Source organism: Peromyscus leucopus, chromosome 1, assembly GCF_004664715.2.
Source record: "Peromyscus leucopus breed LL Stock chromosome 1, UCI_PerLeu_2.1, whole genome shotgun sequence".
NCBI classification, from domain to species: domain Eukaryota; kingdom Metazoa; phylum Chordata; class Mammalia; order Rodentia; family Cricetidae; genus Peromyscus; species Peromyscus leucopus.
The window spans coordinates 57,252,340-57,364,965 of NC_051063.1; the positions used below are offsets into that span (position 1 = coordinate 57,252,340).

Sequence of the window (112,626 nt, forward strand, 5' to 3'; positions counted from 1 at the left end):
ACCGATCCCCAAACCACTCCCCTACCCTTCCCCCCTCGCCACTCCTCCGCTCGAACGTGGCCAGCGGACAAAAGGCCAAGGCTTCAGGGCCCTTCTAAGCAAGCACCACCCACAGCGCCCGGGGGCGGTGAGTTGATGAGGGAGGTGCTGTCCTCAGCTCGTACACTGGCTGGAACCGCCGCCCATCTGATCCCAGGGGCCTGACAATTGGTCGGCGGGGGCGGGGCTTGTGAAGTCCCAATGAATGGGGGGGGGAGCCGGAAGCAGGAAGTGAGTTTGCGAACGGAGCAGCTGCAGCAGGTGAGGTGCCGGGCCCCGGTTTCGGGGTCACGGCGTGTCATCTTCAGGGGATCGGAGCGTGGCCGGGCTGTGCGCGCAAGATCATTCTCTTTCTGTCCACCCTTCAGTGCCTCTTCCAAATCGCTCCCTGCTTTCGGGCCAAGGAGGATTTGCAGGCAGTAAAGAGTTAACACCCCTTTCCGAGCCCCGGCGACTGGGTAGTTGGGGCGGGGCGCGCGATTGGGGAGCACAGAGTCAGGGGCGGGGCGTAGAGAATGTGGTGCGTTGGGAATTCCCTGGGTCCCATCTGGGCTGCAAAGCTTTGGATAAGTTGCTTGTTTTCCAAATGTCAGTGTCTCTATCTGGAAAATGGGTTGTGACCTTGTACAGCTTTCCAGGCGGAGCAACAGAAGAAAGAAGGATAATGGAGGGCTGAAGAAAAGGGAGGAGACGGGCAGATGCTGGGAAGGAAAAGCATACAAGAACATGAATACTTTTTCGATTTGCTTGTTTTTGACAGGGTTTCATGTACCCCAGACTGGCCTTGGACTCCAACCCAGGGCCTGATTAGTGCTAGGCAAACACTCTACCTACTGAGTTACATCCCTGCCCTGGGAGTGGCCTCTTCTAATTTGCATACCCAGCTGTGGAGCTTGGTGCCATCTTCATACTCAGTTTTACAGAGGAGGAAAGAGAGGTGCAGGAAAGGGAAGCGGCTGACTTGGGTTTTAGAACTCTCTGATGGAGCAGGGGTGGACAGGAAGCCGACACCTGCCTTTGACAGCAGGGATGGGCTGGAGGTGTTGAGTTCTGAACCGAGAGGCTAGGAAGTCTGAGAAGGTGGAGGTGATGGGAGTGGCCTGGTCTGGGAGTCCAGCAGTGAGGGTTTATTCTGCTGATTCCTCCTTTGGATGCTTAAAAAAAAAAGTCTTGGCATCTTTGAGCCTCAGTTTCCCTGTCTATAATATGAGGTAGTTGGAGTCCAAGAGGCCACAGGCCCAAACTGGCCCACTAAGTATTTGCGTCTTTGGATTTCAGCATATCAGGTGAATGGATGCTACTGGATCACCCCTCCTGGACTTTTGGGTGGAAGAAATTAGCTCATGGGAGTTCAGAGACGATGTGAATATGGTGTGTTCTCTGAAATGACTGTGACGTGTCCTTGCAGGGCCCATGGCAGATACCCAGTACATCCTGCCCAATGACATCGGTGTGTCTAGCCTGGACTGCCGTGAGGCCTTCCGCCTGCTGTCCCCCACAGAGCGCCTCTATGCCCATCACCTGTCTAGGGCTGCTTGGTATGGAGGCCTGGCTGTGCTGCTCCAGACCTCCCCTGAAGCCCCCTACATCTATGCCCTGCTTAGCCGTCTCTTCCGCGCCCAGGACCCTGACCAGCTGCGCCAACATGCCCTGGCTGAGGGTCTCACCGAAGAAGAGTATCAGGTCAGTTCTCACAGGCCAGCCTGGTTTTCTGAGGGGCTTCTAGAAGGGTGTGAAGGACCAGGATCAAAGGGCACAGAGCTCTCTCTTCAGCTAGATAGAGGATTAGACTAAAGGTTGCTAGCTCAAATGCATGCATGCATACGCATGTGTACACACACACACACACACACCTACCTGTAGCCTCAGATCTGTAGAATAGACACGTGGTCTCCCCTTAGTATTGTGGTGACCTGCTTAGAACAGTGCCCACTTCAAGATGCAGGGAGGCAAGTCAGGCATAGTGGTGTACCCCATTAATTCTGGCACTCTGGAGGCTGAGGTGGAAAGATTGTTGTGAGTTTGAGGCCAGCCTAGCTTCCATTGTTCTTGGCAGTCTGCAGTAATTATACAAAGGAATTAGCAGCTGGTATTGAGAGGACAGAAAGGCGGCCTGGGTAGAAATCAGGAAGTTTGAGTTACTCTTCTGCATTGTGAGGAGCCTGGGTAAGATGTTCTACTTGCCCCCAGTTCTTGTCTGTGGATGTATTGGCCAGATAACACACAAATTCTTAGTGCATTACAGCAGTTCAGAAACATACAAAACGCAGACAGTCACACATGCTCATTGTCTCTCCAGAGGTAGCCACCGTGGCTAGTCCTTTCCTGTTCTCTGTCAGTGCATTGGATACTGACACTTGTATGTGCACAGTACATTTATTTAACTTACTTTTTTAAAATGTAAAATGACAGTCTTGTGTGCACATGTGCAAGTGTTGAACATAGAGATTCCAGCCGAGAAGTTACTCCCTTGAAACAGGATCTCTCTCTTTTACAAAGATTTATTTAATGTGTGTGTGTGTGTGTGTGTGTGTGTGTGTGTGTGTGTGTGTGTGAGTTTTAAGTGCCCTCAGAAGCAAGAGGCATTGGATCCACCTCACATGGATGCTGGGAACCAAACTCGGGTCCTCTGGGAGAGCTCTTAATCACTGAGTCTTCCCTCTAGCCCCCAAACAGGGTCTCATACGGAACCAAAGCTTGTTGACTGACTCTAAAGCTCCCAGGATAGCCTGTGTACACACCACCTTCCCAGTGCTGAACTCACATGCGTGCACGGCCATGCCTAACATTTTTATGTGAATGCTGGGTATTCAAACTCAGGTCCATCGCGTTCTCAGTGTTCTGTATACTGCCTCTTTTGCAGATCTCTGTGTCCTGGAGAACTTCCAGAGAGTATATATTCATCCATGTCCTTTTATTGGCTGTGAAGCACTCCCTAACAGTGTAACCAGACTAGTTTCTGTTTTTAACGTTGGACGTTTGAGACAGTTTCTACTTTTTCTTGGAATCCGTGCCACATGCTCCTCCTTGTATAAGTGTGTGGACAGGAACTGTTTGTGGAAATAGAAATGCTGGGTTGACGGCTCTGTACATTTATAATGATCTTCCAAGGCCACCTGTGGTGGACACCTTTAGTCTTAACACTGGGGAAGCAGAGGTAGGCAGGTCTCTGTGAGTTCAAGACCAGCCTGATCTACATATTGAACTCTAGACAAGCCAGGGCTACCTAGTGAGACCCTATCTCCAAATAAAATGTTTTTGAAAAATGCTTCAACATGTCATGTTCCCACCAGGAGTGTGTGGACTGGGACCTGGTTTTCTGTAAAAAAAAAAAAAAAAAAAGGAAAGGATCAGACTGAGCAAGGTTATTGTTTTTTCACCTCTTTTGAGCTGTGGCTAATGCTTCCTGTCTTTGGGCCTTGGTCTACTGTTTAAAAGAGCTGATCTCTGCGGAAATGCTTGTCAGTGAGAAGTACTACCCAAGTGTCAACTATTTTCAATGGGATTCTTTTGTTCAAAAGTAGCAGAAACTCAATACAAAGTGCCTCAAAGAAAGCATTATATGGGCTGGAGAGATGGCTCAGAGGTTAAGAGCACCAACTGCTCTTCCAAAGGTCCTGAGTTCAATTCCCAGCACCCACATGGTGGCTCACAACCATTTGTAATGAGATCTGGTGCCCTCTTCTGTGTACATAATAAATAAATTTAAAATAAATAAATTAATTTTTAAAAAAAGAAAGCATTATAGTTGGGTGGTGGTGGCATACGTCTTTAGTTCAAGGCCAGCCTGGTCTACAGAGTGAGTTCCAGAACAGCCAGGGCTACCTAATGAGACCCTGTCTCATAAAAAAAAAAAAAAAAAAAAAAAAGGCAAGAGAATTATTAGCTCACATAAGTGTAAGGTCCAGGGCTAGAAGAGGCTTCAGGTGCCCTTGGATTCAGTTGTTCAATTCTATTGAGATGGGATCTTCATCTCTCAGTGTTCTCTCACCATTCCGGTAATAGGACATGGTGATGTTAGCCAGCTTGACTGTTTATTTAGTTCAGCCTATAGCAAGAGAAGGTGATTCTCTCACTGGCCTAGCCAGCTTGCATGGCTACCCTTGGAGCTGTGGGAAGCAGGTTCCTGCTCTTTCCACCCTAGGTGTATTTGGTAGCTGCTGAAACCAGTTTGTCTACATAGTGGGGTCAGGGTGAATTTGATCTGTGACAACAAATTGGGCCAGACTGGGGCCTCCTAGGATCAGGGTTCTGCCCTGAGATCGCCCCGCCTCTTCCACACTGGTTTGCCCTGGTGTTCTGGTCTCAGGCTGACATTTTCCTGAAAGCGAAAGGGCGGGGCTTCTCAGGTGTTTGATACTGTATGGCCTCCACTCCCCAGGCATTCCTGGTCTATGCTGCAGGGGTCTACGCCAACATGGGCAACTACAAGTCCTTCGGTGACACCAAGTTTGTTCCTAACCTGCCCAAGGTGAGTTGGGGAGGGTGGCCCGGAGGCGGAGGTGGGCTGTGGTTGGAGAGTGTAGAAGGGACCCTGGTTGGAGTCAAAGGTGCAGACTCAAGCCCTATCCCTGTCAGTGGGACGCTGTGACCGTGGGTGCCACTCAGCATCCCCAAGGGCTGCAGACACACACATAAAGGAAGAGTACAACCCTTTCAGACTGCTGATCTGAGAGTCGGTCAAGGGCGGGTTGTGTAAATGTGAACTGTAAGATGCCTGCTGGTCACCCCTGGGAATAGGCAGCGCCCATGCACTACTGTTCCTCAGATGTTAACGCCTGTACAAGTGGCCTGGTGATGTTCACGCAGTGTCTGATTGAGCAGGTCCGTGGTAGCCTGAGACTCCGCTCTTCTCAGTTTTTGCTGATGCTGCTGTTCTCTGGGCTATACTGTGAGGTCTTAGGGTCAAGTAGAGGGAGGTCCTGGACGTTTGAAGGGCATGTGGGCAGGCCAGTGACTTCCTTTTTCCTTGCAGGAAAAGCTTGAACGTGTGATCCTGGGGAGTAAGGCTGCCCAGCAGCAGCCAGAAGTCAGGGACCTCTGGCAGACCTGTGGGGAGCTTATGTTCTCCCTGGAGCCAAAGCTTCGACACCTCGGGCTGGGGAATGAGGTGAGCCTCACCGTGCAAGAGCTTGGTAGACTGGAGGGCATCCCTGAGGCTGCTTGGTAGGCAGGGAAGGGCAGCTGATGGGAGGCCCCTGGTAGACTGGAGGGCATCCCTGAGGCTCTTCCTCTCTCTAGCTAAAGCCACTTGGCACCACAGGCCTGCTTGTCATCTGTAAAATGGGAAGGGACTGGATGGAATGATTCTAGAATGTTCTTTCAGGTCTGTCCTGCCTTCTGGATGTGGGTGCCTGAGGAAGGAAGGAAAGAAGAACTAGCAGGAGAAGGGAGTCTAGGAGGGAAAGATGTAGGGGCTCAAGGGTCCCTGCCTCTAGGGATTGCTTGGGCTGCATGGGAAGAGGTTTGGAGGCCAAGCCGGAGGAAAGGCTGAGTTAGGCATGGTGGCACAAACCTGTAATCCCAGCTCAGCAGGTTGAGTCAGGATGGTTGTATCAGGCCAGTGTGGGCTGCATAGTGAGACCCTGTCTCACAGGAGAAAAAAACATAAAAAATGTCCCAGATGATAATCTGTTTTACAGCTCTTCCCCTTGGAAATAGATGGACAGGGGGAGGTGCTGGGAGGGGTTGCAGAGAGCCTAGGAAGGAAGCCACCAGCTGCCGACTGGGGTCCCCGAGACCTCAGTGACTCTGCACTCACCCCTTTCTCACTGTCTCTTCCCCAACAGGGAGTCACCACCTACTTCTCTGGGAATTGTACCATGGAGGATGCTAAGCTGGCCCAGGATTTTCTGGACTCTCAGGTTTGGGAATGGGCAATTTGGGACACTAGTTTGATGGGGCTCCTTGCCCCTGTCCGTTCACCATGGGCACCTGTTCTTGGGTCCCAGCTTGAACTCAAAAGACATATGGGCACCTTGGGTCTTTGAGGTAGAAAAGACTTAAGGAATCTTTGTGCGTGAGTTAAGCCTATGCCAATCAGGGAGACAAAGAAGTTACATGTGTGCCAGGATGCATCCACCCCTGCCATTCCCACACTTCCAAGATGGGGCTCTTGGGGGTCTGTGTTCCTCAGCCACTTGCCAACTGTGCGGCTGTTTCCCAAGTCCATCTCACACAGCTAAGAGCTGGCTGAGGTGCCTCTGTGCCTCACACGGTCGAGCTGATGCTTAGTAAAAGTTACCGCTCACAGGGATGGATGGTGAATGGCCCAGTGAGTGAAGGTGATTGCCAGTAAAAGCCTGTGACATGAGTTTGATCTCTGGGAGCCACATAGTCCCAAAATTATTCTGAGACCTTCACACAAGCACTGTGGCACATGTGTGGACCATATATATAATTTTTTAACTAAAAAATCTGTTTATTCCCAAAAAAAAAAAAAAAAAAAAAAAAAGCTGGACGGTGGTGGCGCACGCCTTTAATACCAGCACTCGGGAGGCAGAGACAGGCGGATCTCTGTGAGTTCGAGGCCAGCCTGGGCTACCAAGTGAGTTCCAGGAAAGGCGCAAAGCTACACAGAGAAACCCTGTCTTGAAAAACCAAAAAAAAAAAAAAAAAAAAATCTGTTTATTATATTTTGTATGTGTGTGCCTGAATGTATGTAATGTGTGCCTCCACCTTTATTCAGGAGCCCTTGGCTGTCCTAGGGCTGAACTTAGAGGTGGTTGTGAGCCAAGCCACCATGTAGGTGCTGGGAACCAAACCTGGGTCTTCTGCAAAAGCAGTGCATAAGCTCCTGTAACTCCTGAGCCATCTCTCAGCCCCAGTGTATTAGTTTAGTGTTTTGAGGCAGGGTCTCACTCAGTAGACCAGACTGGCCTTGAACACACAGCGATCTGCCTGCTTCTGCCACCTCCTGGGATTAAAGGCGTGCACTGCTCAGTGTTTTGTTTTTGTTTTTTTAAGTTAGCATTTAGTATGTGGAGCAGTGCTTGACGCCATCCCTGGCCAGCCTGTCCTCTCCTGGTAGGCTTGGGAAGGTTCCTCAGGGAAGGCCTGTCCGGCCCGTCCTCTCCTGGTAGGCTTGGGAAGGTTCCTCAGGGAAGCCCCGGCCCACTTTGCCTCACTGTTGTCCATGGGACTCCCCCACCCTTCCCAGTCTCCCTGATCTCCCCGTCCCTTAAACCCTGCTCTGGTCTTTTCCAGAACCTCAGTGCATACAACACACGGCTCTTCAAGGTGGTCGACCCGGAAGGGAAGTCCCACTATGAGGTGCGACTGGCCTCAGTGCTCAACACAGGTGCGCTCAGGCCCCGATGTCCGATGTCAGCCACCCCATGACAGGTGGCTCAGGGCAGCAGCCCGGCTCCTCCAGCAGAAAGAGTCCTTGGGTCCCGGTATTCTCTTCATACAGCAAAAGAGTGGCTCTCGACTCGTTTTGGAGTTTGTGAGTGGGCAAGGGACAGGGCTCTGATGGGCTCTGCCTGGTCTCAAGGGACAGGGCTCTGATGGGCTCTGCCTGGTCTCAAGGGACAGGGCTCTGATGGGCTCTGCCTGGTCTCAAGGGACAGGGGTCTGATGGGCTCTGCCTGGTCTCAAGGGACAGGGCTCTGATGGGCTCTGCCTGGTCTCAAGCCCACCCCAGAGCGAGGTCAGCATCTGCTCAGCCACTCAGACAGGGAGAGGCAGCAGTGGGGGCCTGTTACAAAGCAAGGAGGGTGAATATATTTAGGCTCCTCTGCTGCCCTTTGCTAGCTGTTTTTACCCGTCCACATCCCCAGCCAGTCCCCAGCCTCCAGCCACATTCTACAGCTCTGGATTCATACATCTCGTCACCAAGGCTTCACACAATTTGTCGCCCACTTCCTGCTCCGAACAACTTCTGGCCTCGTTCATCTTTACCCAGCCAAACCCTCTCCATCCCATGGCTGGATGTGGATGGTACCTTTTTAGGGACCTTTCCCAGCTCTCCCAGTAGTTTCCTAGTTGGTCTTCTGTGTCTTGAGGACAAGCCCTCTGCTAGAATGGACCATTTGTTTCTGTCATTGTCTTTCCCAGTACCTGGTGCTTGATAGTACTCAGGGACCCAGTGTGGGAGTGTGGGAGGGTAGTGAATGGACATACCATAGGCACTCCAGATAGGGGTGACGGATGAGCCACTGCAGGGTGATGGAAAAGCTTAGGGGACAGCACGAAGTCTGTTTTGACTAAAAGAAAGGACACATGAGCTAGAGAGATGGCTCAGCGGTTCAGAGTTCTCCCGGCTCTTCTTGAGGACCTGTGTTTGGTTCCAAGCACTCACATCAGGCCAGCCGTACCTCCAGTGTCAGGGCACCCAACCCTCTCTTTTGGCTTTCCTGGGTACCAGGCGTGAATGTGGTGTACATACATATATGCAAGCATTCGTCATATACACAACATAGCAACAAATAAATCTTTAAAAAGAAAGCAAAGGGACACAGGTCTGGGAAACAGGGGATCACGATGATGTAGAAGCTGGAACACACCAGCCGCACGGGTTGCAGGGTTGGGCAGCGGCCAAGACTGGCTTTGGGGCTGGAATGTGGATCGTGGAAGAGCACTGGCCTAGCCTGCTCCAGGCCCTGGATCCTATTCCAAGTACTAAAAACTTGTCTTTTCCAGCTTCTAGAAGACTGCCTAGGTGTCTGTGTTCCTTGGCTAGTGGTCCCTTCCTTGTACACAAATTCCTGTCGTCATCATCAGCTCCTGTCCCCAGTTACACTCAGCTCTCAGAGTTTTTGAGATGTGGCTCTTTTTTTAATTCATTTTTTTCAAAGGTTTATTTCTTACTGTTTTTTGTTTATGTGTATAGTGTGTGTGCCTGTGTGAGTTTCTGTGCACCATGTATGTGCAGGCGCTCGAGGAGGTCAGGAGAGGGTGTCAGATCCTGTGGTACTGGAGTTACAGATGACCATAATACACCTGATAGGGATGTTGGAACTGAACCTGGATCTTCTGCAAGAGCAATATATATTCTTTTTTGTTTGTTTTGTTTTGTTTTTTTTTCAAGACACGGTTTCTCCGTGTAGCCTTGGCTGTCCTAGAACTTGCTCTGTAGACCAGGCTAGCCTTGAACTAAGAGATCTGCCTGCCTCTGCCTCCTGAGTGATGGGATTAAAGGTGTGTGCCACCACTGTCTTGCAAGAGCAATATGTATTCTTTTTTTGTTTGTTTGTTTTTGTTTTTTGAGACAGAGTTTCTCTGTGTAGCTTTGCACCTTTCCTGGAACTCACTTTGTAGCCCAGGCTGGCCTTGAACTCACAAAGATCGGCCTGCTTCTGCCTCCCAAGTGTTGGGATTAAAGGAATGCACCACCACTGCCTGGCTTGCAATATGTACTCTTAACCAATGAGCCATCTCCCTAGTCCCGTTATTATTTTTTAGGACAGAGTCTAACTTTGTGGTTCAGGCTAGTCTGATGGGAGTACAGGTGTACACTACTGTGCCCGTCATAACTCTTGGTGTGTGTGTACGGAGTATTGGGTTTTTGTGGGGCTTATTTTTTGTTTTCTTGAGATAGGGTCTTCTGTAGTCTTTAAGGCTACCCTAGACTCAGAGTGGACCTGAGAGGCCCTTCAGCTCCTCATCTTCCCATGTCTACTTCCAGCTGACGGTGTTGCAGGTGTGCAGTACACATCCTGCTGTTTCGCTGTTTCTTTTCTTTTTTACATCTAGCGTGTGCACACGTGTCCTGGAACAGAAGTCAGAGGACGATCCACAAAGGTTGATTCTGTCCTCTCACCATGCAGAGGACAAACTAGGGCTTAAACTCGGGTCATCAGGCTCAGTGGTTGGAACCTGTACCCTCTGAGCCGTCTCTCCAGCCCCTGTGCTTTTGAGACAAGGTCTCACTCTCGCTCAGGCTGGTCTCAAACTCAGTGTGATCCTCCTGCTCCACTTCCCAATCAGCAGGATTACATCTGTGCACCTTGCCTAGTTTATGCAGTGCTAGGTATCAACCCGGGGCTTTGTGCATGCTACGCATGCTCTCTGTCAACTGAGCCACATCCCAGCCCCTAGTATATGCATGCGTGTTTAAAGAAGAGAAGTTATCCTAATTTCTGTCAGCAATGGGGAGCCTTTGAAGTTCTTAGTGGGCCAGAGTGAAAAGCCTGCTGGGGTGTCCTGGCCTGGCCTTTTCCCTGAGTGTTTCTTCATTCCTTAGACCCCGCTCTCGATTCCGAATTGACTTCCAAGCTAAAGAGCTATGAATTCCAGGGGAGCCATTTCCAGGTCACCCGGGGGGACTATGCTCCCATCCTCCAGAAGGTGGTAGAACACTTGGAGAAAGCCAAGGTAGGTCTGGCTGGGACCTGGGGGGCGGGGGGCGCTTACAGCCCTTCTGGGCGGCAAAGGTGGATGGTCCAAGGCTGACCAGAGCTCTTTTACCCCAGGCGTATGCAGCCAACAGCCACCAGGAGCAGATGCTGGCCCAGTACATGGAGAGCTTCACCCAGGGCTCCATTGAGGCCCACAAGAGGGGCTCCCGCTTCTGGATTCAGGACAAAGGCCCCATTGTAGAGAGGTGAGGTGCCAGCCTTTGCTCCCCCTCCAGGCCTTCTGCCAGATCTCCTCCATCTCTCCCCTTCTCTCCTCTAGTTACATTGGCTTCATTGAGAGCTACCGTGACCCCTTTGGCTCCCGAGGAGAGTTTGAAGGTAACTTCTCGTGGAGGGAAAGGCTGGGCGGAACTCCCTTTTGTACAGGTCCAAGTTCACACTCCCATTCTCCCTTGAGGGTTCTGTCCTCCCCTCCTAGAAGTAAACAGCAGCCCTGGGGCAGTGGACTTGTGACACCCAGGCCTTGTGTAGTACAGAGTTAACCTACATTGTCTCACTGAGCCATCACATGAGGCTTTTACCATAGTGGTGGCTGAGTCCAGGTGCCCTGACTGAGCCATTTGGCTGTTTGGCCTTTTATGCCTGACTTGGCAAGGCTCTCGGTAGACAGACAGACAGACAAACTTGATTTCTTACTCTGGATTTGCCCGTCTGTTCTGTGATGCCGAGTAGTCAGACCTCCGAGCAGCGTGGAGTCTTGTGTGTAGTGATGCGCTCACCAGCCAGGAGTGGATGTGCCTCTCCCTGGAGACTGAGGCAGCTGCCATCCCCAGCTGACGGCAGACAGCCTCGGTCCCGTCCCACAGGCAGGTCATTGCCGGAGGATTCAGACTGGTCTCTGCCTGCTCTCCTTCTCCTCATTCTGGGTAGAGAGGCTGGATATTGAGTTGCTAAGTCAGGGATTAGCCTGGCAGTAGAGAGGAAAGTACCATAGGAGGCTCAGACCTGAGTTCATAGGAACATGAAGGAATTCCCGTGCCTGCAGCTTTCCTGCCTGGGACCCGGGACCTGGGACCTGGCAGTCCCCAGCAGCCAGCATAGTGCTGCGGCACACAGCAGTGTTCATTGTACAGGCCGTGGCTGGAGGAGCAGGGTAGGGCGCGGTGGGACCCCAGGATGCTGCCAGACCATAGCCCCACCTCCCGGCAGGTTTCGTGGCCATGGTGAACAAAGCCATGAGTGCCAAGTTCGAGCGGCTGGTGGCAAGTGCTGAGCAGCTGCTGAAGGAACTGCCCTGGCCTCCGGCCTTTGAGAAGGACAAGTTCCTCACCCCTGACTTCACCTCCCTGGACGTCCTCACCTTTGCTGGCTCTGGCATCCCTGCGGGCATCAACATCCCCAACTGTGAGCTCCCTTCGTATCCTCCCGGTTCAAGGAAGTCCCCTCTATTCCTCCCCTTCACGCGCGCATTTCTCACCCAGACTGCCCTCTGCCGCTCCCCCTTCTCTCCGCTCCCCCTGACCTCTGCCCTTCCCTGTGTCAGCTCTCTTCCTTATCTTCTAGATGATGACCTGAGACAGACGGAAGGCTTTAAGAATGTGTCTCTCGGCAACGTGTTGGCTGTGGCCTATGCCACGAAGCGGGAGAAACTCACGTTCTTGGAGGAGGAGGACAAGGTAGGCGCTGGCTGGCTGAGGCTTGGGGCTAGACTACCTGGACCAGCACTGTGGCAAGGTCAGAGTCCAGCTTTGGTCCTGGCCTCGACGCTCTCCTGCCGTTGACCCTTTGTCCCCGAGGGGCTTTCCTCTCCTCACAGGGTGCACCGTGGAGGCAGGCCCTCCCCCTGGATCACTGTGAGTTTGAGTTGGGCCTCTCCACGTGTGTGGAATGGAGTGAGCTTGGCTTCCAGAAAGCACATTCCCCACATGGGCCTCAGCCTTGCTGAGAGGCCTGGTGTACTATGTGGTGCCCACGGTGAAATGGTGACCAGTGGGGTCTTGGTTTCTCTTGGCAGGACCTGTATATCCGCTGGAAGGGGCCGTCCTTTGACGTGCAGGTGGGGCTACACGAGCTCTTGGGTCACGGCAGCGGCAAGCTCTTTGTGCAGGTAGGAAGGGCCAGCAGGGGCCTTTTGACCTGTTGCACGCACAGGGAAGCTGTTCATTTCCAGGGCAGCTGTTCATTTCCAGGGCAGCATGGCTCCTTCAATGTCTGGAAAAGTACAGGATCCAGGTGCAGAGACAGTGTCACAGCCTTAGCAAGGCAGCGGCAGAGACTGACCCTCCCTGGTCTCTGTCTAGGGGCCACCTGAGTCATACCCGTAAGGGGAGCTTCCCCGGCCGGAGCCCAGCAGCCCCTCCTGGTCAGCAGCAGTCAGCAGCTGAACGGTCTTGGGGAGCCCTCTTTACCTATTCAGTCATCTCGGCTCCTGGAGCAGTTAGGGGGAGGGGCTCAAGCCAAGTGTTTTCTGCTTAAGGGACTGTCTCCCCGGAGTACTTCCTTTCCCCATTGGTTACAGTGCCTGGAGCCCTTGGCTTGCACTTGGGGAACATGGAAGGGCTGACAGTCTTTCCAGCAGGCTAAGGGACTCGTGGGCTTGCAGTGTGGAGCCACGTAGCTGAACTATCCCGAGGAGGGTAAGGTCTACCCGCGAGAACGGTGTTCTGGGTCGGGCCTGCTCCCATTGCTGGGACTGCCTCTCTAGATGAGGGAGGGCCGGAGCTGGACCTGGTAAGTCAAGAGAATTTAGGAAGCAGCTGAAGGGACAGCGGCCCAGCATGGTGTCTCATCCAGTCTCTACTCAGGCCATGGTCTTAAATACTTTTCTTCTGGCCGGGCCTCAGGGGACCCATCTGTACAATGGAATGTCTGACGCCATCACATGAACTATTGTGAAGATAAAAGAGGTGAGGCGTAAGCCCGCACAGTAGGGTTTTAGCAAGCATGTATGAGTGTTAGGAGGCAGAGAGTTATGCAGCCCGATTCCATTTGGGGGCTCTCGATCTCTGAGCCTCAGTTTTCCCACCTGTGATGTGGTGAGGGTGGAGCCTTTCTCCAGGCGGTGGCTGTGAGGATTAAATGTGTGATACGTGAGAGACTCGTGGCATGTGGCAGGGGGTGGGGGGTGGGGGTCATGCTGGCAGCATGTTGGGGCCATGACACATGGGGAGCGGCAGGCTCTTTGGCCTGCCCATGGGGGTTCTCCCACACAGTCCGGGTCGTCTGGGTTCACAATTTCAGGTGGTCCCTTCCTTGTCCAGACCCATTTCCCTCTCTGTCCAGTGAAGTGAGTGGGTGGTTCCTCTGCTGCTGAGGGGTCCGTGGAGGTGGTTGGCATCACAGAGCTCTGAGGGTTGCGGGCATTAGTGTAACAGTGTACTTACTCATGGTTCCTGCCCGACTCATCCCTTTCCTTGTCTTTCTGAGCCACTTAGGTTCTGCCCAGGGCCACTGCCCCCTAGCCTACCCCAACATTCATGACCCCTTCTTCTACAGGATGAGAAAGGTGCATTCAACTTTGACCAGGATACAGTGACCAACCCAGAGACTGGGGAGCAGGTGAGCAGAGCATCCATGGAGCCAGGCTACTGGGGTGGGGACACAGGCGGGGCCTGATTCCTGGGTCCTGGGTCATCCTTCTAGATTCAGAGCTGGTACCGGAGTGGAGAGACATGGGATAGCAAATTCAGCACCATTGCCTCCAGCTACGAAGAGTGCCGGGCCGAGAGTGTGGGCCTCTACCTCTGCCTCAACCCCCAAGTGCTGGAGTAGGAACCGTGGGCTGGAGGGGTGGTGCCTGAGTCCCCACACTGGGCAGCTCTGAGGGTGCTGGAGCGTAGGGCCAATCGGATCATCTCTGTCTCCCCTCCACCAGGATCTTTGGCTTTGAGGGAGCTGATGCAGAAGATGTCATCTACGTAAACTGGCTCAACATGGTTCGGGCTGGGCTCTTGGCTTTGGAGTTCTACACTCCAGAGGCGGCCAACTGGCGGCAGGTGAGACCGGGGAGGAGCCACCACAGGATAGAGAGGGAGCTTGCACGTGGCCACTGGGAGGATTCTGGGTGCAGGGATGGGGCAGGTGCACTTCCTAAGGCAGAAACTCCAACCCCAGACTCTACTGTTGGTGGGACAAACCCCACCCACTGCATTACTGCTAGAAAAAGAGTCAGGGTCCAAATTCATGCACTTCCTTTTTAGCCGTTTTGGGGGAGGTTGTTTTGTTTTTTGTTTTTGTTTGGTTGTTTTGTGTTTTTCAAGACAGGGTTTCTCTGTGTAGCCCTGGCTGTCCTGGAATTCTCTCTGTAGGGGCAGACTGGCCTTGAACTCAGAGATCCACCTGCCTCTGCCTCCATAGTGCTGGGATTAAAAGCATGTGCCACTACACCTGACCAACATGTAATTTGGAACTATGGTAATCAACAGTGATTTGTTTTTTTAATTTATTATTTGTGTGTGTAGAGTTAGATCTCTCCTTCCAGTTTATGAGTCCTGGGAGTCAAACTCAAGTTGTCAGGCTTGTACATACTCATCAAGCCAGTTTGCTGCCCCCCCTTTTTTTTTTAAACAAAATCAAGTAAATACGGTTTGAGGAGGTAGTACATGTCATCAAAGGGTCTGCACTATACGACCTGCCGCTGCTGGGGGAATCTGAGACAGGAGTCTTACCTGAACCCAGAAGTTCCTGAGAAGCCTGGGCAACATAGCAAGACCCCATCACAAAAGAGAAAAGAGAGCTGCAGAGATGGCTCAGTGGTTAAGGGCACTGGCTGCTCTTCCAGAGGACCCAGGTTCAATTCCCAGCACTCACATGACAGCTAAGAATTGCCTATAACTCCAGTTCCAAGATCCAACCTTTTTCCTGGATTCCACAGACACTGCATATATGTGGTACACATACGTGTAAGCAAAACACCCATGCATATAAAATAAAAATGAAACAAGTTTTTGAAAAACTAAAGAGAGAAAGACAAAGAAAATCGTGTGTGCGCGCATACATACACAGATAAAAGGAAATGGATTTTAGAGTCTGGACTGAGGTCTGACCCTGACTGTGCCCACACAGCCACTGTGTGACTTTGGCCAGTCACTTCTTCACTTCTGGGCCTCTGTTTTGTCATATGTAAAAGAGGGGTAATGATGCCTGCTTGGTTCCATTGCTGAACATGAAGAAGACTGGGAAGGAGCCGTCTGTGGTGGCGCACGCCTTTAATCACAGCACTAGGGAGGCAGAGGCAGGCAGATCTCTGTGAGTTCAAAGATAGCCTGGTCTACAGATCAAGGACAACCAAGGCTACACAGAGAAACTCTGTCTCGAACAAAAGAGATTGGGAAAGAGAGTCCTCAGGGTTTTGATAGTGAGGGGACCCCAGGAGTAGCTGCTGTCTGGAGCATCAAGAGCTGTGGCATGTGATGAGGGGGTGTAGAGCCCCGGGCCCTGCTTACACAGCCTGCCCCAGTGAACAGGCTGGGGAGAAGAAAGGAAGGATTGGGGGAAGGGGGAGCAGAAGGAGGGGTAAATGGACAGTGACAGCTGACAGCATGGTGAACACGTTAACCAGCTTTGCCTCGAGCACTGAGGAGGCTCCACGCGACCTCTTTCCCTGGCCTTGGTAGGCCCACATGCAGGCCCGGTTTGTGATCCTGAGGGTTTTGCTGGAGGCTGGCGAAGGACTTGTCACCGTCACGCCCACCACAGGCTCTGATGGGCGCCCAGATGCCCGTGTCCACCTGGACCGCAGCAAGATCCGGTCAGTGGGCAGACCTGCCTTGGAGCGGTTCCTACGCAGACTCCAGGTATGTGGAAGTCTCACCTTGGCCCCCTCCAGCCTCTTCTCTGGCCCTCCCTCATTCTGTCAGTACGGCTTAACCTCCTGGCCGGTCCCTTCATCCAGCACGTCTCTCTAGTGACTGAGAAAAAGATGCCATGGCAAAGAGCCGTATGGGTGTGACGGTGAGCGAGACTGGAAAGGAAAGACCAATGCTTGTAGAGCCCAAAGCGGGTGTTGATTCCCTTGGACCTGGAGTTGCAGACAGTTGTGAGCAATTGGCTGTTTTGTACTCTTTGACTATTTTGGGGGCCCGCCACCCAGCTCCCAAATAAATACAAAACACACAGAGGCTTATTCTTACTTATGAAGGCCTGGCCTTGGCTTGGCTTGTTTTTAGCCAGCTTTTCTTAACCTAAATTATCCCATCTATCTTTTGCCTCTGGGCTTTTGTCTTTATCCTGTATACCTTTCTTTACTTCTTACTCTGTGGCTCACTGTCTAGCTGGGTGGCTGGCCCCTGGAGTCTTCCTCCTTCTCTCACTCCTAGATCTCTCTCTCTCCAGATTTCTCCTATTTATTCTCTGCCTGGCAGCCCCACCAATCCTTTTTCCTGCCTTGCTATTGGCCATTTAGCTCTATTAGACCATCAGATGTTTTAGACAGGCAAAGTAACACAGCTTTACAAAGTTAAACAAATGCAACACATCTTTGCAGCATTAAACAAATGTTCCACAGTATAAACAAATGTAACACACCTTAAAATAATATTCTATATCAATTGTGAGCCAGCATGTGGGTGCTGGGAATCGAACCCAGGCCCATCTGGAAGAACAGCCAAGTGCTCTTAACCACTGAGCCATTTCTCCAGCCCCTGAGGAACCTATCTTTATGGTATGGTACTTTCTACTAGAACAGGGACATACTGAGTGTTTTCAGCACTACATATACTACAAATCATAAAGTTAGGATTCTTTGAATTAGGATCAAAGTATCTCTGTGATTGTATGCCCATCTGTTTCCAGGAAGGATCCATAAAACATGTGGGAGTTTGGGGTGATTTTTGTTTTTAAAAATGTGTGTGTGTGTGTGTGTGTGTGTGTGTGTGTGTGTGTGTGTGTGTATAAGTGTAAGAGGCACGCAGATCTTGGTGAGTTTAAGGCCAGCCTGGTCTACAGAATGAGTTGTTCCAGGATATCCAAGGCTACACAGAGAAACCCTGTCTTGTGTGTGTATGTGATATTGAGGAGTTGTGCATGTGCTACAGTGTGTATAGAGGTCAAAGATAATTTGTGAAGTTGATTCTCTTGCATTTATGTAGGTTTTGGGAATCAGACTCAGGTCATCAGGCTTGTGTGGCGATTGTATTTAATCTGCTGAGCTATCTATAGTGGGTGGCTACCCACTACAGCTATCCCACCTGCCCTGTTGACTTTTGTTTTTCGTTTTCATTTATTTCTTTTTTTAAAATTTTTTGGGACCAGGTCATACATGTATATCCCTGGGTGGCCTAGAACTCCCTATGTAGACCAGGCTAGCCTTGAACTTGTGTCATCCTTCTGCTTCTGCCTCCCAAGTGCTGAAATTATAGGTGTGCATCACCACATCCAGCTAAAGCACATGCTTGTAAAGTTAAATAAAGTTAAATTAGGGACTGGAGGTAGAGTGTATACTTAAAATATATGTGAGACCCTGGGTTTCATTCCTTCACTACCAAAAGATAAATAAGGATAAAAGGCAATAGATGAAAAATACGTCTTCGGTGGGTTCTGAGGTGGAAGGGGGCACAGTTGGCAAAGCTAAGGAGACCTAGGTGAGGGCTGGAATTTAGTTAGTTGTAACAGGCCAGTTGTGAAGGTGTTGAGGAGAGAAAGCCGTGCTGCCAGCCTCTGGGAGCTCACAAGGCTTTAAACCTTTCAATAAATTGAAGATTTTTGCTGCAAATGGCAAAAAGAAGCTGTTCCCAGAGCATTGGGTAGGTGTAGGAGTCAGGAGGCTGAGGCAGTAGGTGGTTGTTCGAATCTTAGATGGTCTTTTAATTAAAAAAAACCCTCAGAGCCAGATATTGGGGTGAAAGCTGAAAGATCAGAGAAGCAGAGCAAGCCACAGCCAACCTCACCTTGCCAACTCCTCAGCCAATCCTGTTTCTTCAGACTGAAAGCCTCTGAGTCCTCACCCGAAAGGGTCTCAGCTGAACTGCTTTAGTTCCTGTTTCCTCACGACTTATAGACCTTTCTCCATCCTGCCGTCCCTTCCTGGGATTAAAGGCGTGTGTGTGCTTCCCAGTACTGGGATTAAAGGTGTGTGCCACCACTGCCTGGCTCTGTTTCCAGTGTGGCCTTGAACTCACAGAGATTCAGATGGATCTCTGCCTCTTGAGTAATAGGGTTAAGGGTGTGTGCCACCACTGCCTGGCCTCTGTGTTTAATCTAGTGGCTGGCTCTGCCCTCTGATCCCCCAGGCAAGTTTAGTAAGGTACACAATATATCACTACAGTAGGTCCTTTTTTTGTTTTGTTTTGTTTTAAGTAGGGTCTCACTATGTAGCCCTGGCTGGTCTTCAACTCTGTAGACCAGGCTGCCCTCAGACTCACAGAGACTGACCTGCTTCTTTCTCCCTAGTGCTGGGATAGAGGCGTTGCCATCATGAGTGACCCAGGTGAGTCCTGTACAGGAGACTCTTGGCAGCATCATGTTCAATGACCTCCCTCAGCAGTGTCCAGAAACAGAGTATGAAGTCATCTTTGATGCAGCTGTGTTTTGGGTCAGCCATTTTTTTCCTACTGCTGTTAACAAAGGTTAGATGTGTGCCTTTCTCTACGACTTCTTGGGAGCTCTGGCAACAGTGGGCTCCATTCTTATGTGACTAGCTGGCTGGAACTGAATAGTAGTCCCACATTCAGACATGGCATGGACTGTTTATTTTCCCCAGGGACTTCCTGCTTCTTGTTATTCCTATAGTCCAGTTTCTGTTTCCACCAGTTCCACATCCATAACATCCATAAGTTCAACCAACTACACACATGCAAAAAGATTCAGGAGAATCATCTCATATGTACTGGACATCTGCAATATTTTTCTTGTTGTTCCCTGAACAGTATGGAATAAGAACTAATTACATAACATTCTGTTGTCTTGGGTATGATAGTACTCTAACAGGCTGGGCTAGAGGGCATTTTGGTAGAGTGCTTGCCTAGTGTACATGAAGCCCTGGGTCCCATCCTCAGAACTATAAAAGTGTTGACTTGGACCTGTGATCCCAGCAGTCAGGGGTAGAGGCAGAAAGATCAGGAATTTAGGGTCATCCTTCACTACATGGTGAGTTTGAGGCCAACCTGGGTGGACTTGTAGGCTCGGTCTCAAAAAAAAAGTAGGGCTGAAGATATGGCTTGGAGGGGAAATAGGCTTGCTGCACAAGCGTAAGGACCTGAGTTCAGATCCCCAGAACCTATGTGAAAAGCCAGGCCTGGTTGCATAGACCTGTAACCCCAGCACTGTGAGGGCAGAGACAGGAGGACCGCTGGGCTTGCTGGCTGCCGGCCCAGCTCCAAGTTTAGTGAGAGACCCCATTTCAAGGGAATGGATGGGGAGAGAACAGGTTGCGCAACGTCTTCCTCTGGCTTCCTCCGCACACACCAAACACACATGCATGTACACCAAACACACATGCATACACACCAAACACACATGCATATACACCAAACACACATGCATATACACCAAACACACATGCATACACACCAAACACACATGCATACACACCAAACACACATGCATGTACACCAAACACACGTGCATGTACACCAAACACACGTGCATATACACCAAACACACATGCATACACACCAAACACACATGCATATACACCAAACACACATGCATATACACCAAACACACATGCATATACACCAAACACACATGCATATACACCAAACACACATGCATACACACCAAACACACATGCATACACACCAAACACACATGCATATACACCAAACACACATGCATGTACACCAAACACACATGCATATACACCAAACACACATGCATACACACCAAACACACATGCATACACACCAAACACACATGCATACACACCAAACACACATGCATGTACACCAAACACACATGCATATACACCAAACACACATGCATACACACCAAACACACATGCATGTACACCAAACACACATGCATGTACACCAAACACACATGCATAACACCAAACACACATGCATATACACCAAACACACATGCATACACACCAAACACACATGCATACACACCAAACACACATGCATGTACACCAAACACACATGCATATACACCAAACACACATGCATATACACCAAACACACATGCATATACACCAAACACACATGCATACACACCAAACACACATGCATACACACCAAACACACATGCATATACACCAAACACATACACAGAAATCTTAAATCTGTAAGAAATCTAAATGTGATTTAAAATGTACCATACCAGAAGATGTGTGGAAGTTATACATATATAGCACACCCTTTTGGATTAGGGCCTTGAACATTCAGATTCTGTTATCCACCGATGGTGCTAGGACCCATTCCCAGGAGACGGTACCTGCCTGAATCACTCCTGATACCACTGGCTCCTCTGGCATCCATGTTCCTAACTCTCCAGTTTGAGCTACTCAGGTCTGGCTTGTTGGCTTGATGAACATGTATAACCAAGAAGTGAGAGAGGTGATCTGAGTCACCCCCCCCCCCCCCCCGCGTGCTGGAAGGAGAGAACAGACCCCCACCAGTTATACATACACAGATTCGTGTGTACATACACACCAAGTAAACATAAAAGTACATTTTGATAAAGAACTAAATAGATTTCCTTGAAATAAACTAGATAACCAATGAGATGAACAGAGGAAGGCTCATAGGAAGATTGTAGATCTAACCGAAGATAAGAAGGAAAAAAATGGAGTAGAAAAAATGTTGGGGAGCAAGACTAAGAGTGAAACCTTGGACTTCAGTCTTACTAGGCAAGCGCTGTGCCCCTGGGCTGTGTCTGAAGCTGCCTAAGAGAAAGGTCAAAAGGGAAGCTGAGCAGTGTCGTGAGCGAGACGGTCTACTATAACGGAAGCCAGTGCGGGAGTAGAGCCTCTGCCGGCGGAAGGGGAGGGTGCGCTTCCATGGCTGCCTCGTGTGGGCCTTCATCCCCTTCACAAAGGAGGAGCCCCGTGCTCTTAAAAGCCCCACCTCTTCCTTTATTTTTCATTTAAATTAATTTGGTGTGTGTGAGTGTGGTGTGTGTGTGTGTGTGTGTGTGTGTGTAAGTATGGTGTGTGTGTGTGTGAGTGTGGTGTGTGTGTGGCATATGCACGTGTGTGTCCTGCTCCATCACACTTGCCATGTCCCCTTGAAACCTGGAGCAAGGCTGGCAGCCTGCAAGACCCAGGGACACTCCTGTCTCCCCTCCCCCCAGCCCTGGGATGATGGCCCGTGCGTCACTGCTTTTTCACATGGGTGCTGGAGATTTGAACTCATGCTTCTCGTTCTTACCCACTGAGCCATCTCTTCAAGCCCAAAGCCAAACCTCTTAATATACACCAGCCCTCTAAAAATTAGCTGTCGGACATTCTGCCACATACCTTTAATCTCAGCCTGAAGAAGGCAGAAGCAGTTCTGTTGTGAAGCCTGGTTTACATAGTGAGACTCTATCTTTAAAAAGCAGGGTGGGAATAGCCATCTAGGATGTTTATTCTAGGATGTTTGTTTGGTTTTTTTGTTTTTTGTTTGTTTTTGTTTTTTCAAGACAGGGTTTCTCTGTGTAGCTTTGGAGCCTATCCTGGAACTCTGTAGACCAGGCTGGCCTTGAACTCACAGAGATCTGCCTGGCTCCGCCTCCCCGAGTGCTGGGATCAAAGGCTGCGCCACCACACCCAGCCTGTTTGTTTGTTTTTGAGGCAGCCTTATGGGTTGGGGATTTAGCTCAGTGGTAGAGCATTTTCCTAGCAAGCTCAAGGCCCTAGGTTCGTCCTCAGCTCCAAAAAGGAGAGAGAGAGAGAGAGAGAGAGAGAGAGAGAGAGAGAGAGAGAGAGACAGTCTTACATAGCTCAGGCTGTACTCCCTATGTTGCCCAGGATGACCTTGAACTCTTGATCTTCCTGTCCCCACCTTCCAAGTTCTGGGATTCTAGGTGTGTGCCATATACCCAGCTAGCTCATTAAGTTTTAGCACTGAAATTTTATAGAAGACAAATCATAGCATATCCTATCCAGAGCTAGACACAACTGGCCATGGTCCCTGGCAGTCTTGTGGATGCAAGGTGAGTGAGTACCCATCCTAGGCACTTAATTCTCGTTCCAGGTGCTGAAGTCCACAGGGGATGTGGTTGCTGGGCGGGCCCTGTATGAGGGGTATGCAGCAGTCACTGATGCACCCCCAGAGTGCTTCCTCACGCTCAGGGACACGGTGCTGCTGCGCAAGGAATCCCGGAAGCTGATTGTCCAGCCCAACACTCACCTGGAAGGTAATGGATAGTGCACCCATTTGATGGAGCTACCTGGGGTCTTTCCAGAGACCAGATGACACATTGGTTCAGGGAGGGTTCCTCTCTGCTGTGTTCTTTCTGACGGACTCAGGCCCAGAACCTTGGCATTTTCCATCTCACACACATGGACACCGGTTGTCAGGCAGCAGCAGCAGGTCTCGAGAAGGCCAACAGAATAGGAGCTTGGGGGGGGGGCAGGCCAAGGCCTGGAGGATCTGGAAGGTCCTAGCAAGGAGGTAAAGTCAGACAGTGATCTGGGACTGCACAGGCCAGTAGGGCCTTCGAGAATTTGAATCAGCAGCATTCAGGATAGAGATGTCCTTGGCCGTCCCCCGCTTCTCAAGTAACATTTCCATTTCTAGAATCCCTGATCCTGCCTTCATGGTGCTGGTACCCTGTGTGCCCTTCTCCCTCTCCAGTGCACCAAGTCCACTCTAATCGACAGCCTGTGTACATGCTGTTCCCTTGCCTTGGCATGATGTCCCTCCAATCTGTCCTGTCTGGTTCTTCTTGTTGATCAGGTCCTTGTTAAATGGCACCTTCTTGAGACATGCTGTCTCCAGCCCCTCAACACAAAGTAACCCCTTCAGTTTCTTATCTCTCCGCTTCATTTTTCTTTGCCCTTTGATACATTCAGTCCAGAGGAGGCCACTGAGGGAATGGGATCCAGACATCCCCTGAAGCGGTTCAGAGCGCATTAGGAATGAGAACACACGGAGATGTTAATCACACAGGGAAATGTTAATGAATGTTTTAAGGATACTAACAGTGCTCTGAACCCTTGGATAAAGAGCCCATCTATATCTTTAGAGTATCCAGGAGAGTTCTTGGGAGGAAGTGGTGATGCTTAAACCAGACCTGAGGAACAGGTTGGATTTTTCAAAGGTAGTGGTGAGTTGGAGTATGACCTATGGTAGAGCATGTGCTCAACATGTAATAGGCCCTGGGTTCTATCTACCCCAGCACTTTGGTAGTTGGTAGCAGTGGTGATGGTGGTGGTGGAGGACTTGCAGGCCCAGGTACTGGGTGAAAACTTTTCACGATATGCTGGGATTGTAGCGAGTGTTTTGCTTGCATGTATGTATGTATGTGCACCGTGTGCATACAGTACCCTTGGGGGCCACAAGAGGGCATCGGATCCCCTAGGACTAAGCGGTTGTGAGTCACCTTGTGGGTACTGGAGGCCAAGCTGAGAGCAGCCTGGGTCCTCTGCAAGAGCAAGAAGTACTCAATCCCTGAGTTCTCTCTCTCTCTCCAGCTACCTGACATTGCACAGCATATTAGTCATTTTTGTTAGTGATTGCTGGGGTTTGGTTGGTTTTGTTGAGACTAGAATTATCTAGACTAGCCTTAAAATTAATGATCTTCCTTTCCTCGGCCCCTTGAGTGCTGGGCTATGGTGTGTACTACCATGCCAGACTTAACTCTTGACTTGAGGGAAGGATGAAAGCCAGTAGCAGTTCATTTAAGTCTGCTCCTGTACTTCTGCCTTCCTCACAGGTTATTCTAATGACTAAATGAGATAAGCAGGCTAAAGGTTGAAGCGTTGGTGCCACAGAGCTCTGTCAGCAGCCCTCCCTGCTCCTATGACTGTTATTACGACTCTTCTTCCCTCGTCACGTCTTTCCGTACTGATGTTTTCTCTCCATCTCCTCCCAGGCTCAGAAGTACAGCTTGTAGAGTATGAGGCCTCAGCTGCTGGTCTCATCCGATCCTTCTGTGAGCGATTTCCAGAAGATGGGCCTGAGTTGGAGGAGATCCTTACCCAGCTGGCCACAGCAGATGCCCAGTTCTGGAGGGACCAGGTCAAGGAGGCCCCAGCTGGCCAGGCTTGAGAAGATTGTGTGATCCCTTTCCCCTACTCCATCAAACCAGGCCTGTCAGTGGCCCAGAGTTGTGTGTGTGAGATTAGGAGTCGGGGGAAGGGCAGGAGCTCGGACTCTGGTGCTACCTCAGCTGAGGGTGGTGATACTAACCCTTCCATTTGTCAGCACTTTCTGGTTTACCAAGTACTTCCTCAGTTCCTTGATCTGCACTGCCATCTTTGGAAGGAGCGCCACAGGCTGCCTAGTCCAGTTTCCCACGTGGGGAAGTGGCAGTTCTGAGAAGTGACTGGTCTAAATCCTGCAGGTGGCACGTGACAGAGCCAGGGCTCAAAGCATTCTCACCAAATCCAACGCTCTTCGTGTATTACTTTTATAACCAGAAAAATAAATTCCACAAACAACCATCTTGGCAGTGTGTGTGATTCTTCCTGTCTGGGTTCAGAGCCTGGGGAGGGCACAGCACCTCGCTTTTGGCTTGCAGTCCACAATAGGATTTTGATATCCTATCTACAGGAAAGCAGAAGGGCACAGTGTGAGTGCAGCAGCTCTCCTTTGTGACATATTTTTTTAAGATTTATTTCCATGTGTGCATTTTCTCACTGTGAGTTGGTACCAGCAGAAGCTGGAAGACGGCATCAGATCCCCTAGAACTATGCTTGCAGAATTGTGAGCTGTCAGGTGGTTGCTGAGAAGCGAACTGGGTTCCTCTGCAAGAGCAGCAAGCATTGTTGTACTTTAAAATATTCCCGGAATTTAAGAACTAGAACACGCATCAACTTGAGACCCCTCCCTTTAATCCTCGGAGCCTGGACCTCTACAGTATGACAATCAGAAAGGACATGACCCTTTTCAACTGGGTTAGCCATAAAAATTGAGGCAGTTAAAAAAAAAAATTGAGGCAGTTCATTTTGGAGGTCTTAGCCCCCAACAAGGGCTCCTCCCCAGGCCTCGAAGCCAAGGACCCTGTTATTGATGCAGAAACCATAAATCAAAATAATGCTGCAAGGGAAAACGCGGGCAAGGAAACCGGCGCTTTTCTTGTTTGGTTCCAGCCGGGACAATTTCATTCCGGAACGTTTGTTTCTGTTCTTTCGGGTGTCCGGGTACTATTGGGCGTTGCGCTGCGGCGGAGGTGGTTGCCAAGGCGACGCCAGGAAAGATGGCTGCTACGTCCTCATCGGATTCCGACAGCGGGAGAGCTGAGAGGTAAAGTCCCGGGTGCTCACGGCTTCCTTTTCCTCAGATGAGTAGACGGTGCCTTGGTGCTGGGTCCTGGACTCTTGCTTTCGGGCAGCACTGGAAGTTCTGGAAAGGCCCTTTATAAATCAGTAACTGAAGCCGAAGGCCAAGAGTGCCTGTGTATGTGATTGGCAGATCACTCCGGGCGGCAGTTGATCCCAGATTCGCCTTTCTCCGTGCTCTCAGTCTTAGGCATCGTTTTACTCAGAACTTGCTTCCTTTCCTGTGGGACTCACTTTCCAACTATCCTCTCCTTTCCCTCGCAGCAACGAAGCCAATTCGAAATGGCTGGACGCTCACTACGACCCTATGGCCAACATCCACACTTTCTCCTCCTGCCTGGGTGAGTCTCCAGACCTAGGAACGCCCGGATTCTAGGAGGATGGCAAGATTAGGTAGCGGTGAAACCTTTGGGACTCTCATTTACGACCGTCTTGTGTTTTCCAGCCCTGGCAGATTTGCATGGCGATGGGGAGTACAAGGTAAGCGGTCAGCAAGTTGAGTGGGGGAAATTCAGAAGTGAGAGTCGCGAGGAGGCTCAACATACTCTGGAGCCCACTAGTACTGAAAAGACACATTTAGTTGGAACTTCTTTCTTTCTTTTAATTATGTATTTATTATTATTTTATGTGCATTGGTGTTTTTCGTGCATGTATGTGTGTGTGAGGGCGTCAGATCCCTTAGAACTGGAATTACAGACAGTTGTGAGCTTACCATGTTGGGTGCTGGGATCCAGGGCAGCTAGACTTCTTAACTGCAGAGACATCTCTCCAACTCCTATATTTCTTTTTAATTTAGAAAGTGAATATTAATTTTATAACACGATTTGTAGAAATAAAACAGAAAGCAAAATGTAGACTCATAATGCCAAGACATTAAGTCTCTAAGAATTAATTTGGGGACCAGGAGTGGTGATGCATGCATGCTGTTAATAACAGCATTTGTGCAAAAGAGACAGGTGGATCTCTGAGTTTGGGGCTGGCCCGACAAGTTTGAGACCAGCAGAATGACATAGTGAGACAGACCCTGCCTCAAAAACAAACAAACAAACAAACAAACAAACAAAAAAACCCATCCCCATCCCAAAACAAAATTAGCAGCAAAGTTAATTTTGAGATTTTTGTTTATTTATTTAGGGTGTGAGTGGGGACATGAAGTGTGGCGGTCAGGTGGCAGCTTTTGAGAGTCCGCTCTCTCCCATGTAGGTTCCAGTGATTGAACTCAGGTCATCGGGGTTGGTGGCTAGCACTTTTGCCCACTACAGGCCCCAATTCTTTTTGTCTAAGTGTTATTGCTTAATTTTTTAGTTTATCGTACAAAGAAAAGGGGCTTAAAAATGAGAAATGATTCACAAAACTGGTTTGGTTTTTTGTCATTGTTGTTTTGTTTTAAGATAAGTCTCTCAGTGTAGTAGTCTTGGCTGTCTTGGCACTCTCTTTGTAGACGAGGTTCCAGGCTGGCCTCCAACTCACAGAGATCATCTGCCTCCCAAGTGCTGGGATTAAAGACATGCACCACCGTGCCCAATTTCTGTGTGTCATCTTTGAGTAGAGACTATGCTAATAATCTTCTCTATATCATCCAAGTTTTAGTATATGTGCTGCCAAAGTGAGCATACAGCCTCAGAGTTCAGATACTGTGACATGATTCTTTGGTGCAAGGGAAAATACCTTGACAACTGGGAACAGGCATTAAAGTATTGGATAAAGATGCTCACGGCTAAGCCTGATGAACTGAACTCAGTCCTTGGATGCATGGGGTAGAAGGAGAGAACCAACTCTGATCCTCTGATTTCTACATATATGTTGTGGTATGGATGTGCCCACACACATATAAATATATGTAATTTAGAATATGAAGGGAGACAAAACTCAGGGAAGTGAGGTTTTTCTGTTTCTCAAGAGAGCATAGATTATCAAGAGGCTGGTGATTGTAGAAGCTGATAGTGCTTTTATAGGGGTCCAGAGTATTTTTCTCTCTACTTTTCCTTATAATTAGAAATTTTCCTTAGCAAAAACTTGATTTCAGCCAGGCTGTGGTGTCACACGCCTTTAATCCCAGCACTCGGGAGGCAGAGGCAGGCTGATCTCTGAGTTTGAGGCCAGCCTGGTGTACAGAGTGAGTTCTAGGACAGCCAGTGCTACACAAAGAAACCCTATCTCAAAAACAAAGCAAAACAAACAAAAATCTTGATTTCAATACAAATATAGCATAAATCTATTTAGCCTCCTAACAGAGACTATTACAACAGTGTTCAAAGTCCTGGGTTCAGTCCCTACCATCACAGTAAAAGAAAAGGAATGAATGATGGAGAAACCCCTCATCTGCCACCCTGAGCAGTCACCAGCCTCTATAATTCAGGATCCCATTTGATCTTCTCCAGGTGTCATAGGGTAGCATTCCCATTTTGCAAGCGAGAAACCTGAGTTCAGAACGGCTCATTAGCTTTCCTAAGGGGATACTTCTTCCAAGCCCACAGCAAAACTTTTGTGCATGTGAGGATGGATTAGTAAACACCAACAGAAAGGCTCAGCCTAAGAAGGTCATTGAAGAAATGACCATGATGCTGAATGGCCTCCTCTCCCTGCAGCTGGTGGTGGGAGACCTTGGCCCAGGTGGGCAGCAGCCCCGTCTGAAGGTGCTCAAAGGACCAGCGGTGCTGACGGAAAGCCCGCTGCCTGCCCTGCCGGCCTCGGCTGCCACCTTCCTCATGGAGCAACATGAGCCCAGGACGCCGGCCCTCGCGCTGGCTTCAGGACCGTGTGTCTATGTGTATAAGAATCTCAGACCCTACTTCAAGTTCAGCCTGCCCCAGTTACCTCCAAACCCTTTGGAACAAGATCTTTGGAACCAAGCCAAAGAGGTGAGTGACCTGGGCCACAAGATCGCAAAGATAGCAACTGCTGGATGGGGAGGACCAGACTCAGAAGAGCGGGCTCACAAGTGGCTGACAGTGGGAGACAGGCCGTGGCCCACCTCTGGCATCAGCAGTGAGATGCTGTGCTCGGCCCCGAGAAATAGCTTCCAGGGAGGCAGTGAACCAGGCCCTTTGGAGAGCAGAAACCAGAGAGTCGCTCTGCACTAGCCACATCCCTTCCTACCTGTGGGGGAAGGGAAACCAAAGAAGGGAGAGACTCACTCTGGAGTGAGTGGGAGGGGGATGACCCTGGAGAGTAGGGATCCCTGGGAGAGCAACAGTAAAGAGGATGATGGGCGTGAACATGGTCCTGAGACTGAATTCCAATCCAGGTCTTGGACTTGGGGTTCATGTCAGGCAGTTGGGAAAAAGCACAGAGGAAGAAGACCTGCCCCTTGTCTCCAGATGTAGACGTAGTAAGACGGTTGAGGACATGGCTGCTTGAGCTCACAGGATTTCCCTTCTTTCCATGCTGACACAGGACCGGATCGACCCCTTAACCCTGAAGGAGATGCTGGAGGGCATCCGGTGAGGGTCTACTTCCCCACTCTCCATGGCTTCATCCCAAAACTTTCCTGTGACCCCTCACTAAAGCCGCCATTTTGGCTACTCTCGTTGCAGGGAAAAGGCAGAGGTGCCTTTGTCTGTCCAGTCACTCAGGTAGGCGTCCTGTGGAGGCAGGGCAGAGCGGGCATCTGTGGACTGGCCCCAGGGGCAGCCAGCATGGCATGCAGGTGCTAATTCTGTGTGTGTGCAGGTTTCTACAGCTGGAGCTGAGTGAGATGGAGGCGTTTGTGAACCAGCACAAGTCCAAGGTTATCAAGCGGCAGGTAACGCCCCTTCTCTTTTTATTGCCCTATAAAGGTGCATACATTTTTTAAATTGTGTATGCTCATGTGTGGGCAGGTGTATATGTGTGCATGCATGGGTGTGGAGGCCAGAGGATGACTTCAGGTGATATCCTCAGAAATGCCATCCAACTCCTTTGATGTAAAGTCACTCTTGATAGATAGAGCTCACCAATTAGGCTACACTGGCCAGGAAGCCCCAAGGACGCAGCTGTCTCAGCCTCCCCGGTGCTGGTATTACAGGGACATGTCACTATGCTTGGCATCTCTTGCATCGCTTCTGGGGATCAAATTTAGCTCCTACTTGCCAGGCAAGCATTTTACCAACAGAACAATATCCCCACCTCCAAACACTCACACAAAGAGAGAGAGACCATGCAACATCAGCAGTTAATTCTAACGCTGAACCTGGCCAGTGGCACTCTGCAGTTTTCCTTCCAGCCATATATCATGTCTAGGGTCTCAAAGCAGTGTGTCCTCTATATTTGCAGTTAGCAGGGATAGCTGTGAACAGCTGTGATGTGATAGTAATTATCAAACTTCTTTTTTTTTTTTTTTAAGATTTATTTATTATGTATATAGTGTCCTGCTTGCATGTATTCCTTCTGGCCAGTAGAGGGCACCAGATCTCATTACAGATGGTTGTGAGCCACCATGTGGGTGCTGGGAATTGAACTCAGGACCTCTGGAAGAGCAGCCAGTGCTCTTAACCTCTGAGCCATCTCTCCAGCCCCAAACTTATTAAGGGTAAAGATAATAATTCTTATTGCAGAATATTGAGAAAGTAAAGAGAGATATAAAGATGATTCCACTACCTAGGGACACCCATTTCTTAGCATTTCTGTACATTTCCTTCACAGATTGTTTTTTTATGCTGCTTCTCTCGAGGAACATTTTGAAAACACCATATTTTGAGCCTTAAATAGCCTTTGAGAACTCTTAACATTAATAGTTTGGTTATTTGTGATTTCTTTCATTTGTTTGGTTTGGTTGCTTTTTTTGTTTTTGTTTTTTGTTTTTGTATTTTTGGTTACAGGGTTTCTCTGTGTGGCCCTAGGTGTCCTGGAACTCACTCTGTAGACCAGGCTGGCCTCAAACTTACAGAGATCTGACTGCCTTGGCCTCGGCCTCCTGAGTGCTGGGATTGAAGGCATTTGCCACCACTGCCAGCTTGGATCTTCTTTCAAAACATGTTTTTGTTGTTGTTTAATGAGTTTTGTTTTGTTTAGTTTTTGAGACAAAGTCTTGCTAGGTGGTTCTGACTGGCCTGGAACTTGGGAACTAGATTTGTAAGCCAAGCTCACCTTGAATATGCAGCAATCCTCCTGCCTCTGCTTCACCAGTGCTGGGATTACAGGTGTGAGCCACATACTCAGCTCTTAAGTGTGTGGCCATGTTGGTTTTGACTATATGAATAGCTCATAAGTGGTCTAGACAATCCTTATTGTTTTATTTGTTTGTTTGTTTGTTTGTTTTGTTTTTCGAGACAGGGTTTCTCTATGTCGTTTGGTGCCTATTCTGGATCTCACTGCCCGGTGACAATACTCATTGTTAAGAATTTAGGTTTGGCTGGGTGGTGGTGGTGCATGCTTTTAATCCCAGCACTCAGGAGGCGGATCTCTGTGAGTTCGAGGCCAGACTTGTCTACAGAGCAAGATCAAGGACAGGCTCCAAAGCTACAGAGATAAACCTTGTCTCAAAAAAACAAAAAGAGGGGCTGGAGAGATGGCTCAGAGGTTAGGAGTACCAACTGCTCTTCCAGAGGTCCTGAGTTCAATTCCCAGCACCCACATGGTGGCTCACAACCATCTGTAATGAGATCTGGTGCCCTCTTCTGTGTACATAATAAATAAATAAATCTTTAAAAACAAAAAGAAAAAGAGAATTTAGGTCTGTTTCAAAAACACTTTTGCCATTAACATTCAGACACGCCTCATGCTCGCTCCTCTTTTCCCTCTTCCTTCCCTCCTCTGCTCTGGGGCCACGGTGGAGTTCTTCTGCAGACAGTCATCACCACCATGACCACCCTGAAGAAGAACCTTGCAGATGAGGATGCAGTGTCCTGTCTGGTGCTGGGCACTGAGAACAAGGAGCTCCTAGTGCTTGACCCTGAGGCCTTCACCATTTTGACCAAGGTCAGTGTCAGGTCAAGGTCAGGCTGCATCGTCCTCCTTGTTCTCTCAGTCACAGGTGGTATCCATCCACTGAAGGAAAGCGAGAGCTCACTACTACTACTAGGTCTAGTACGAAAGCTTTAGCGTAGATCCTTCTAGATGTTCTCACGTGTGGCATGGTTATCTAGCTTGATGCAAACGTTCTAATTTTATACAGAGTTTCATGATTGCTGCTGTGGTAAAATACCCTGATCAGGAGCAACTTGGGGAAGAAAGGGTTTGATTGAATTACAACTCCAGGGTACAGTTTATCACTTCAGGGAACTCGAGCAGCTGGCCACTTCACATCCACAGTCTAGGGCAGAGACAAAGGAATACACCCATGGAGTCTGCTTGCTTGTGCTTAATCTTCAGCTGGCTTTCTTCACTCAGACAGTTCAGAGCCTGACCAATGAATTCAAGGTGTGCCTTGCCACCTCCATTAACAATCAAGACAGTTGCCCACAGGCCAACCTGATATAGGTAGTTCCTCAGTTGAAACTCCTCACGGGTTTTGTTAAGGGGATGTTAGGTATAAGCAGTAAGTACAGGGATAAACAGGCTCGTGTGCAGAACCCAACCATTTTTTTCACATTACCATGTGATGTCAGTGTCTTCCTGTGTTTACAAAACCACATCAATCTTTTTGTCTTATTCTTGGCTTCTTTTGTTTTTGTTTTTGTTTTTCAGTGTAGTCCAGGATAGCCTTAAGCTAGTGATCCTCCTGCCTCCATCTCCCAAGTGTTGGTATTACGGTGTATATCACCACTCCCAGCTTCATATCAGCCCTTTTAAAGGCCCCACATAGCCATTCTCTATGTAGATACACATGTGAATACGTATATAGATGTATGTACTTAGCAACATGTTGTCCACTTAAAAGTTTTTCATTATTATTAATGCTGCTACAGTGGTCTTCCACGTTCAAACAAAGTAGATGAACTTTGTGTGTCTACTTAGATAATTCTGATGCTTTGCTGGAGGCGGCAGAGTTTGGCCAAATGGTATAGACTTAAAGCTGTGACCAGTAGGAAGTGAATGAAGCCATTAGGATTTCAATCAAGAATTAACAGTTTCTCCCAGCTATGGTCAGTATGTTTGGAGCCTTTTCTCTGCAGATGAGCCTGCCCAGTGTCCCTGTCTTCCTGGAGGTTTCTGGCCAGTTTGATGTGGAGTTCCGGCTGACTGCTGCCTGCAGAAATGGGAGCATCTATATCCTCAGAAGGTAGCCACAGTTGTGGCCTCGGAGACCTGGTGATTTCAGAGGCTTACAAGATGATCAGGGGGTTTGGGGGCGGGACTTTGGGATTGAAAAGATAGAAGAATTCGTAAAGGAGGTTGAACTGGTGAGAGTAGAGGGGAGGAGGAGGCTGGCAAAGTGAGAGCCTGGCACAGTGGTTGTAATACACAACAGTACAATCAGAGGTGGAGGAAACAGGTATAATCCCTTGTATTTGTTATATTGGTGGGGTTTTTGTGTGTGTGTGTGTGTTTTGTTTTTGTTTTTTCAAGATAGGGTTTTTCCATATAATTTTGGACCCTTTCCTAGAATTCATTCTGTAGCCCAGGCTGGCCTTGAACTCACAGAGATCCACCTCTCTGCCTCCCAAGTGCTGAGATTAAAGGCGTGCGCCACCACTGCCCAGCTCCAGACAGTCTTTTAATCTAAGACATTTATTGAGGATCTACTGTGCATTTAGCAGTATACAGAGTGTGATGGAATGCTGTAAACACAGTTCCTGCCTTCCTGGGGAAGACAGGCATTACAGCTATTGCAAGTTAGATGGGTGCTTACAGAGGCGCAGTGGAGACTTGGTGGGAAGAAACATCGTCTGCGGTGGCGACTTGAAGGGCCGTGCACCTGTAGTCCCAACATTTGGAAGGCTAAGAAAGGAGAATTCCTAGAGCCCAGGAATCTGCACCGGCCTTGGAGCAGAGCCCAGAAGCCAGTGGAGACCCACAGTCATTAGATGGCCTGAAGAAAAGTGGGTCGGAGCCTGGGGTAATTTCTGGAAAAGGAACTTACATATGTAAATACCTATGTATATGTATTTACCTTAGCCACCTGGTGGCCACGTGTTTTTCATTATTAATGCTGCTACAGTGGCCTTCCACGTTCAAACAAAGTAGATGAACTTTGTGTGTCTACTTAGATAATTCTGATGTTTTGCTGGAGGCGGCAGAGTTTAGTCAAATGGTATAGACTTAAAGCTGTGACCAGTAGGAAGTGAAAGAAATGATTAGGATTTTAATCAAGAATTAACAGTTTCTTCGGGAAAAGGAAAAACTAAAATGGAGAGACTTGGAAAACTAAAGATCCTTTTCTGATAAACCAGTAAACTTCCCAGGTCTAATAGCATTGGCTAGACTGCTCTAAGGAAAATGTGTTCTCAACTCTGAAATCCCAGGCTGTTAGACCTGTCACCGTTGTGGAGGGCAGGAGGGCAGAGTCGGAAACCTCACCTGGCATTATCCAAGGTCACACATCTACAAAGTGGTAGTAGAAATAATCCCATCATCTGCTCAGGACCAGGGGTGCTTTCAGGCTAATCTGGGAGTGCTTAGAAGGGATGGGTCAGCCAGGGAGCCAGAGGCAAGGTTCCTCTGGGCAGAGATTGTGTGTTTATTCCACAGAGACTCCAAACACCCCAAGTATTGCATCGAGTTGAGTGCCCAGCCTGTGGGGCTGGTCCGGGTACACAAGACCCTGGTGGTGGGCAGCACCCAGGAGACTCTGCATGGCTTCACCCACAAGGTGTGGTCTCTGGCAAGCCCCCACCCCTCCACACCATCTGCCTGTGAGCCCAGAGCCCTCCCTTCCCTTCTGCTCCGGCTGCCCTTTCTTTCCACCTGAAGCCCTGAACTCCCTGCAGACACACTGGCTGTTCCTTGCTAGGGTAAGAAGCTGTGGACAGTGCAGATGCCTGCAGCCATCCTGACCATGAACCTCCTGGAGCAGCGTTCCCGGGGCCTGCAAGCTGTCATGGCCGCCCTGGCCAATGGGGAAGTCCGCATTTACCGTGACAAGGCCCTGCTTAACATCATCCATGCCCCCGTGAGCACTCCTCCAGCGTTGCTGCTGGCTCTTCTTACCCAGCCCTCTTTTCCCTTCATAATTCTTATTTATGTATGAATTGATCTATCTCATTCACCCACATTCCCCTTCTAACTCCCCACTCCCTGATACGCTTTTCCCCAACTTTCATGTCTTTTTTTTTTTAACCTACTTAGTTTACTCAGGCCTGTTGGCATGTGTATGGAGTGTGTGTATTTACTGACCCATGACCAACTTACAGGTGGCTACACCCCTGAAGAAAAATGACTCCCTACCTCCAGCAGCCATGGACTGCCAACAGCTCCTTCGCTTGGGTGGGGCCTCGTCAGCCCCTCCCGCATCCACCTGGCCCTGCTTCTTCACTGCCTTTCCTGACCCCCTAGGGACAAGTCTCAGAAATAATGGTTGAACCCATCATGCTGTGTACAGTTGCCACAGGAGAGGTGGCAAATCAGTTTGCCAAGTGGCTGAATGTCAGAGGAGCATTCTAGACCAGGAACAGCATGGACAAAGGCTGAGGGGCATAAAAGTCCTTTTTTTATTTAGACAGGATCTGACTGGCCTGGAACTCACTATGTGGACCAAGTTGGCCTCTAACTCACAGAGTTCTGCCTGCCTTTGCCTCCTGAGGGCTGGGATTAAAAGGCTGTGCCACTATGCCCTGCTCTTTATTATTATTATTATTAAAATATAATTATATCATTTTTCCTTTCCTCCCTTAAACTCTTCTAATGTACCCATCCTCCTTGCTCCCTCTCAAAATTGTGACCTCTTTTAGGCCCGGCAGTGGTGGTGGTGTGTGGTGGTGGTGGTGGTGGTGGTGGTGGTGGTGGTGGTGGTGCACGTCTTTAATCCCAGCACTTGGGAAGCAGAGGCAGGCGAATCTCTGTGAGTTTGAGGCCAGCCTGGTTTATAGATTGAGATCCAGGACAGGCACCAAAACTACTCAGAGAAACCCTGTCTCAAAAACAAACAAAAAAAAAATTGTGGCCTCTCTTTTTTTTTATTTTTATTTTTTTTTTTCAAGACAGGGTTTCTCTGTTTAGTTTTGGTGCCTGTCCTGGATCTCGCTCTGTAGACCAGGCTGGCCTCAAACTCACAGAGATCTGCCTGGCTCTGCCTCCCCAGTGCTGAGATTAAAGGCATACACCACCGCCACCCAGCTTGGCCTCTCTTTCTTTAGTTGTTATTATTTTACACACACACTTATAATCTGATCAGTTCATTTTAGTATGTATATGAGTTCAGAGCTGACTACTTGATATTGGATAACCAGTTAGAATTTTTTTTTATTAAAATAATTTCGTGTATATGGCTGTTTGCCTGCATGCATGTCTGTGCACCATGAGTGCATAGTTCCCATGGAGGCCAGAAGAGGACATAGGATCCCTTGAATCTGGAGTTACAGGCCACCATGTGGATGCTGGGGATCAAACCTGGGTCCTCTGGTAAAGCAGCCAGTGCCTTTAACTGCTGAGCCATCTCTCCAGTTCCAGTTCCAGGGCTCTTTTTACACACACACACACACACACACACACACACACACACACACACACACACACTCACATTCCATGTGTGCATGTGCCAGGGTGAGCATGTTGGGATGAGAGGACAAGTTTCAGGGATGAGCCCTCCTTCCCCCATGGGTTCTGGGATTGAACGCAGGTTGTTAGACCTGCACAGTAAGTGCTCTTACCCTCCGACCCATCTCACCAGCTCCGTGTGGTTTTATGAGCATGACGTAAAATCTGAAGGCAGTGCTTGGGCCTGATGTACTGGGAGGGTAGGGGTTAGGAGAACACAGAGGAGAAAACTGGGGAGGTAGATTGTGGAGTCTGATGTGGAAGATCTTAAATATCCTGCCAAGAAGAGCAAAAGCCATTGGAGGGTTGTGGTTTTGAAAGGCAGTAGAGACAACCAAGGACACAATGCAGACACAGACTAGGTAGCCCAAGAGATTGATTAGAAGGCCACTCCAAAAGAGGGCTGGGGGTGTTTCATGTGGAGCTTAGCAGGGCCGGTGAGGTTGGAAGGGAGAGGATAATCCAAGAGGTATTTCCAAGGCAGCATTACCACAGCTTCTCTTCACATCTCACCCACTTTTTCTTTGATCCCCCCTCCGGCCATCTTGCTCTCCTCGAGCTGTTTTCCCGGGTAAAATCTGGTTTCTCCACATAGGATGCAGTAACCAGCCTTTGCTTTGGCCGATACGGGCGAGAGGACAACACCCTCATCATGACTACTCGAGGTGAGAACTCTGGGAAGGACGGGGTGGGCCTGGGGTGAAGAGATGAGATCCCGGAGGAAAGGAGGAGGCCTGTGGATAGAAACAGGTGGAAAGCCAGGCCTGCGCACATGTTCTGTGTAAGGTTGGATCAGCTTATCAGCAGTTGGCTTTTTCTGCCTAGGAGCTAATCCTGGTCAGGCCGGCGCCTCTCCAGTTTACCCAGTACCCTCAGCATCCACCATAGTGCCAAGAACATCCCAGTGCTTCGTAAACAGCTACTAAAGGAATGCATGAATTGGTGGTAGGAGAGTACGGGAAGCCATGTGTGCTGTCACACAGCTGTAATAGCAGCCCCTGGGGAGGTGGAGGCAGGTGGACCAGGTGGACCAGGTGGTCAAGGTCATGTTTTAACACAGAGGGAAGTTCAAGGCTCTCCTGAGCTACCTGGGTCCCTTCCTCAGGAGAAAAAAGACAGACTTGAGATATTTCATTCCTTCTAGAAAGTGAATCTCGTAAGAAAGACAGACATGTATGAACATGGATGTAATTGTTTCGAGAAGAATGGGAATGTGGGGTAGGACGGGAACGGCCATGTTTCTCTTGCCCACTTCTCAGGTGGTGGCCTTGTCATCAAGATCCTGAAGCGCACGGCAGTGTTTGTGGAAGGGACTGGAGAGATGGGCCCACCACTAGCACAGACCACAAAACTCAGCGTGCCCCGGAAGACCCGGCTGTACGTGGACCAGACCCTGCGAGAGCGGGAAGCTGGCACGGGTGAGACTCCCGGAAGAACACAGAGACTCCCGCTGGGGGCCTTGAGCATGGGGAGACCTCAGCCAACAGGGAAGGTCAGAGGTATAGCCGTCAGGTAACAAACTGATCCTCACGGCAGAGGCTGTGGGTAGTGCGAGTCGGGACCCTTGGCGTTCAGAGGCAGCAGTTACTTCCAGATGCGGGAATTCTCAAGAGAGAAGGAGAACTCACCATGTTCTTCCTGTTGTTACGTTTTCCTGTTCACCTATTCATTCGTTACCTGTGATGACACCAGGCAGCTCAGTCCGGCTAACTTCATGTTGGGTGCCAGATGCGTTCTTCCAAGGGCTGCTGGAGCACAAACAAAGGAGTGAAAAATATTGCTGGGCATGATGATAGCACACACTTTTAATCCCAGCACTTGGGAGGCAGAGGCAGTCAATGAGTCTAAGGTCAGGGAGAGTTACATAGTGAGACCTTGTCTCAAAAACAAACCAAACAGCCAGGTGGTGGTGGCACACACCTTTAATCCCAGCACTTGAGAGGCAGAGGCAGGCGGATCTCTGTGAGTTCAAGGCCAGCCTGGTCTACAAAGCGAGTTCCAAGATAGCCAGGACAAGCAAACCAAACCAAACAAAATACAACTAAATACATATGTAAATGTATAAAGTGTCAAAAAATCAGTAGGGAGTTAAGTTCTATAAGGTGACCAGATATAAAAGTCTCAAAGTCTTTTAATCTTGGGCTGGAGAGCTGGCTCAGCAGTTAAGAGCACTGGCTGCACTTCCAGAGGACCCAGGTTTGATTCCCAGCACCCACTTGGCCACTTACAACTATCTTGAGGCCTTCTTCAGTGGATCTGATGCCCTCTTCTGGCCTTTACAGGCACTGCACCCACATGCACATACCCACATGTAGGCACACTCATACACATCAAAAGTAAATAAATGAATAAAAATTGAAAAACTTGGATGCTTTTTATATGTACCAGTAATCTCTGACTGGCAAATATGACAGGAAAAAGGTCTATTCACAATAGCAAAGAGATCCCTAGAAATAATTATACTGAGAAAATGTACAAAGTCTAGTAAAGGAAATTATAAAACTATCTTCATGATGGATGTGGTGGTACACACTTATAATTATAGCACTTGGGAGGTGGAAGGCGGGATATCAAGTTCATGATCAGCTACATAGTGAGACCCTGACTAAAAAGCAAAAAACAACAGGAAAAAAACAAACAAACAGCCCCAGAGCAATTAGAGTGGGGGCTGTGGCTCCAGAGGTGGATTTGAAGAGGGGTGGTCTGCACTTGGTAAAAGGTTAGGGGTAAGGGATGAACCAAGGGGGCTTGGGGACCAGTACAGTGGGTGGGATGGGTGCAGTGAGCCAGTCAGGGTGAGGCTGGTTTCCATTATGTTGAACTTGGTGTGGATGGGACCTCAGATGGAGATGACCATGAGGCAGTTCAAAGCTGAGGCAGGCCTGGGCACCCACAACAGTGTGTACACATATGGAGCTTGGCATGTGGCTATGGGAACAGGTTAAAATCCTTAAGGAGCTAGAAGCTGATGTTCTTGGGGTGGCCAGAGTCAGAGCAGGCCCTATATTATCCAGAGAACAAGATGGTAGGTGAGAAGACCAAGGTCAAGACCAGCCTTGAAACAGGGAACACCAGCCTTGAAGGTTGGACAGCAGGTACCAGGGGTGGAGACCGAGATAAGGAAGAAATAGGGTATGGTCCAGAGCATCCAGTATGGCACTCCTTATCCCTGTATTCCCAGCTTCTGCAGGCCTTGCTCCTGCCTATCATGTCTTCCTTCTCATTCCTCTCACGTGATCTGAACAAGAGTACTCTCCCCTCCCACTGCTCCATTGCCTTCATGTTCCCTCTGCAGCCATGCATCGAACCTTCCAGACAGACCTCTACCTGCTGCGCCTGCGGGCTGCCAGAGCCTATGTGCAGGCCCTGGAGTCCAGCCTGAGCCCCATGTCAACCACAGCTCGGGAGCCACTCAAGCTGCATGCTGTGGTAAGCACCCAGGGGTGGGGACAGTAGGGTCCCGCTGCACAGTTCAGCACCCAGGGGTGGGGACAGTAGGGGTGGGGTGAGCGGTCCCGCTGCACAGGTCAGCACCCAGGGGTGGGGACAGTAGGGGTGGGGTGAGCGGTCCCGCTGCACAGGTCAGCACCCAGGGGTGGGGACAGTAGGGGCGGGGTGAGTGGGTCCCGCTGCACAGGTCAGCACCCAGAGCCAGTGCCAAGCCACCTAGCCCTGTCCTCCCTTCTCGCCTCCCCACAGATGGAGAGACTGAGGCCCTGTCCTCCTAAGAGGGCTGCTCAGTCTTCTGTTCTGTCCCGCCTGTGCTGGCTCCAGAGGGGACATGCTCCCCTGTCCCATGCTGTACCTCAAACAAACCCCGGGCTGGAGTGGGGTGTAATCACATAGCAGTGACAGTGGGACATTTCTTCCAGGAACCTGGAAGGATTCTCCTGGCCACAGTTCAAGGAAGAGAGTGATTTCTGTTGACCTTGACCTGACCCTACGTGCCCTGAGCTTGTACACGCACACGCGCGCGCGCACACACACACACACACACACACACACACACACACACACACACGCAATCTCAAGGCCCACGGAGCCCCGGTGTTCAGTGAGCCTGAGCGTGTTGTCAGAGCCGCCGTGTTCCAGTTGTCCCTTTTCTTTTCCTCCCCGCCTCCCCAGACAGGGTTTCTCTGTGTATCCCTGGCTGTCCTGGACCTCACTCTGTAGACCAGGCTGGCCTTGAACTCAGAGATCTGCCTGCCTCTCCTCCTGAGTGCTGGAATAAAGGTGTGCGCCACCATGCCCACCTTCATTTGTTTCTTTTCTAAAGAAAGAGGCTGGATACAGAAAAGGTTACAGAGCCACTTAGAAAGGGATGTGGGCTGGCATTTAAATCCTTGAGCCCTGGGGATGAGAGGAGAAGGCTGTCAGGCCCTGGGGTCAGTGATGAGCACAGCCGTAGCCCCAAGCCAACCTTACCTACAACTCCTTAAGTAGCCTCCATCAAGACCTTCCCTGATCTGTGCCTTTGCCATCCTGTACACCTTTGGGCTTCCGTGCCCTTTAAGAAGCAGATGCACAGCCAGGCGGTAGTGGCGTACGCCTTTAATCCCAGCACTCAGGAGGCAGAGACAGACGGATCTCTGTGAGTTCGAGGCCAGCCTGGTCTACAGAGTGAGCTCCAGGACAGGCACCAAAACTACATAGAGAAACCCTGTCTCAGAAGACAAAAAATAAAAAGAAAGAAAAGAAAAAGAAGCAGATGCACAAAGCTGGAAAAGGGTGGCTTGAGGGCATTGATGGGAAGCAGCAGGCAAGGTGGTAGTATTCAGTGTTCAAGGCCAGTGGGTCCTAAGGGCCTCTCCATCTACTCTTTCCACAGGTTCAAGGCCTGGGCCCCACCTTTAAGCTCACACTTCACCTACAGAATACCTCAACAGCTCGGCCAGTCCTGGGGCTGCAGATCTGCTTCCTGTACAACGAGGCACTCTACGCCCTGCCCCGGGCCTTCTTCAAGGTACCGGCTCTCCACGTTGACATGGCTCCAACAGTCAGGGCTGGGGCTGACGAGGTGCCCCTGACGGTTAGGTTGAGGTAAGGGAGTGACCAGCAGACCAACACAAGCCAGAGACGAGACTCAGCTCCTGCCTCCACTGCCTTTTTCCCAGCCAGAGAGACCCCAGGGAGCCACACAGAGGAGCTGGGAAAGAGCAGAGTGAGTTCTTCCTCTGCCCCCCCCTCCCGTGCTGCTGGGGAGGGTGGGGAGCTCAGAACTCATGCTGCCCAGCTGTTCCTGCTGGAGTGAGGAGCCACCCTCTGCCTCAGTCATTACAGAAGCAAAGGGCTGGGTTTCCGCCAGGGCTCAAGCTGTCCTCAAGTTGGGAGAAGCAAAAGCCAAGACTCTTGAGTAGGGAGGAATGAACCCTGGCCATGGTAGCTGTCAAGAGGTCTAGGTTTAACCAGACGCCCGTGGGCCCCAGCCATGCATTTACCCTCCCGTCACCATGCCCCCTGGATCTAACTTGCCATCCCTGTGCAGGCTGAGGGGTCCTGAGATACAGTGGAGAAGACAGGCACAAAAGGCTTTGAAGGCCACTTTATTTCTGTCCCCCAAACATAGGTCCCTTTGCTGGTGCCAGGACTCAGCTACCCACTGGAGACCTTTGTGGAGAGTCTCAGTAGCAAGGGCATCTCAGACATGATCAAGGTAGGTTGCCCTTTGGTGTTTCAGAGAACCAAGTGGGACCCTGGGGAAGACAGTAGAATGCGGGTGGACAGGACTCGGGGGCTCTGGGCCGCGGTGGGGTATGTCAGCACAGCAGAGGCCTCCCGGCCTTCCCGTCCCTCTGACAGACAGGCCGGTAGCCTGTCATTTGAGCCAGCACCGACAGGAGATTTGCTGTTAGCAAAGAGGAGAGGTAAGGTGTGCCCCTTCGCCACGTCTTCCCCTCCCTAGGTGCTGGTGCTCCGGGAAGGCCAGAGTGCGCCCCTGTTGAGTGCCCACATCAACATGCCTGTGAGTGAGGGGCTGGCAGCTGCCTGAGCCCTGGGCCAGCATTCAAGCCTCCACGGAATGGAGTCAGCCAGATCCAGCGACTTCCAGTGTCCCCAGGCCGCGCCCCCACACAGCGATGCAGTGAGCTTCCTGTTTGTCTCTGGAACGGTCCCTGCTCTCCACCTTTGCCACTGGGCCTGAGCCACAAGACAGGGAGTGCTCAGAATCAGCTCCTCCTCCCTCAGACTCCTCCTGAGCACTGTCCCACAATTCTTGCTGCCTACCAGCCTCCCCTGCTCTTTGAAGAAATCTTGCCAGGTTCCAGGAAGAGATCTGAAGTGATCAAGCGAGCTCAAGCCCAGACCTTCCTTCCTCCCACTCATCTGTTTCAGGTCAAGGCCACGATTGTTCAAGGGCTTGGCCTGGGACTTCAGCCGAGACCGAGCCCCTGCGGCCCTTGAAGGTTTTAGGGGCACCGGCTTCTGCCAGCTTAGCTTGCAGGCACACGTGCTAAGCTTCCGCAGGTGAACGAGGCCTCCACTTTCTACCTTGCAGCCCCGGAGACACGGCTCTGCCCACAAGTCTTAGACTAGCCACAAAGATTGCCAGCGGAGGTGGTGCAGGGGACAGGGGATCCATGCGAGGAGCTCCAGGTCCCAGCCCCAGCCAGAGCTCCCCCAAAGCAGCTGCTGCTGACCAGAAGACATTGTCCAGAGACATTGTTCCCGAAATGGAACAGCAAGCTAGATTGCAGAGCCGGGGCCGGTGGCACCAGGAGGAGTATTTCTGGGACCTGGCAAGTGGTCCAAGAGGCAGATGCCTATGAGTACCTGTCAGGATGCACTTAGGCCCAGGCCCAAGATGGTCTAGAGGGTGGGATGTTTTCTGGGCAGTGGCCAGAGTGTGCATGAGGTCACTGAAAAGTGCACATGAGTGCTATGAGTGAGGCTGAAGACGACGTGAAGATGTGTGTGTAGATCCCAAGTGGCAGCCAGCCCTGGCCCTCCTCAGGGACCATTCTGAACCACTGGAGAACCAGGAGCCCTGCTCCATGGAAACCAGCGTTTTCTCCTGTCTGACCAGGTTCAGCCTGGTGTGTGGCACACAGCTCAGGCCTGCCTCCTGTTTCCACCTCCTCTCCAGTAGAACAAAAAAGAATTTGACTGGATTAATTCCAAACTGCTTTCAGCTCTCAACACCATCAGGGCTTGGCAGCTCCTCGGGAAGAAGAATTGGCCCAATAGGTGATACTAACGAGCTTTTGCCCAAAAGACCGATGGCTCCAAGCTGGCCGCCACTGCCCAGTAACAGCTTCTGAGCCCACTTGGGTACTAGGGTAACACTGCCCACCTTGACCCTTCCAAAGAGTACATTGGGGGCCAGGCTAAGAGACAATGGGCCTAGACCAAAGAAACAGCCCATCCCCTCACAGACAGACTGCCTGAGCATGGACCATGGACGGCAAAGGGTGCCTTGCTGCATCAGCCGGTGGAGACACAGCCGGAAGGAGCAGGAGGTCTAGTGGAGACGGAGAGATGAGGGGGGGAGGAAGTGTTACTGGCTGTCAGAAATCCCAGCCTAGCCTGCAGAGCTTGGCAGGGATGGAAGGTCTGCTCAAGACGGTGATGGGCCCCTCGTCACGGGGATTATGTGAGTGAGGCTGTGTTATGACAAGGCTAGATTGTGTGTTTGGTCAGGTAACATTCCAGTCGCTTTCACCCCAGTCAAGCTGTGAAATCAGAACAAAAATATTTGATGTGCACTCTCTCCATACCTATTCAAAGCTGAGAATTAACTAACGGTTTTTGAGCTTTCAGATGCTTTCATGGAATTGGTACTTGCTTTTTTTTTTTTTTCTCCATCCAACTTCAGTTCTTAGGACACCTCCCTCATATCTTGCTTCTGTGTAGACTCCTATAAGAGAGTTCCCTTATAGGAACTCCCTTTTCCCTTATCCAGGGTTAGACCCCGTCTTCCTTCTTATTCTGCCCTCATTTGGTAAAGCATAGCCATGGGAGCTTCTTTTTAAGACCGTTCTAATGTTGCTTGTCTGGACATTGCTGTATTCAGCTCACACCCATTCTAATGTTGCTTGTCTGGACATTGTTGTATTCAGCTCACACATGTAGTAGTTTGGGCGGTAAATGAAAGCTGGAAATCGTTTTCCTATAGACAAAGCTCCCGTAGCCTCTGGTTTCTGTGCTGTTTCTACTGGTCCTGATTGTTGCTTTGTGAGGTGGGGATAGATGAGCATTCCGTCCCAGGGCTGTACTGTTCTCTCTGGAGCTCCAGTTAAGCCCAACATCTGATAAATGATCCTGATTTTCTTCTCTCTTCTTCCATGGTCATTGTTTGCTTGTTTTTCTGAGACTGAGTATTTTGTGGGCTTTTAAGTTTCAAGCTGTTTTTCTTAGTTCTCAGCTCCTCTGTTCAGTCCTCATGGTATCCTTTCAAAGATGTATTTGATCATTGCATTTATTTGTGTATGTATAACCTAATAACATCTAATTTAAAAAACTCATACTGAATTTATTCAATTAATAAATCCATCCCCTCTAAAGTCAGAAGTGGGCTGGATGGGGGCGCAGTGATTAAGAGCACTTGCTGATCCTGCAAAGGATCTGGGCTCAGTTCCTGGCACCCATATAGTGTGGTTCACAATTCTCTAACTCCAGTGTCAGGAGACCTGACCACCGCTTTTGGCACTAGGCACCCACCTGGTGCACATACATACATGTAGGCACTCGTTCACATAAAAAAGTTTAAAATAGGCCGGGCGGTGGTGGCGCACGCCTTTAATCCCAGCACTCGGGAGGCAGAGCCAGGCGGATCTCTGTGAGTTCGAGGCCAGCCTGGGCTACCAAGTGAGCTCCAGGAAAGGCGCAAAGCTACACAGAGAAACCTGTCTCGAAAAACCAAAAAAAAAAAAAAAAAAAAAAAGTTTAAAATAAAGTAAAAAAGCCAGGTGGTGGTGATGGTGGTGGTGGTGGTGGTGGTGGTGGTGGTGGTGGTGGTGGTGGTGGTGGTGGTGCACACGCCTTTAGTCTCAATACTCGGGAGGCAGAGGTAGGTGGATCTCTGTGAGTTTGGAGCCAGCCTGGTCTACAGAGCGAGTTCCAGGACAGCCAGAGCTGCTACAGAGAAACCCTGCCTCAAAAAACAAACAAACAAACAAACAAACAAACAAAAAATGAAGCTGCATTCTATATTGTATAGTGGTCTCATCCATGCAGAGAAGCAAGAACCATAAAAATGTAAAAGGAAGCCAGATGCGGGTCACACCTCTAATCCCAAATTCAGCAAGCTGAGGCAGGAATATCAAAATTCAAGGCCACCCTGGGCTACATAGTTTCAGGCCAGTCTGGGAACTGCTGCCTTCACCAAAGTAGTTTTTATTTTACTTTCTGACCGAAGCCTCCCTTCCCTCCTCTCTTGCCACTCCCTCCCCCCTGCCCCCCTTAATACACCCCTCCCCAAAAGTCATTTTTTTAAAGGAAGAACATGAAAATATGATTACAAATACAGTGAACATAAGGATCTACAGTGAGGGCCATTGGAACGGCTCAGTAAAGGCACCCCTGCCAGGCCTGCCGGCCTGAATTCAACCCCTGCTGCCATGTGGAAAGAAGATAGATGTCAGTATCCCAAAGAGCCTGACAATGTTTTGAAATATGACAGAGACTGGGAGCTTGTCTGTCTTAGCAGAGAATTAAAAATTAGAATTACTTGTTCCTAAAGAGAGGGAGGATAGCCGGGCGGTGGTGGCGCACGCCTTTAATCCCAGCACTCGGGAGGCAGAGCCAGGCGGATCTCTGTGAGTTCGAGGCCGGCCTGGGCTACCAAGTTAGCTCCAGGAAAGGCGCAAAACTACGCAGAGAAACCCTGTCTCGAAAAAACCAAAAAAAAAAAAGAGAGGGAGGATAAGCAAGGCAGAACTTCCCCAGCACTATGGAAAGTGCGGTGAGGCGAGGCTTTGGGCTAATCTTGACTGGGGTGTTGGCAGCTTACGTCAGGAGGTATGAACTGCTGTTCCTGAGATCTTGACTTCCTCGAGTTACCCTCTGACCTCCACGCACGTGCGTGGCATAAGTTATTCCTCCCATTCACAAAAAATACAAACAGATCTAGTGATCTTTATGTGTGCTCAACAATCTCTTCATAAGTCATGTATTATTAAGATATAAAATACAAAGTGAATCCACTCAAAAGACATGTTCATCAGAAAAAAAAAGCTTTATTGAAAATATTTAAAGCTGACATGATGGTACACACCCTTAATCTCAGTGCTTCAGAGACAGAGTTTGAGGCCAGCCTGATCTACTTAGTAAGTTCTAGGCCAGCCAGAGCTACAAAGTGAGACCCTGTCTCAAGAACTAAGAAAATAGTGAGGAGATAGACCAAGTTCATGACCTGGACAGTTGAATTTCACAGAGACGCCAGTTTTCACCAAGCTGTGCCAGCTGTTAGGTTCCACTGATTACTTCAGTGGAATTACAATGGAGAATGCATTTTATTAGTCAAATCTGAAGAACTGGTCCTCAGATAGGTATGGAAGAGTAAGGGCTCCTAGTGAGTGATTCCCACTAAGTAGAAAAAAATGACGGGGGGGGGGGGGGCCGCGCGGGGTTTGGTTGTGGTGTATTCAGAGCTCCATGTGGAAGAGTACCATACCACAACATGCAGTAATTCGAGCACATCTCATAAGAGTGAAAAGGCGAGCCACAGAAGAATAAACTTGGTATGAGTTCATTCATATACAACCAAAGCATACAGAGTCAATACAAGCACATGTAACATGCCACTCATCTCCTACCAGGAAGGGCGCAGTGGGGACTTCAAGTTGTTTTCCCAGACAAGCTGTGGTGAGGGTTCCAAGGAACCTTTCATATCTCAAATAAAAACACATGAAAATTCAATATTCTGCAGGCTGAGGGGGAACACAGAAGAGGACACCAGATCTGCCAAGGCCACACACAGCACCAAGTGTTCCTAATGTCTTTCTAAAGCAACAGAGCATGTTGAGGGACAAAAAATGACTTCTAGGAGTACAGGCCAAGCCTGTCAGGAGGGTAGGCTCCTGAGGATTCGGCATATGACTGTCTGCAGACGACGGCCAACATTTTCTTGCTTAGCTCTATTTCTGATCCAGCCCCCGAGTCCTACCTTGGCTGTTGCCCCTGAGATCCAGAACTTCCCTGGTCCAGTCTGTCCTCATCACCCTACCACCATATCCCAGATACCACCACATCCCAGATACCACCACATCCCAGAAGGGTGGCTGCAGGGGTGGATGAGATCTCAGGAACAGCAGTTCATACCTCCTGACATAAACTGCCAACACCCCAGCCAAGATTAGCCCAAAGCCTCATCTCACCTTTCAGAGTGCTGGGGAAGTTCTGCCTTGCTTATCCTCCCTCTCTTTAGGAACAAGTAACTTTAATTTTTAATTCTCTGCTAAGACAAACAAGCTCCCAGTCTCTGTCATGTTTCAAAACATTGTCAGGCTCTTTGGGATACTGACATCTATCTTCTTTCCCCTTATAAATTTATATTATTTTTCCTTCTCTATTTTAGAGAGTCTAAAGGCAAACAGAGAACTGGGGTGCTGAAGCCTGCCATGTTTAGTTTTTACTATATTTACATCAGATGCTGAAAGCTGGGTGTGTTGATTCCCCACACCTGCATTCCCAGGGATTGGAAGTCGGAGGCAGGCGGTTTGCTGTTGAGTTCCAGGGAAGCCTGGGTTACATAGCAAGTTCCAGGCCAGCCTGGAATACTAAATGAGACCCTGTCTCAATAATAATAATAATAATAGATTTTTAAAGCAAAAAAGGGGCAGGAGAGATGGCTTAGTGGTTAAGAGTGTATATTACTCTTGCAGAGGACCCAAGTTTAGTTTCCAGTACCCACATCAAGTGGCTCACAACAGCCTATAAGTCTAGCTACAGAGGATTCAATGCCCTCTTCTGGTCTCCATGGGCACCCCCATATACATGACTGTGCATGTGTTAAAGCACACTCATGTGCCCAGACAGACATACACAAAAATAAATATTAAAACCATCTTTCACAGGCTCTGGAACACCTGGAAGCTGGTTGGTTTTACCTTGATGTTTCTCTTACTTCAGCCATGAAAAGTAAAGCAGATTAAAAGACCTGGGTTTAACTCTAACCTCTTGGGCCAGGCATGGTGGTGAATGTTTTAATTGTAGCACTCAGAAAGCAGGAGCAAGGGGCTGGAGAGATGGCTCAGCAGTTAAGAGCACAGGTTGCTCTTTCAGAGGTCCTGAGTTCAATTCCCAGCAACCACATGGTGGCTCACAACCATCTCTAGGGGGGATCTGATGCCCTCTTCTGGCATAAATGCATACAGGCAATTAGAGCACTCATCCATAAAATAAATAAATAAAAGATCTTAAATAAAAAAAGAAAGAAAGAAAGCAGGAGCAAGTCAGTTGTGGTGATGCATGCCTTTAATCCCAGCACTTGGGAGGCAGAGGCAGAGGCAGGATCATCTCTGAGTTTGAAGCCAGCTTAGTCTACAAAGTAAGTTCTAGGACAGCCAAGGCTACAAAGAGAAACCCTGTCTTGAAATTAAAAAAAAAAAAAAAAAAAAAAAAAAGGTAAAAGCAGAAGCAGGTGGATTCCCTTGAACAAGGTCTACATTTCTACCCCACAATCTTGTCACATGGTCTAGCAGGGCTTTATGTTTCTGACAGAACAAGATCCTAACCCTGGCCCCACATACAGGTGAGCTACAAGAGCTTCCTTGACACCCCTGCTGCAGAGATGTGTCCACGGAGTGCTATCCTCTAGGGCACACTGGGCTTCTCCCTGCCTGGATCCCACCACACCCTTCCAAGGCCCGTTAGGATCTCATGCCTTCAGTGGTCTCCAGGCCTGACAACCATGGGAACTAGAAAACAACAAGCAAAACAACGTGAGGGACAGGAACCCAGCAAAGATGGAGGAGGCCAAGAAGCAGGTGGGCATGGTAGAGGGGCAGACAGGCAAGCCAAGTAGACCCCTTGCCAAACCCTACCACCACCACCAAAAGGGGCAGGGTTGCAGTGTCTGAACTCTCCATGTGGAAGAGCCCGCACTGGGCAGGTCCAAGGAGGGAGCTAGAGCTGCCCACTAGAGGCATGAAAGGCCAACCTGGCCTTCCTCCTGTGGCTGGCATGAAGTTGAAAGCAAGTTCCCAGCACTCTCCTCTGCTCCCTTCCTCCCTATTCAGTTCTGGCTCTACCTGGACTCAGGAAGCCACAAGACCCATATCAGCTGGTGTCTGGAAAGTGATCCCATCTCCAGGCAAAGGGGAAGCCAGGAAAGGCCAGAACCAGACTAGGGCCCAGCGCGGACCCAGGGCTGCCTGCAGGTTGTGACAGGTGCCCAGGTCATAGGAGTGCTGACCCCGAGCCCACTCCCAGGTGGTCTGGCCCCGCAGCAGGAGCATCCCATGGAAAAGCAGTCCAGCACCACACAGAAGTGCACCTGCCACACATGTGTCCACCACAAAAGCTAAGGCGAACTGGGCCAGAGACACTTTGCCTGTGGAGAGAAAACAGAAAGGGTCTCAGGGCTTTTCGCTGGCCTTCCCAAACCCGAATCCTGCCTTCCTCCCACCCAAGAAGTGGGACTCATTCCTCCATTCTGTAAATTCCGTTACTCAGTTACACCTGGGATCTGTGTTACATGGGAAAGTGTAGCATCTTTTACCATCTTGGCCTCAGCAGGCAGCTAGTTCCTGCTGAATTGACCACCAGAGGCCATGAAACATTGTGCTAAGTGAAAGAAGCCAGGCATAAAGGGCTTGTGGGATGTGCTTTCTGTGAGCTGCCTTAAATGGGCCAACACATGCACAGAAAGTAGACTAATGATTGTCAGGGCTTGAGGGGATTTAGGAAGTCACACGAGGGCTGTTTACTGGTCACAGCATTGTTCTATGGAATGAAAATGTTCTGAAATATGTGGTAATGATTGCACTGCACTATATACTAAATACAGATATTTAGTATGTTTAGAATACTAAAATCTACTGAATTGTAGACTTCCAAATGACTGACGTGATGTGTTTTGTATCAGTAAAAGAGTACTTGGTCTGAGGAAATGGCTCATTCAATGAACTGCTTGCCTTGCAAGCATGAGACCCTGAGTTCAGATCCTCAGGACCCCCATACAAATCTGGATGCGGTGCCATATGCCTGTAATTCCAGCGATGATAGGATGGGAGGCAGAGACAGGTGGATCTCTGCAGCCTATTGGCTGGCTGGCCTGGCCTACTTGTCAAAGTCCCAGGCCAATGAGAGACTCTGTCTCAAACAGAAAGTGGAAGGTACCCAAGGTTGTTTTCTGACCTTCACATGTTCCTGCGCGCGCGTGCGCGCGTGCACGCGCGCGCACACACACACACACCAAACCATGGCAGAAATGCTGTACAAAAAATACTAAGGATAGAGGGAATAGACTTAATCTATTTTGATAAAAGGAGAAGAGAACATCTTGTCATGGAGAGACTCTTAGGAGACAGTGTCAATGGCCTGGCAGTTTAAGAAATCCTGTTGCCCAGCAGATCTGTGTGCAGAAGAAACCTGAAGGGGGGCAGGCTTGGTGAGCAGCTGGACATGCCAGAGTGTGTGGAGGAAGAGGGGAGGTCTTCTCCACTCAATACAGGACACAGAGTCTGTGGAGAGCAGACAAAACGGAGATCAAAGGGGAAGACAGAGGTGGAACTATCCAAGTCTGAGCTCTAGGTGAGGCCAAAGGCAAAACACGTCAAGAACACAGTGCTGGAAGCTCCTGAGCCTGAGAGGTTCCCTGAAAGCAAGAAGATAGCTGGATTTCCTAGAGACAGAGCCTGGCTTGTACCACTCGAGGAGGAAGGGCAGAGGAGAGGCCAGGTGGGAGCAGGAGAGGCAGCAGGCAGGAGAAGCAGCTGTGAGCCTACACAAGGAGGAGGCTAAATAAGGAGAAGGACTATAGAAGGTAAGGGAACCCCAAGAAAGCCAATGAAGACAGCTGGGGCACAGGAAGAGGCGTGGACAAAACAATCAGAGGCCTCCAGCAAGGGGGGGCATCAGCTTCCGAAAGCCGTGGGCCCTCCAGCCCGCCGGGGGAGTTGAACACAGGAACACTGTTGTTCTCTGTTTCTGAGACAAGGTCCCAAAATAAACAGCCCAGGCTCACCTTAAGCTCTATATGTAACCCAGGTTGGCCACAAATCTCAGTGTTCCCACCAACCCGAGCTTCAAATGGAGAACAAGGTGAACCTAGCCGTGAACATGACATCATGTGGATCTGGAAGCTCTTAATAGCCAGGGGAAGGAAGAGAGCTCAGATGCTTGAGAGAAAGGCAGGAGAAAGGTGGAAATGAAGGGCGTGAGGCAGGCACAGTGCAGACGGCGCAGGGAAGATGAACAGAACCGGGGAGAAAGGGCAGAGGGTGGAGGGCACAAAGAGGGACCCCAATGGGGTGACACGTTCTGGGTTCTGACGGGAGGCAGGAGTGAGCACATGCCTGCAGCCTCATCAGTGCTTGTGAAGCTGAGGAAGAGGATCGTGAGTTCGAAGCCAGCCTGGGCTACACAGCAAGATTGTGTAGAAAAGAAAGAAGGGAGGGAGGGAGAGAGGGGGGGAGGGACAGCAAAGTAAGTCATCTGGGCATGGATAGGGCTGTTAACAGTTTTGGGGGTTTTGGTTTCAACAGGTCCCAGGTTTGAGAGGCTGGGAGCCCGAGTCAGTGAGAGGGAACTGTGAGGCTATAATGGCCGCAGAAAGGCACCTAGCCTCGGAAAACACAGAACCATGGAGAAATGTATAGAAGAGCCTGTAAAGGAAACCAGTATGAGCACCTCAGTGGCTTCCAGAGGCTGGGGGACAGAGGACTTAGGCCCATCTCCCCTAAGATAACCCTTAGCACCCCAACAACCCATGGACTCTCATACTAGCCTTTCCTCTTCTGTAGCAAGCTCTGGGACGCTTGATTCTGGGGCTAGAACTCGGCTCGTCTTGGAGCCCCATGTAAATCACTTCACACTCAGCTATGCAGGAGGCTTCCCTCTCTCCTTAACTGACAGGGACTCCAGAATATTGCCCAAGAGAACCAGCTGGACACGCCCCCTCCCAGGGGCGGGGGCCTTGCTCCCCAGCACAGCGCAAGGTTCAGAAAGCTCCCCACCTGTGAGTAGCATGAGCCAGGGCAACAGGAGGAGAGCCACCGTGTAGAGGGCCGAGTGAGCCCGCAGCAGGGCTGACAGAGCAGGGCTTAGCAGCGCCGAGACGTGGAGCAGGACCCCAGCCGCGTGAAGCAGCAGGCACAGGAAGGGCCGGTAGTTGTGGAAGCCCACACAGCGGCCCAGGAGGCGGCAGTGGTGGTCACGACGCAGGATGCACACGCGGCAGGCAGAGCAGTGCCCACTGCGCGGCGGCACCTGGCTTTGGCACTGGTAACAGTAACTGCAGAGGCAGGGGAGGGGGAATAACCGCGTGTTAGTGCCCCCAACAGCTCTCAGTGCCCCAGGCCATGCCCAACCTCAGCCCCAGAGACCATCCTGGGGAAGCAGGAACAGCCACTGTCCTTGCCAGGCACCTCCAACTCTAGCCTTGCAGGTCTGAGGTGGCTACCTCCTGTGACATTCCCACTGAAAAACAAAGTTTTCAATGGCTTGGAAGTGCTTCCGCCCCTAACACCTCTTTCCCTCTCTCCACTCCAGCCACTGCCCTGGTGGTTCTGGAGTATTCTGGACACACAGTGGCTTCTGCCTTTTTGTGGTCCTGCTTCCTCCTTCCAGAAACCAGTTCAAAAGTTCCCAAGTGGCTAACTTCACTACTTCTTTGAACAAATGTCTCAGTGAGGTCCACCTTGACCACTTATTTATTTTAATGTTTTAGTTTTTATTTGCAAATGGATGAGTTAGTCTTAATATATTTGCAGATGCTGTGGCTTTTTGGTAAAATGTGAATGAATTAAATCAAGCTAATTAACAAATCCACCACCTAAAATTCTTGTGCTGAAAATTGACCACGTATTTAAAACTGAAACTTTGGGCTGGGGAGATGGTTCAGTGGTTAAGGCATTTGCTACACAGGTCTCACAACCTGTTCCGTTGCCAGAACCCACATGCTAGGAGAGAACTCCTGAAAGTTGTCCTCCGACCTCCACATGCGCGCCTGGACTAGGACACACGTCATAAATACAAACAAAAATAACTGAAACGCATGCTCCTCGCCTTTTTTACACTGACCTATTTTTTTCACGCCATCTTTTATCGTCCATCTTATGCAATTTGCTTATTCATTGAGCTTGTAATTTATTATCTGCCCCTTCGGCCTCTGAAATCAACTCCAGGAGGTCGGACACTGTTTTTACTTGAGTCCCCGGAACATTGCCTGATCAGTATCTGAATGGGTAAGGAGCTAGCGGATGGCAGGTTCTAAAGGAGTTCTTTGGCTCTAACAACCCGAATACTAACGTCATCTGGTTGCTGACAACTCAAGCCCTGGGGCCTCTCTTGGTCCCAGGCCCCCCACCCCCACCCTGCTTCTGCCCGCAGACCCCGGTGCCCGACACTCACGCCCAACCCTGGCCCAGGCCGCGGCCAGCCAGCATCACGCCCCGAATGCTGGGATCGGAGCGCAGGAAGAGTCCCACGTTGCCCAACAGGTTAAGAAGCTGATAAGCAGCCAGCGCCAGTTGCAAAGCCCGGGCCAGGGGTCCCAGCGGGGGCGGCCCGGGTCCCAGCACCATCACGTAAGCCAGCTCCAATACCACGGCTGCAGCCCACAGCGCGGTGAGCACCAGTGGCAACCGCGCGGGCGCTCCTTCTGCACCCCGAGCCGCCCAGGGCTCCCCCATGGTTCCGACCCACCCGCTGTCGGACCCCTGGGATCCCACCGCTTCCGTATTGGGGAGGGCATAGCAGCGGACGGATGTCTGTCACGACCAATGGGAGCTCTGCGGGGTGCGTTGCGCGTTACAGTCACAGGGCGGAGCCACAGATACAGAGAAGTGATTGGCTAACAGATCAGATTTCGAAATCCGGTTGGTGCTGCCTCCCAGTGTCAAAGTGAAGTGTACGCCCAGCGTACCGCAGGGACCACGCCCCCTCGTGTGGCTGGTTGCCACGACCAAGGGATTGAGTTACAACCCCTGTGGCGTCGGGGTTTCCCGGCTCAGCACATTCTCCCCACACTCCTCTACAGCCGCCCCGGTATTAATAGACCTGGCTGGCCCTATCATCTGGCCGCGAGCCTTTCCCCATGCTCGGGTGTCTCCATCACCCTAGAAAATTCCCCAAACAACTTGTTGCCTCGGTGTTACTGACTGTGAGACAGAAATAAGGGTCTGTTTCCTTGCGCGCAGTGCTGGAAGCGGGGCAGACTCGGGTCCAAAGGGCAGCCTTTAGGATGGCCTGTAGCCACCACCTGGACTCCAGTTTACAGATGTGGAAACAGACAAGGTTCATGGCTCTCCCGAGATCACACAGCAAGCTAACCACAGAGCTGAAACGCGAACCCGCTGTCAGGATCAGTAGTCAGTCCAGCATCCCCCCGCGATTCCGCAATCCTTGACTCCAGCGCAATCTCTTCTCTGGTCCAGACCCAAGCTCCCTCGCCCCCTATCTGGCCCCACCCACCTCCCCCATATTTAGTACGAATCTGATCTGGGGCTGGGATGGGCCCTACTTAACCCGGCCTGAGCGTTCAAGAGCTCGCCCAGCAGAGCGGAGCAGAGCCAAGATCCTGAGCAAGATGATGATGGTTATGCAGCCCGAGGGTCTAGGGGCCGGGGAGGGGCCCTTCTCGGGCGGCGGGGGCGGCGAGTACATGGAACAGGAGGAAGACTGGGACCGCGACTTGCTGTTGGACCCGGCCTGGGAGAAACAGCAGCGGAAAGTGAGTGCTCACCCATTTCCCAAAGGCAAAACTGAGGCTGAGAGGCCAGGCAGTTCTTCCTGGGCATCTGGGCAGTTCAAGGGCAGAGCTTTTCTATAATCTAGACTGCCACTCCCCAATCCAGGCTCTGCCCATCAGTCATCTGCTGTCCCCGAGGGCTAGAAAAAAGGCTGGGAGTCCTCATGCGGGTTTTAGAATTTCAAGGAGTTCCTGGAGTCCTAACGACACCTGCCCCCCAACTCCCTTGAGCCCACTGCCCCATTTCTGCCGGTGAAAGTAGATTTTGGACAAGGTCCAGAAGATCCAATTTGTTGGGCGGGGGGAGGTGAGGCAGTTTCAAGAAGTTATGTCCCTCTATACACCCACCCCACTCTCCAAGTTAAGTATCCCCAGACCCCATTCTGAAAACATGCCAGGCACACAACCAGTGTGTGGTGTCAGGGAGAAGAGCCATCGAGTACTCTTTCCATCCTCTACTATGTATTCTGCTGAGGGTGGTGTCCACAGTGCCTCTATTGGCTTGACAATGGAAGAAACTGAGGCGCAGAAACAGGCAGCCTATTATATACTATGAGAAAAAAAGGACACCCCCCCCATCTGAGGGTCTTTGTCCCTTGCCCCACCCCACCCTCTCCCAAGTTACTCCTCTCTGCCTTAGAAGCCCTGAGTCTGCTGAAAAGGCCAGAAGGTCGGGAGGAGGGGAGCCCCGGGTCCCCTTACCAGTAACTTAACCCGGGGGCCCAGATGGACACTTGTGCTGAGGCAGCGCCTTTGGGGGAGGCTCAAGAGGGCCATGTGGGCAGCTGCTGCCCAGGCCCAGCCTTGTAGGGCACTGCCCCCTCCCTCCCTGAACTATTTTCACTCCTAGCTCCCCTGCGGAGGGAGCAAGACACCTGGGTTCCCTAAAGAGAAAATGATTCCAGCTGGACTGAGAAAATGTCGGGGAGCAGCAGGCCAGGCACAGGGAAGGCACATGTGGCCATTGGACATGCCTTTTGCCAACTACGTGTGATTCCAGGAAAGGGCAAGGCGCTGGTGTGCCCAGTGGGATTTATTTGTAGGACCCTAAGAACCCCAGAATGTCTGCCGGGTTAGATGACAGAAGTTGACTGCAGGGGTGGGGAGATTGAGCTGACTGGGCTAGGTGCCTGGGGTGATCCACCCTCTACCCTGCCCCCCCCCCCCCCCCCCCCCGCACCTGTCTCCAAGCATGGCTGTGGTCCCTGAGTTCGGCAATCCCCGGGTGATGTCATCCCTGCCCCTGGCTCCAGCTGCCATTTGCTCCTCAACAACTCTTGTCTCTACCCCCAGCCACCCAGCCTTCTCCCAGGTCCAAGTCTATGTGTCCCTACCGGTCTCTTTCTTGCCTTTGTCATTTAAAATATCAGAACCACCCTTTCATTGCAATTTATAGCCACCCATGTCCATCAACAAGGTCCACCAACAACCCCAGTCCACCAGAACAGGGTTGATGCTCTGAAAACCAGGCAGCTTTCCCTGTAGATGCATATGTGGGCTATTTCTTCCTCATTCCACATTGTTTAATTGATAAATAAATTAATTAGTAAGACTGTAACATCCTTGTGGTCAGACACCGCTCTGCCCCATCCATCCCTGCTCCTACACGCCTCTTAGTGACTGTTTCCTTGCTTACCAGTGACTGCAGTAGCCAGGGTCTCCAGCTTTGGAGCACTCCCGCTCTCTCCTGATACCCGAGTCCTCTTCAGTTGACCACATTAAAAAACAATCAGCTTGGGCTGAGGTTAAGAGCACTGACTTCTTTTCCAAAGGTCCTGAGTTCAATTCCCAGCACCCACAGGGTGACTCATAACCATCTGTAATGAGATCTGGTGCCTTCTTCTGACATGCAGGCAGAACACTGTATACATAATAAATAAATGTGTTTTAAAAAAAAAACAATCAGCTCATAAATATTTCTTGTTTTTTTTTTAAGGTCTCATGTAGCCAAGGATGACCTTGAACTGATTATCCTCTTTCTTTCTTTTTAGACATTTTATGAGATTTATTCATTCTATTTTATGAGGAGCGTTCTGCCTGTGTATATGTATGGGCATCACATCCATGCTTGGTGCTTGAGGAGTCAGAATAGCGCATCAGATTCTCTGGCCCTGGAGTTATGGGTGGAAAATGAACCACAAAGTGGGTGCTGGGAATCAAACCCTGGTCTTCTGCAAAAGCAACAAAGCAACAAGTGAGCATCTATCCAGCACTTCCTCCATCTCCTCTTCCTTTTCTTTCCCTTTTTTTTTCTTTCTTTTTTTGTTTTTTGTTTTTTTTTTTGAGACAAGGTTTCTCTGTGTAGCCCTGGCTGTCCTGGAACTAGCTCTGTAGACCAGGTTGGCCTCGAACTCAAACTCATAGAGATGGAGTGCCTCTGCCTCCCTAGTGCCGGGCTCCTTCCTCCACTTTCTGATTGGGGGTTGCAGGCATGCACTACCACGCCAGGTCTGAAGTGGTGCTAGGAGTCAAAATCAGGGCATCTTAGGCGCAAGGCAATCACTCTACTGAGCTACATCCCACATGTTCCATAAATATATCTTTTCTAAAAAATCTTGTCTTTAAATCTGGGCAATGGTGCTCATGCCTTTCATCCCAGCACTTGGAAGGCTGGTGGATCTCTGTGAGTTCAAGGCCAGCTTAGGCTACAGAGTGAGTTCCTGACAGGGTCCAAAACTACACAGAGAAACCCCATCTCAAAAAAACAAAAAAAAAATATTTTTTTCTTTAATGATTTATTTTTATTATGTGTATGTACATGGGTGTCCATGGAGAACAGAAGAGGGTGTCAGATTCCTGGAGTTGGAGTTACAGGCAGTTATAAACCTCCTGACATGGGTGCTGGGAATCCAATCTGGGTCCTTTGGAAGAACAACCAGTGCTCTTAATCATTGGGCCATGATTCCAAACCCATAAATAGGTCATAAGCAGATCCGGATTCAGAATAAAACAAAGCACAGCTACACACACACCTCCTCATACCCACTCTCATGTCTTTCCGTCCCTTGTATCCATTCTCACCTCCTCATTTTCCCCTTCTCTTCTGACAACCATTGTCCCTGCTCTGCAACCAGAGTGAGCTTTTAAATTTACAGCCCTGGGCTGCCTTTGGGAGACGGAGGCAGGCAGATCTCTCTCAGATGGTCTGTTCCATATAATGAGTGTCAGGATAGCCAGGGCTGCATAGAGAGGCTTGTCTCAAACATAATTAATCAAGTTCTGATGCCTCCTCCCTTTTGCATGAAGCTTCGCCAACTCTCTGCGGCTCTCAGGATCAAGTTCAAACTCCCTGGCTTAGCACCCAGAATCATGCATGACCTGGCCCCTGCCACCCCTCCGGTCTGTCTCTCCCCACCGATACCCCAACACCTCCAGCTTCATTCCAGCAGAGCCCTCAATGCTGCAGCCCCACAAACAGAACAAGTGTTTCTCACTACACACTTTCCCTGTGCCTGCCCCTGCCTGGCATGCCCTTGTCTGCCCTTCCTGGGCCTGCACAAGCTCCTGCTCTTCCATCATAGCTCTGATCCAATGTGAGCCTCCGTCAAGAAGCCCCTACCTAATTTGGACAGTCCCTCTCCACCCCAGATTCCTCTGAATGTCTCTGCGGGTATACCTCAGAGACCAACATGACTCTGATTGGCTGTGAACTCCTTCAGGGCAGGGCTACAACTTATTAAAACTCATATTTGGGGCTGGGAGTATAGCTCAGTTGATTAAGTTCTGACTCAGCTTAGCATGAATCCCCAGCATCAAATAAACAGGGTATGGTAGGGCATGCCTATAACCCCAGGACTCAGGAGATGGAGGCAGGAGGATCAGAAGTTCATTGTCACTACTGGCTACATGGTAAGTTCAAAAATACACGAAACCTTGGAATACATAAGACTTGGTCTCAAAAAAACAAAAAACTCTCGTGTTTGCCTCCCCCCATCCTTCAATTCCTCCCACTCCAACCCTCAGCCAAGTTGTCTGGCCTCCTGCCATTTGTAGACCAAGAGCATCTAGACTCCCATAGTAGAAGCGGCTGTAGAAAACATGAATGCAGTCTCCTGTGCGTGGGTCCCTAAGGACCCACTTATAGACCCCTGTAACAGAAGCTCACTCCCTTGGCAATGACAGCTGTCCAGACTTATAGCGTTCTCTTTTACTCCTGCTCCTAGCACTCCTGGAAATCTGGCTGAGGAGAGAATTCTAAATGGCTTCCAGGGCCACCTCTCAGGATCATCTGTTTTATGGTGGGAGGAATGATGTTTTTCGGTCAGCTTAGTGGCTGCACATGAATCTACTGATATTTTAATTATTATCTGTGGCCCCACAGTCCCACGGTCAGTGCCCTGCCAGCCACTCAGGCCAAGGCCTGATGGGTCTTCCAGTCTCTTGGCCCTGGTTTTGCCACAGCCATGATACGTAGGTTTAAATTAAGTCTCTTGTTCCATTTATCAATAAGACTTGGGAGTCAAAGGCTGGAGTGAAAACCTGCTAGCTCAGAGAAGCTGAGTAGCAACTAGCTGACCTTGCTTATTGGCCAAAGACATCGCAAGAGACGCATCTCTTTCCTCATCCCAGGAGCAAAAAGAAGTGCCAAACTCAAGTCCCTGTCCTTACCTCCCTGCATGTCTTCTCTATCCAAATTGCTGACTTCTCTATGGCCAGTTCTGATCAGCTGTCCTTACCTCCCTGCATGTCTTCTCTATCCAAATTGCTGACTTCTCTATGGCCAGTTCTGATCAGCTGTCCTTACCTCCCTGCATGTCTTCTCTATCCAAATTGCTGACTTCTCTATGGCCAGTTCTGATCAGCTGGTTGCTGGCTTTGCCCTCCGATTCAAGGTATAACTTTATCGGCAAGTCTGGGGAGTGTCAGAATGTGATCAAAATATCCCACAACAGAGGAATGTTCTGAATTCCCGGATCCTGCCAGGTTAAAGGAAGAATGACCAGAGACATAATAGAGTCTGACCACCACCCTTACTTGGACAAATACAGAAAACAAACCACAGAGAGGTCAAGGGCTGGCCCCAGATCACAAAGAGGGATGCCATTTGGGGTTGGAGTTCAGCTGTGGACTCCATCAAGGATCCAGAGGCAGTGGTAACTCTCAGAGTTTGAAGGCCTGGTTGATGGCAAGTATATGCACACTCATAGGACAACCCCATTCCCAATAGATACAGCCATATCCCAATCCTCTTATCTCAGGTGGAAGCTGAGACTGGTTGTAGAGAAGGGGGTCATCGGTGCTGGGAAAGAGGTCATGTAGATTGCAGTACCTGGTCAACTGGTCACTTCTATAAGACCCAGTGGGGATAAGTGAGGGGTTAATAAATCATTCTGAATTAACAATAGACTGTTGATCACCTGTGTAATGTTTTTATGTCCAGGGTCTCCCTGGCAGCTGATTCCCACCTCTCATCTAGATATGATTCCCTTGAGGAGCTCTCAGTTTAGAGACCATATCTCTGGGCTATCTGGACCCTCAGGGAACTCCACACTTTGAAGTGTGTTAATGTTTTCTAATTCTATCTCTGGTGATGAAGATTAGACAAAGCTGTGTATCAGGTTTTTTCTTTGGGCCACCAGCTCACAAAAAAAAAATGATATAAACAATAAATAAATAAAATAAAATAAATGATATAGAGACTTATTAATTATGAAAGCTGGGCCTTAGCTTAGACTTGTTCCTAACTAGTTCTTACAACTTAAATTAACCCACATCTTTTCATCTACGTTCTTTTACGTGGCTCGGTCACTTTTACTCTGTACTGCCCATCCTGCCTCCTCAGCATCTGGCTGGTGAATCTGCCTTCTTCCTCCCTGAGACCTCTCTGTCCCCAGAAGTCCTGCCTAACCTCTTCCTGCCTAGCTGTTGGCCATTCAGCTCTTTATTAAACCAATCACAGTGACACATCTTCATACAGTGTAAAGAAATATTTCACAACTAAGCTGGAGTACTGACGGCAGGGAGACCCCAAGTCCAAACTGGCACCTACAGAGGCCCCAGTGCTGTTTCTCTTCTCTCAGGAGAACTAAAACTCCAAGAGGGAGAGAGGCTGAAGAAGGATACATAGCAAGACAGTGGCTGAACCAGGACCTACATCCAGGGCCTTAGGCTCTCAGACCTATCTTAATGGAGCTAGGTCTGTGTGCACCAGACTCGGTTCCAGGCATTCCCCGTCCCTAGATCTGTCCCCTCTGTCCAATCACTGTCTTCTGTCCCTAGACCTTCACTGCATGGTGCAACTCACATCTGCGCAAGGCAGGCACCCAGATCGAGAACATTGAAGAGGACTTCCGCAATGGCCTCAAGCTCATGCTGCTCCTGGAGGTCATTTCCGGTGAGGGCACACATCTGTAGCCAGGGAAATCTGGAGAGTTGTGGGAATGGTGGCGGCAGAGTGCTGGAAGGGAGTTGTACTGGAGAAGGGGAAACTTGCGAGCAGCGCTTTTAAATTAAAAATTTTCAGTGCTGGGAATCAAATCCAGGGCTTAAGTCAGGCTAGACAACATTCTACTACTGAGGTACATCTTAGCCCCCTCCAGTAATTTCTGACCCTTACCCTCTCCTCTTATACTCAGGAGAGAGGCTGCCCAGGCCAGACAAAGGCAAGATGCGCTTCCACAAAATCGCCAACGTCAATAAGGCCCTGGACTTCATTGCTAGCAAAGGAGTGAAGCTTGTGTCCATTGGGGCTGAAGGTGAGAAGGGGCAGGACCCGCATGGCAAGAACACAGGGGACTCAACAGGTTTCTTCTGCAAGACCCAGTGGAGATCCTGTCGGTCAGAAGTAACTGCACCCAGCAGGTGTTCAACAAATCATTCTAAAATAACACTAGATGACTATTGAATGCTTGCTAGGTGTTTACTAGGTACCAGGCCTTGGGTGGGACATAGGGCCAGGAGGCCGAGCTGGAGGGCCGTGCACTGAGGCCTGGACACAATGGCCTGGAGTCCAACCCTGACCCCTGTCCATGGCAGAAATTGTTGATGGGAACCTGAAGATGACCCTGGGCATGATTTGGACCATCATCCTCCGCTTTGCCATCCAGGACATCTCTGTAGAGGGTGAGCAGAGGAGGAGGCAGGTGGAGAGGACCAGCTCAGACTCTGTCCCAGCTAACACTTCTGTCCCTTTGTCCCCCAGAGACCTCGGCCAAAGAAGGCTTGCTTCTCTGGTGTCAGCGGAAAACAGCACCGTACCGCAATGTCAATGTGCAGAACTTCCATACCAGGTCTGTTTGATAGCATCAAGGTGGCCCAGTGATCAGCTCTGGTCCATGAAGGTGTAGACCGGCCCCATCCCAAACCTCAGCAGTTCTGGAACAGCCTCTGAAAGGAGGACTCAGGCTATAATGAAGCGAATGGGCCAGAACGAGGAGGGTTGCAGAGAGTACTCCCGGGCAGGGAGCAGCTGTGACAGCTGTAGAAGCCTGTTTCAGCCAGAGAAGACCTGGATACCCCACACATCGAGAAACTGGTCTGGTCTGAGCCTAGGAATAGGAAGGGATTATGAGGAGCTTTGAGGAGACGGTCTGGCAACAGGGGGGCAAAAGAATTTGTACTTGACTGCATTTCACAGAAAAGGTGGTCCTGCTTGGGAGCTTCTAGGCTGAGGGTGGGACATGGCCTCAGCCTGAACCCAAGCCTTTCTGTCTGTCCAGCTGGAAGGATGGCCTGGCCCTCTGTGCTCTCATCCACCGCCACCGGCCAGACCTCATTGACTATGCCAAGCTGCGCAAGGTGGGCCTCTATAAGTTGCAGACCCAATTCTGCAGTCTCTGCCTTCAGCTGACCTTTCCCCTTTCCCCTTCATGCCTCTCTAGGATGACCCAATTGGAAACCTGAACACTGCCTTTGAGGTGGCTGAGAAATACCTGGACATCCCTAAGATGCTGGATGCAGAAGGTGAGATCAGTGGATGAGAACAGTATTAAGTATACACTTGACCCCGTCCAACCTCCACATAGTGCCCTGCTCTCCCCTCCTCCAGTGATATTTTACTCCTGCCCCATACTCTATCCCTACCCTTCTTCCTTTTCAAAATCTTATGGTTTTTGAGACAGAGACTCATGTAGCCCAGGCTGGCTTCAGACTCAGTATGTATCTGAACTCCTGATTTTCCTGCCTCGACCACTCAAGAGCTGGGATTATGGCACATGCTACCACTCCCAGCTCTTTTCACGATGTTTCATACCATCATTTCTCTTCTCCAGGAGCTTTCCATTACACACCCCTGCCCGCCAACTCCCGGCTTTCCTCTATGGAATGGCTCTGCCCTCGGTCACATATCCCACACTCTTGGTTATCCAGGATAATATTGGTCCCCAAGACTGGAAGCTTCTCTGGGGCACATTCTGCCTGTGGTCCCTGAGCCCAAGCAATTTCAGTCAAGGAAGCAGCAAATATTTTCTGAGCAACTGCTGCTTGGTACCCTGGGTGTCTGTGCACCGAGGAGAACTGCTTCTGGCCCCAGAGGGAATCACAGGACTTAGAGAAAAGGCAGACAGACTGAGGCACCAGGCAGAGTTCAGAGACCCCTCATGAGGGCCTCAGTAGCTGCACACTCATGCATGGCCTCATACCAGGCCCTGCGGTGATCATAGAGGGCTTCCTGATGGAGGAATACACTGTGCTCGGGGTAGCTGGCAGCCAGTGACTAGAGTCCCGTTTGTCACCTGAGGGTGTTCTCTGCATGGGGAGGAGAGTCTTGAGTTCATTCCCCACCCTGGCTTTGGTCAACATACACTTTATAAGACAAGAACTGAGTTTGTTGCTGAGTGGTGGAACACTTACCTATTGTGAGAAAAGCCCTGGATTTAATTCCTATACAAAAAACAAAACACCCCCCCCCAAAAAAACAAAAAAACCGTACCCCTTGCTGTCCTCCCCCAGACATTGTGAACACCCCCAAACCAGACGAGAAAGCCATCATGACCTATGTCTCCTGTTTCTACCATGCGTTTGCTGGGGCTGAGCAGGTAAAGGACGACCTCATTGCTGCCCCACTGAGGGCATGCTGCCTAGGTAAGGTCCAAGGGCCCAGCTTTGGTGTTAGCCTGGGCATTTGGAGGTGCCAAGGCATACAAACGCTGTCTCAGTTGTACACAATGGGTCTTCAGGGAGCTCGGGGACAGAGGCCTCTGTCCTGAAGGCTCCCTCCCACCTTAGGGATGTGGTCACCCCTCCTTCTCGATTTGAACACAGGCCGAGTTTTTGAGGACTTTACATGGGAGGCTAGGTTGGGGTGTCTGGAGTAGCTTGTCCTAAGCCCTCTTGCTGTGCCCATTCCAGGCAGAGACCGCTGCCAACAGGATCTGCAAAGTGTTAGCTGTGAACCAAGAAAACGAGAAACTGATGGAGGAGTATGAGAAACTGGCCAGCGAGGTACAGCTAGGGCCAGAACCCCTTCCCACCGTCCTCCTTACCCTGTCCCCGCTGACCCTCCAACTCAACCTCTGGCATGAGTCTGCAGAGTTCCTTCCAGGGTCTCTCTGCCCTTGCCGCCCCACCATCTCCTGCCCTGCTGTCAACCAAAACTCCTGGTCATTCCCCATGCACTTGTTGTTCATTCACTGATCCTGTCCTTTCCTTATATTAGGCAGCCATATGTCCTTTTTATACATGCCAACCTATTTTGGCCCCTGGACTCAGAAATTGTTCTGGAACTGGGATGTGGCTCAGTGGCAGAGTGTTTGTCTAGGCTATGGGAAATCCTAGATCAAGTGCCCCACCACCACCACCACCACACACACATACATACTTAAGCATCCTATTCCTTCTCTGACCAGTGAGGACAGACTACCCCATTCTGTTCGCCATAGTTTTGAAAATCCCCTCCATGTATTTGAGGCCTGGCCTCTGGCCGCAGCCTATGTGTGAAGTGGAGATGGGTGGGTGAGGTATGAAGGTCAGCTCGGAACTCCGCCTTGCTCTGGTCCTGGCAGCTGCTGGAGTGGATCCGCCGCACTGTCCCATGGCTGGAGAACCGCGCAGGTGAACCCAGTATGAGTGCGATGCAGCGCAAGCTGGAAGACTTCCGGGACTACAGACGCCTGCACAAACCTCCCCGTGTGCAAGAGAAATGCCAGCTGGAGATCAACTTCAACACACTGCAGACCAAGCTGCGCCTGAGCCACCGCCCTGCTTTCATGCCCTCTGAGGGCAAGCTGGTTTCGGTGAGCTAGTGCCCTGGGTGACCCCGGGTTCTCGATCCCCATCTGCATGATGGGTGAGCTGTGATGGAGGCCATCTTTGTTTCCCACGCAGGACATAGCCAATGCGTGGCGGGGACTGGAGCAGGTGGAAAAGGGCTATGAGGACTGGCTGCTCTCAGAGATCAGGCGTCTGCAGCGGCTTCAGCACCTGGCTGAGAAGTTCCAACAGAAGGCTTCCCTGCATGAAGCTTGGACCCGGGGTAGGTATATGTCACGGGGCTGGACTCCATCCTGCACAGAATAGTGGCAGATGCTCTGCAGGGAGCCAGAGACCAAGGCCACACCCTCCCTCCCTCACCCCCCCACCCCTATACACACACACACACACACACACACACACACACACACACACACACCGTCACTGCTACTGAAATTGTCTTACTATATAGTGCCTATGTAGACCAGGCAGAGATCTACCTACCTTTGCCTCCTACTGGGGGTGCTGGGATTAAAGACATGAGCTACCAAACCTGGCTGGAGACCAGATTTTTCATTCCATCCTGACTTGCCGCAGGGCAATCTGGGCTTCTCTTGGGACTAGTTTTGTTATCTATAAACTTAATCTCCCTCCTCTCAGGCTCTGGCCCTCTGTAGTCATCTATGATTAAGTTGTCACTTAGCTTTTGTATATGGAACAGGTGTCCAAAGATAAGTCCCTAATCTCAACATCACTATGTCATATTCAAAGTATACTGATGTAGAATACTGCATAAATCAGATATATCACTCTCCATAAATAATGCCATCCATTCAGGATTATATCAGAGATTTCAGTCCTACAAAAGAATGAGTCCTTGGAGAGGGAGAGGTGGCTCAGTGGTTAAGAGCATTGATTGCTCTTACAGAGGACCTGGATTCAATTCTCAGTACCTACGCTGTGGTACTCCAATTCCAGGGCATCCAACACACTCCTCTGGCCTCCTTGTGCACCAGGCATGTACATGCTGTACATATATATGTGTATATATATACACATAAAAATAAATATTAACTAGAATAGCTCCTTAAAAACCAATCTGTTAAACCAGGCGGTGGTGGTGCATACCTTTAATCCCAGCACTAGGGAGGCAGAGGCAGGTGGATCTCTGAATTCAAGGCCAGCCTGGACTACAGGACAGCCAAGTCTGTTACACAGAGAAACCCTATCTCAAAAAAAAAAAATAAAAATAAAAAAATAAAAAAAAAAACCACCAACAACCACAATTTGTTTTGTTAGAAGAAACGAACAAACATTAATGATGGATTATGGCATAGTGAATAACAATAGTTTGGATATTTTTATAAGAATTCCTGAAGTTGCCAGGTAGGGTAGGTAGTACACCCATTTAATCCCAGCACTCTGGAGGCAGAAGCAGGCAGATCTCTGAGTTTGAGGCTGGTCTACATAGCGAGTTCCAGGACAACCAGGACTACATAGGAAAATCCTGTCTCAAAAACAACAACAAATTCTTGAAATTTACAGTTTAGGTGACCCTGAAGCAGTCTCTGAACCTTTATACCCATCACCTGCAAATGCAGGGGCCCTCAAATAAAGAGTCCCCACCACTACTGTGATGATGGTGGTGGTCTTTATTTGTAAAATTATAGTAATTATTACCTATAAACACTTTCACCAAAGACACTTTTACATTTATTATTCATTCATGCAGTAATTATTCACGGAGGCTCTGCCATTCACCAAGTATCAGGCACTGTGCCAGGTGCTGGGAAAGCAGATGAGCAAATGAAGCCAGGTCAAAGGACGGAGGAATTCACAGGAGCATTGACAAGTAGTTCGAAAGCTGAGCGCGGTGGTGCACGCCTTCAATCCCAGCACTTGAGAAGCAGAGGTGGTAGATCTCTGAGTTTGAGGCCAGCCTGGTCAACATACCAGGACTACATAGAGACTTTGTCTTAGAATAAAACAGAGGGACTGAGGTGGGATGTGGGGTGGAGGGGTGGGGTTTGATTATCAAGCAATTCCAAAATTGTAGCAAAGGTCATCCTGGACAATGCTGGGTCAGAGGACACTGACTTCATTGGCAAACAATGCTAAAGTTGCGGCTGGCATCTCAGGGTATGCTGGGAAACCTCACACTCCAGCCGTGGCGGCCTCTAGGGTGATAGGACCCTGTTCTCTTTCCGAGCAGGCAAAGAGGAGATGCTGAACCAGCACGACTACGACTCAGCTTCGCTGCAGGAGGTCCGTGCGCTGTTGCGGCGCCACGAGGCCTTTGAGAGCGACCTGGCTGCGCACCAAGACCGGGTGGAGCACATTGCCGCACTGGCCCAAGAACTCAAGTAGGCGTGACCAGAGACTCAGCCCCGCCCCTCCTCGTTGAGCCCCGCCCTACTACTCAGTCATACCGTTGGTAACCAAGTCGTGGCACCCTGCTTCTTTTCACACCATTACACTGTTTCCAACCCCTGCATTTATCCACTGGCATTCATCAGTCCCACCGCATGGGGAAATCTGCCCCCCACGACATGGAGACCCCCTTCACCTCAGAATATTAGCCCACCACCCCATCAGCCTTGGCCTCACCCACCACCTCCTCCAGTTCTCCTTCTCCCACAATTCTGCTTCTGAAACCCAGGCTCCACATCAGGACACCTCCAGACACTGAGACCCCTGGAAGAAAAGCTCCTCTCTGCTCCACACCTGCTTTGGCCGCCTAACAGTCACTCCTGCACCCTCACGCCGCCTTGGGTTCCACCAGGGTTCAAGTTAGGCCAGGGTCTGCCTCTACACTCATTCCCCTTTTACTCCATCAGTGAGCTGGACTACCATGAGGCAGCCTCAGTGAATAGCCGCTGCCAAGCCATCTGTGACCAGTGGGATAACTTGGGTACACTGACCCAGAAGAGGAGAGATGCGCTCGAGGTGGGCAGGTGGGCCAGGGAACCAAGGGCAAGGCGATGAGGCCAGCAAGCTGCAAAGGTCTGATCCATGGTCCCCCTGACCCCTAGAGGATGGAGAAGCTCCTGGAAACCATTGACCAGCTGCAGCTGGAGTTTGCTCGGCGGGCAGCACCCTTCAACAACTGGCTGGATGGGGCTATTGAGGACCTGCAGGATGCGTGGCTAGTGCACTCTGTGGAAGAGACTCAGGTGAGTGCAGGCATTCCGGGAGATGTTTGGGAGGCACTGGATGTAATGAGAGGTAAACTGGTCTCACATCCCATCAGCCATACCTTTGGGTTCCTGGGTAACAGGAATAGGAAGCAGGAAAAAAACCCCAGGAGGCTGGCAGGCAAGAGGCCTAGGTTCTTAAACCAGGCCTGCACCAACCACTAGATGGCCTCGTTCCCTGTGCTGCCTCCTCTGTTGCTTGCTGGTAAGTGGGTGTGCTGTCTGGTCCTTCCCGTTTTCCCCCAGAGCCTGCTCACAGCGCATGAACAATTCAAGGCAACACTGCCAGAGGCTGATCGAGAGCGAGGGGCCATCCTGGGTATCCAAGCAGAGATCCAGAAGATCTGCCAAACGTACGGGCTGCGGCCAAAGTCCACCAACCCCTACATCAACCTCAGCTCGCAGGACATCAACACTAAGTGGGACACGGTCAGTACCACCGGCGACCCACACGGTCCCCACTTGCTCTTGCATGTCCGAACCAAATGAAACCTCTGGTGTCCCAAGGTATGGGGAATAACGCTCACCGCTACCCAGATCTGGGGTCTGCCACAGATTACTCATGGCCTTGGGTGAGCCTCCAACCCTATCAGGATTGTGTGCATACCATCCACAAGCCCACCTACACTAGTTACGTCACTGGGCCCATTTTACAGAGGAGGAACCTGGAGCCTATAAACATGAAGTCATCGGCTTCATGAGGACAAGAGCTGAGGTCTGAGGGCCTGAAGGGCCACCTCGCCTCAGGACCATCTCCTGGCCCCCAGACTTGGCCATGGTACAACCACTCCCCTTCCCAGGTCCGAAAGCTGGTGCCCAGCCGTGACCAGACCCTGCAGGAGGAACTGGCACGGCAGCAGGTGAATGAGCGGCTCCGGCGACAGTTTGCCGCCCAGGCCAATGCCATAGGACCCTGGATCCAGGGAAAGGTGGAGGTGAGGCCTTGGAGAGCGGGGGGCCAACTCGGGGGACGGGACTGAGGGCTGGCCCACAGGGAGTTGAGAGCCCTTGTTCTGCCTGGGTGCCCCTGCAGGAGGTAGGGCGGCTGGCTGCTGGGTTGGCCGGCTCTCTGGAGGAGCAGATGGCCGGTCTACGGCAGCAGGAGCAGAACATCATCAATTACAAGAGCAACATCGACCGGCTGGAGGGTGACCACCAGCTGCTGCAGGAGAGCCTGGTCTTTGACAACAAGCACACAGTCTACAGCATGGAGGTGAGGGGCTCACCCTTGGGAGAAAGGGGAGGGAAAAGCCTGATGTGATCACAGCTGGATAGAGCATGTCTGTCCCAGGAGGGTCACCAATTCAGCCTGGCAAGCTTTTCCAATGCCCCATGGTAATATGGCTATCCAGCTATCCAGCAATGGAAAGTGACTTGTCCAGGCTAGGTGTGATGCAAACCTATAATGCCACCACTTGAGAGGGGAGGCATGAGGATCAGGAGTTCAAAGCTATTCTCAGCCATATAGCAAGTTCAAGGTCAGTCTGGGCTTCATGAGGCAAGGGAGGGGGAGGAAAAGAAAGGAAAAGTGACCTGTTCAGAGTCATAAAGCGTCCTAAAGCTGGACCCCAGAATTGTCCACGGCTGGTTGATCAAAACTTAATACATAATAAGCCATCAAACTTTAAGATAGAAAGGGCTGCTTAGAGTCACTTAGGGGAACTTCGAGATGGAGACAGAGGCCCAATAAGGGGGAGGGCTTGCCCAATGTTATATAACAGATTAAGAATATAACTAACTAGATAGCCAGGCGTGGTGGTGCATGTCTTTAATCCTAGCACTTGGGAGGCAGAGGCAGGTGAATCTGTAGGTTTGAGGTCAACCTGATCTACATAGAGAGTTCCAGGACAGCCAGGGAGAAAAGACCTTGACTCCAAATGAGCACACACATGCCAAAAAAAAAAAAAAAAAAAAAAAAAAAAGAGTAAAACTGGACTAAAGACAAAGAGCTGGCCACCCACTGACTGCCTTGTCTTTTGCTCTCTAGCACATTCGTGTGGGCTGGGAGCAGCTGCTCACCTCCATTGCCCGCACCATCAATGAGGTAGAGAACCAGGTACTGACCCGAGATGCCAAGGGCCTGAGCCAGGAGCAGCTCAACGAGTTCCGGGCATCCTTCAACCACTTTGACCGGGTCAGCAGGGCCCACATCCTGTAGGCTGAGAGGGGAGCTGGTGGGATTTGGAGAGCAAGCCTGATACCCTTTTGCCCTCTACAGAAGCGGAATGGGATGATGGAGCCTGATGACTTCCGAGCTTGCCTCATCTCCATGGGTTATGACCTGGTGAGATCCCTAACCACTTCTACAAGTACCATCAGTTCCCCTCCCTCTGCCTGGCTCCCTCTTCACACAGAACATCTCTGCTCATCACACCCACACAGAGGCTATCTAAAACACAAAGGAAAATCCACTGGTTCTATGTGACTCCCTAAAGCCAAGCTGATTAATGTCTGGGGAAGAAGAGAGAATGTTGTCACTGGGGTGATACAAGCCCAGTATGGAAAATCCCCAGGAGGGGACATGAGCCCTCTTGGCTTTAGCACTTCTGGACACAGTGCCTGCTCTATCTCTGCAGGGCGAAGTGGAGTTTGCTCGCATCATGACTATGGTGGACCCTAATGCAGCCGGGGTTGTGACCTTCCAAGCCTTCATTGACTTCATGACCCGAGAGACTGCGGAGACAGACACGGCTGAACAAGTTGTAGCCTCCTTCAAAATCCTGGCAGGAGACAAGGTGAACATCGTGTGGAGGAGGGGCTGGCAGGCTAGGGCATGACTCAAGACCTGTGGACCAATGTCTCCTCTTTTCTAGAACTACATTACCCCGGAAGAGCTGCGGCGAGAGCTCCCAGCTGAGCAGGCTGAGTACTGCATCCGTCGGATGGCGCCCTACAAAGGATCTGGGGCTCCGCCCGGAGCCCTGGACTACGTGGCTTTCTCCAGTGCCCTCTATGGAGAGAGTGACCTCTGACATTCTTAGCAGAGAAGGAAAGAGGGCACTTCCTGTGGCGGATTCCACGGTCCCTCAGAGCAAGGGCCTCAAGATCATCCAGCACTGTGTTCTGAATAAAGACCAGGCTGTGGGCCTCTCCCATCTCCTCTTGGCTCCTGACCCCACTTGACCCACTAGGGATCCCTTGGACACTAAGCACTTACACCACACTGGAGATCAGGAGACCTCTTTATTGCTCTTAGAGAAGGCTGGTTACAAGTTTCCTAGATGTGGGAGGGAACCAGAAAATTGACAGTATGAGACAGAGGGAAACGAAGGCAGGAAGCCAGGGCCTGCTGAAGACAAACGCTGGGTTTACGATGAGAACGGTTTCATTCTGCACCTTACCCGAGCTTGGGGTCCTTGCCCCAGCGCTGGCTTCCATGAAAGCCTCCTTCACCTCAGGATCCTCCTAGCTACCACAATTCAATAAAGATGCAGCTAAGAAACTTCAGGTGGACATAAGAGGGAGAGAGGGAGGAAAGAAGGGGCCCAGGGCCCACTGCTCACCCTGAGGTACCAAGTGCCTGTCCCTCAGCCAGCTGTGCCTCCTGAGGAGGGGCCTGGGGGATGAGTCAGGCTAAGGAAGGGGCCACTGTGGTCAGCATCAGGTCCTGTGCCAGCAAGTCCCTCAGTTCACCACTGCTGAGCTGGCCATGGTGTTCACACCACAGGCTCCAGAGCCACGGTACAGGTAGTAGTAACCCTGAGGGACAGTGGGACTTGGTGAGGGTGCTTAGGTAGAGTGAGGCTGGAGGGTCAGGGGCCAACCAGGCAAAACTCACCTCCTCACCCCAGTTACTGCCCCAGCTGTTCTTGATGGCCCAATAAGGAGTGTTGGAGCCTGGGGAGCAACACAGAATACAAGGAGTCAGAGGCCCCAATTCTCCACTCAGAGACTCGTGCGCTGCACCATTCATGTATCTGCAGTGGGGCCTACAGTGCAATAGGAACTAAGAAAATAGCGAAGAGCCAAGAGGGCCCCTACCGTCCTCATAGAGACCCCGTGCATCTGTAAGACTTGGAGAGAGCACTTGTCCAGTTGTCTCTAGAATAACCTCCCACAGCCCCAGCTTTCCTGTCTACAAAAGGCATGGGTGTTTCTCTGAGGCTGGGATCCAGGTTCCCAGGCATTACCCCGAGGTTCCCCTCAGAAGGCCTAAGAAGCTGCTATCGACCCCCTGACTATGGCCTGGGGTGGATGGAAGGATAAGCAGGAGACCGGTGGAACTCACGGTTGCCATAGCCCACCAGCAACACAGCGTGGTCGATGAGCCAGGGGCTGCAGAGGGGCCGGAGAGGGTGAGCAATCCCATGGCGATAGAACTGACAAGAAAATGGGGGGGGTAGAATGCCAGCCTGAAAGGGCGAGTGTGGGAGGCAGAGACATGAGAGGGGCAGGAGCTCAGAGACCAGGGCCTCACCTGCATGCCAAAGGCATTGATGGCGACTGAGATCGGTCCTTTCTGAGCCAGCCAAGCTGCCATCTCTGAGAGGGGAAGGCAGCGTCAGTGGTTACTTGGGCCCAGCAGCAGCAACCTGGAGCCACCCCGGCCCCCACTCACTGTTCTCATTCTTGCTCAGCTCCACTGAATCATTGATGTAGACTTTTGCTCTCTGTGCTGAGAAGCTGCAGGTCTGAACATGGCCCTGGTAGCTGTAGTCATCCTCTGTCTCCAGCCCTCCTGGAAAATGAGGAGACTCCTGCTTATCACTCATGTTCTCCCAGACAGAGGAGTGCCAAGCATCCCACAGACATGAAGCCACATGTTCCTTACATACTCCCAGGGCCCCAGGCCTCTGAGGACTCTCCTCAGACTAGAGATGACATAGCTCGGGATGAAAGGATGAGGAAGGAGCTACATTAGCCAGCATGGACAGGACTCCGCTCCCATCTCTGCCTCCTTGCTGAGGCCTCATCCCAGGCTTCCTGGCACCTTGTCCTTTGCTGCTTGTCCTGCGCTGACAGTCTACTGCTAACATAGCTCAGACCCTTGCTGGGCTCCTGGACCAGTTTCTTTGTAAGCTACCTCAGTTCCTTAGCTCACTATCCTCTACTACTGCAGCCCATGGCTGAATTTAATGCCTCTCCTCGGCAGAGAGATGTGTTACTGTCCAGTTTAGCATAGTAAGAACACAGACTTCCAGGAAGTGAAAACATCAAGATCCACTGGGTCCTTGTCATGCAACAGAATCCTGACATCTATTTTCTCACTTGACACTGGAGACAATCATACAAAGTGGACACTGTAGATCCCATTTCACAGTTGAGATAACTAAGGCTCTGACAAAACTGACTTGCTGTAGACCTTCGGCCAAAAAGGGTCAACTTAAGGACCAGGGCCCAATTCTGTGTGACTCCCACGCTCATCTCTCCCTCTTGCAAAGAGGCGGCACCTGCTGCCCCGCCTGACCAAAATAATGCATACCCAAATTCTTTATGGCTGTGTAGGCATTGGAGGGCAATCCACCCAAGCAGGCCTTGTCCGTCTTGTCACAATCCAAGAGCTCTAGGAGACAGAAGGCTGGTTCCAAGGGGTCCTCTGGAGAGGCTGGCCTTAATGTCATGGGGCTGGAGCAGGATGCTCACCCTGCTCTGACAGGGAGAGCAGAGTCCCCTGGTTCAGGAACCACTGGCCCTCCACATTGCCTGTGACAGAGAAGGCCCAGCAGGAGCCACACATGCCCTGCAAGACAATGGACATGGTCAAGGGTCTCCCTTTCTTCAGGGCCCCATGCAGTTTGCCTTCTCATCCCCACTTCCGGGACTCCAACCTGGTCCTTCACTTCAGTGACAGCCCCTTTCTTCCTCCAGTCCCATTCGGGCGGGGCGAGATCATCTACGGGCTTGGCTAGACTCATCTTCCTGCCAGGCTCCTTTTGTAAAAGGGGATTCAAGTAGATGGTGTAGAATTCCTCCTCTGTAGGTAGAGGTGGGCAGGAGAGAGAGGGGTAAGTATTTTATGCTAGCCCAAACGAGGAGCTTCCAGAGCAGGGCCCAGTCTCTTCCAAGTTCTGCGAGGGCTCTGCTCACCATCCCCACCTGTGAGGTCACTGAACTTGGTGATCCCATACTGAGCTGTGCCACGGTCCAGGGCCTGAATCTTCTGTGCTCGTACCATGTTTCTGGTAAAGACAGTCAAGCGCCACTGGGTTTCTGAGGACCAAAGAGAAGGAGAGAGGCTTGAAACCAACCAGACCATAAAAGAACAGAAATGGGGTTAGCAAGCCACGTTTTCCCCAGGTGAGAGAGAAACTCTGGGTTGAGCTTGAAACTTCTGAGTGTGTTAGAGTGAGTGTGGTGAGCATGTGTGTGTAGGTCGAAGGGCAACCTCTGGTATCACTCCTCAGGGTCTTCCACTTTTGTTTCACAAATGGTCTCTTACTGGCTTAGAACTTCATCAAGTAGGCTAGGCTAGCTGGTCATGAGTCCATTTCTGCCTCCCATTCACTGCCGCCCAGGCCACCTTGTTGGGCTTCTTTGGTGGGATCTGGGAATTGAACTCAAGTCTTCACACTTTCAAGGCAAGGGCTTTATTAACTGAGTCACTGCCTTAGTCCCTGAAACTGTTTGTCAGGACAGATCCCTGGGGCAGGTAGAATACGAGATGGGGAAGCAGACCACAAAGTGACAAGGTGGGAGGGGTGGTCCACTGTGGGAGCCTAAACCGGAGCACTGACCAAAATGAGACCGAAGGGTGTCACCCAGAAGAGGTTATGGGAAAGGCCACGATGACAAAGGAAATCCAACAGAGAAAATCTGGTCTCCGCCTTACCCGACCCTGCCTGGAGGGACGGAAGCCCATGGTTTCTGGCCAGGAAGATAAGCTGGAAGAAGGGGACAGTCCATTCTTCCTTGACAGGATGGCTGCCTAGAAAGCTGGATAAGAACTCAGGGATTGGGGGGTCCTTGAGAGACACAAGGTCCTTGTGTCCTTTCCTTCCTCAATATCAAAGTGCCATGATAGGAGAAGGCCCAAGTCTGACTGGGACAGGTACAGACAAGGCTGGGTCCTACCTTCCTTTGATTCGTAAGTGCGGTTATAGGTCTTCATGAAGTCCTCGAAGACTGTGGCCATCTTTACAGAAAAGTCCTGGGAAGGCAAAAGGGTGTTTGTTTACAAGGCGTTCAGCCTGACCCCGGGGACACGAATTGAGGGTAAAGGGAAGAGAAATAAGGGGGCAGTTGGCTCTCCCAGATACAGGCTCCTCACCTGGGGGAGGGGATCCTTGTTCAGCATCGGAAGGAATGAGCTGAACGTCTCATTTCCATACTCTGGATAGGGTTGGAACAGAGAAGCAATCAAGGCTGAATTCTGAGTCAAGTATGGTCTGGGCTATCCCAGTCTCCTTGAGCTATCCCAGCACCTGTAGCCTTCGTATTCACTGGGCCACAGTCCCTCCTCAGCAGCATGTGTTTTCCTAGCTCATCCAGGACTTCGAAGCTGCAGAGCTGGTGGGAGAGAAGGAACAGTCTGGGGACAGGCTGGAACAAGCTCCTGGCAAGAGCAGCTAGACGCTCCTCAAAGCAGGGCCACATAGAAGGCAATCACGGCTTGGTGGAAGGAGGCCCTGGCCAGCAGCAGACACCAGCACCCAAATACCCACCCTTTCAGAGCATCTTGATCTCTAACCAGTAACTCAGAGTGGGGTAACCTCTTCTTCCTCACAGGACCCATCATTCCAATTGCTTGCTGGCCTAGGGCCAACAATAGCTGGAACCACATCACTCACCATGGTTTTCTTGGTCACGGGGAGCAGGCACACCAGCGGATCATTGCAAGGTGGCTCCTCCATTGTGGCTTCCAGGGAGAACAGAGAGCCCCGACCCACCTGGATGGAGAAGGAGGTGAGGCTGGCACAGCCATCCCCCACTCTGCTCCTCTTAGAAGCCTGTAGTCCACCTGTGCTTCCCTATCTAGTCTTAGCCTGCACCGGTCCTTTCCTCCACCGTCCAGGACAACAGCCAAAATTTCAGTCAAACTCCACCTTGCATGATTCCTGGGCCCAGGCCCCGCGCCCGCTCCCCACGCGTCCTCACCCGGCGGACGCGCCCGCGTACGGCCCCCAGCACGGCTCTCATCCCCGCAGCACGGCCGTAATTGTACATGTCCAGCGCGAAGCGGGCGGGCGCCAGCAGCTCCGGGGGCGACAGATCCCAGGCCTGCTCGTCGTCGGCCCGGGGCTTGGCGGGGACCGGGACCAGGGCCACGGCCCGGAGCAGCGCCAGCAGCCACAGCAGCTGCAGCAGCGGCGCCATGACGAGGGCGAAGCCGCTGGCCCGGACTTAGCGACCCACAGACGCGCGGATCAACCGACCCGGGGCGGAGCCCGCGGTCAGAGGCCACAGAGTGTCTCCCCACGGCCCTGGACAGCGCCGGGGCGGCCAATGGGCACCGATTCCTGGCGCCTGCGCGCTCGCTTATTTACGCGAGGCACGTGGAGCACGTGGGGATGGTGGAGCGGGGTATGGGGTGGGGAGAAGGACACAAGGCTGGGAAAAAAACTCGAACCCATCCCTTATTCCATGGTTATCTTAAGCAATGAAAGCCTTTAGTCATGGCAGACCTGTGAAGTTAGGTGGTGTCCCGTTTCACAAGTAAGGAGAGAAGTTTACAGAGCGCTCTGTTAAAGAGTTGAACTTGAACCCAGGCAATTGGCTCCAGAGCCTGGTTTGGCGGCTTGATCTCTTCTTTGAGGCTCCTATTGTCATTCGGGAGATGGTCAGTAATGTTACAGGTCCTGGGACCCGAGGATGTAGCTCAGTTGATAGAGTGCTTGTCTAGCATGCACAAAGCTGGGTTCCACCCCCAGCACAGAATAAACCTAGCATGGTTGAGGCTCGTCTGTTATCCCTGCATTCAGGAGGAAGAGACAAGAGCTGAAGTTCAAGGTCATTCTTGGATACATAGTGAATTTGAGCCTAGACTACATGGGTCTGAGTCCCACTCCCAACCCCCATGCATCTGGCTGTTAGGAAGCAATCATACAAGTAATCAACAAAGCAATGTGCACAAGGTGGGATCCTGCCTTAAGCACCGTGTTCCAGGACTGCCAAGGGACAGCATCAAAACCTAAAACAGGGGAAAAATAAAAAATCCTAAGTGTAGAAAAGCATGTGGGAATAAACAAAAAGACCATAACCCAAGATGCGTGCTATGTAAGCCTCAGGTACACTTGAAGAGGTACTGGAATGGAGGGCTTTTATTACTAGAAGGGAATTTTCCACAAACTGCTTGGATACAAAAATCTACTGGTTTTGGAGCAAGGAGGCAGGCATTACCCTCAGCTCATTGGTGAGGGAGCTGTTGGCCAGAGCATCTTGTCTGAATCCTTGCCTTTAAAGCTGTTAAAAATAAACCTGGGTGGTGGTGGCACACGCCTTTAATCCCAGCACTTGGGAGGCAGAAGCAGGTGGATCTCTGAGTTTGAAGTCAGCCTGGTCTACAGAGCTAGTTTCAGAATAGCCAGGGCTACACAGAAACCCTGTCTCAACCCCACCCACCCCCAAAGAAGTAAGAATAAAAATACAGCCTAATGCTATCGACCTTGGTTGGCCCCCAGAGGTGGAAGGTGAGTTCCTGTTGTTGCTGAAGACACCATACTCTTCAGAAACAGGGCCCAGAGGCCACTGAGCTGGAAATGACCTGAATGCCTCCTTCCTGAGGACCAGCTTTCATGTCATACCAGGAGGATCCACGCAAGGTTCCATGGAAGGAAGGAGGGAAGCAACCAGCAGTCCTATGACACGGTGCGCCACATCAGCAGCCAGCACGGCACGATAACCCCGAAGGTGCAGTGGTGACATGTGTACCCCAGGGGTAACCAACCGCTCTCTAGTTCCACTTCAGACCCCTGAACAAGAGGGGAACAGTGCCTGGTGCTGGGAACGTAGTCAGGACTAGGGAGGTCAAGGATCTTGGAGGAGAACCTACAACCACTACTTTACTAAACCAACATCATCCCTGACCACAGTCTAAACATTTGTCCTTGTACCCAGACAAGTGTCCTCACCTCTCATCAAGGAAACTTCTCTTTCAAACAAACAGAGAGTAATATAGAAAATCACAACCAGTTAAAATGTAGAGATGTGTCCCAAATGGCCACATTTACAAAAACACTCCCCAACCTAAGGCTCAGGGAACATTTTGGAAGAGGGGGTGAAAATATTGCTCTTACAATCTTACAAAGACTCAGAGAGTTTTCTGTGAGGTTGTCTTCTAGTATCCTCAGAAACTATACCCATAAAGTCTTACCAACATGACTCCCTAAACATGAGCTGAACAAGGACAACATTAATAGACATGTTAAAGTGAACGGGGTAGGGGGCCAGGGGGAGCCCACAAGGCCTCACATCTACAGGCAACCCAGGAATGCTGAGAGTGGGAGAAACAGTCTTCTCCAGGGAGGAGCACACCAATTGATTGTCTAATACCAAATTGTCAGCCCTGAAAACATACTCATAAATAATGTTCCTCAGGTGTGGTGTTTAGTCCCAACACTTGGGAGGCAGAGGCAGGTGGTTCTCTGTGAATTTGAGGCCAGCCTGGTTTACACAGCCAGTTCCAGGACAGCCAGAGCTGTATAAAAGGGAGACCCTGTCTCAAAAATAAACAACAAAACAATCAAAAAAACAAATAACGTAATGTAGACTAAGCAAGTTATATTTAGGAATATATATGCATATGCATATATGCATGTAATAATTAGTGATAAAAGATGCTATGAATTTGAAAGAAAGCCAGGAGGGGTATATGGGAGGGTGTGGCAGGAGGAAAGGGAAGGAGGAAATGTTATAATTATATTATAATCTTGAAAATGTAAGAAATAAAAAGTAAGTACAATAAAGGTTTCATTATGACATCCTCAAAAAAGGTAGGAAGCGGGGTGTGATAGTACGCACCTTTGATTCCAGCACTCAGGAGACAGAGGCAGGCTGATCTCTGTAAGTCTGAGGCTAGCCTGGTCTACATAGTGAGTTCTCGGCAAGCCAGGGCAACATTGTGAGACACTGTCAAAAAAAAAAGGAGGTAAGGAGAAAGATACTGATATTTTACAGAAATGGAAAGCTTTTAAACACATGAAATGTGAAGTTTCAGGGCTGGGGGATGGCTCAGTTGGTAAAGTGTCTCCATGTAAGCATGAAGACCGAAATTTGATCCCCAGTTCTTGTCTAAAAAACTAGGCATGGGCTGGGGGGCAGAGGTAGGTGGGTCATTGGCCCTGAGCCTGGCTTACTGGCTGAGCTGCAGGCCAATGAGAGACCCTGTCCAAAAAAATAAAGTGGAGGACTCCTAAACAGTTACACCTAAAATTGACCTCCGGTCTAAACGTACACCCACAACATACCTGCATGTGTGCATACACAGAGGAGTGCGTGCGTGCGTGCGTGCGTGCGTGCGTGTGTACACTGTGCTCATGGAGGCCAGAGAACAATTTGTGGAAGCCGGTTCTCCCCTTCCACTCATGTAGGTCTTGGGATTCAACTTACGTTGTCAGACTTGACAGCAAATACCTTAACTTGCTCAGCCATCTTACCAGCCCACAAAGAAGAAATTTCATGTATAGTTTGTTTGTTTGTTTCTTTGGCATTTTTTGTTTTTTTGTTTTTGTTTTAGACAAGTTCTGGCTTTGCAGTCCAGACTGACCTCAGATTCATTATATAACCCAAACTGGTATTGAACTTGTGGCAACCCTCCTGCCTCATCTTCTTGAGTGCTCTAATTACAGGTGTGTGCCACGTCTGCTGACAAAGTAGCTATTTTTCATCTCCCAGATAATAAAGCTTTAAAAATTAAAATTAAAAAATTATCCTTAGGTTGAGCATGGTGTGTAAGCCTTTCATTCCAGTACTTGGGAAACAGAGGCAGGTGGACCTCTGTGAGTTGGAAGCCAGTCTGATTATGTAATAAGTTCTAGGCCATCCAGAACTACATAATGAACCCTATCTCAAAATAATTACACATTCCACCTCTGGGAACTAGAGACTTGCACATGTTAAATGCATGTATATGATTTTCAGAGCATTCTTTTTGGCTGAAAATGTCCAGTAACAAGGGACTCATTAAATGAAATATATGCACAGAATACTGTATGGTTGTCAAAAGAATGAAACAGTGGGCTATGGATAGAGTTCTAGGCAAGCCTGAGCCCCACAGTAAAAAATAAAATGAAGCAGCTATATTATATATTGCATACATTCTTATTTATATGTTCGTATATATACCTATATATAGGGAGGCGAAACTATAAATATAGAACCTGAGGCACTTTATAAAAAAGGCAAGTGGAAGGGGAGCTAGGGAGAAAATAGTATACCACTCTCCAACTGGTGTAACTGTAAATACTTGAACAAATGATGCGTGTATGTAGGCTTTGAAACAGTGCCTACGATGGCCTATCAGACCTCACGTAGTCTAGCTTGCCTTTTGGCATCTTTGTTTTTTAAAGACTTTGTGTGTGTGTGTGTGTGTGTGTGTGTGTGTGTGTGTGTGTGTGTTTCATGAGTTTATGTGCATCATGTGTATGGCTGGGGCCTGATAAAGTCAGAAGTCATTGGATCCCCAAGTACTGGAATTACAGGTGGTTGTGGGCCACCTGATGTGGGTGCTAGGACCTGAAATTGGGTCCTGTGGAAGAGCAGTGAGCACTCTTAACTGCTGAGTCATCTCCCGGGCCCTGCCTTTTGGTATCTTGCAACAACCTTGTCTGGTCCACCTCTTCCTCTTATTCCCCTCCTCTGGCTCAGGACATCTTGCTGTCCCTGGAGCAGCCTGAGCATTGCTGATTTGGAGCTAGTTCCTCAATGGCTGTCAGGAATGTTCTCCCAGGTGTCTACAGGCTTTATTTTTCACCTTCTGCCTTTGCTCAGATTTTGTCTTCTCAGTGAGGCTTGCACTGATCACCTTAATTAAAATATTACTCACCCTTAATTTCCCCTTCCCTTACTATTTTTTCTCTTTTTCCCCACTGTACTCACCACCATCGAACATTGTATTATTTCATGTGCTTAGTGCCATGTTTATGGTCTGTTTATTGCCAGTGCAATGTAAGCAAAGAGATCTTGTCTACAGAGTGAGTTCCAGGACAGCCAGAGCTACACACAGAGAAACCACATCTCAAAAACCAGAGAGAGAGAGAGAGAGAGAGAGAGAGAGAGAGAGAGAGAGAGAGAGAGAGAAAGGGAGAGAGACACAGAGGGAAGAGCTCTTTAATTCACTTACTGATGGCATCATCATTAATATGGTTAACTTTATAGAATCTAAGATCACCAAAGAGACAGGTCTCTGGACATGTCTGATAGATTATATAGATTATCTAGACTGAGTGGGTGGGGGCAATGATAAATGAGGTAGCATCATTCCAAGGACAAGGGTTCTGGGCTGCATAAAAAGAAGAAAGATAGGCGCTGTGGATATGGTTCTGTATGCTGTGAATGTGTTGCTCTGATTGGTTCATAAATAAAATGCTGATTGGCCAGTAGCCAGGCAGGAAGTACAGGCAGGACAAAGAGAGAAGAATTCTGGGAACAGGAAGGCTGAGTCAGGAGTCACCAGCTAGACACAGAGGAAGCAAGATATGAAGGCAGAACTGAGGAAAGGTACCAAGCCACGTGGCTAAATATAAATAAGAATTATGGGTTAATTTAAGATGTAAGAGCTAGCTAGCAAGAAGCCTGAGCCATTAAGCCATACAGTTTTAATTAATATAAGCCTCTGTGTGTTTATTTGGGTCTGAGTGGCTGAGGGCCTGGGCGGGACTGGAGAAAACTCCAGCTATAGATAGGTCAGCCATGGTGGTGCACGCCTTTAATCCCAGCACTCAGGAGGCAGGAGCAAGTGGATCCCTGTGAATTTAAGTTCAGTCTGAACTATATAATAAGTTCCAGGACAGCCAGGGCTACATAGTGAGACCCTGTCTCAAAAAACCAAAGAAGGAGGAGAAGAAAGAGGAAGAGGGGAAGACTAAAAGAAAAAGAAAAAGAAGGAGGAGGAGGAGACAGAGGAGAAGAGGGAGAGGAAGGAGGAGGAGGAAGAGGAGGAGGAGGAGGAGAGGAGAAGCAGCAGCAGCAGCAGCAGCAGCTTGTACAGATTTAGCCTTCCTCTTTCTCTGTAGATGTAATGTGACTAACCACACCTGTGCCTGTCATCATACCTTCCCTCCATGATTATTGTATTCCCTGGAACTTAGTGCAAAACAAACAAAAAACAAAAAGAACAAAGAGGAAAGCAACATACAGATTATGAATTTAACACCTTGTGGATGCTCAACAAATATTTGCTAAATACAGAATATGATAACAATTGTTATCTGCAAGGAAGGAAATTGAGGATTGGAGATAGAAAAGAAACTTACTTTTTGTTTTTTATTGTTGTTGCTATTATTATTGGGTTTTCAAGATAGGGTTTCTCTGTGTAACAGTCTTGGCTGTCTTGAAACTTGCTTTGTAGACCAGGCTGGCCTTGAACTCCCAGAGATTTGCCTGCTTCTGCCTCCCAAGTACTTGAGATTAAAGGCATGCACCACCACCACCTAGCTAATTTTTATTATTTTTAATTGTGTATGTGTGAGTATGTGTGTATATGTCTGTGTGCATATGTGCAGGTGCCAGATGATGCCAGGAGTGTCAGATGCTGGAATTACAGGTGGTTGCAAGCTGATGTAGGTGCTGGGAATCGAACTTCAGTCCTCTGGAAGAGTAGCACATGTTCTTAACCACTAGGCTGTCTCTCCAGCCTCAGAAACTTACTTTTCAGTACACACTTTGATATACCAAGTGCTTTTATTAACAAGTAAAAATCTAATTAAGGATGTTTTAAGCTGGTGGTTGTGCCACATGCCTTTAATCCCAGGACTTGGGAAGTAGAGGCAGGCAGATCTCTGAGTTTGAGCCCAGCCTGGTCTACAGAGTGAATTCCAGCCAGGGATACACACAGAGAAATCCTGTCTCAAAAAAAAAAAAAAAAAAGAAAAGAAAAGAAAAGAAAGAAAGAAAAGAAAAGGAAAAAGAAAAAATGTTTTAGCCCTGCCAACAATGTGTGAGCACTGGAAGTGACAACTGGGACCTAACTCCTTATTTGACAAATACCAAGAAGTTTAGCAACTTGACCTAAGCCATACAGACAGGCTCTAAATACATCTGATAATATCAGAGCTGTAGCACTTAAGTATTATGCTATTGAGCCTAAACACGAGTGCCTTGGAGCTCTAATCAGCCAATTTAATATAGTGAGATAGTGACACTAAACTGGATGGTCTTCAAGATCACGACTCGCTCTCTCTGACCTTCTCTGTGATAATGAACTCCAAGGGACCACCTGATAAGGGATTCTGGTTGTATTGTGCAGCATTGTTGACATACATGGAATACCAGGTTTGGGAAATCCTTTTATCTAGAATGCCAAGACAAAGAATCTCAGTCCCTTGTAGAAATACCCGTAGTTGTTCTAAAGCCATTGAGAGGTCGATGTGAGTGTCTGGGTGTTTGGGGGTGAGGAAGGGCTTTGAGGACATTTGGTCTCCTTAGCGGGCAATAGGACTATTCCCAGGAGCTATTAAAGCCCGGCTGCGGGTCCTTGTGAGTATGGACGGTTGGTGGAAGGCTCTCTGGGCCCGGAGCAGATTGCGAACCCGCCGCTGCTGCTGGAGCCAATAGAGCATCTCCACTTTGTCCTGCTTCATCTTCTCTAGATAAGGCCTCCCTTTGAAGGTCACTGGCTCCCCAAACACTAACTCTATCTTCTCCAGCAAAGAAATCAAAGAAGTCTCCATTAGACTGAGCTTCCTTTGGATATGGCTCCGGATCTGATTCTCCTCCAGGAGTCGATTCAGCATCAAATCAGGCTTTTGGAAGAACCGGTTGGGGTCGGAGGCTTGTCGTTCAAACCACTCCAGTCTCCCTAGCAACAACTCCCGTGTCTGAATGGGCTTCAGGACCCGCTCCCAGGCCCTGATCAATGCTGGTAGCTGCTGCAGGCGTGCATTGGAGCTGTACTTAATGACCATGTCCAGCCGGCTCTGGTCAGGGACTTCCAACACGACCCACAGTCGTTCTAGACGCTGCTGCAGATTTAGGATGTGGGCTTTCGCAGGTCCTGAGCTGTCCTCTATCACTGAGCTCCAGTCCCACTTTCCTGGCACAAAGTCTGGCTCTTCATCTTCCAGCAGGGGAGGGGGGTGCTGAATCTCCAGGGACTCTTTGGCAGGGACCGGTATCTCCACAGAAGCCTCTTCTTCATACATTTGGAAGATGACATGGAGGAAATCTGTCTCCTGAGTGAGGAGGTACTTTAAGTAATCTTCCGAAGACACAGCGGTTTTCCACCAGTTCATCCATACAGTCTTGTTTGGCCACTTGTCCCAGCTTCTGCCCTTTTGGAGTAATGTGGGAGAAGGCGTCTTCTCAGGGCACAACAGCTGAATGCTTGATCTCTTGGAATAAAGCCCAACCAAATCATGGTTGATGACAGGGTTATGTTTATCTTGGTATATAAAAGCAGAGGACAGGTACATGGACCAATCTTTATCTGCCGAGGGCTCAATCTGGGGTCCTACATCAAAAGAGAGGTGACTAGTAGAGACTCGGCTCATCAATTCCTTGTACACCTCTTTGGTGCTATTGCCAACAAGACGATCAGAATCCATTTCTTCGATGGCTTTGCAATCCAGTTCCCCTGCCAGATGGTTGTATAGGACTCCAGCCCCCTCAACGTGGAAAGTGTCAGAAAAGTATCTGTCAGAGAGTTGCACAGTAGCTACTTGGACTACGACCTGATTTTGTAGCTTCAAAGTAATAGTCACTGGCTGTGGGTGAAGTGGAGCGATTCTTGGGGGGCGGAGATCCCACTGTCCGGAGGCTTCTTCTTCCTCCAGGCTCTTCAGCATTTGCTGCAGATTCTCTATGTGTTGCTGGGCAGTTAGGCGCCTGGTAAGGACCCCGAGGAGTGGGGGCAGGCCGGATTCCAGTGGTGAGTAATGAGCCCACTCCATCACCATGACCTTTGTCTTCTGCTTCAGATCCTCCGCCGCCAGGTCCCCAAATGGCAGTGGTTTACTCTCTGGAGCCAAGATCAGTGGGGTGAGAGGATGAGGGGAGAGAGGAGGGAGGCCCAACTCATCTGCCAGACTCCACCCTTCACGAAGACAGGGCATGGACTGGCCCCTCAGGAGCCTGGGGTAGACTGGGGAAGTGGGGAAGTGGGAAATCTCACTGCTAGGAGGGGAATGGCTAGGCAGTGGTACCATCTGTGCGGAACTCACTTCAACTTCCTTTTCCTTTTTTGCGGAGGGCACCCAGAGGAGCCGCTTTTTACCCTTCAGCTCGGGGATAGATTTCAGCTCCTTCACTGGATCAGGTTCAGGCTCACTGGGGAAATCATATGGGCGGCTGAGTTGGACAAGGTAGTTCAGGTTGAGGCTAGAGCATGGCACTTGGTCCAAGCCGGTGCTGTGGGGCCAGGGGATTGGACAGAGTTTGAAAGTCCCAGGGGGACAGACTGGGGGGCGCAGCTTGGATATGCCTCTCTGGGTCTGCTCTAAATTCAGCAAGGTCTGAAAATCAGCCAGCAGGCAGCGGTAGACATCGGGACTGGTGAGGAAGACTGTGCAATCCCTGGCAAGGTTGGCTGCCAACCGGCTGAGGGTGGCCGACTCAGTGAAGACCCTTCTAGTGGCCGGCAGGGTCACCAGCAGGTGCAGGTAGCGTATGAAGAGCTGCTCACTACAGATCAGCACGTAGGACTCCAACCGCTTCCGCAGCTTCTGGTTGTTCTCGTAGTTCAAAATAGGTTCTGTAGGAGGTTCCTGCCAGCTGCACTTCAGCTCATCTAGGATAACCTGGGTGAGTCGGAGTCGATCCTTAGGAGTCACCCGCGCCGCCCGCCCGCTGCCTGCTAGTCGCTTGGATACCTGGCGGCACAGCGGCCCCACTTTTAGCTTCGCGAGAGGGACAGATTGCAAAGTCGAGACCTCCTGCGAGAGTCTCTTCGGAGGCTCTGGAGGCGTCGCCTTGCGGGGGAAGAGAGACAGCGGACTCAGCAACCGGTGGTAGACCGGCTTGAGGTCGGGCTCCTGATTCTGTGGCTCCATCTTTACGCAGGTGGCGCCGCTGAGCCGGTAGAGGACGCCAAATGGTTACTAAGGAAACCAGGGCCAATGGCATCAATGCGCCTGCGCAGCCGGTAGGACTAGGCCTAGCATGCGCACGCGCCAAGGAGGTGGAGCAAAGGGTGGCTCCTGAGGCTCCGCCCACCCCACAGGACTGAGTAGTGTTGGTCTCTGGACCCTAGTTGTTTTGCTGCCCAGGCAGTTGACTACATCCCAGATGGCGTCGGATTCCGGGGACGGTGGGACCATGTGCGCGGTGAGTAGAAGCTTCGTTTGAAGCCTCGCATAACTTCAGCCCTTGGGGTGCTCGTTATCTTGGGAAGCCAAGAAAGAGCAGGCTCCTGGGGAGGGATGAAATCCCGGGGTGAGGATAGGTTTGCCTCTCGCATTGTGGGTGTGGGACAGTGAGACCACCATCCTGGAATGCTCATAAGATAATGAAGAAGGAATTTGAACAGAAGTCATGTTTGACGTGTGCTCAGAGTCCTTCTAGGGAAGGTGGTGAATCAGGATAATGCCTGACATGTACTTAGCCCTGCTGCCCTTACAGCTGGAGTTTGCAGTGCAGATGACCTGTCAGAGCTGTGTGGACGCGGTGCACAAGACCCTGCAAGGGGTGACAGGTAAGAGCAGAATAAAAGCTTTCTGGGATCAGCCCAAAGGTTTATGTTTAGCCTTATTCCCGTTATACAGATTCAGAAAGATACTTAGAGAAGGAAAAGAAACTTCTCAGAGTCACACAAAGACCCAGAGGCAGAGCCTAGAGGCCTAGAGTGCAGGCCTCAAGCTTGGCTCGCCAGAGTTCTCTACTAACCCTGCCTGTCCCGCCCGCTGAGCCGCAGGAGCTAGCAAGAGTGTATAGCTCCTCCTATCGAGGGCGGTCTGAGGGACACCTGAGGTCTTGCTGTTCTGATAAAGCAAACAGCAGTCTTGGTCCAACTTAGGGAGCTTAAGCCAGGAAGTTTGCAGCCTGGCACAACTAGAAAGATAAAAGGCAGAGTCATCTTCAGGACACTGGAAACTGGCTTTCTTTTTCTTATTGGTTTTTTTTTTCCCCCGAGACAGGGTTTCTCTGTGTAGTTTTGGTGCCTGTTCTGGATCTCACTCACAAGGCAGGCCTCGAACTCACAGAGATCCGCCTGGCTCTGCCTCCCGAGTGGTGCTGGCAATTAAAAGCCAGCACACTCAGGAGGCAGAGCCAGGCGGATCTCTGTGAGTTCGAGGCCAGCCTGGACTACCAAGTGAGTCCCAGGAAAGGCGCAAAGCTACACAGAGAAACCCCGTCTCAAAAAAAACAAAACCAACCAACCAACCAAACAAACAAAAAAAGGCGTGTGCCACCGCTCCCTGGCTATGCTTCCTTTCTATGCCCCTGTTTCTGCAGTGTTTGAATGGTGTTCATAACTCAGGATTGTCATGAAGAATGAATTCTTCGATGCAAGTCTTGAGCATGTAGTGAGTGCCCAGTTACTCTCAGGGAATTGTGAGAGGAAAGGCCTAGAGGCAAAGATGGTGTGCTAGAAGGAGACTGGGGAGCTGATTCTCTTCTCTCTCTCTCTCTCTCTCTCTCTCTCTCTCTCTCTCTCTCTTTTGAGACAAGGTCTCTATACATAGCCCAGGCTGTCCTGACCAAGTTGGCCTTCAGCTCACAGAGATCTGCTTGCCTCTGCCTCCCTAGTGCTGAGATGAAAGGTGTGTGCCACCACGCCCAGCCTGGAACTGATTTTTAAAAATTTATTATTAGTGAATTTGTACATGATGTGTTTGTGAGAGGGGGGCTATGCATGTGGAGGTCACAGGACAACTTTGTGGTGTTGTTTCTCTGCTTCCAGCTGTCAGTCTTGTGCCAAAAATAGTTTACCTGCTGGGGCTAGGGAGCTGGCTGAGCTGGTAAAAGTGCTAGCTGCATCAGTATGAGATTCCCCACACCTGCATAAATGCCAGACAGGGGTGGCAGCCCGTCTGCAGTCCCAGCACTCAGAAGATAGAGACGGGGATCCCAGGACAAGCTTGCTAGCTAGTCTAGCCAAATCAATGTACTCTGGGTTCAAGTGACAGAACCTGCCTCAACAGAAAAGGTAAGAGAGCAATCAAGGAAGACATAAGGCCTCCATATGCACCAACCTAGTATATGCCCCCAGACTTTGGAACATGCATACACACATGCATGCATACTACACATGTATACACACACACACACACACACACACACACACACACACACACAAAGAAAAAGAAAAAGAAAAAGAAAAAAAGAAAAGGAAAACCACCTTGGCAAGATACTAAAGCAATGGTTCTCAACCTGTGGATTGTGGCCCCCTTGGGGGCTGAAGGACTCTTTCACAGGGGTCACATATCAGATATTTACATTACAATTCAAAACAGTAGCAGAATTACAGTTATGGAGTAGCAACAAAAATAATTTTATAATTATTTTTTAATTATTTTAATATTATTATTATTTTTTTTAGCTCCAGCCATCTTTATTTATACATCAAAAACAAGCATGCTTTTCCATAATAACAAACATGTTTTTTCTATCCTCCATTAACCCCCAGCAAAAACAAATATGTCAAATGTGTTTTTCCCAACTTTAACATCAAAACATCTTTAAACCCAAAACAACAGTTATCATTTTGCTGGTTTGGCCAAATATCGAGTTGGGTACATCCTGTCTTTACAAAACTAAAAGGTAATTGACATAGGCACACATTTTCAAGAACAACAATATCATTCAAAACATATTTACAGAAATAGGGGTGATCTGCTCCCGATCCTGTCAGCTCTGAATCAGAACAGCTCCCAGGCTCTTTCAGACAGCTGGCTTCCCCAGACAAGAAACCTGAGAAGCATCAGCTCCCAAAGAATTTTAGGGAAAAATATTGGAGAAAAATTGGGTTTCCAGGAATGATCACATCTGTTCCATGCAAGATTGACAAAATGACACTAAATCCACCAAGAGAATCATCACTATCACGAGAGAGAAGAGAGAATGCAGGCCGCGTGGTCCCAGCAGTATCCTGCAGTATCCTGAAGTCCACTGGTCCTTGCTGAGTAAGACTGTCCCTGTGGGCTTTTACCTCATCTGGACCTGTTGGACAAACACTCATATACTGGTCCAAAACTAGACCGCAGGGCTCCCAACAGAGAATCATTGGTCTGAGGGCATATAATCAACCCAATATGGCAGGAATTTAACAAAGTTGGTCATATTGCTCCCACAGTCAAGAAGCAAGGGCAGATGAATGCTAACACCCAGCTGCTTTCTCCTTTTTTCCTTTTTATTTATCCTTGGACCTTAGGCCATAGGATGGTGCCACCCAATTTCAGAGTTGGTCTCAGTTCAACTTCTCTGGAAATGTCCTTACGGATATGTCCCAAACTGTGTTATTAATAATTATTTATAACATGAGGAACTATATTAAAAGGTTGCAGCATTAGGAAGGTTGAGAACCACTGTGCTAAGGCGTCAACAAAGAAAACAGGGAGCCCATAGATAGGGTTCTTGAGCAGGCTAAGGATAAGTGAGGTGTCTAGGAGAGTGCTGAGGCCTGAATGTGTTTTGCACATACAGCAGATAAGATTTTCTGATAGCCTGGCCTGGGCATAGGGTGGATTCCCAGACCCAAGAACTCCCCGGAGGAGCTGACACTGTGCTCTTGATGTAGCAAGGACAGAGCAGAATGCTTTGTGACTATCCCTCTTAAATTCCTGGCTCAGTCTGCACCAGAGGAAGGTAGTGTTTCCAGCAGAGCGGAGGTTCCGTCTGACGGGTGGCTCTTGGCGTATGGCCAAGCCGTGCTTTGGTAGGGCTCGGTGAGGAGGAAAGCGAGGCCACAGTTCCTGTGGGGCAGATGTGAAGTGGGAGCTCCTCCCATTTCCCAGGGAGGAGAGTAAGGCTCTCTTTCCCAAGGCCTTGGGCAACTCTCTCGCTCAGTGTATTCTGTATACTGGAACTCTCCTGCCCAGCTGTGAGAAAGCCAAACTGGTTCACTGACTCAGACCAGAAAACATGGTTATCAGAAGTCTCTTTTTGATGCCTAAGAAACCCACTGAAGCCTTGAAATTGCTCTGTGTCCAGCTGAAGTCCTGCTTGTCTGTTTTTCCAGCAAGAATGCTTTACAGGAAATAGCAGGCTCTACTATGTCTTGGAAAAGCTTTGGCCAGAATGCGCTATTTTAGTGGAATGGCTCCTCCATTAGATTTTCTCTCACCATTCCAAAACATACAAAGGATTGTAGTCAGTGTAGGTGGACTGCCCAGCGGAAGTGGTAATGACAGTAGAATATGGCGGGGGGGTTGGGGAGTCCTAGGAAGCATGGACTAAGGGCTCTTCTTAGGGTGAGTAGAAGGCTTGGGTTCATTGTTTTTGCTCTGTGCTAGGCTCCCTGGACTGAGTTGCAGTTCTGCAATCTACCTACTTCCAATAAATTGCTTCATTGTTCTGTGCCTTGATATCCTTATCTGTAAAACAGAGATACATTCCCAGGGTTACTGTGAATACGAAATGAAGCCATGTAGGTAAAACGCATCAAAAAGGGCTTCATGGGCTGGAGGGATGACACAGTGGTAAGAACACGGGCTGCTCCTGCAGAGGACCTGGGTTCCGTTTCCAGCACCCACATGGTGGCTCACAGTGGTCTGTAACTCCACTTCCAGGGGATCCAGTGTCCTCTCAGGGCCACCGCAGGCACTACATGCAAATGGTGCACATATATACATGTAGGCAAAGTGCTCATACACATAATAAATAAATCTTAAAAAAGAGACCTAGTTTGTGGTACATGCTCATTGTCAGCTCTCAGGATGGAGCAGTGGTCCCCTCTTTCTTAAAATGTGTACAACAGCTTTGTTGAGCTAAAATTCACATGCTACAAAATTCACCCATTTGAAGTATACAGTCTAGTTAATTCATTCAGTGAGCGATGCAGCCAGCATTTCTTTTTTTTTTTTATTTTATTTTTATTTGCATTGGTGTTTTGCTGCATGTATGACTATGTGAGGATATCAGATCTTGAGTTACAGACAGTTGTGAGCTGCCATGTGGGTGCTGGGACTTGAACCCAGGTCCTCTGGAAGAGCAATCAGTACTCTTAACCACTGAGCCATCTCTCCAGCCCCGCAGCCAGCATCTATATTGGTTGTATACTCATTACTTTCTAAAGAAATCCTGTATCCTCTATCACCTTCCTATTACACATGCGCACGCGCACACACCATCCTCTAATCTAGTTCCTGTCGATATCATATACTACATGTGGCCATTGGTGACTGCTTTGCATGTAGCAGAATGATACCCTCATCTATGCTGCAGCATGCGTTTGTGCTTCATATCCTGTCATGCAGTTGATGGACGTTTGGGTAATGATCAGCTTCCAGCCGTTGTTAATAATGCTGATATAGTTAGTCCACTTTTAAGATTTATTTATTTACTTGCTTAGTGGGGGACACCCATGCCACAGCGTGTATATGGAGGGCAAAGGACAACTTTGAGGAGTCAGTTCTCTTCTTCTCCTTCCACCTTTATATATAGGTTCCAGGTTAGCCCACGTTTAATAAAAATTTTTTATAAAGAATTTTTGCCAGGCGGTGGTGGCGCATGCCTTTAATCCCAGCACTCGGGAGGCAGAGTCAGGTGGATCTCTGTGAGTCTGAAGCCAGCCTGGTTTACAGAGCGAGATCTAGGACAGGCTACATAGAGAATCCCTATCTCAAAAAACGAAAAAAAAAAAAAAAAAAAAAAGAATTTTCTATGTTTCAAAAGTTATAAGCCAGGTATGATGGGACACGCCTGTAATCCTAGAATTTAGAAAGTCGAGACAGAGGAATCACCTCACCTCAAGTTCAAAGCCAAGCTGGGCTAAATATTGAATTCTAGACCAGCCTAGGCTACCTAGTGAGATCCTGCCTCAATAAACCAAAAAGTAAGATAATATCTGACATGTAATAAGAACTCAAAAAATGGGCTGGAGTGTCGCTCAGTGAGTGATAGGGCGCTTGCCTAGTGTGTGAGAGGCCTTTGAATTCCACTCCTCACATTACACACACACACACACACACACACACACACACACACACACACACACAGGACTCACAAAAATACCACACCTAAGTTCTTAATAATAGAAGGAAGCTCCCAGGCTTACCTCTGGCCATGTGAAGCTTTGTAAAAATGAGGATGGGTAAATGTTGTGCTACCATGTGATGCCAGCCCTCTTCTGACCTCTCCCTCTGTCTCTACCAGGTGTCCAGAGTGTGGAGGTGCAACTGGAGAACCAAATGGTGTTGGTGCAGACCACTCTTCCCAGCCAGGAGGTGCAAGCACTCCTGGAAAGCACAGGGAGACAGGCTGTACTCAAGGGCATGGGCAGCAGCCAGTTACGTGAGTGACTGCTTATAGTATTGGCCTTGTCCTCTGGGGCTGGAGGGCTGGAGCAAGAACTGGTATAAATTTAACCCCAGGAGTCTCAGGATGGGGCGGGATTGACTTTGGGGAGTTATGAAAGTCATGTGAGATTCCTTCCCTGCCCGTCCAAGCTGCTGAAAGGACAGGGTGTTAATCCTATGGAACGAGAGTAAAGACCATTACCCAAATTCTTTAGTTGAATTAAGCAAGCTTTATTTTCCATTAGATAGGGCTATCTCCCTAAAGCGAGGTTCTCAAATAGCTTTGAACATAAGAAAAAGTGGGGCTTATATAGCCTCCCCAAAAAAAAAAAAAAAATCAACTACAAGACTAGGAGGGCCCCAAGGCTTTTGGTAACTTGGCAGAACATATAATAATTATTTGGCAGAACATTTTATCTTATCAAGGTGAAGGTCAGGGTGGAGGGTGTAGAACATGTCAGATTCCAGAAACTGGGTCAATACATGGTCAAACCCAAGTTTTACAGAAAACAGGAATGAACTCATTTTGACCTTGTAACCAGATGACTTTTATTCTTAAAATGGAGTCAGGCTGGTCCATCAGGGGCTGGGTGAGATGGAAAGACAGTGAGCATTTCATACCTTGCAGAGAACCTAGGAGCAGCAGTAGCCATTCTGGAGGGCCGTAATGCCATACAAGGCGTGGTCCGCTTCCTACAGCTCACCTCTGAGCTCTGCCTGATTGAGGGAACCATTGATGGCCTGGAGCCTGGGCTGCATGGATTCCATGTCCATCAGTATGGGGATCTCACAAAGGATTGCAATAGGTAAGTCATCTGTAATATCCCTGTAGCTACACACTTTCACTTTCTGTCCTCGAAAGTACTCTACTGGGGCATATAGACACAGGCCCAGTGAACAGATGAGGAAACTGAGGCTTAAAGAGTGGCATATGAAAAGCCTCAGAGGATTGGAATCAAGATCTGAGGTAGAGGGTGACTCCAAAACACAGGGAAGGAAGAGGCCCTGTGTCTATCGGTATCTTCTGTAAGATGATTGGTTGTTTACTCCTCTGTGTCTCAAAGAAGGCATAATCCATGTGCTAGTTTCTATGTTCTTTGCCCAAATCCTGGCATATAATAGGTCTGTTGAATGAATGAATGAATGAATGAATGAGTGACTGAATAAAAGTAGTCAGAGAAGAAGGCCTAGACACTATTATTTGGATACCTATTTGCTAATTTTCATCCTTAGCTGTGGGGACCATTTTAACCCTGATGGAACATCTCATGGGGGCCCTCAGGACGCTGATCGGGTAAGTGTAGGTTTGGGCTGGGTTTGGGCATAGAGAAAATCCAGGACTCAGAGGTAGGCAGGCAGTTCTTGGGTCTTGGACTGTGATTGCTTTGTGTGTGGGTCTCTCCTTCTCATCTGATTGATTAGCTTAGTAACTTTACTTGCTACTTCTTGTGATCAAGGTCCTAGGGGTACAATACAGTACAGCCCAGTGCCTGTCCCGAGGAAGTTCACAGTCTAGCGGGGAATTCTGTGGTTGCGTAGAAAGATACTCTTGGCAGGAACCTTTGGGGCTTCTTTCTTTTCCTTTCTTCTTCCTTCCTTGCCCCCTTTATCCCCTCTTCTGTCAGCCCTTCCTTTCTTCTAGTGCTAGGCATGGGACCTAAGGCCACACACGCGCTAGCTAAGTGCTCTGCCATTGAGCTGCATTCCCAGTAACTCTGGGGGTTCATTTTCCACCGTAGAATTCTCCTTCTGTCTTCAGGGAGTTTCCTGCCACCTTAGTGATCTTTGTCTTAACTGACCGTATCTGTACTGTAATTATTCCATTGTTTGATTGAGCAGGAAGGTCATGGTGGAGCAAGGAGGTCATGGTGGAGAGAACAGTTCACATCATGGTAGCCAGAAAACAGAGAAAAGGGTCACAGGAAGAATACAGGCAAGATACTGCCCCAAAGGACATTTCCCTAGGGATCTATTTCCTCCAATCAAGCCCCATCTCCTACCCTTCACCATCTCCCAGTAATGCCAACCTATCATGAATGTATCAAGGGATTAATCTATTGATTATGTCAAAGCCTTCATGGTTTGCACATCCAGAAGTGTGCTTTACGTATCTCTTAGGTATTTGTCAATCCAATCAAATTTAAAGTCAAAATTAGCCAACACAAGAACATTGCTTTTTTTGCTCAGAGATTTCATGTTCCTTAGTGCTGTGTTACATATCTCTTAGAGTCTCCTTTCTCAAGGGAGTGTGTCCCCACCCTGTACTTGGAGATAAAGGCCTAAGGTGAGTTCTGGTTCCAGGAGCTGGAAACCCCCAGTTGCTTCTTAGGTCCTCTCAAGATTCAAGAGTTTGTTTTAATTTTCTATCATTTTATTATTTTGTTTGAGATAGGGTCTCAAGTAGTCCAGGCTGTAACCCAGGATGACCTTGAAGTTTTGATCTTCCTTTCTCTACCTCTTAAGTGTTGAGATGACGGCATGAGTCCCTGTGCCCTGCTTTTTGTTTTGATGTCAATCCACAACTTCCTGGCACAAAAATCAGTGGAACCATGGTACAAGCTGGGCATCCCAATCCCATGGAACTGTGGTATAAGTTGAGCATTCCTGTTACAGATCCCACATCTAGATGTTACAAATTCTAAGACTGATAAGAGTTTAGGTTATTTTTAATTAGGAGTGTTCAACCAGCAAAGTATGAAAATGTTTTAGAATTGTGGGGCTAGAGAGATGGCTCAGTGGTTAAGAGTGCTTGCTATTCTTTCAGAAGATCCTAGTTCAGTTCCCAGCACCCATGTTGGGTGGCTCACAGTTGCCTGTAATTGCAGCTCCAGGGGGTCCAAAACCCTCTTCTGGCTCCCACAGGCACCCATACACAATGTGCTACACACATATATATAGACATATATACATATGAGTAAAATAAAAATAAATCTTTAGAGCTGGCCATCATGGTGCACACTTTAATCCTGGCATTTGGGAGGCAAAGGAAGGCAGAGCACTGTAAGTCTGAATCTAGCCTAGTCTACCCAGTGAGGACCGGGCCAATTAGGGATACATAGTGTTTCCGGATATTTGATCTCACTGTGGAACTATGAGACTGTGTTAATAAAATTAACCTTGGGTCAGAGGGCAGAGCCAGTGACTAGAATTGGCCATAGAAAGTACAGAGGACCCAGGGAAATGGACGGAGAAGATGCTCAGGAAGGAAGAGGGAGGGAGATTCCTGGTCTTTTTGGTCGGGGGCATGTGGAGAGACAAGCTTGCTGGGTCTCTGGTCAAAAAAGGAAGATCAGCAGGCTACTCCTCCGTTGTTTCTCTGATCTGGCAGGTTTTTTTTTTTTTTTTTTTTTTTTTTTTTGGTTTTTCGAGACAGGGTTTCTCTGTGTAACTTTGCGCCTTTCCTGGAACTCACTTGGTAGCCCAGGCTGGCCTCGAACTCACAGAGATCCTCCTGGCTCTGCCTCCCTCTAGCAGGTTTTTTACCCCAATATCTGACTCCTGAGTCTTTATTGGTAGTAGAACAACTTAGATAAAACCAGAATTTGGCATCCAGTGAGTGGTACAGAATCACACAGCGGCTTCTGAGGCTGTCACTTCTCCCATACTCCTGCAGCAGCCATTTCTCAGGCAGCTTCCCCTGCCACTGCGCCCCCTCCTCCCAGCGAGCCCTCCCCAGGCTTGAGGGCGTTTCCCACTGCAAGCACTGGAAGTTTGAATCTAGCCTGGTCTACACAGTGAGTTCTGGGCCAAACAGGGGTACATAGTAAGACTTGTCTCAAAAAAAAATTTTTTTTAAAGAAAATATTCTAGAATAAAACAAAATGAAACACCACCACCACTACCAAATCCACAGACATAATAATAAGACATGCTGGTTTAAAGCATTTCACAGCCTCTGTCTGTCTGTCTTGTCTTTCTTCTTCTTTTTTTTTGGGGGGGGCGGTTGAGACAGAGTTTCTCTGTGTAACAGCCCTGGCTGTCCTGGAACTCACTCTGTAGATCAGGCTGGCCTCGAACTCACAGAGATCCACCTGCCTCTACCTCCTGAGTGCTGGGATTAAAGGGGTGAACCACTGGCAGCCTCTGTGTTTCTTTTTTTTCTTTTTCTTTTTCTTTTTTTTTTTTTCCATGACAGGGTTTCTCTGTGTAGCTTTGAACCTTTCCTGGAACTCACTCTGTAGTCCAGGCTAGCCTTGAACTCACAGAGATCCACCTGCCTCTACCTCCCCAGTGCTGGGATTAAAGGTGTGCGCCACCACCACCACCACCACCGCCCGGCTTGCCTGTGTGTTTCTTAATTCGTGTAACTCATGGTTGGACTTTGGACAGCTCCATACTTTTCTAATGATCAAAGTTCTTCCTCCTTGCTCTGAGGTGGGATAGAACTGTTCTTTTGTCTAGTCCATTTCACAATGCCATGCTTCTGCTCAGTATGTAAGTTAGGTTGCCTTCAATTCAATGCCACTAATATTGGGTCATAAAGTGACAAGCATTTATCATCTCCCAGTTTCTCTGGGGCAGAAACCTGGGTGCCTCTGGCTCAGAGTCTCTTGGAGCTCAGTCAAGGAGTTCAACATGGGAAAATCCACTTCCTCGATGGCTGTTGGCCGCTTGCAGTCAGTGTTGCTGTTGGCAGGCCTTGGCTATTGGCCAGACATCAGTCTTTTGCCACAGGAGCTTCTCTGTGGAGCAGCTCACCACACAGCAGCTGGCGTTTCTCAGGACACATGAGTGAGAGGATGAGAGGGCATCCAACATGGAAGTCAGATTCATGCTGTAATCTAATCCAGGAAATGGTACTTGATCCAGTCCACACCAAAGTGAATAAATCGTAAAGAATGTGAAGGGGCATATGTAGGGTCTCTGCCTCCTTGGGTTTTGAAGGATGAGGATGAGGAGCTCTCCGTGTGGACGAGGTGAGACTAGGGTGGCAGATCCAGCAGAGGAAACCAGCTAAGTCATGACAGAGCAGACATGTTCCTAAAAGGCAAAGATTGCCATGGTACTTGTGTCCTCGCCCTCCGGCCCCACTTGGGATGGGATCAGAAGGGACCAAGGAAATAAAACTAAAGAGAATTGTCCTAGGTATAGTGGCACATGCCTGTAAACCCAGTATTAGGGAGGTTGAATTAGGAAGATTGGGAATTTAAGGCCAGCCTTGGTTACATAGCAAGTTCAAGGCTACTCAGGGTTACATGTGACCCCATTTCTAAAACAAAAACAAAATGGCATAAAGACATTTGTTGCTGATCCTGACAACCTGAGGTTGACCCAGAAACCCACATGATGGAGAAAATTGTCTCCTGTAAGTTGTCTCACTTCAATATGCATAGATACAGACAGACAGACAGACAGACACACACACACACACATAGAAATAAAAGTAAAAATAAACCCCCAAAAGTTATGGGCGTAGCCTGTTTGTAGAGCATATACGTAGCACATATAAGACGCTAAAATTATTTGAATTTTAAACCAGTTGAGCCATCTCTCCCGAAAGTGGACTAAAATGAGCAGGAATGGAGTGGTAAAGACAGCACAGGGTTCAGCAAGTTCCTCTGGGTGTCAGCACCTGGCCTGTCCAGATGGAATTAAAATCAGCTGGGAAATGACATCCAAGCCTGGCTGTCCCCTGCATACCTGCTAACAGTCTCTCTCTCGGGTTCCTTCCCCTCTCACTGTCTCTAGTCCTTTCTACTATACTATGGGATTCCTCTGACGTATAAAGGAGCCTTGCCATGCACCATGTGGAAACCCTCCTTGGTTCTTTAGGACCTAAAAGTACAGGCTGGGCCCAGCATCCTGGGGTGGCATTGAAGGCCTCTCTGACCAGTTCTTAGGGGAGGGATTGAAAAGGCTGTTTTCCCTGACCCCCTTGCAAGGTCATGCCTTCAGTCATTCTGCCCGGCTTATTCTTCAACCCTGGAAGCAGTTGGCAAGGTCCTCATCATCCTCCCCACCTTGAACTCTCTTTAGCATATGGCAGTGTGACAAAAAACTGCCAGGTGCCTGCCAGCTGTTCCTCTAGATCAGATAAAATAGAAGCCAAATTGCTGTGGGATGTTCTGTATGTCCTGTGGGAGCCTGTTCTTGGGTTCCTCGTGGCTTTACCCAGCAGGTCCGCATAGAGGATGATTAGGACCACGGGCCTGAGTGCAGGTGTCTGAGATGGTCTGCACTTGGCTGTGCTGGGGGATGGTCTGTATGTCAAGTTGCTCTGATTGGTCAATAAATAAAACACTGATTGGCCTGTGGTTAGGCAGGAAGTATAGGCGGGACTAACAGAGAGGAGAAATAAAAGAACAGAAAGGCAGAAGGAGTCACTGCCAGCCGCCACCCTGACAAGCAGCATATGAAAATGCCGGTAAGCCACGAGCCACGTGGCAGGGTATAGATTTGTGGAAATGGATTAATTTAAGATATAAGAACAGTTAGCAAGAAGCCTGCCATGGCCATACAGTTTGTAAGCAATATAAGTCTCTGTGTTTACTTGGTTGGGTCTGAGCGGCTGTGGGACTGGCGGGTGACAAAGATTTGTCCTGACTGTGGGCAAGGCAGGAAAACTCTAACTACACCAAATATCTTTTTTGTTTTGTTTTTTTTTTTTTTTTTTTTTTTGAGTGGGGGGCTTTATTTGTTCCTTTTTTTGTTTGTTTGTTTGTTTTTTGTATTTTTTAGATGTAGTTTCTCTATGTAGCCCTGGCTGTCTTGGAACTCTCTGTGTAGACCAGCCTGACTTCAAACTCACAGAGCTCTGTCTGCCTTGGCCTCCTGAGTGCTGGGGTTAAAGGTGTGTGCCACTATGACCAGAGAAGCCACTGACATTCTTCATTGCTCAGCTGTGAGACTATGAGAACCAGCTCACTCTAACCTAGACATTTGTGTCTGCTCATGAACCAGTTTGTAAATGATTTTTTTTTCCCCACAGATGTAGGTTTCTGTGGCTCACCACTTGGATCCTGTCACCTCAAAACTCAGTATCTGTTGGCCTCACTCTGTTCCATATTGGACACTTTTAAAAGTGGGAAGTGTGTACACTGCTCATTATACCTGGCAGAATGTCTTCACTGGGGAGTACACACACATTGTGTGTGTGTCCTGTGTCTGGGGAGGCCTGTCCGTGTGTGTGTGTGTGTGTGTGTGTGTGTGTGTGTGTGTGTGTGTGTGTGTGTGTGGAGGCCAGAGGTTGACTTCCGTTTCTTTCTTTATTGCTCTCCATTTTATTCGTTTGAGACAGAGTCTCTTCATAGAAACTGATGCTTGCTGTTTACACTAGATTGGCTGACTGGTGGGCTCCCAGGACCCACCTATTTCCGCACCCCTAGCACTGGGATTATGGTCATGTGCTAAGCTTTCACATGGCTGCTGGGAATCTGAGCTCTGGTCCCGTACTTGCATAACAACCATTGAGCCATTTCCCTAGCCTCTGTGACCTTTTTGTTACCTTCAAGGGAGAAGTGGGCAAAGCCATCTCTTTGCCCACTCATATTTCTTCCCTCTTGTTCCTTGAGGCTGGGAGTCAGGAAAGTAATGCTGGTCACTATGATGGTCAGAAAAGCCAAACATAGCCATCTTAAGCCTTGGGGAATGGAGGCTTGCTTGGGGCTTCCAGAGCAACTGGACATTTGGGCTTAGGAAGGAACAGGAACTTAGCTAATTGGGAATGGAAGCCAGGTAGACAACGGGTTCGTAAGGAAAAAAGTTGAGTCTAACAGAGAATGCTGGTTCTTTTCAGCATGGTGGCTTTCTGCCCAGGATTTCACTCCCAGGGAAGGGAGTGTCCAGGATCTTCTTTGAGTCCTTCCAGATGACACCTGCAGGAGGAAATTAGAAGCTTGGGGAGGTGGGATGAGGAATCAGGTGCTGGGAAGGCAGAAGATACCAGTGTGACTGTGTAACTTTCTTTTCCCTGTGGGGTCTCATTCCAGCACCGGGGAGATCTGGGCAACATCCTGGCTGAGGCTGATGGCCGATCCACCTTCCGGATAGAGGATAGACAGCTGAAGGTAAGATGGGAAGAATGTGGGGACCCTCCTCGAAGAACAGTGGAGTCGAGACTGTTGTTTCCCTTCAAAGGTGTGGGATGTGATTGGCCGCAGCCTGGTTATTGATGAGGGAGAAGATGACCTGGGCCGGGGAAACCATCCCTTATCCAAGATCACAGGGAACTCTGGCAAGAGGTGAGTCTTGCCACCTCCAGCAGGAGGCATTGATGTGCCAGTAGGGCACATGGAACCCTGAGGAGGCCTAGAGAAGGCCCATGCTGACCATACATCCTTCCACAGGTTGGCCTGTGGCATCATCGCACGCTCTGCTGGCCTTTTCCAGAACCCCAAGCAGATCTGTTCCTGTGATGGCCTCACTATCTGGGAGGAGCGAGGCAGGCCCATTGCTGGTGAAGGCCGAAAAGACTCCTCACCCCAGCCCCCTGCTCACCTCTGATCAGGGCCTCATCTCGGGTTATTTTGTCCCCCTGGCTGAACATCTACCTGCAGAGGTAACAGGGTAGAGCTTGCTGTATTCTTAGCAAATTAAATTGTTATTTTCCTATAGCACTTTGTGTTTCTGTGTCTCTGTGTCCTTGAATGGGCTTGGCGAGTAGAGTCTCTCTGCTGTCTGCATCCAGAGCTACCCATTGAATTTGGTACCAAATAACTTTAAGTCCATATATATATCCTGAGTATTCCTTGTCCTCCTTGGAGTCATGATAAAGGGCCATAGCAGTTACATGTTTGTGTGTGATCTCCCTAAGTCCCTCACTACTACTGAATTGAACTAAAAGAACTCTAGAGCCAACCTGGGCCTGTGTCTCCAAGAAATCTGGGATCTAGCATTAGGTCTCTTTTCTCTATGGATGGGGACAGTGAAACAGTGGCCCTTTTCTCTTCCTCGTCAACTGAGTATCAGAAAAAAAAAAGCCAGGCCAAAAAGCCAGAGGGATGAGGCAGATGCCTAGAGAAAGCCTGAGAGCTGCTGGAGAGTCTGGCCACCCTGCAGTTCCCAACTCGGGTCATGGTGTGGCCAGCTGCCTCCTGTACTGGGATTCGAGGTATGCCTGTGTCCCTGTGATGCATGTCCCTTCCCCTTTAAACACTTAACCTCTTGCGTTGTTTTCTTTTACTCTTTGTGTGTGTGTGTGTGTGTGTGTGTGTGTGTGTGTGTATGTGGTATGCATGGCTGTGTGCATGCATGTGGAGAGAAGTTGACATCCTGTTGGTGTTCTGTTTTGCATGGGCCCATGGAAGAATTAGGGTCACTCCAAGATGAAGTTTGGCTTAGCAGAGCAGCAGGGGAGCCAGCTTCTGATGAACTGACTACTCGTTGCTTCACAAAAACCTTCTTTTCTTGTTACACACTTTACACCTCCTAGCAAGTCAATCTCCTAATACCAAAACCTCTTATCTGGAGCTGTTTGAAGGAACCATTTACCCAAGCAGTTTTCAGCTATGAGACATCTGGGTTTTCTAAGTCATCTCATAACTAAGTTTTGCAAAGTCTCTGAATTCTTCAGGAAGAACTCAGACAGTAATCAAACACTTCAAACAAAAGTAACAATCACAAAAGACAATTACAAAAGGCAGTTCAAAGCCTAGGTGCTAACGTTCTGGAATTCAAGCCAGATGCAATGCTCTTTGAGATCTCTTGCTACAACATCCATTGTCTTCCATAGTTATTTTCTACCTTAAATATTGAAACAGTTTGCTTATTTGGTTATGCCAATTTGCTCCACAAACCTCCTATCTCCATCTCCCGAGCATTTATATGGATCCTGGGGATCCGAACCCAGGTCTTGTGTGGCACAAGATTTACTTATTTTTTTACTTATGCATTTTATGTATATGAGTGCTCTGTATGCATGTATGTCTGCAGAGCAGAAGAGAGCACTGGATTCCATTATAGATGGTTGTGAGCCACCATGTGGTTGCTGGGAATTGAACTCAGGACCTCTGGAAGAGCAGCCAGTGCTCTTAACTGCTGAGCCATCTCTCCAGCCCCCATTTTTACTCTCAGTTAATCTAATATTTTTTTCATGAAACTTATGCCTTTTTTACTTGGTTATAAAGAGGATCATACATGAGTGTCTGGTTATATTTTTATACATAATATATGTTGTGTATCATAATTACATATTATAATATACTATGCATTATTGCATGTGGCTATTTTTTTTTTTTTTTTTTTTTTTGGTTTTTCGAGACAGGGTTTCTCTGTGTAGTTTTGTGCCTTTCCTGGAGCTCACTTGGTAGACCAGGCTGGCCTCGAACTCACAGCGATCCGCCTGGCTCTGCCTCCCGAGTGCTGGGATTAAAGGCGTGCGCCACCACCGCCCGGCGTGCATGTGGCTATTTTTATTACTGTGTGCATACACTTGTGACAAGGCAGGCATGTGGAGGTCAGAGGACAATTTAGTGGAGTTGGTTCTCTCCTGTCTTTATGTAACTCTAACTCAACTTGCCAGATTCTCATGGCAAGTTCCTTTACCCACTGAGCCATATCATTGGCCCTTTTATTACACACTATCTTATATTATAGATCATTATCTGTATTATACATATTAGTTAGATTACTAAAATATATTTCTATTTCTTTCTCCCAGAATATATTGTTTGTTTTGGGACAGAATCTCTCTTTATAGCCCTGGATGTCCTGGAGCTCACTGTGTAGACCAGGCTGGCCTCAAACTCAGAGGGATTCACCTGCCTTTGCCTCTCAAATGCTAGGATTAAAGAATGTGCCACAATGCCTGGCTCTCCTAAACTTTTAATTTTTTTTTTTTTGTTTGTTTTTTTGTTTTTTGAGACAGCCCTAGCTGTCCTTTGTAGACCTGGCTAGCCTCGAACTCTTGTAGTCAAGGCTAGCATCTGACTCCCTCTATAGCTGAGGATGACCTTAAACTCTTGATCTTCCTGCCTTCTCCTCCCAAATGCTAAAATGACCATGCCCGGCTTTCCGCCTAATTAAGAAATAATGCATGGCACAGAACCAGAGATGTACAGATTAAGGAAGCTGTGGCTATGAGCCTGAGACTCCATGGAGTACTTGAGGGAATCCCAACGAAGGTCTCTTCTTGGCAGATGGCTGCTAACTGGGAAATGGCTGTGGGTCCTAGATTCAGGTTCCCTACTATCTATTCCGTGGGCCACATCAGGCTTGCTCATCCTGACAAAGCTGTTTTCATGATTGGGTGAGCTGTCAGACCACAAACTTTGTCCCCTCTGCCACCTGCTTAGAACCAGGCAGTGGTTTTTATAGCTGGCCTTGACTTTGAGCCTCCTGGCTCCACTCCCAATTCCCAGGCCTTACCTCTTTCCTGCTTCAAGGTTACTGCAGCGGCAGGCCCTGGACCCTGTTCCTTCTGGCTGTTCTGCTGGTTTTATTTCTCCCCTTGGGTCCAGGGCACCAGTCTTTTGAAGCTTGGGGCCTAGGACCCCTTTCCCTACTTCCTGGTCATTTGCATGCACTCCTGTGTATGGTACTCTTGGAGGTAAAGTGAGTCACTAAATGTAGCTGAAAAACACATTTCATTTACATTAATGATTAAAGTATCCACATGGTTTGGATTCTGGGCCCTCATAGATTATCAAAATTCATGAATGCTCAAGTGCCATAAAATGGGAAGGTATTTGCAATGAACCTATGCATGCCCCTCCTCCCAAATACTTTCTTTGACAGGATCTCACTGTGTAGCTCACTGTGTAGCCCTCTACTTGCTCTGTAGACCAGGCTGGACTCGAGCTCACAGAGATCCACTTGCCCCTGTCTCCTGAGTGCCGAGATTAAAGACATGTGCCACCAGGCTTGGCTCTCCCATATACTTTAAAAGATTTGAAAAAATGTGTTTGCCTGTGTGCCACATGCATACCTGGTATCTATGGAGGCTAGAAGATATCGTTTGACCTCTGGAACTGGAGTTACAGATGGTTGTGAACTACCCCATGGGTACTAGGAACTGAATATGGATCCCCTGTAAGAGCAACAAGTACTCTTAACCACTAATCTATTTCTCTAGCACCTCTCCAATATGCCTTAATTCATCTTAATTTTTTTTCATGAGGCCCCTTGTATAAAGGTACATAAGTATTCAAATCAAACACTACTAATAATGAATTATAATTAAATTTATTTTAAAACAATTTTAGTATGCAAATAATTTGATTGTTTTATGTATGAATGTTGTGTGTGTCTGGTGCTTAAAGAGCTCAGATGAAGTTATCTGATCCCTTGTCAGAACTGGAGTTAGGGATGGTTGTGAGCTACCATGTGGGTGCTAGGAACTGAACCAGAGTCATCTGGAAGAGCAGTGATTGCTCTTAACTTTGAACCATCTCTCCAGTCCCACCTCCTACCCACCCCCAACACACACACACACACTTTTTAAGCTTGAAACTTGCTATATTTACCAGGCTGTCCTCAGATTCACAAGATCTACTTGTTGCTGCTCCTGAGTACTGGGGGTAAAGGTGTGTACCACCACTCACAACCCGACTCATGATTTTGAGTTGATTTTTTGATCATTGTTGCGTAACACCATATAAGGTTTGACACAGTTTAGGAGGCTTTTCTTTTCTTTCTTTCTTTCTTTCTTTCTTTCTTTCTTTCTTTCTTTCTTTCTTTCTTTATTTATTTATTTATTTATTTATTATGTATACAGCATGTATGCCTACAGGCCAGAAGAGGGCACCAGATCTCATTACAGATGGTTGTGAGCCACCATGTGGTTGCTGGGAATTGAACTCAGGACCTCTGGAAGAGCAGTCAGTGCTCTTAACCTCTGAGCCATCTCTCCAGCCCCTAGGAGGCTTTTCTTTAAGTCATTATCACACCCAATCAAATGAATGGCTTTGCACATAAACATTAGCATGCATGGCTTAGGGAACAATATATAGGACACATTTTTTCCTCAAGATTTTTTTACATTTATTTTTTAAGAAGTTCATGCTTGCTGGGCATCAATGACACAGACCTCTAATCCCAGCACTCGGGAGGCAGAGCCAGGTGGATCTCTGTGAGTTCAAGGCCAGCCTGGGCTCCCAAATGAGTTCCAGGGAAAGGTGCAAAGCTACATAGAAAAACCCTGTCTCGAAAAAACCAAAAAAAAAAAAAAAAAAAAAAAAAAGAAAGAAAGAAAGAAAGAACTACCAGTGGTAAAATGGCAATAATAACCATTTGATTAGCATTTGAGGCTGACCAGAAAACGTATTTCATCAAAAGCACTTCACATGAAGTATGTATTATTAGAAATGCCTTTCATGGACTAGGGGAATGGCTCAGTGGTAGAACACTCGCTTAGAAATTTTTTTTTTTTTTTTTTTTTTTTTTTTTTTTTTTTTTTTTTTTTTTTTTTAAGATTTATTTATTATGTATACAGCATGTATGACTGCTGGCCAGAAGAGGGCACCAGATCTCATTACGGATGGTTGTGAGCCACCATGTGGTTGCTGGGAATTGAACTCAGGACCTCTGGAAGAACAGTCGGTGCTCTTAACCTCTGAGCCATCTCTCCAGCCCCGCTTAGAAATATCTTTGAGCTTAGTTCTCCCATTTAATACTGGTTAGGGTGTTTGTACAGACCAGGATAGGCCCACTGAAGTCATTCTGGACAACAGAAGCCCTAGCTCATTATGTCCACTATTAGCAGAAGGAAGAGTCCTTGGTCAAATATGTCCTGGCTCTTAACATTTATGACTGACAGGACAAACAGCACTTCTAACTTTTCATTGGCCAGAGTGAGTCACATGGCCGTGCCTAAAGTGGGTGAAATCTTTGATGTGCCTTTGATCCCAGCATTCAGGAGGCAAGGGCTTAAACACTGTATATATATATTTTAACATTTATTTATAACTGTGTGGGGGAGTAGGATGTGTATGCAGAAGTCCGAGCACAACATGAGGGAATCAGTCCTCTCCTTCCACCATGCTGTCTTGGGGAGCAAACTCAGGTCACTGGACTGGTTGCAAGTACCCTTATCAACTGAGACATTTCACTGATCCTCAAAGGCTATTTAAATCAGGGCTTATTTTTTTTTCCATGAGGCTCCTGGTATAAAGATATATAAAATAAGTATTAAACATTTACTAATAGTAATTATAAAATGTATTTTAAAACAATTTGACTATGCAAATAATTTACTTTTTTTTTTTTTTTTTTGGGACAGGGTTTCTCTGTGTAACAGCCCTGGCTGTCCTGGAACTCTCTTTGTAGACCAGGCTGGCCTCGAACTTGCAGATATGCCTGTCTCTGCCTCCTGAATGCTGAGATTAAAAGTGTGTGCCCACCATGCCCAGCTCTACTTAAAGTTTTTGATTGATTATTTCATGTATATGAGCAAAATCAGGTCATCAGATTGGTAGTAAGTACCTTTACCAACCGAGACTTTTCATTGGCCCTCAAATGTATTTGTAAACGCATGTTCTTAGCAACATTATCCATAATAGCCAAAATTCAACACAAAGTGTCCACTGATGGAGCATTGGATAAAGAAAATGTGGTATGCATGCAATAGAATATTATTCAGCCTTAAAGGGGAATTTTGATACACTATAATATGAAGCTTGGATACATTATGCTAAGTACAATAAATCTGTCACAGTCGGATAAGTATTTGTATAATTTACTTCTTTGAAGTACTCAAAATATGCAAATTTACAAAGAGAAAATCAAATGGTGGTTTCAAGGATGGAGAGAGGATGAATGGGTTCGTGTTGATAGGGCAGAGGTTCAGCCGAGGAAGGTAAGAATGTCCTGGAGGTAGATGGTGGTGGTATCTGTACAACAATGTAAATGTACTTGAGACCACAGACCTGTGTACTTGAATATGGCTAAAATGGTCTGTTTCTGTTAAACTTTGTTGTGGAGCTGTTTCCTCTAGATTGAAACATGATTTCCTGGAAGGAAAGGGGAGCTCACAAGAATAAGAAACCCACAAGGGGCTGGAGAGATGGCTCAGCAATTAGGAGTACTGGCAGAGCTTCCAGAGGACGAGGGTTTGACTTCCAGCATCCACACAGCAGCTCACAAACATCTGTGACTCCAGTTCCAGTGGACATGATGTCTGTTCCTGGTTTGGCTTCCACCGGCATGCCATTGCAGGTGGTGCATGGGCATATACAGGCAAATATCCATACATATAAAAAAGTAAAAGAAATCCACAAGGCTCCAGAGGGCCCCCCCCCAAGGTTATTTACTTATTTATTTGACACAAGGTCTCATGTATCCCAGGTTATCTACAACTTGGGATGACCTTCAACTTCTGATCCTCCTGCCTCCTCCCCGACTGCTGGTATTACAGGGGTAGACCACTATGCCCAATTCATATAGTGCTGGGGATGAAACACAGGGCCCTTTGCATGTTAGGTGAGCATGCTACCAACTGAGCCACGTCCCCAGCTCTTCTCAACCCAAGGTAATGTAAGTGGTAAGCAACTGCTGGGGAGGGGAAACCATTTAGTGATACAGTTGCCTGAGAGCTGGGCAAGGGACCACCTCAATGCCAATTTTATGAGTCGTCACTCATTTGAGGGAGGGCTTTTCAGGATTACAAGCTGCTCAAGAGTCACCTCTATTCCTGTAACAAATAAAAATAAACTTATGGGCTCACCAAGCAGGGCATGGATGGGATTGTTTCTTTGCTCTGTCTGGGGTGAACAGCAGTCTTTCCAGCTGGGAGTAATGAATATTTCTCTAGAAGGAGGTAAAATCCACACTATCAACAGAATGTATGTATGTCTTCTTCCTCCTTTTCAGCAGTAGATAGTATAACTCTTTAAATATATATCCTGGCTATGATGATCTCTTTTCCCTTATCAACTAGTAAAAGAATGTGTTAAATATCATAACACTGGTGATTAGGTTTCAATTTAGGCCAAACATTAGGTGACTGTCCAGGCTGCCAGCTGTCTCAGTCTACTCTTGCAAGATTCCTAAAAGTTGCTTGCATCCATCTACCATTTCTCAGGTACCATTATATTCCTTCTCAGGTCTTTGATGGGATTGAAGACTACCAGTTATAGTTACAACTTAGTATATATATATATATATATAATCTTTCTTTTCTTTTTTTTTTTTTTTTTTTCGAGACAGGGTTTCTCTGTGTAGCTTTGCGCTTTCCTGGAGTCACTTGGTAGCCAGGCTGGCTCGAACTCACAGAGATCCGCCTGCCTCTGCCTCCCGAGTGCTGGGACTAAAGGCGTGCGCCACCAACGCCCGGCCTATATATATAATCTTAGATAAAACATATTAAGTATTAGATTCAGGTTCTTTAGGATAGGACACCCTTTGGAATGATCTTTGTAACATACCATTTACTTACACTCTAGACTTCTCTGGATTTTAGTATGTGTTTCTTGCTTGATATTGTTCGCATTGATTGTAGTTCCATCTTATTTAGGTCATTATCCCTTTACTCCCGGATAATATGTGATAACCATTCCTTTCTATATAATCTTGTATTAAGTTAGAACCTTCTTATTTAGACAAAAAGGGGGAGATGAAGTGGGTAGCCATTCCAGCTTTGGTCTGGAAGTTCCAATCCCCATTGATGCTTCGGGAACTATCACGCCTACAAGGCGGGGCCAAGGGAGGGCCCTGAAGACCCGAGATCTGGACGTGCCATGCGCTCTTGCGGCTGGGAACCTGGACACTAGAAGTGGACCTACAGAGCTCTCCAGAGAACACTGCCGCTGGACTATGCTGTGTCTTTGCCAGAACCCTCAACTTACCTATCCCTTCATTTGTAAGTTATGCCATTAAATAAATCTCCTTTTAACTACGTGGAGTGGCCTTAATAATTTCACCAATATTGAGTGTGGTAGAGCAAGCCTTTTTTTTTTTAATGCATAATGCTGTTTATTGAAGGAGGGAGGAGGTCTTAAATACAGGCTTACAGCACAATGGGAGAACCCCAGAGGGCAGAAGTTCCCTACTGATGTTTTACAATCTTGCATCTAAGCTGTTAACGCCCATTATGCAGGAAACACAGACCAGGAACTTCCCTTAAGCATTCAGGAGGATGGAACCCGGCAGAAAATTAGCATAGGGAGGATATCAAGGTCAGCAAGCAAGGCAACAGTTACCCAAAATGGGGGCCAGGGTCCTACAGTTCTCCCTTTTACTAAAAAATGAGCTTCTGACTTAAGTTGCTTGGGACATCAGCAGGTCAACTTATCCTTCATGGAGATGCCTGCCCAGGCCACACAGGAGCTCTGTCTTAGGTTGGTGAGCGCCCCCAGGCATTACCTGTTTCTCATTATCATACAGGCTCAATCGTGTGTGAGCTGCAGAGTTAACTGCTGCCACAGATCTCAAAGTGGCGCTGGACTTGCAATCTGTGTGTTCGACACAGAAAAGACCAACAGAAATCCTAATCCACCCACAGCCAGTAGGCTAAAGGCAACTGAGCCATTCCCTTCCTTAATAAGCCTTACTGCAAATTGGAGTCCTTGTAAGATGGTATCCCAAAAGCAAATGGAACTTGAGTTTATAATTTATAATTTTCAAAGCCAATTGAAATGTATATAACTATTGAATTAAATTTATCATGCCCAATAGAATGAAAGATTAACTAACTGTGGTAACTACTTTTGCTGCCAGGGTCTCCACTGTGCTAGCTGTAGTAACCAATTATGAAATGGTAATCCCAGAAACAGTAGCAGCGGTGGCCCCCCACTGCTATAACAGCAACAATGGCAGCAGCAATGTCAAATTCTCTTCTGGAGTGTGTGGGCATCCACTGGCATGGATACAACTCCAGGCACACGAACCACCAAGGCTCATTTTTCTTGATCCCAGCACGACTTAAGCTGAGCAAGCCTTTTAATCCTAGCACTCAGCAGGCAGAGACAGGTGGATCTCTGAGTTCAAGGCCAGCCTGAGCTACACATAATGAAACCTTGTCTTTGGAAAGACAAACAAACAAAACAATGACAACAACAACAAAGTTTCAATACATGAATTTGGGGGGAATTCAAACATTCAGACCATAATGAGTGAAAATTGACTTTCTGATCATTTATAAAAAACCTGTTTCTCTCACAATGTTCTCTATCTCAGCTAACTCCACGCTTCCATGTGCTCCATGTCACCTTTGACTCCTTTCACAACGGACATCTAATCATGTATGGCAAGGGCTCTAAAGAACCCCAGATCTGACCACTTTTTTTTTTTTGACAGGGTTTCTCTGTGTAGACTTGGCTGTCCTGGAACTCTGTAGACCAGGCTGGCCTTGAACTCAGAGACCTGACTGCTTCTCCCTCCCAGTGCTGAGATTAAAGTGGGGAGCCACCACGGTCTAGCTTCTGACTGCATTTTATTCTGCCACGGCAACATTCATCATATCACCATGTCCTGGACTTTGGCAGTAGGAATTATTATCCTGTGCAAACAATTGTTCTCTATTTGTTTTTGCCCATCTCAAGAGCAGCCAGAACACTGATAACCATGCAGCCTATGCTGTCACATCGCTTCTGTCTGATGCCCTCTATAAAGGCCCAGTTTCAGGGTAGAAGGTAATCATTCCAATGACCCCCAGGGCACCACACAGCTCTTCTCCTTTCTGCTCTGTAGTCACTGTGCCTAACTCCAGGCCCATCGGCTTTTGGCTCTTCCTTGAACCAGCCAGACTTGCTCCCGTTCCCAGGGTTTTTAGGCTTGTGCTTTCTGACTGGTATTATTCCTTGGCTATTTCAAGTCTTTATCACTATCTAACACGCTGTGTTTATTTATTATTTATTGAATTATTGAGACAGGGTCTTACTCTGTAGACCATGTTGGCCTCAGACTCCGAAGTGCTCGGCTTACAAGGGTGAGCTACCACCATTGGCACTATTTCCCTTATTGCCTGTCTTTCTCTCACTATAATATATAAACTCCACAAAAGTTTAGGTTGTCATTCTGTTCAGTGCTTGTTCTTAGCCTTCTCCATATGGAAGATGTGTAATATGGTGAGTGAAAATGTGGGCAAGTAGTTAATGAGTTTATGCTATTGGCAACTTGTTTAAATTTGTTTTTTTTTTCTCTGTGTAGTTTTGGTGCCTGTCCTGGATCCCCCTCTGTAGACCAGACTGGCCTCCATCTCACAGAGATCTGCCTGGCTCTGCCTCCAGAGTGCGCTACCAGAGCCCGGCAATAAATAGGTAGCTGGAGAGTCGTGGGTGCTGGGAACCGAACTCTTATATTTTTGGTTGTGAGCCTATCCTTTAATGGCTGAGCCATCTCTCCAGCCCTTTGTTAAAATTTTAAAATCTCACTCTGAGGCTTGGCCTGAAATTCGCACTGATCTTTTTTTTGCCTCAGCCTCCGGAAAGATTACAGCAGTGAGCTACTTCGTCTAGCTTGCTTGTTTTTTAAAATTGTTTTAGGTTTTAATTTTTAAAATTTTATTGGTTTATGTGTGTGGGTGTTTTGCCTGCCTGTATGTCTGTGCACCACATACGTGCAGTGGACAGAAGAGGGCATCGGATCCTTTGGAACTGGAGTTAGCTGGAGCCACATTGTGAGTGCTGGGAATTGTACTCAAGTCCTCTGGAAAAGCAGCAAGTGCTAGTAACCAGTGAGCAGCCCCTCTAAGGTTTTGTTGTTCTTTTTTTTTTTTTTTTTTGACACAGGGTTTCTCTGTGTAGCTTTGGGGCCTGTCCTGGAACTCACTCTGTAGACCAGACTGGCCTCGAACTCACAGAGATCCGCCTGCCTCTGCCTCCCGAGTGCT

The 112,626-nt window shown here is 49.0% G+C and overlaps 7 protein-coding genes and 1 pseudogene across 10 annotated transcripts; 4 read left to right on the top strand and 4 right to left on the bottom strand.

The window, feature by feature from the left end:
* Positions 1–240: 240 nt before the first annotated feature.
* Positions 241–24,875, top strand: Dpp3 (dipeptidyl peptidase 3). Of its 3 annotated transcripts, none has more exons than XM_028892804.2 (18): positions 241–300; positions 1,448–1,722; positions 4,421–4,510; positions 5,015–5,149; positions 5,829–5,903; positions 7,246–7,339; positions 10,226–10,356; positions 10,455–10,585; positions 10,660–10,718; positions 11,550–11,744; positions 11,904–12,016; positions 12,355–12,447; positions 13,836–13,898; positions 13,983–14,107; positions 14,215–14,335; positions 15,956–16,135; positions 22,460–22,622; positions 24,303–24,875. In XM_028892804.2, the coding sequence occupies exons 2-18, from the start codon at positions 1,453–1,455 to the stop codon at positions 24,476–24,478; spliced, it is 2,214 nt and encodes a 737-aa protein (XP_028748637.1). In that variant the 5' UTR covers positions 241–300; positions 1,448–1,452; the 3' UTR covers positions 24,479–24,875. The 3 variants fall into 3 exon arrangements, with proteins under 3 accessions (XP_028748637.1, XP_028748639.1, XP_028748638.1); XM_028892806.2 differs by lacking the exon at positions 241–300 and adding an exon at positions 475–497; XM_028892805.2 differs by lacking the exon at positions 241–300 and adding an exon at positions 1,050–1,325.
* A 702-nt stretch (positions 24,876–25,577) lies between these two features.
* Bbs1 (Bardet-Biedl syndrome 1) lies at positions 25,578–44,542 on the top strand. Its single transcript, XM_028892822.2, has 17 exons — positions 25,578–25,675; positions 25,975–26,051; positions 26,156–26,190; positions 28,299–28,571; positions 29,107–29,153; positions 29,247–29,285; positions 29,383–29,455; positions 31,477–31,608; positions 32,745–32,851; positions 34,261–34,381; positions 34,523–34,681; positions 36,860–36,929; positions 37,524–37,682; positions 39,560–39,693; positions 41,093–41,227; positions 41,831–41,917; positions 42,167–44,542. The coding sequence occupies exons 1-17, from the start codon at positions 25,629–25,631 to the stop codon at positions 42,251–42,253; spliced, it is 1,782 nt and encodes a 593-aa protein (XP_028748655.1). The 5' UTR covers positions 25,578–25,628; the 3' UTR covers positions 42,254–44,542.
* On the bottom strand, positions 27,212–27,324 carry LOC114709199 (annotated as a pseudogene).
* Positions 44,543–48,807: 4,265 nt separating the features above from the next.
* On the bottom strand, positions 48,808–54,111 carry Zdhhc24 (zinc finger DHHC-type containing 24). The gene is made up of 3 exons (XM_028892857.1): positions 53,779–54,111; positions 52,383–52,660; positions 48,808–49,756 (listed from the first exon to the last, which is right to left on the bottom strand). The coding sequence occupies exons 1-3, from the start codon at positions 54,057–54,059 to the stop codon at positions 49,461–49,463; spliced, it is 855 nt and encodes a 284-aa protein (XP_028748690.1). The 5' UTR covers positions 54,060–54,111; the 3' UTR covers positions 48,808–49,460.
* A 748-nt stretch (positions 54,112–54,859) lies between these two features.
* Actn3 (actinin alpha 3) lies at positions 54,860–71,530 on the top strand. The gene is made up of 21 exons (XM_028892827.2): positions 54,860–55,099; positions 61,337–61,451; positions 61,693–61,812; positions 62,093–62,179; positions 62,259–62,346; positions 62,776–62,854; positions 62,938–63,019; positions 64,007–64,092; positions 64,406–64,498; positions 65,059–65,289; positions 65,381–65,528; positions 67,458–67,608; positions 68,083–68,191; positions 68,278–68,418; positions 68,686–68,868; positions 69,240–69,374; positions 69,473–69,652; positions 70,427–70,573; positions 70,658–70,723; positions 71,016–71,174; positions 71,253–71,530. Exons 1-21 carry the CDS (start codon positions 54,956–54,958, stop codon positions 71,409–71,411), a joined length of 2,703 nt encoding a protein of 900 aa, XP_028748660.1. The 5' UTR covers positions 54,860–54,955; the 3' UTR covers positions 71,412–71,530.
* A 73-nt stretch (positions 71,531–71,603) lies between these two features.
* Positions 71,604–76,819, bottom strand: Ctsf (cathepsin F). 2 transcript variants are annotated; one of them, XM_037208282.1, is made up of 14 exons: positions 76,474–76,819; positions 76,167–76,265; positions 75,801–75,885; positions 75,647–75,708; positions 75,451–75,526; positions 74,467–74,589; positions 74,208–74,353; positions 74,023–74,119; positions 73,862–73,942; positions 72,998–73,117; positions 72,857–72,921; positions 72,668–72,758; positions 72,218–72,276; positions 71,604–72,138 (listed from the first exon to the last, which is right to left on the bottom strand). In XM_037208282.1, the coding sequence occupies exons 1-14, from the start codon at positions 76,690–76,692 to the stop codon at positions 72,064–72,066; spliced, it is 1,398 nt and encodes a 465-aa protein (XP_037064177.1). In that variant the 5' UTR covers positions 76,693–76,819; the 3' UTR covers positions 71,604–72,063. The 2 variants fall into 2 exon arrangements, with proteins under 2 accessions (XP_037064177.1, XP_028748659.1); XM_028892826.2 differs by having other exon boundaries at positions 74,476–74,589; positions 76,474–76,818.
* A 6,987-nt stretch (positions 76,820–83,806) lies between these two features.
* Positions 83,807–86,594, bottom strand: Ccdc87 (coiled-coil domain containing 87). The gene has a single exon (XM_028892824.2). It carries the CDS (start codon positions 86,517–86,519, stop codon positions 83,955–83,957), a length of 2,565 nt encoding a protein of 854 aa, XP_028748657.1. The 5' UTR covers positions 86,520–86,594; the 3' UTR covers positions 83,807–83,954.
* A 20-nt stretch (positions 86,595–86,614) lies between these two features.
* Positions 86,615–101,479, top strand: Ccs (copper chaperone for superoxide dismutase). Its single transcript, XM_028892825.1, has 8 exons — positions 86,615–86,793; positions 87,088–87,160; positions 92,782–92,919; positions 93,553–93,730; positions 94,158–94,218; positions 100,853–100,930; positions 101,001–101,104; positions 101,210–101,479. The coding sequence occupies exons 1-8, from the start codon at positions 86,755–86,757 to the stop codon at positions 101,364–101,366; spliced, it is 828 nt and encodes a 275-aa protein (XP_028748658.1). The 5' UTR covers positions 86,615–86,754; the 3' UTR covers positions 101,367–101,479.
* Positions 101,480–112,626: the final 11,147 nt, after the last annotated feature.

Bases quoted from the DNA above. Each gene is read 5' to 3' on its own strand.
- Dpp3 (XM_028892804.2), top strand. From the start codon at position 1,453: ATGGCAGATACCCAGTACATCCTGCCCAATGACATCGGTGTGTCTAGC. The intron at 1,723-4,420 runs GTCAGTTCTCAC...TCCACTCCCCAG, and splicing joins TCACCGAAGAAGAGTATCAG to GCATTCCTGGTCTATGCTGC. The intron at 10,357-10,454 runs GTAGGTCTGGCT...CTTTTACCCCAG, and splicing joins AACACTTGGAGAAAGCCAAG to GCGTATGCAGCCAACAGCCA.
- Bbs1 (XM_028892822.2), top strand. From the start codon at position 25,629: ATGGCTGCTACGTCCTCATCGGATTCCGACAGCGGGAGAGCTGAGAG. The intron at 34,382-34,522 runs GTGTGGTCTCTG...GTTCCTTGCTAG, and splicing joins TGCATGGCTTCACCCACAAG to GGTAAGAAGCTGTGGACAGT. The intron at 34,682-36,859 runs GTGAGCACTCCT...TTCTCCACATAG, and splicing joins TTAACATCATCCATGCCCCC to GATGCAGTAACCAGCCTTTG.
- Zdhhc24 (XM_028892857.1), bottom strand. From the start codon at position 54,059: ATGGGGGAGCCCTGGGCGGCTCGGGGTGCAGAAGGAGCGCCCGCGCGG. The intron at 52,661-53,778 runs GTGAGTGTCGGG...CTGCCTCTGCAG, and splicing joins GGCCTGGGCCAGGGTTGGGC to TTACTGTTACCAGTGCCAAA. The intron at 49,757-52,382 runs GTGGGGAGCTTT...TTCTCTCCACAG, and splicing joins CTGGCTCATGCTACTCACAG to GCAAAGTGTCTCTGGCCCAG.
- Actn3 (XM_028892827.2), top strand. From the start codon at position 54,956: ATGATGATGGTTATGCAGCCCGAGGGTCTAGGGGCCGGGGAGGGGCCC. The intron at 68,192-68,277 runs GTGGGCAGGTGG...CCTGACCCCTAG, and splicing joins AGAGGAGAGATGCGCTCGAG to AGGATGGAGAAGCTCCTGGA. The intron at 71,175-71,252 runs GTGAACATCGTG...CCTCTTTTCTAG, and splicing joins AAATCCTGGCAGGAGACAAG to AACTACATTACCCCGGAAGA.
- Ctsf (XM_037208282.1), bottom strand. From the start codon at position 76,692: ATGGCGCCGCTGCTGCAGCTGCTGTGGCTGCTGGCGCTGCTCCGGGCC. The intron at 75,886-76,166 runs GTGAGTGATGTG...CTCTCCCACCAG, and splicing joins CCGTGACCAAGAAAACCATG to CTCTGCAGCTTCGAAGTCCT. The intron at 72,922-72,997 runs GTGAGTGGGGGC...TTCCCCTCTCAG, and splicing joins GCTGAGCAAGAATGAGAACA to AGATGGCAGCTTGGCTGGCT.
- Ccdc87 (XM_028892824.2), bottom strand. From the start codon at position 86,519: ATGGAGCCACAGAATCAGGAGCCCGACCTCAAGCCGGTCTACCACCGG.
- Ccs (XM_028892825.1), top strand. From the start codon at position 86,755: ATGGCGTCGGATTCCGGGGACGGTGGGACCATGTGCGCG. The intron at 93,731-94,157 runs GTAAGTCATCTG...TTTCATCCTTAG, and splicing joins CTCACAAAGGATTGCAATAG to CTGTGGGGACCATTTTAACC. The intron at 100,931-101,000 runs GTAAGATGGGAA...TTCCCTTCAAAG, and splicing joins TAGAGGATAGACAGCTGAAG to GTGTGGGATGTGATTGGCCG.